Genomic DNA, 137,112 nt, shown 5'->3' with positions numbered 1-137,112 from the left:
TTTGAAAAAATTTTAAAATTACCATTTTACCTCTGCATTGAATTTCCCCACAAATGATATCAGAGCAAGGTTCTAAGATATGATATATATATTTGCATGCATAGAATAAGTTGTAATCTAAAAGTTTAAATTTGAAATTTAAAATTTAAATTTTGAAATTTAAATTTTGAAAGTTGTTTGAAATTTAAAATTCAAAATTTTAAAATTCAAAATTTGAAATTTAAATTTTAAAATTTGAAATTCAAAATTCAAAAATTTGAAATTTGAAATTTAAAATTTGGTTGAAATTTCAAATTTAAAATTCAAAATTTAAAATTCAAAATTTGAAATTCAAAATTTAAAATTCAAAAAATTTGAAATTTGAAATTTAAAATTTAAATTTTGAAATTGGTATATTTAGATATACTTGATCCAAGTAGCAAGTAATCGAATTGGGTTAGTTGCCATGGCCGTCCGGTCATAGAAGAAAAGTAGGGTTTAAAGGCCCTCTCCTCTCATTCGATGGGGTCTCCTATGGCGGTAGAGGTGCCGCTGTAATTATATCCCATGCAGATGAAGCAGTGAAAGGAATTAATTGTAAAGGTTCAATTGTGAAATTTATCATGAATGTGTTAGATTAGATCTAAAGAAATATTCATGATTTTTTGATCAAGTTATTTTCTGTTATGTAATTAGCAATAGGATTGCTATTTATGAAATGTGCTGATCTATTTGTGAAATGAGTCAACATATTTGGTGAACAGAAAATAAAACTTTTTAAATTTGAAAATTATTTTTGAAATGCCAAACTCTGATCTATCAGCCCAAATACTTAATTAAAAGAATTAAGTGTTGTCTAGTAGGTCTAGAATTGTGAATTAAGACCTAAGACAATTGCATAAACTTGTGGGTCAATGGGTTAGATGGATTAGGTCCATAATTGGGTTAGACCTAAGGTTAGCTTAAAGAAATGGACTAAATTAGAGTAATTGATCAAATCTAATCAAAAGTTGAATTAGATTAGGTCAAGGATACTCTAGACTCAACTCCAATAGTTGTAGTTGAATGGGTCCATATCTTTAACTAGACCAAGATGGACTTAATTCATGGCTACACGGTGGAACCCAATTTACTAAATTGATCAAATTAAAACTAATGAACCGGTTGGTTTCTAAGATAAGTTTGGCAGTTTGACCAGTGGTTTTTAAGCGGAAGCTACTCGCAGTGATTCGATCTCTGACGAGTTAATGGCTTATCTCCACCACTGATCTCACTTACCTAGCCAACCTAGTGAATTAGGTTTTGATTAGATCACTTGGTGATTAGGGCTCACCTATGTCATTAGGTAAATCAGTTTGACTGATTTAGGTGCTCCTAATGCTGGCTTAATTAAATCCTTTTTAATCTGACTTGGTGAAGTCAGTGGGAGGATTGAAATTGGCTGGTAATTTATCTTCTCATCTATTCTTTAATAAAATCCTCAAAAAATTATTAGATCCTAAAAATGATTAAGTTATATTGATAACTAAGTCATAGCCTCCCATTAAGTGAGTGATAATGAGTCCATTAGTTTAATAATCATTGGAGGCCCAAAGGCCTGGTGCTTATTGACTAATGGAATTATCATTCATAGTATGATAATTTGGTTTAAGTCTTTCTGATAGTGGTTAGGTTGGCCGACCAAAGTCGGGCTTGATCATTTATTGGTCCGATTCACCAAATCAAATCATGTTAATGGTTGGACCTAACCAGATTTTTTCAGTGGAGGCCAAAGCCTACTGATTAGGTTCTGGGGCAAAATTAATTACTAGAAGTTATTTAGAGAAACAACTGGTTATGAACCTACCCATAGATGCACATGGGTTGACCAACCAAAGTTGGGCTCGTGTGTAATCTGTGTGGATTCTAGTACCCACTAAGGAATTAATTCCTCGAATTGGAGGTTGAGGCTACTAATTCGTAAAAATTCTGGGAGAAACTTTAGACTAAAGTCCAAGTCTTTAGTATTAATAATTTATGTACTAATATAGGTCTGATTTTTCTTTATGCAGCTATGGCCACTACCCTGTCGCTCCGATCATTATTAGATAATGACAAGCTCATGGGACCTAATTTCGATAGCTGGTATCGAAAATTAAAAATCATCCTTGAGCATGAGCGGATCCTTTATGTAGTAACGGATCCGACACCTGAGGAGCCAGCTCCGAATGCTAGAGGGGTGGTCCGAGACACTTACCAGAAGTGGCTCAACGACCACACCACCGTTCGGTGCATTATGCTGGCGGCAATGAATGATGAGTTCAGTCGCAGGTTCGAGAACGCCCAACCACAAGAGATGCTTCAAATGTTGAACGACTCCTTTGGCATGCCTGACGACGTTGAAAGGCATAAAACTAGTTGTGCCATTTTCAATGCTCGGATGAGGGATGGAGCCTCAGTCACTGATCATGTACTGTACATGATCGAAATGATTGAGCGCCTAAGTAAACTGGGCTTTCCCCTGCACGAACAGCTTGGTAAGGATGCGATCCTTAATTCTCTGCCCAAGTCCTACCTTCCCTTCCTTACTCATTTTCGAATGACAAAGCCTGCGGTGAACTACCACGGCTTGTTGGGGTTGCTGCAGAACTTTGAGAAGGATCACCAGCTCCATAAGGAGTCGGTAAATATTGTGGGAAGGTCTTCTTCTGGTCGTCGACCCTTTAAGAAAGGGAAGAAGAACAAGAAGAAGAAGAATAAGAAGGTGCAGCCGCATGCTGGGATTTCTACACAAGGTCAGACCAAGAAGCGCAAGCCCGACCAGAGCCAGGTGGAGTGCTTCTTTTGCAAGAAGCAGGGGCACTGGAAGAGGAACTGTCCTCTATACATTGCCTCACTGGACCTGAACAGGCCGAAGAAGAAGCAAGGTACTTATATGATAACACCTTGCAACTTTTCCATTTGTGATACTACTGCTTGGGTATTGGATACCGGAAGCCCTTATCATAATTGCAATTCGATGCAGGGTCTGCAGGTCAGTAGGAGATTTGATGAAGGTGAGAGATTCCTGAACGTTGGAGATGGAAGCAAAGTTCCACTTCTAGCATTAAGAATCATGAACCTTGTAATCAATTTTCGAAATATAATTCTAAGTGAATGTCACTATTGTCCAAGCTTTTTATTAAATATTATTTCTGTAGGCCTTTTGGCCATGAACGGTTATCAATTTTTAATAAAAGAAAATGTTTGCAATATCATTTTGAATGGTGTTACAATGTTTGTTGGACAACTTAATAATAGAATTTACTTTCTATCACAACCTGTTAATGTAGTTCAAACCTCCGATAAATATCCTAGAATAGATAATGTGTCAGAAGTCTACCTTTGGCACTGTAGGCTAGGTCATATCAATAAGAACAGGATAAACAGGTTGGCTCAAAAAGGAATTCTTGAAGTAGGTGATTATGAATCACTTCCAATCTGTGAGTCCTGTCTTCTTGGTAAAATGACCAAGTCACCTTTTACTGGAAAAGGTGAGCGAGCCAGTGAACTCTTGGCTCTGGTACATTCTGATGTATGTAGACCCATGAGCTCAAGTGCAAGAGGTGGATATTTCTACTTCATAACCTTCACAGACGATCTATCGAGGTATGGGTATGTCTATTTAATGAAGCATAAGTCGGAGTCGTTTGAAATATTCAAACTATTTCAAAATGAGGTAGAAAAATAAACTGAAAAGTGTATTAAAACTCTTCGATCTGATCGAGGAGGTGAATACCTTTCCAATGATTTTCTGACATATCTTGAGGAGAATGAGATTCTCTCTCAGTGGACACCTTCTGAAACACCACAGCATAATGGTGTGTCTGAAAGGAGGAATCGAACCTTGTTGGACATGGTTCGATCCATGATGGGGTTTGCTGGTCTGCCGATCTTTCTTTAGAGATATGCGCTCGAATCGGCTTGTTACCTTCTAAATAGGGTTCCGAGTAAGTCTATAACCAAAATGCCATATGAGATATAGATAGGACGTAAGCCAGTACTCTCGCACCTTAGGGTTTGGAGGTGTCCGACTTATGTTAAACGTTTAATTACGGACAAGCTTGGACCTAGGTCTGACAGGTATAATTTTATAAGGTACCCAAAAGAGACCAAAGGGTATTATTTCTACCTGGCTGATGAGCAAAAAGTGTTTGTCAGTCTTAAGGCAATCTTTTTGGAAAGAGAGTTCCTTGGTGAAGGGATTATTGCCTCTAAGGTCGAATTTGATGAAATTCGACAGGTGAAAAATCTGACGCAAGTTGCTGAACCGGATTTGATTAAATCAGATCTAGAGCCCATTGATCAAGCACCCCTAAGGCGATCTGGTAGAGTACCACGTCAATCGGACAGATACTATGGTTTCTTGGTCTGGGATGATGATCCTATCGAACTTGATGAAAATGATGAGGATCCGATCATCTACATGGATGCAATACAGAGATCCGACTCTGAGAAATGGCTAGAGGCCATGAAATCCGAAATGGAGTCCATGAAGGTCAACGATGTGTGGACATTGGTTGATCCATCCGAAGGAGTAAAACCCATAGGGTGTAAGTGGGTCTTCAAGAGGAAGAGGGGCGCAGACGAAAAGGTGGAAATCTACAAAGTTCGTCTGGTTGCCAAGGGATATCGTCAACGTTATGGTATAGACTATAACGAGACATTTTCTTCGGTGGCAATGCTCAAATCCATTCGGATTATGCTTGTGATAACTGCCCATCTGGACTATGAAATCTGGCAAATGGATGTGAAGACAGCTTTCCTAAATGGAGAGGTGGATGAAAAGGTGTATATGATACAACCTGAAGGATTCACATCCACTGATGAGTCTAAGGTGTGCAGACTACAGAGGTCTATTTATGGACTTAAGCAAGCATCCCGGAGTTGGAACATACGTTTTGATAGGACGATCAAGATGTATGGCTTCGTTAAGAACGGAGAAGAGCCCTGCATTTATAAGTGGGCTAATGGTTCAGTAGTGGTATTTCTTGTATTATATGTAGATGATATTCTCTTAATCGAGAATGATGTCCCTGCATTACAGGGAATAAAGATTTGACTGTCATCACAGTTCTCCATGAAGAATTTGGGAGAAGCTTCCTACATCCTAGGGATGAGGATCTATAGGGATAGATCTAAAAGGTTGCTTGGTTTATTCCAGTCTACGTACATAGATACTTGCTGAAGAGGTTCAGCATGGAGAATTCCAAGAAAGGCTATCTACCGATAGGCCATGGAATTTCTCTCTCAAAAAGGGATTGTCCGACAACACCTCAAGAGAGAGAGCGTATGAGTAGGATTTCATATGCTTTGACAGTGGGATCTATCATATACGCCATGACACGTACACGATCAGATGTGGTATACTCACTAGGGGTAGTGAGTAGATACTAATCTGATCCAGGGGAGAATCACTGGAAGGTTGTTAAAACCATCCTGAAGTATTTAAGAAATACTAAGGACCAGTGGATTGTTTATGGTGAATCGGACTTGAGACTTATAGGGTTTACAGACTCTAGTTTCCAGTCTGATCACGATGACAGCAAAAGTATGTCAGGATTTATTTTTACCCTTAATGATGGGGCTATTTGCTGGAAGAGTTTCAAGCAACACACAGTGGCTGATTCAGTTTGCGAGGCGGAGTATGTCGCTGCATCAGATGCTGCCAAAGAAGCGGTGTGGCTGCGAAAATTCATCACCGAGCTCGGAGTAGCACCCTCTCTTGTTGATCCAGTTCTGCTCTACTGTGACAGCTCTAGAGCCATTGCTCAGGCAAAGGAACCCAAGGCACACCAGCGGACGAAGCATATTCTACGCCGCTACCATCTCATCCGAGAAATTGTGGATCGAGATGATGTCGACCTTCAGAAGATCGATGGAAAGGAGAACCTGACCGATCCATTCACAAAAGTCATTGCGGTGAAGGAGTTCAACGACTACAAGTTGAATATGGGTATTAGACACTGCACCGATTGGCTTTAGGCTAAGTAGGAGATTGTTGGAAATAGTGTCCCAAAGCCAATCGTCAGCCTGTTGACGGTTGTGCTCATTTTTGTATATGTACATAAATTATGAATTAATAAAAATTATTTTGATATTTTTCATCACAAAATATTTCATCTTCTAATGAACTCCTATGTTGTGGTGAAGTCCTTAGGACTATTTAGACTCGACAAAGGAGAATTTGTCGTTTAGTTGTTAAATCCATTCGTGACCAAATGATACGTTGTTACCAAGGACGACAACGTTTATCAAGCATAGGTCATTGTGTGCCATATAGGTTGGTTGTCCTCTTAACCAATGAGTGTGGAGATACTGGTATGGCATACAGGTGAGATGTAAGGGTACATCTGCACTGAACGTAAATGACTTCGGAGCTGTTTCTGCTATCAAGATTTGCTCTGATGGAATATGGGTATAAATATCCCTCCGACCTGAGACCACCATGGTGACTTACAAGCAACTCACTGCACTTAGGCACTGGACTACCTGAATTTTTAATTCAGTGACGGAAGGCTGCTGGGTGTAGTCAAGTACTTGACTTGTTAGTGCGTGTGTCAAGATGGGATTGACCACTCCAGTTTAGGAGCTGTGTACAGTCGTATTTCAATTTAGCAAAATCTTGGCCAGGGTAGTCTTTGTGAGGAGTCACAGGACTGTTTGAGTTGAGCATGATTCGGATGATCTAATCAGGGTTGACAGTTTAACCCTAAGTCGTCCTAAACACAGAGATCAAAAGGATGAATTATACAGTAACCATATTCACGTAGGTTCTGAATGTTGCGATTGCGACTATTCGATCTATCTGATCGTCGGGTACCATTGCTAGATGGTCACTTCGATTAGTACAGGAATTGGTTCCTGTGCTACCGACTTAGGTTCGAACCTACGGGGTCACACACATTAGAGGTTCCTATTTAATCTGATAGCTGATGAAGAGTCATAATGCTCATGGACTATGAGTCCTACGTGTCTGGGACTCTGTGATCGAGAATCAGGATTCTCTGATCACGAGTCCCACACATTTTGGGTACCGGGGTCAAGAGTCCCACTGGTTTGGGACTCTTCGATCAGAATTACATATCGATGAATTCTGATGCCCGATTATCTATCGAATTTGGACTCAATATTTATGAGAAGTTTAATTAGTGATTTAATTGCTAATTAACTCAATTTGATTGAGTAATTATTTTTTGATCAAGTCTAATTGAATTGGATTCAGTTGGGTTTGTCCCGATTAGGTTAAGAGTTGATCTAATCGTCGAGATGGTTTGATCCCTGATTTGATTAGGGGTTGGACTTAATCAATTCTTGATTTGATTAAAATTTTATTGAGCCTAATTAAGCCTAATTTAGTTGGATTTAAATTAGTCTAATTGGGCCTAACTTATTTGGTTCAATTAGGTTGGTTTAAATAATGAAACCACCTTGACCCATTCTCCCTGCGCCACCTCACTTCCACTGCGTCCATTTGAATTCACGAGAAGGAAGTTCTCATGAATTTTTTCTCATGCAAAGCCCTCCTCATGCCCTACTTTAATGCACCAAATGAGTGGATAAGAATGATTGGTTGGCCATTCAAATTCAAAACAAAGTTTGAATTTGAATGAGCAACCAATCTTAGCACTTTGACCTTATCCTCTTTTAACATCCCATTTATTACACGAGAAAATATTTCTAATGAAATCACTCATGCACAAATTAAGCCACACCCTCCTCTTCTCACGCCCTTAGTGGATAGGAATAAATTGATTTTCATTTGAATTCAAAATTTGATTTGAATTCAAATGTGCAATTACTCATCTTTATCCTCTCATGTGGATAAGACGTTTGACATTGTTTTAAAAGGAGGAGAAGAGTGGGGTGTGTGCAAAAAAAATTTTGGAGAGAAAATCTGGGTGTGAGAAATCCTTGTGTGCAAGGTGAAGGTCTATATCCTTCCGAGAAAAAAAGAAAAAAAAGTGTGCGTAGGGTTTCAGTGAGTTCTTCAGGGTTTCAGCCTAGAGTTCGGGAAGTGAGAAGGTGAGCTACGAGTGTCATGAGCCCACCAAATTTTAGGAAGATCTTCAACATCCTCTCAAGCATGTCTGCTGATGATCCGGAGTATTCAAAAAATCGATAAACATCGATCGAAGGAGTTCGATCAGCATCGGCCGTCGAAAGGGCTCTACAACGAGCTAGCACTCGTGAGAAGTCGATCAGATCAGAAGCTTCGTGTGGACGATCTGCAGAGGCCAGACATACTGTGTGGCTGTATCGCGATGATCAGACTCTCCCGACAGTGATCAGATTGCAGCGATCTACTACCCGCACAAAGGTATTGTGTTCTGAACATATTACAGTAAAGTATTTGCTGTTCAAATTCGAATTTCAAATTTAAATGCATGCATGCTATATATCATATTTAGATCTTAGTATAGGATAAATTCTTATTAATTAATTAGATTAATTAATAATTTTTGCTGTAAAATAGTGATTTTGCAAAAATTTTAAAATTACCATTTTATCCCTGCACTGAATTTTTCCACAGTCAGCACATAGCACTTTACCCTAATGTCATCCTCCATCCACTTATCCAGAGCAGCTCTTTGCTTTGTCGTGGGATGGGCTCGTAAGACTGGGACATCCTAGTTGAGTACATACCCAATCTTCTCTGATGTCAGAACTATCTTGAGATTTCTGGGCCAATCTTTAAAATTTGTGTCAATCAGATAATTAGTTTCAAGGATGTGGGCTAGCAGGTTAGAGGTCGATATTGTTTATCTGTGAAAGTAGAGATTCTTGTTAGATATTTGTACTTAAAATTATATTTGCTCTAAGGACTTTTAGGTGCAAATAGACTCCCACTATTTTTTGGATTTCGATACTCTCTGGATGAAAAATGAAAACCCAATGCGACCATGCTAGGTTTCTAATGGATGCTTAGGTCCCACCGATACCGTGCATCTCACCTAATAGTTATTGGTGATATACACACCAATGCGTAGATAACTCTTTGCCTAGATACTTCTCTAAGTATATTACAGTAACTCGATCTCTAAGTCATATGAGCTCAGATAACATATATTGCCCCCACTCCTTAGTTAAGCCAGACTCATCATGCACAAGCAGGTATGAAGCCATCATTGAATCCCTCAGATAATATATATTGAGCCTAACCCCATCTTTACCCTAGAGTAACTCTTTGCTAGTAGAGTGGTTACATATTTTTGATGCAACTGAACCACTGTAACCAGCTGAGAACAGTCAATGTTAGTAGCACGCCCGCACTTCTACATCGATGAAAGACTATAAGGCTTAATATTGATTGGAGAGGTTTAGATCAGGTCTCATCTAATTAGTAATCACATGACTGATCTAACTAGTATGGGCTAAACTAAAATACCTTAGCAACTAATGAATCCAATCATCCAATTGATCAAATAAGTGAGATCGGTGGGAGGGTATGCCATTAACTCATCGTAGACAAAAATTATCTAGGTGAGTAGCCTTCCAATTAAAAATCATCGATCGAGACTTGCTTTAAACACCAAATAATTTATTGATTTCGATTAGTCAGGTTAGGTGAATCAAATTCGAGCCATAAAGTCAAATTAGGTCCTTAGGTTGACTGAATTCTATATATGAAGTTTAATCAACTTAATCTACAATACTTATAGAATCATAAGCTCAATTGATCTAATCCAAATCAATTTTTGACTCGATTTGATCAATAGCTACATCGATTTTAGTCCAATATAATCTAACCATAACCTAAGATGCAATCTTAGTGCAAAACTGCCCATATCTAATGATCCATACACATACTAATTTAGATTATAAAAATAATTTTTAGATCTAAATACATTGTATGAAAAATAAGTTTTTAGTTTTCGAAATATTTTTAGAACATGTATACAATCATATATCATATATATAAAAATTTTTAAATTTTTTAAAAATCAATTTCAGATCTAAATATACCATCATATATCACAAATATAAAAAATTTAGACTATAAAAATTTAATTTCTAACCTACGCATGCTTTCATATATCACATATATGATTAAAAATCAGAACTAAAATATTTTTCAGATATCAACATAAACACATATACCACATGTATGAACCAAAATTAAAATTTTAAAATTAATTTTCAAAATTTTTATGCTATTTTCATACATATGAACATGTGGCTCTGATACTACTATTGGATTTCTATAGGTGCTAGTGTAGGTGCTAGTGCATGTGGATTTTAAAATTTTTTTAAATTTAAAATATAGCAGAAAATTATATTAAAATAATTTTAATCTAGGAATGCATTCATCATATGAAAGCACCTATGGATCTAGTTCATATGCTAAAATTAATAAAAACTGATTTTAGTAGAAAGAAATAAAGGCTTGTGATCAAGTTGCATATTTGAATCGCTTTCCTTTTACCTCAAATCTGTAACTGATGTTGAATCTAATTCAATCTCTGGATCTAGGATTGAGCAGGTTCTGAATCAATAGTACAAATATCCTACCTTTATGGGTATCCATAGGGCTGATCTGAATTGGTTCCTCTTAAAATAACTCACTTGAACTCAAAGTCTGAATAGGCTTGAGCCAAGCCTGGATAGGGATCAATCCTTTATCTCTTTTCTTAATTCTTCAATGAACCAATCTTTATTTGATCTTTCTATCTTGATTCTTGAAGAAATTAAGAATCCTTCTTGATCTCTCAACTAACCAAGAACTAATCGAGAAGTAGTTGTAACAACCTCCTAACAAACTTAAGAGGAAGAAGAAGAACTCTAACAACTTTGTGGTGCCAACCCTTGACACCAACAAGATGTTGCCGCCCATCTCTCTCCAAGATCTAAGAGAGAGGATGCCTAGAGAGAGAAAAGGCATGGACTAAAGTGAGAGGAGAGAGGGCGTTGGGCATAGTGAGGGTGGCGACAAGAAAGGGAATTATGAGATTGAGATGAGAGGTAGGCTAGGGTCTTTTAAATAGACCATATAAGGGAGTCCTAATCAAATTCAGATTCCTCCTTCTAATTTTATTAGAAGTCATAGCCAAAACTCCTTGGACCAAATCAATGGGGTGCCAACCAGCCTAGACCCATGCTTAACCCAATGCTAGGCATCCCATCACATAGGATCCAATTAAAAATGCTCTAATCAGCCCACATGGTTCCATTAGTTCAATTCAAGGGATCTTGATCAAATCAAGATGAATTTTCAATCAATAAAATCAAAAAAATCAAGAAACTCTTTTTTAATTTAATTCAAATCATAAATTAAGCATCCAACCATTAGAACTCATTGAATCAAATTCAATTAGGTTTAAAATAAGTGTAGAAATTGGCTAATGCTTATCATATAAGCAAATCAACTATAAGAAAAATTTGGATTCACCCGTATGCTAGCAAGATTAACATGAATCCAATAGGATTTTCTTAAATCCATATAAATTGATATTTTATAAACCCAATTTTAATCAATCCAGATCTTCTCTCTTTGATGTGTGATCGTGTATGTTCAATTCTGTCTGGTAGTGAGATATACTATGATCTCTATTATAGGTATCATCAAAATCTCTTTCAGTGGGTCGAAATAGTTTCACTCTAATTCGACAAGGATCATTAATCTAAAATGATCCTATTGAGCTCTCATAATTTACCAGTAACATCTAACAATATGTAGTGACAACCCAGCAGAATCGAAATATAACCTTTAAGTGTAATTAATATGTGATACAGTCCCTCTATCGTGAGTTTCGACTAGATGGCAGGTTATGGATAAATTATCAAATCTCATCTTCAGTCATATGATAGATCCGATCAGTTCAAGTCCAATAGTGATTCCAAATAGAAACTCTTTTCTATCAATTATACTGCTATGGCCATAGACTTATGGACTCAGCTTCTCAAATCTCATAGAACTACTCCTTTCTATCAAGATCGATAGATCCCATCTAGATGCACACTTTGCTCTCATAGCTCAACCAACTACAGCCAACATCTACTACAAAAATTCATAATCGAATCAATGCTTATGTGTAGTTAAACTACAGTAGCCTTACTGTGAATAACCGTGATACCGTAGGTCAAAGGATCAGTCACACAACTACAGCATTGAGATGATTACTAACGATTGAATAAAAATTCATGTGATCTCTCATGTGATTATGCTCAGTACTAGTTATTTTTTAACAACTATCCGTACTCACTGCTCAGTGTCTCTATACCGTAGATTAGAAACTCATCTATCTCGAAGAAAGCAAACTGTGCACCGATCTATCTAAATCAATCATCATTTTCATTACTATCTTATGATCGGAAGTAATTTAAGAATCGATCATACATACCTCTAATTCTCAACAATTAAGAATATGTACAGTAACATCAATTCTAAAGATGATTCAAGGACATATAACACTGGAATGAAAAAAGAAAACTGATCTTTTATTGATTAAATCAATAGTTTAAGTATAAATTTATGTCATAGAATAAAAAATGTATCGGCCAACAATTGACTTCTTGGACATACATCTAACAATGTGTAGGTACATGCATCAATCCCACTATTGCATTTGTATGCATTTAGGATAAAATGTTTGAGACTTGGTAAATCATTTCAGATGATCTGCAACTTTGCATTACAAGCAAATCAAGTTTTGATTCAGTAGAATATGAAAAAACTGCTTTGGAGAGCACCTGACGACGATAATTCAAGGCTTCAAGCTGTTTCAAGAGGTCAAGTGACCGGCAACCTGAAGTCCTCTTGCACGTTTCCATTTTTGATTCTAACTTCATACATGGTTGGCCTTTTGACTAAATGATTTATACTACCGGTCATTATAAACACAACTTGCAACACATTCTAAATTCAGCAGCACATGATAATTCCTAACCATAAGTCAAAATCAAACCATTGTGTCTTGCTCATAAAACTGTTTACCTTGCAATCTGATGATGTATTAGTAAGAGATCTCTGAAATCTTTGATATTGGTCATAATTTTTTTTTAAAAATATTATAGATCATAAATAATGGCATGCATTTTTCACTTAGATGACCTGTCATTCTTTTTTTTTTCAGAAAAATATGAAGTCCATTTTTTGTCAATGCATGAAAGGAAAGTTGTGCTATTATCCTCTAGTACAAATGCTGAAATCAAGTTGAGAGTGAACACAATCATATGTTTGTGGGCAAAGGTCATTTTACGCCAATACTAACTACCATATACAATAATCTATATGCTATACCATTAGATCAAGTAAACTGAAAAATAGTGGTTCCTGACATTATCAACTGTGCATGAATGCCATCCCACTTAATTCAGAAATTCTCTAGTTAAATTAATGTAGAGTTATATTGCATTACTACTGCCATAATGTACCATTATATCCTCAAATACCAATGGTGACCAATTAATTTAGATTTAGCATGTCAATTGTATCATTGTAAAATGCAAATTGCAAATATGAATGAAGTAAATCAACACAAAAATAGGTCTAGGATCATATGTTATCTAGTATGGATATAAAAAAGAGTGATCCCTGTGAAATATGTGGTACCTCTTGATGATCAGTTATGATCATTCAGACATTACCTGTTGCACCCAATGGGTGCCCAAGAGCAATTGCACCTCCATTTACATTTAACTTTGCTGGATCTAGCTCCAGCTTTCTTACAGCAATAAACAAACTGAGAGGCAAAAGCTAATAAGATTCAAATCAATTTCTTATTAGTGAAATGTAGAATAAGATCAAAACATTCTCCCTAAACTATTACCTCATTTAATCCAAAGAGGTCAATATCTTCAATTTGAAGACCAACAAATTTTACTGCAGTAGGTACTGCGACAGCAGGACCAATTCCCATGACAGTGGGATCCACACCAACAGCAGCAAAGCTCCTGCATGGATTATAACATAAATGTTGTACTCTTGTGTAGGAAAAAATCAGCAAGAATGTTGTTAAATGAAACCCATAACTTAATGGACATAACTTCTGAACAAGATGCCTGGAGCCAATGCAAAATAAATCAGAATCAAGACAAGATGGTAGGGACCATGTCTGAAATAGCAAATCCAAAACAAACGTCGGAGAGATGACATATAAATATGTTCATAACAACTTAACAACTTTTGGAGAAAACCAGAAGAAAATTCTAGTAAACTTATCCTATGTATAAAGGGTTAACTTTATCAATAAACATTTGCTCGGGTCCAAGAATGTGGTATCAAAGTGCACTAGAGGACACTACAACATGGACCCTTTTGGGGCTAACTATGGGCTCATCACAATATTTGTTATTAGATTTTGATTGGATTTAGATCCTTAGTTTGGCAAGATATGCCAGGGTTTAAATGAAAGAATGTGTGAGGACCCATGTAGGGGTAGATTTGATCCTCTATTGGTTATACGCTGGGTAGATGTTGGATACTTATATAGGACAAGGAACCTAAAAATCATCTCGCTAATCTATTTGGATAAAGTCTTGGGTCATTACACTTCCCATGATGCCAACACTCTCAATTGGTGCTGAACCTTGTGAGCTCTTAGCAAGAAAAGGTTTATCCATAAGACCTAAAGGACAACTCATGGATAGGAAATCCACCTATTGATTATGGAATTTTAGCTCATTCAATCAGGGAGCAGTCCTACACTGCCTTTGACTCAGAAAAGAGTTTAGCTGAAAAAGTAAAAGGAAAAGATGTGCTATATGAAAGGAAATAGTCTTTTTTTAAAAAATCAAGTAGCCATGACTATTTGATGCTAGCTAGTAGCATTTAGGATAACCAAAAAGCCAAGGTGATGAATTAATTGGGGCAAAATCAAAATTCTTAATACTTGAAATTATGCTAACATAAGGGAACCTAGTTAGATAGCAACACATAAGTTCAGCTACATGAGATTGGTATGCTACAATGACTGAACCTAGTTAGATGAACTAGCATAGTCAAGAGCAATACATAAGCTTAGCTGCATGAGATCAATAAGCTACAAGACTTGGTTAACTTAGCTAGTTGAATCACTTTGTCCATATCGAAGTTGCTGACATATTCACAAGGGAGCATTATACCTGAATATGCCAGGTATGGGGAACCCCTCTGCATAGCCACCTCTCTCCTCATGAGGAGGATTGCTTCGGCACCATCACTCACTTGACTAGAATTGCCTACAATAACAACATCATAATGAACATCCATAGCCAGAGAACAACCTGATACCTAAGCAAATCCACAAAAAAAACAAAGAAATCCTTGGGGTACCGGCAGTTGTGCAACCGGAAGAGCGACATAAAGTAAAGAGGAATTAAGGTAAGGATGGAGTTTACCAAGGTGAGCCATCCCCCAAAAGAGAGAACCTTCATCTTCCACGAGGCCAAATGGAGTTCTATCTTTTGAATGAGAGAGAGCCAATCGGATCTGCACGACCTGGTTCCACCGAGAGATAATCCCAAGTACTTAAAAGGGGTTGGAACTGTAAGACAGCTGAGCCACTTCTCACAGTGCTGGTCATCAGATCTCCAATATGAGAAATAGAACTCTTCTGAAAGTTAATTGAGAGTCCTGATACCAACTCAAAATAGAGTAAGATTAATTTTAGAACTGCACAAGACCTCTTTTTTGCCTTAATAAATGCAAGGGTATCATCTACATATTGTAGGATTTTGATCCCACCCATGATCCAGGGATTATCCAATCCTTCAAAAATTCTAGCAGAACCAGCAACATTTAACATTCTACATAAGGGATCAACAGCAAGAATGAATAATAGAGGGGAAAGGGGGTCCCCCTGTCTTAGCCCATGTCTACAGAAGATCCAATCACTTATCTCTCCATTCACCTTAACCACCAAACTATGTTGAATGTGAAATTATGGAAACTACTATTTTTCAACATCTCATTTGCGTTGTCGACATTAAAATGTGGAACAATACAACCATCAAAGCAATATGAAACTTTTCAACATGGCAAACATCAAGATTGGACCAATCGCAAAATCTCACCTTCATAGTAATAGGAATGATTTCATCTTTAAATTCACCAGATGCAGTTGCTGCAACTGCCCGCCTATGAGATTCAACCTGACCATAAATTTTGAGATAAGAATATGATTTTGCATAAGAGAAGCATCATTGTATTACACCAAGTTAAAGGTATCCCAAACTCACAGCAGCCTGATCTTGTTCCTTTTGAGTTACACCATAATGGTGAGCAACATTTTCAGAGGTAATTCCCATGGGAAGGAGACAATCTTGAGCTCTTTGAAGTGTATTTACCTAAAATATTCAAAAAACAAGAGCACATAATGGCCACCTTCAAATAATCTTATCCAAAATCAAGTAAGTGTGAAGTTTGCTGACATCCGAAGTAACAAATAAATCAAGATATACTTTTGCATTTATTGACCCTTCCCATGCAACTGAATTTGTGATCATAGATTCTAGCCCAGCACCAATGCCTGCATGGGTAAATGAAATTTTAGCACCAAGAGCTTGAAAACTCTAGTAAGAATGCTGACAAAAAGTGTAGGACATAATCTTACCAATGTCATAAAACCCAGCTTTTATGGAAGCAGCAACATTGGCAACTGCTTGAAGGCCAGATGAGCATTGTCGGTTGATAGTTCTGACAGGAACAGTTTCTATAGGATTCAGAGAAATAGTTTATCTTGCTGAGTGCAACAAGAGATGTTAAATTGATATCAACCAAGTGTTGGGTTTCAGTGGTGCAGTGGAAGGGCTGGATATTTAAAATTTTTATTCAAAACATCCTAGTGCACCGAAATCTTAGAACTCATAATCTTTTAACTATAACAATCAAAGCATAATTAAATTAAACTTAAATAAGAAGAATACCTATAATGCTTATCTTAATTTCTACAAGGCATCCAAGTATCCACTTTCTAATGGTGGTCCACATGAAAATCGGACCAAGGACAGCGCTCTTTCTTCATCTTGCTTTAAGAGTTCTAGCCCTTAGAACTCAACTAGCCACTAGTCGATTAGACTCTCCTCCAGACTTGAGCCTGGACCTCTCAAAACTTCTCACTGGACCTGACCACCTTCTTCTATACCTCTTAAACCCTTATAGCTATTAGGAATAGGCTTGTCTTAAAAGAACAAGCCTTTGTCCTAAACCCTAGAGTTGTAAGAGAGGGAGAGAGGGAGTGGATAAGGGATGTAAGAATTGAATGATCAATTCATCTGCCGCCCCCTATTTATAGCAATAGAGGGGGTGCCAACAGAAAAGCCACATCCCTACTAGAAAGGCATATCTGATTCACATATCACTTATCTGAGGGTCTTCAAGTAGAAAGACTCATCAGGATGTGATATGATGAATCACTCCTTCTCATGCGCACATGCCCAGAAAGAGATGCAATTGGCATCTCTTCTGCTTCTAGATTTGTGTGAAACTTTGACATGTATTATTTGGATTCAAAAATGAAGCAAATCTACAAGGGATGCCTCCTTTTGAGATGGAATTCAAATCACAGAAGGACTCTTAATGCGAAGAGACGCATGAGTCCTTCCTCTGTCGTGCGTGCGCCCAATAAAGGGCATCAAAAGCAACATTGCATTATCTGATAAATTTCCATATTTATCTCATGGAATCAAAATTTAAATCTAATCCTTATCAAAAAAAATATCAAATAATAGTGTCACCTAAGACTCCTTAAAATAGAAGGAGTCTCGCATCTCTTCGCGTGACCAAGAAACACCTCGTGTGCGCGCCTCACCTCCAAAAGACTTTCCACATCAATCCAAAAGTATTTTTCATACTTTAAATGGCATGCCAGGTGGTTAAGCTTCTGATCTTATTATCATATAAGTCAAAGACCCAAAGTAGAAGGACTCTTGGTCCTTCTGCATGCCAAAAAAGAGAGTGCATGCGCTCCTCTCAAATTTATGCCAAGAGTCCTCTTGATTTTGGCGTTAACTTGAAATGAGGCACCCCCTTTTGGGCTGCCCCTAGATGGCATGATCTAACCCAATTATCCATCAAATTGGGTTAGCAAAATCACAAGGATTGAGACCAAATTTGATCTACCAAGGAGCTAAGATTTCCACACGTGCTAGTATGCTTACCAAAAACCCTAATTGGATCCAAAATTTCAATCAACCTTATCAAAAAGGTCCTTGATCAATTTTTTTATGTGTGTAACCCATTGTGTTCTACATCTAGCTAACAGTAGGTCTAGATGCAAGTTAAAATAATTTGATTAGATTTCTTCTAATCAATTAAGGTCTAAAATGAGCTAATCTGAGTTCAGTAATTAGAATCCTTTCTAATTGGCAATCAAAATAAACTCTTTAATTCGATCAAATCTACAAGTCAAGATTGATATCTAGCAATGTATCATGACTATTCAGAAGATATAAAATTTAAAAAAAATATCAAATATATCCTTTAGTGATAAGTTGCCGTGCAATTCAATCCTTCGATCATCCCTACATCCTGAATATGTTCACAAGTATGAAATTACGTCAAACTAAAATACATATTCATATCGATTCTCTATCAACCAATGATGACTCTAATTTTTAATCTTCATATTGCTCTTGGCTAAGAGTCTTTTTTTGAGTCATCTAGAGATGAGAATTCACAGGATGTGATCTCTTCTTACTAGGAGTGATCGATTCTATATTGACCGACTTACAACCTTCATACACACTCCATCATATCAAAACATCCTGTACATGTCTTAATGCCATGTTTGAATATGAATCAAAATATAGATTCATATGCATAAGATTCTATGATGATCTCAGGTCTAAGGATCACTTATACAACTCTCACTTAGAGAGCTATCTTTTGACATGCAAGTAAGACTTTCATAAGATGTTCTCTGTCGGCAAGTCAATTCAGTGAACTCATTCTCTAATAAGTATCTACATCCTTGTATTAGTATCCTCACATAAGTGACTAGTGAGATCAGCCACCCTCTTCGTCGAGCATATATAAAATGTGTCAGTCTTTTTAGAACATTGATCCCCCACTTAATGCTCCATGATCAGGGATGTTTAAGATTAGAATTTTAGGGTTTTAGATCTCACAGATATGATCCATTCATATCTCTTAAAATTATTATCTTAATCTTTGAGATTCATTATAATCTTAAATATAATAAGATGTAGCTAAAATGATGAATCAATATCTTATTTTATTATCATAAAAAAATATCATTACATGAGTTAGAAGTTTACAAAGAAAGGTCCCATCGCATCACTCATGCGATTGGCTTGTAGGATACTCTTCTTTCAATCTCTCACTTGCACTAAAGCCAATCACCTTTGTATTTTAATCTCATACAATCAACATGGTGATCAAATAGCTATTATAGTATGGCTTTAGTGAATGGGTCTGCTATATTGTTCTTGTTCTAGGACAACATCTTATCCTTCTACAATTTTTCGAACAAGATGGAAGCATCTGAGGATGTGCTTGGGTGTCTACTGAGACCTAAGTTCCTAGACTTTAGCAACAACCCCAATAATATCATAATAAACTAGCCTTGGTCGTTCTATCTCAAGAACCACATCCAATTCTATGATGAATTTCTTCATTTAGACAACTTTCTTAGAGGCTTCACTAATAGTAATGTATTCTGACTCGATGGCTGAGTCAACTACAGTCTATTGTTTGGAACTCTTCTAATTTACTACTCCACCATTTAGGATAAATACATACCTTGAAATTGACTTGCTATCATCAGGGTCAGATTGAAAATTAGAATCTGTATATCCCTTTAGTTTCAACTCCGATCCTCCTCCATACATTAGAAAAATATCTTTAGTCTTTCTTAGGTACTTAAGAATATTTTTCATAGCTTTTCAATAATCCTCCCCTGGATTAGCTTGAAATCTGCTTGTTATGCCTAAAGCATAAGCTACATCAGGCCCGGTATATAGCATAGCATTCAACATTATTGATCCCATAATCGAAGCATAAAGGATTTTACTCATTCTTTTTTTTCCTCTGGTGTCTTAGGATACATTTTCTTGGAGAGACGTATGCCATGACTTACAGACAGATAATCTTTTTTACTTGCCTCCATGTTGAACTTCTTCAACATGAGATCTATATACCAAAACTAGGACAAGCCTAGCATCCTCTTAGATTTATCTCTATAGATTTTTATATCCAGTATGTAGGATGCTTCATCCAAGTCTTTCATGAAAAACTTATAACCAAATCTTGACTGATTGTAATATTGGGATATTATTCCCAATGAGCAGTATGTCATGGACATACAGAATCAAGAAGACAATAGCACTTCTACTTATTTTTTTATACACACATGGTTCATTCTCATTTTTGATGAAGCTAAACTCTTTTACTGCCATATCAAATTAGATGTTGCAGCTCCTCGAAGCCTATTTCAATCCATAGATGGATTTCTTTAGCTTGCATACTTGATTTGCCCTTCTACTTGAGATAAATCCTTCTGACTGAGTCATATAGCCTCTTCCTCAAAATTACCGTTGAGGAAAGCGGTCTTGATATCCATCTGTTAGATATCATAGTCATAGTATACAGCTATAGCAAGCAAAATTTGAATAGACTTGAGCATAGACATCGGTGACAAGGTTTCATCATAGTCAATTCCATACCTTTGTCTAAAATTCTTCACCACCAACCTAGCTTTGTAGGTTTCACTTGGCTATCTACTTCGATCTTCTTCTTGAAGACCTACTTGTATCCTATTGGGGTCACACCCTCAAGCGCATCAATCAAGGTCCATACTTGGTTGGTGTACATGAAGTCCATTTTAGATTTTATGGCTTCCAGCCATCTATTTGAGTCTCTACTCATGACAGCTTCCGAATAGATTAGTGGATCATCATCCTGAGTGATGTTGATCGAATTATTATTCTCAATGATAAAATCATATCTAAAAGGTGCTCGATGTGCTTTATCTGACCTTCAGAGAGGAGGTGTGTATAGTGGATGTACCTCATCTTTGGGTACTTCTGGTTGAGGATCTTCTTGTGGTCCAACCACAGGCATTTTTGGATTGGTTTGTTGTTGCCCAGCTATGCAACCCAAGAGGGGAAGGTGAATTGAATTTTTAAAAATTTAAAAATTAACTTACAACTATGAGGATTATTTAACAATGAGCAAGATAAATGTGGAGAGTAAAATTTATGTAAGGTGTAGAAGTTGGTTGCAAGAATGCAAGAAGATAAAGAAATTTAAAAGGAGAGCAAGTAAGCACAACACAAACAAGAAGATTTATAGTGGTTTGGTGCCAACCTTGCACCTACGTCCACTCCCCAAGCTCCTACTTGAAAATTCAAATCCATTAAATCGTATTCAATCCGAATACAACATCGGAACCTCCGACTCTAGCTATTCCAAGCTAGAACACTTATTTTTCGGGTACAAGCCAACCCAATACAATCTGATTCAAGGTTCGGATCAATCTTTCCATATTTTGGAACCCTTCCAAAATAAAATATCAACTCAAAATAGAGTATAGCAGTTAATCATACAGAAATACAGATGTAGCTCCTTTAATGAGCAAATAAAGCTTTAAATACACTTTACACAATAAGAACGAAGCTCTTCTGATTTTTCTCAAGGTGGTTGAAGACTTGAATGAGCTCTTGAGGGGTTGGTGAACTTGAAATAAAAGCTTCTTGAACTTTTAAGAGGACTCTTGCTTAGGGTTGAAATGAATGCTTGAAGAATCTTTTCAAAACTTTGTTGATTCTCTCCTTTAAGTGCCTTTTATTACTTCAAATAATGATGAAGAATAATCTGGACTGAAATAGAGCCATTGGAGCACATTAAATGGGCATTAAATGTAGCCAAAATGAGCTGAAAACTAGCCATTGCAGAATTTTTTCGTCACAGGGGTCGACTCATAGGGTCGACTCATGCTCATGAGTCAACTCATGGGGTCGACTTCTGTGGCACAGAACAGAAAATGACTGTTCTATCATTTTAGCCTACATAGCGCAGAGATCGATTCATAGGGTCGACTCATGCTCAGGGGTCGACTCATGGGGTCGACTCACAGAGTGTGCCAGCCAAAGAATTCAGCGTGCCATTCAGCCTCTTTTGTTATGAGTCGACTCATGGGGTCGACTCAAATATATAAACATAATTTTTTTTCAAAATACATATTCAAAAATATTAAAATTACCTCCAATAGATTATAAATCTTGTGTTCTTGCTCTTGAGGCTTCCGAATCAGAACTTGATAAAATTATGATTTTGCCCCTAAAATATAATAAATCTTTTTCCAAACCAAAATCATTAGTAACCCCCTTAAATACTTTATAATCATCAAAATCTGTTTAAGGAGAAATAATATCTCCCTTGATGATGACAAAACACTTAGCAAAAGCATATATAAAGCATTGAACATGAATTTTAAATTTATGAAGATGCATCATTTCAATATCATAGCCAAGTATTTGAACGAAATGCATCATAAGCAGTTTGAAGATCAATTTGAAATTTGCTTATAAGTTTGTTTGCTTTGAAAATTAGATAAAAAAGAAGCTGACGATTTTGGTTCTTTGACACATTTGCTTAACAATTTTGTTTATTACTAATTTTTTTATTGCTCATTGCTCATTTCTTTATTATTTATTGCTCAAATTCAATTTTAATTCTCTACTCTCCCTTTTTGACAGTATCAATTAAGATTCTCTACTCCTTTTAAGGGATCTTGAAAGGATAAATTTTTTTTACTCCCCATTTTTGATAGCATCAATTAAGATCTTAAGGGATTTTAAGGATAGAAAAAAGAAAAGAAAGATGATAAAAAGAACATATTTTCTTTACTTCCCCTTTTTGATACCATATTTTACTTCTGTAGCCTGCTTCTTTGATTGCTTATTTCTCTACTCCCCCTCAACATAGCAACCATAAAGGATATATCAATTTGCTCATCTAGAAGATATTGCAATTCATAGTATTTCTCTGCACTAATATGAGTTATTTTTCATATCTCATAATTAAAATAATTCAATTTGATCACATTCATAGATATTCATTGAAAGTCAAAGCACACATATATATATATTCAAAAGTGACTGAAGGTGTCCCAATACACATGAGTCAACTCAAAATACAAAAGTCATGGATAGAAACTATCCAAGAGTTAATTAGCCAACAAATACAAGGCCCATAATATAGATCCTAGACATAAAAGACTAATTAATCTAGATCTAATAGAGGTCATGGCTAGAGGGATCAGAGTCTGAAGAATCAGAGATAGGATGAGGAGATGTAGGATCAAGTCCATGAGCACGACCTCGACCACGTCTGCCTCAGCCACGGATAGAGGTACCAGCACGAGTAGAGGGGTGAGAGGATCCTAGAGCCTGAGGAGCTACGGACTGTGCTATAAGAGAAAGTCTGATGGTGTCCAAAAGATCCAAGGCTCTCGATACAGACTGCATCAAGGCACTAAACTGAGTAAAAGTATTCTTACTGGAGCCCCTGATCTCTCTCCTCAAGAAGTCAAAGCCACTCTCTAAAACTCCTCGAAGTCTAGCCGCCTCTGCAGATAGGTCTGAGACCTCTGTGATATCCTCGTACGGCTGGGGATGGGCTAAAGCTAATACTTACCCCTGCAAGTCTAATACTCTGCATGTCAATCTCAAAATACATCCCTCAAGCTGCTCAATGCGTACCGACTGATCAGTAAGCATCTGAAAAATAGAAGAAATGTGAGGGATCAGAGTCTGGTCTGAGTCACCCTGGGATGTCGATCTCTGAGCAAAGACTGAAGTGGCAAACTGCTGAGATAGAATGGAGGCAACACACTGGGACATCATCTCAATCTGATCATCTGCTGGTCTGAACTCTGAAGGATGTGCCCTGCTCTCTGACTGTGGAACTGAAGCATGCCTCCTCACAGACTCTGAAGGACCAGCCTCGTGATCAGATATGAACTGAATATCTGGGAATGCTCTGTGATCACGAAGAGGTGAAGATGGTCCCTCCTCCTCTACTTTATCCTCCACTCTCTCCACAACACCCTTTGTCCAACCGCTATCAGTCTTAGAGAAACCTATGCGATGCAGTGTGTGATGGTTGATGGTGTCAGAATGAGATAGTCTAGCAACTGCCTCCCCCTCAAAACTGATTTTGAACCTTCTAAAAACTAAGGTGAGTGCCATACCAAAAGGCAAGTGAGCCTTGGACCTGTTCAGGATTTCCCTCATGGCCTCAAACATCAATGCTGGAAGGTTCAGGAGGGTTTGGGTGATCACATGGTATATAATGCAAATGTCCCTACCAGATAGAAGGTCGTGTCTACCACTCCTAGGGACAAACAGTTTGGTTACTAAGTGATGTAACATCCTCATCTCAACAGAAAGAATTTTTGCTTCCAATTTATTTAGACTTCCAGTATAGGTTCTCCCTAAGATAACATTAATTCCTTCTTCTTTAATAGGGAGCTCCATATTGGTATAGTCTTCACAAGGAAAATGCAGTATCTGTCCCAAATGTACTGGATCAAGAATAACATCAATACCTTTTACTGTAGATTTCACTATTCCATTGCTATAGCTCAAATTTAAGTAAAATTCCCTGACTAGATCGACATAAGTATTTTTCTTTAAAGAGCAGTAAAATTTTCATCCTTGATACTTAATCTTTGATACAATAGTGAACTCTTCTTTTTCAAAAAATTTGAAATCAATATTTTTCTCGAATTTCACTTTTCGGTCAGAGAGAGGTACCTTGCTTGGACTGATTGGAGACTGAATGGAAGCTGAAATAGGACCTAGAGCAGGGATTGGAGCAGGAGAGGGTTTGGTTGCTAATCTCTTTCTGCGCACACTCTCTTCCAACCCACGAACAGATTTTCTCCTCTGCAGTAGCTTCATTTTGGGAGCCATTAGGTCAAGAGAGACTTGAAAGGAGCTTAGGAGACTAAATGTGAGGCAAAGAGAAAAAGATTTTGGAAGGAAAAAGATAAGGATTTGAGGAGTTAAATCACTGGTTTGGAGAAGAGGGGATGATTCTATGGCAGGCTTGAACCACCCCAAATGAGGAAGGGAGAGGAGAGGAAGTTGGTTCCTTAACGGGTGATTTGAGGAGTGAAAATCGATGGGAGGAGATATTTGAGAGAAATCTTTGGTTTGAGAGAGAAGAGATGGAGAGCTTTTGATTTGGTGGGAGGATGAAGACGAAGGGCTGAGTCGGCTCAAAGAAAAATTTCCCATAAGAAGAGAGCGCCCGAAGGGTTTTGACAAAATTGCAAGTTTACCCTAGGGTCGACCCTGGGGGTCGACTTATGGCACAGAAAAATTTAAAAGAATGATGGGATAATTTTGAAAAAATTTAAAATTCTGAGAGAAGGATGTTTACCCAAATATTGATCATGTGAATGATAGTTTTAAGCTTTTGAGCTCTTAAGAAAAATGAGAATTGAGCTTAATAGATTTAGTTCAATGAATTTTTGGTATTAAGAATTTGGAATCAGAGAGATACTTAAGCTGATGGATCAAAGATTCCTAATTCTCTCCTAATTTCACAAAATCTATCTTCACTTAAGGTTTTGGTAAAGATGTCAGCCAATTATTTTTCAGTACAAACATAATCAAGAATTATATCTTTATTTTGGATATGTTCTCTTATGAAATGATGCCTAATTTCAATATGTTTGGATCTAGAATGCTGAATTGAATTTTTAGTTAGATTTATAGCACTGGTGTTATCACATCTTATGGGAGTTTAATTAAGTTTGATACCAAAATCTTCAAGTTGTTGCTTAATCCGCAAGATTTGAGCATAACAACTTCTGGCTGCAATGTATTCGGCCTCGGCTGTAGACAGTGCTACCGAGTTTTGCTTTTTGCTAAATAAAGAGATTAAGTTAACTCCAAGAAATTGGCAAGTTTCATTAGTACTTTTTCTATCTAATCTACATCCAACAAAATCGACATCTGAATATCCTATCAAGTCAATTGATGAGTCCTTAGAATACCATAGTCCTAAAATTTGTGTACCATTTAAATATCTAAGGATTCTTTTAACTGCATTCAAGTGAGATTCTTTCGGATTTGATTGAAAGCGAGCACAAGGACAAACACACTAAATATAATATCTGGTCTACTAGCAGTTAAATGTAATAGAGAACCAATCATGCCTCTATAAAATTTTAAGTCTACATTTTTACCTCCTTCATCCTTGTCAAGCTTACATGATGGGCTCATGGGTGTACTAATTGCTTTGGAGTTCTTCATTCCAAATCTTTTGAGTAATTCTCTTGTGTACTTGCTTTGGGTGATGGAGATTCCTTTTTTTGTTTGTTTGATTTGGAGTCCGAGGAAGAATGTAAGTTCTCCCATCATGCTCATCTCGAACTCCTCCTGCATGAGCTTAGCAAAATCTTGACAAAGAGTTTCATTAGTAGACCCAAAAATAATATCATCAACATATATTTGTATAACTAATATATCATTTTGATTTCTTTTAATAAAAAGGGTTGTGTCTACATTTTCTCTTGAAAAATTATTATTAAGCAGAAATTTGCTTAGCCTTTCATACCAAGCCCTAGATGCTTGTTTCAAACCATATAATATTTTATTTTATTTAAAAACATGATTAGGAAAAGCATGATTTTCAAAATCTGGAGGTTGTTCTACATAAACTTCTTCAGCAATATATCCATTTAGAAAAGCACTTTTGACATCCATTTAGAATAACTTAAAATTCATAAAGCAAGCATATGCAAGTAGAAGTCTAATTGCTTCTAATCTAGCAACAAGTACAAAGGTCTCATCAAAATTAATTCCTTCTTCTTGATTATAACCTTTTACAACTAATCTCGCTTGATTTCTTATCACATTTCTATGTTCATCCAATTTATTCTTATATACTCATTTTGTGCTAATTATTGAATAATTTTTAGGTCTTGAAACTAAAGTCCATACATTATTTCTTTCAAATTGATTAAGTTCTTCTTGTATTGTATTTATCTAATTATAATCTTTTTTAGTTTCATCTATAGTTTTAGGTTCAAGATGAGAGACAAAAGCAAAATGATTGAATGTATCTCTAAGTAAAGAGCGAATTCTTACACTATGTGTAGGATCACCAATGATTAGTTCTTTGGGATGATTGTGATCATACCTCCATTCTTTGGGTAGATCATTTGTACCTAGAGGTTGTTTTGTTGTTCTTTACCTTCCTCATCCTGTTTGTCTTCAAGTTCTTCATCATCTTGAATGGTTGAGTCTTTTAGAGTGATCTCCTTCATCCCTTCTATAAGAGGATCTACATCATCAATACCTTCATTCTTTCTTGAAAAAGATCGTTAGTTTCATCAAAAACAACATGTATTGACTCCTCTACTATTAAAGTTCTTTTGTTGAAAACTCTAAAAGCTTTGCTAGAAAAGGAGTAACCAAGAAAAATCATTTCATCGGATTTTGCATCAAAATTTTCTAATCTTTTTTTACCATTGTTCAAAACAAAACATCGACAACCAAAAATATGAAAATATACAATGTTTGATTTTCTTTCTTTCCAAAGCTCATAAGGAGTTTTCTTTAAAATTGGTCTAATTAAAGCACGATTTAATATGTAACATGCTGTGTTAATTGCTTCCGTTCAAAAATATCTTGGAAGGTTACTTTCACATAGCATGGTACGGGCCATTGCTTCAAGAGTTCTATTTTTTCTTTCTACTACCTCATTTTGTTGGGGTGTCCTAGGTGCTGAAAAGTTATGGTCAATACCTTTTTCATCACAAAAATTTTCAAAATCTTGATTTTCAAATTCAGTTCCATGATCACTTCGAATATTTTAAATTAATTTTTTTTTTCATTTGTGACCTTTCGATAAAATTTTGAGAAAACATGAAAAATTTCATCCTTATGTGCTAAGTAGAAGACTCATGTAAAATAAGAGAAATCATCAATAATCACAAAACCATATTATTTTCCACCTAGACTAGTAGTTCTAGTGGGTCCAAATAAATCTATGTGCAATAGTTTTAATGGCCTAGAAGTTGAAACAATATTTTTAGATTTGAATGAGACTCGTATTTGTTTACCCATTTGGCATGCATCATAAATTCTATCCTTTTCAAAATTCAATTTGGGGAAGCCGATAACCAATTCCTTTTTAATAAGTTTTGAGAGTGAATGCATGCTAATATGTGCAAGCTTACGATGCCAAAGCCAACTAGTCTCATTAATCTTGGCATTCAAGGCTACTAGGCATTGCATGTTTATTTTGAAAAGATAATTCAAATCTACCATATAAATATTACCATGTCTATGCCCAACAAATTTAATGCCTTCATTAATAGGATTAGTTACAATGCAAACTGAAGATTCAAAAATAACTTTATATCCTTTATCACAAAATTGACTGATGCTTAATAAATTATGTTTTAAACCATCTACTAATAAAATATTTTCAATATACTTCAAGGGAGTGATACCAATGCTACCTATACCGATGATCTTTCCTTTGCCATTGTCTCCAAAGGTGACCATCCCTTCATTTTTAGCATCAAATGTGATGAATTGGGATTCATCACCAGTCATGTGTCTGGAGCACCCGCTATCAAGATACCATCTTCGGTTTGCTCTTTGGGATGCAAGACACACCTATACACAAGAATCAAGTTTTGACTTTAGGTACCTAAGTTTTCTTGGATTCTTTTTGGTTAGTCATAATGGTTCTTTTTGGAACCCATATTTTTTTTACATTAAAATTTTCAGATTTATTAGAAAAATATGAATAGGATTTGTGTCCTATTCTACCATATTTAAAGCAAGTTATATTTCAAAACTTATTGTATGATGAGTTTACAAAGATATTTTTCAGAAATTTTTATTTCTTTAAAGGGTTATATCCAAGATCGGCTTTATCATAAATGGCCTTTTGATTTGTCAAGTATCACATGAAGTTTATTTGAACTTAAAGTGAACTTTTCAACCATTAATTTTAACTTGGCAATCTCATTTTTTAAGTTCAAATTTTCTTGAGATAGGATTGATTTTTCATTTGAAATACTCTCATTTTCTTTTAGTAAAGATTGATTCTTTGATTTTAATTCTTTATTCTTTATCCCTAGCTTCTTTAGTTCATCAATTAGGTCATAAAACACTTCATGAAGTTTTTCAAAGGTAAAGTCAATAGGAGTTTCAGTATTTATCTCATTTTCATGTGCCATAAGGTATAAGTTGGCTTGTTCATTTGAGTCTTTTTCTTCAGAACTTGACTCATCACTTCCGCTCCATGTAGCCATCATGGCCTTTTTCTTATACTTTTGGGGATCCTTCTTCAGTTGTGGACATTCAGATTTAAAGTGTCTCGATTTCTTACATTCATAACAAATAAAGGGTTGCTCCTTATCCTTCTCTTTGCTATGTTTTCCTTTTGTAGGTGGCCTCTTTCTCATTCCTTATCTTCTTTTCTTCAAAAACTTCTTAAACCTTCTAGTAATGAGGGTCATTTCTTCATCCTACTTTTTATTTTCTGTATCATCAGATTCTTCATCAGGTTGAGTAGTGGATTTGAGGGTGATTATCCTCTTCTTGTTGACATCTTCTTCTTGGTGTTGTTTCATGCTTAGCTCATGTGTCATCAGCGATCCTAGAAGCTCCTCCAAGGGTAGGATATTCAGATCTTTGGCTTCTTGGATTGCGGTCACTTTGGCCTCCCAAGTCCTTGGTAAAGATCTAAGAATCCTTCTCACGAGATCATTGTTAGAATAAGACTTACCAAGACTTTTTAGACTATTAATAATATCAGTAAAATGAGTAAACATTTCAGTTATTGATTCATTATACTCTATTTTAAAAAGTTCATATTTATGCACAAGTATGTTGATTTTTGATTCCTTCACTTGATTAGTTCCTTCATGAGTTACTTCTAATCTATCCCATATTTTCTTAGCGGACATGCATGTTGAAATATGATTAAATTCATTAGCATCTAGAGTATAATACAAAATATTCATGGCTTTAGCATTTAGTTAAGCCATCTTCTTATCAACCTCATCCCATTCTTTTTTGGGTTTGGTTGATTTCACACCATCAATTATTTTAGTGGGAGTGTGTGATCCATTTACTATGATACTCCACATATCATAATCAAGTGCTTGAATAAAGATTTTCATCTGAGCTTTCCAATAGGTATAATTTGACCCTTTGAAAAGTGGAGGTCGGTTTGTGGACTGTCCCTCGGCTAGTGAAGTACCAACTTGAGTTGCCATAGATCTTTAGCTCTTTGATGGTTAAATCAAAGTAGGACTAGAGCACCGAGCTCTGATACCACTTGTTGCCCAGCTATGCAACCCAAGAGGAGGGGGTGAATTGAATTTTTAAAAATTTAAAAATTAACTTACAACTATGAGGATTATTTAACAATGAACAGGATAAATGTGGAGAGTAAAATTTATGCAAGGTATAGAAGTTGGTTACAAAAATACAAGAAGATAAAAAAATTTAAAAGGAGAGCAAGTAAGCACAATACAAACAAGAAGATTTATAGTGGTTCGGTGCCAACCTTGCACCTACGTCCACTCCCCAAGCTCCTACTTGGGAATTCAAATCCACTAAACCGTATTCAATCAGAATACAACATCAAAACCTCTGACTCTAGCTATTTCAAGCTAGAACACTTATTTTTTGGGTACAAGCCAATCCAATAAAATCCGATTCAAGGTTCGGATCAATCTTTCCATGTTTTGAAACCTTTCCAAAATAAAATATCAACTCAAAATAGAGTATAGCAATTAATCACACAGAAATACAGATGTAGCTCCTTTAATGAGCAAATAAAGCTTTAAATATACTTTACACAATAAGAACGAAGCTCTTCTGATTTTTTTCAAGGTGGTTGAAGACTTGAATGAGCTCTTGAGGGGTTAGTGAACTTGAAATAAAAATTTCTCGTACTTTTAAAAGGGCTCTTGCTTAGGGTTGAAATGAATGCTTGAAGAATCTTTTCAAAATCTTGTTGATTCTCTCCTTTAAATATCTTTTATAACTTCAAATAATGGTGGAGAGTAATCTGGGCTAAAATAGAGCCATTGGAGCATATTAAATGGGCATTAAATGCAGTCAAAATAAGCTGAAAACTAGTCGTTGCAGAATTTTTCCATCACAGGGGTCGACTCATAGGGTCGACTCATGCTCATGAGTCGACTCATAGGGTCGACTTCTGTGGTACAGAACAGACAATGACTGTTCTGTAATTTTGGCCTACACAATAGCAGAGATCGACTCATAGGGTCGACTCATGCTCAGGGGTTGACTCATGGGGTCGACTCACAGAGTGTGCCAGCCAAAGAATCAGCATGCCGTTCAGTCTCTTTTGCCATGAGTCGACTCATGGGGTCGACTCAAATATATAAACATAATTTTTTTTCAAAATATATATTCAAAAATATTAAAATTATCTTCAATAGATTACAAATCTTGTATTCTTGCTCTTGAGGCTTCTGAATCAGAACTTGATAAAATTATGATTTTGCCCCTGAAATACAATAAATCTTTTTTCAAGCCAAAATCATTAGTAACCCCCTTAAATGCTTTGTAATCATCAAAATCAATTCAAGGAGCAACATTTGTAAGTCTTGAACTTCATCAAGTTCAATATTCCTCCCACTACCTCCTTCTTGGATAAATTCATTTTTTAAGAAAGTAGCGTGCCTACTAATAAATACCTTTTATTCAGTAGAATAATAGAAGTAGTATCTATTAATTTTCTTAGAATATCCTATAAACCTGCACTTGTCTGATCTGATACTAAGCTTATGTTCGAGGATATTCCTGACATAAGCAGGATAGCCCCTAATCTTAAGATGTTTAAAATTTGACTTTTTTCTCTTTCATATCTCATATGAAGTGCTAGCAACAGACTTTGAAGGCACCCTGTTCAATACGTATGCGGCAGTCTCTAGGGCATATCTCCAAAATAATATTAGAAGATCTATGAAGCACATCATGGATTGCACTATATCCATCAAAGTATAATTCTTCCTTTCTGCTATACCATTTAGCTATGGTGTATAAAGAGTTCATTTAGAGAAAATACCTTTAACCTTAAGATGATCAAAAAATTTACTGGACAAGTATTCTCTTTCTTGATCAAATCAAAGAATCTTGATATTTTTTTTAGTTTATTTTTTGATCATACTTTGATACTCTTTGAACTTATCAAAATCTTCGAATTTATGTTTCATAAGATACACGTATCTAACCTTGATAGATCATCTATGAAAGTGATAAAATAAGAGTATCCTCTTCTGGTTTGAGTTATCATCGGCCCACATACATCAAATGTACTAGGGCTAACAAGTCTTTTATTTTCTCTCCATATCCAGAGAATGGAGTCTTGATCATCTTATCCATGAGACAAGATTCACAAGTTTTTAATGATTCATAATCATATGGGTCAAAAAAATTTTCTTTATATAACTTGCTTATCCTTGACTCACTAATCTGACCAAGATGGTAATGCCAGAGATATGTGATATTCACATCTTCTCTCTTTCTTATCATATTTCTATCAATATAAAAAATATTTTTATTGAGTGTAAGAATTAAAAGATTATTATCAATATAACTACTACCATAAAATTTATTAGAAAAGAAAATAGAGCATCTATTACCCATTAACGTTATTTCATAATCTTGTTTTACAAACAAAGGTACAGAAATAATATTTTTAATGACTTTAGATATGTAATAACAATCTTTTAATTCTAAAATCTTGTTCGAAGGTAAATTAAGCATACAGACCATAGTCTCTGCACTAATGGACTCTCCACTTATGCTATAAAGGTCAAGGTCACCTCTTTTCAGACCTCTGATATTCTGTAGTTGCTGTAATGAATTGCATATATATGATCCCCAAGCAGTAACCAATAACCAAGTATCAGAGTCTGATACACTCAATAAAAAAAAATAGGTTTGTATCATCATATACACACCTTTTGATGCAATACTTGCACTCTGCTTCAAGCTTGCAAGGTAATTCTTTCAATTATTCTTTCAATATCCTAACTTGCCATAATAAGTAATATCCATGAGGATATTCATTGCCTTCTTATTACTAACCGAACTAGGATCAGGAATATCCAGAACATCAGAGATCTTTTCCTGTGTGAATCTAAGTCGTATGTTCCTCAACCAGTCCGCATTGTTCGAACCGGTCAACATATTTTCATTTATAGTTTTATGTAGTGAAAATGAAGAAGCTATAATACAGAATTAAATTTATATAAATTAAGAATAATAGTATAAGTAGATCACTGATGATGACTTGTATAACTAGATGAGGTCATTGCCTTCTTATTACTAACCGAACTAGGATCAGGAATATCCAGAACATCAGAGATCTTTTCCTGTGTGAATCTAAGTCGTATGTTCCTCAACCAGTCCGCATTGTTCGAACCGGTCAACATATTTTCATTTATAGTTTTATGTAGTGAAAATGAAGAAGCTATAATACAGAATTAAATTTATATAAATTAAGAATAATAGTATAAGTAGATCACTGATGATGACTTGTATAACTAGATGAGGTCTTTTATTCTAGTTATTACTTCTACTATTTTATCATATATCATAGCCCTCTCTGTGGTGGATGAGAAAATTTTAAACTGGTTTCTTAGTGGGGTTGAGATCTTTAATCCTCAAAGAAGCCTTGTGGATAACATAATAAACTTCTGTGAGTTTAAAGGTAGAAAAATCTATCCAATTGCATTTCATGCAACTCTCAACTTTATCTTACCTCTAATATACTCATAGCCTTATGGATAACACAATAAACTATAGTATTTAGTTAAGTCAGATTTTTTATTTTTATACAGTCATATCTGAATAATACTATCCTTGTAGATAGCACAACAATGCAATATATCTAAAATATACCGTAAGCATCTAATATGCACCAAGAGATCTTCACATCAATCCCTATAGTAAGTTTTATGGATGGCACAACAAACCTACTACAGTTCTTGACATAGTAATTATCTTAGCATGAAGGAAGGCATATGTAGTATTGAAAATACTAAACAATCTTCATTCAAGATTCGAACTAATCTAATTGACCAAAAAAGTGTAAAGATTAATGGGGGTCCCCTCGTTGCTTTTTTTAGACACCAATAAATTGGCCAGGTCAGCGAACGGAACCAATTAAAGAATCACAGTGCTTGAAACACTCTTTAGACATCAATTAATTAATTGATTCAAAAAATTGGTCAACTACTGATTCATAATATTATGATTTAATATGATTTTTAGGAGGACTTTAATGGTCTCATGCATATCCTAACTCAACCAATCATAACGATGCACTATTATAGTTGTATCATAGTAAATTCATGACAACTAATTAATAAATCAATACATCTAATCATATCTCATGATCATAAACATGATATCATACAACTAAATATATCTCTAAGATATATTAATATGATCAATATCATAACATCAAGCATCTAAACATATCTCTAAGATATATCAAGATTTGGATGTTCAATTGAGTTCAACCATTGATCCGACTTGAACCAAGCCAAAAATCTTAGCTTGATCACAATCAAGACTACATTCTCATCTTTGATTATATAAATCAAGATAAGCTTTGATACTACTATTGAGTTTTGATGGTGCAGTGGAAGGATCGGGTGTTTAAAATTTTCATTCAAAATATCCTAACGCACCAAAATCTTAGAACCCATAATCCCTTGACTATAACAATCAAAGCATAATTAAATTAAACTTAGATAAAAAGAATATCTATAATACTTATCCTAATTTTTATAAGATATCTAAGTTTCTGTCTTTCAATGGTGATCCACATGAAAATCAAACCAAAGACAGCGCTCTTCCTTCACCTTGCTTCAAGAGTTCTAATCCCTAGAACCAGTCGATCAGACCCTCCTCCAGATCCAAGTCTGGACCTCTCAAAACTTCTCACTAGATCTGACCACCTTCTTTTGGATCTCTTAAATCCTTAGAGCTATTAGGAATAGGCTTATTTTTAAAAGAACAAGCCTTTGTCCTAAACCCTAGAGTTGTAAGAGAGGGAGAGAGGGAGTGGATAGGGGATGTAAGAATTGAATGATCAATTCATCTGCCGCCCCCTATTTATAGCAATAGAGGGGGTGCCAATAGAAAAGCCACATCCCTACTAGAAAGGTATATCTGATTCACATATCACTTATCTGAGAGTCTTCAAGCAGAAAGACGCATCAGGGTGTGATACGTTGAATCACTCCTCACACGTGTGTGCCCAAAAAAAGATGCAATTGGCATCTCTTTTGCTTTCAGATTTGTGTGAAACTTTACCATGTATTATCTAGATTCAAAAAGGAAGCAAATCTACAAGGGATGCCTCCTTTTGAGATGGAATTCAAATCACAGAAGGACTCTCAATGCGAAGAGATGCGTGAGTCCTTCCTCTGTCACGCATGCGCATGCCCAGTAAAGGGCATCCAAAGCAATGCTCCATTATCTAATAAATTTCCATATTTATCTCATAGAATTAGAATTTAAATCTGATCCTTATCAGTTAAAATATCAGATAATAGTGTCACCTAAGACTCCTTAAAATAGAATAAGTCTTGCATCTCTTCATGTGACCAAGGAACACCTCGTGCACGCACCTCACCTCCAAAAGACTTTCCACGCCAATCCAAAAGGATTTTTCATACTTTAAATAGTGTACCAGGTGGTTAAGATTCTTTTATTATTGCCATATGAGTTAGAGACCCAAAGCAGAAGGACTCTTGGTCCTTCTGCATGCCAAAAAGAGAGCGCGTGCGCTCCTCTCAAATTTACGCCAAGAGTCCTCAACCGAAAGGACTCTTGGTTTTGGCGTTAACTTGAAATGAGGTGCCACCTTTTGGGCTAACTCTAGGTGGCATGACCTAACCCAATTATCCACCTAATTGGCTGAGCAAAATTACAAGGATTGAGACCAAATTTGATATCCCAAGGAGCTAGGATTTCCATAAATGCTAGCATGCTTGTCGGGAACCCTGATTGGATTCAAAATTTCAATCAACCTTATCAAAAGAATCTTTGGCCAATTTTCTTATGTGTGTAAATCATTGGATTCTATATCTAGTCAGTAGTAGATCCAGATGTAAGTTAACCTAATTTGATTAGACTTCTTCTAATCGATTAATGTTCAAAACGAGCTAATCCGAGTTCAGCAATTAGAATTCTTTCTAATTAGCGATTGAATTAAACTCTTTAATTTGATCAAATTTATAAGTCAAGATTGATGTCTAACAATGTATTATGATTATCCAAATGATATAAAATTTGATAAAAATATCAAATATATCCTTCAGTAGTAAATTATTATGCAATTTACTCCTTCGATCATCTCTGCACCCTGAATATATTCATAAGTATGAAATTATGTCAAACTAAAATATATATTCATATTGATTCTCCATCAACCAATAATGATTTTAATTTCTAATCTTCATATTGCTCTTGGTCAAGAGTCTTTTTCTGAGTCATCTAGAGATGAGAATTCATAGGATGTGATCTCCTCTTACTAGGAGAGATCGATTCCATATTAACCGATTCTCAACCTTCATACACACTCCATTATATCAGAACATTCTGTATATATCTTAATACCATACTTGGGTATGAACGTGCATAAGATTCCATGGTGATCTCAGGTCTAAGGATCACTTACACAACTCTTACTTAGAGAATCATCTTTTGACATGCAAGTAAGGCTTCTATAAAATATTCTCTGTCGGTGAGTCAATTTAGTGAACTCATTCTCCAATGAGCACCCATATCCTTATATTAGTGTCTCCACACAAATGGCTAGTGGGATCAACCACCCTCTCTATCGAGTATACATATGATGTGTCAGTCTTTTTGGAACATTGATTTCCTACTCAATGCTCCCATGATCATGAATGTTTAAGATTAAAATTTTAAGATTTTAGATCTCACAGACATGATCCATTCATGTCTCCTAAAATTATTATACTAATCTTTGGGGTTCATCATAATCTTAAATATAATAAGATGCAGCTAAAATGATGAATCAATGTCTCATTTTATTATCATAAAAAAAATATCATTACATGAGTTGGAAGTTTATAAAGAAAAATCCTATCACATCACTCATACGATTAGCTTGTAGAGCACTCTTCTTTCACTAAGGAAAAAAAAATACTAGGGAAACTAGCATAGAATACTGCCATCCTACATTCATTTGCCCTTTGAGAGCCAGGTGCCAGGATAGTGCCAACCCCAATATCACCAACTTCACTTGGATTCAGTTTAGTCTTGTCCAATAATGCCTATTACATAATTTACAGATGACAAGCATAAATAAAATTTACATTAGATGCTAGTAGTTTCCAAATGACATGAATGTAAAATGCTGAAAAATAATAAACCTTAAGAACAGCAGCTAGCGGGTCCTTAGGGTATGTGTCCTTAAATTTTCTTTTTGACTTGCAAATTGGAGTTTGATAAGCACTATATTGTATGGAGAAGAGAATGAAAATTAGCTAGACAATTTGCAATTGTACTTTCAAGATATTAATGCAGAATATGTCTCTTTGTTGTATCATTTGAGCTTGAACGCAAGTCTTCAGGATGCATGAACCTACTCATAAATGATCTCATCAAAGTAAGCTTAGCTTCTAGTTTTTCTTGCTTTTATTTCACGACATTCATCTCCTCAGGATGAAGTTGTGGCATCACTTTCATGTCTTCTTGCAACTTATGTATCTGAACTCTTTTTTCTGATGACATGCTACTTAAAGAAACTATTGGAACAATATATAAAACTGTTAGATCAAACTATTAAATTTTCAGAAGATTGTTGGTGTTAGATGTATACTCTAGAAGCTAGATTAACAGACACACATACACATTTTAGAGACATAACTTTGCAATTTAATTTTAAAATAAATAAAATTTGGATTATTTTTTCATTCATATTGTGTTTTAATTGTATCTATGAATCATCCGAGGAATTGATGGATGATGACACGTATTCTCAAGAGTTGAGAATTTGAGATACATGTCATTAGTGATTAATTTCTAAATACTTCTGATCGATAGATCATCACGGAGACGGTGACTAATCCAGATAGATTGGTATACAGATCGCTTTCCTTCATGAGTAGATAAATCTTAAGTCGATGGTATAGGGATATTAGAGTGAGAGTGTAGGTGCTTGATAGAGATCAAGAGTATTGAGCATGACCAACATGAGAAGTCACTAGGATAGCAACTCACTCATCAGTGACTTACTCAAAGTTGCAATAGTGTAGATAGTTCTTTAACTTGCAGTACTTTGGTTGTTCACAATGGGGTTGCTGTAGTTTGACTGCATAATTACTTGGTTACCTAGCCATTTGAAATCTTACGGTGTATGTTGGCTACAGTATGTCCATTGTAGGAATAGGATGTACACCTGGAAGGGATCTATCGATCCTGATAGATATGGAGAGGTCTTATGCAATGCATGAGATTGAGTCCTAAAATCTATGGCCATGATAAGTAAACAATGGAAAGGAGTTTCTATAAGATTTCACATAGACTTGAGTCAATTGAATCTGATATATGACGAATGAACGAGTTTGATGAGTTATCCTTGACCTGCATCTTGTCAGGACCCACGACAGAAGAACTAAACTATATGGTAACTACACCTAGTGATTCATTACTTTCATTCTGTTGGATTGTCACTACATACTGTTAGGTGTCATTGATGGATTGTGAAACCTATCGAGTATTATCTTAATGATTGATGACCCTCGAAGGACAGAGTTAGAATTGTTCCAATCTATCAAAAGGAGTTTTGATGATATTATGATGGAGATCATAATATATCTCACTATCAATCAGAATAAAATCTATGGGATCACATATAAAAGAGGTTCTTATCCGATCAGATGGTTGATTAACGATTATGAATCATTGAAAGATAAAATCATCAATGTGATTGATGATTAACTTTAAGCAAAAATTATAATTAAGTAATTCACTAAGTGTTAGTAAATTATAAGAGAATTAATTAGTAATTAGATTGCTAATTGACTCAATTTGATTGAGCAATGAGATTTATATCAAGTCTAATTGAATTAAATTCAGTTTGACTTGAATTGAGTTTAATTGGATCAAGCCTAATTGTAAGAAAGACTAATTTTTGATTTGATCAGAACTTCGATTTAGTTAATTTCTAATTAGATTAAAAATTTATTGAAAAAATTGAGTTTCTAATTTGATTAGGATCCTTCCTCTATTTGGATCAAATCAGATCAAATTTAGTTTAAACCAAAATAGAAAATCCAAAGTCCCAAAACCTTGGGGCTTCTCCCTTGCACATGCCCCATGATCTCCACAAGAATTATTTCATGCTAAAGCATTTCTGTGTGAGGAATTTTTGCATGAAAGGGAGAGGGCACAGAGAGGATGGGGCAGCATCTGTTGATGACTCACATCCTCATCTCTTTCGTAATTTGAATTTGATTCAAATCAAGAGATAATGATAAGAAGGATAGGTGGTTTCTTCATGAGTCATCATCCTTATCCTTTCCAAATTTAAATTTGATTCAAATCAAGAGATGAGACGGTAAGAAGGAAAGGAATCCTGGGATTATGGCAAGAAAGGAGGTGCCTCCTCCTAACCCTAGTTCCTTCCTCCCTTATAAATAGGGTCCAAAAGTTGGATACCTGAGATAAGAAAAAATAAAGAAAAAATTTGAGAGAAAATTGTTTTCTCAAGCCAAGCCCCTCTTCCCTCTTCTTTCTCCTCCTGTTCTTCTCCATCTCTAGAGGGTCGGTGAGATTTGAGAAGAAGATACTTCAGCTATCAAAGAAGAGATCTTTGCAAGGGAGCTGCACCCCAGGGAGATCATCTTGCCTTTGATCAAAACGAGTCCTCATGTGAATATCTATGGAGGTTAGGCACGTGTACGGCTAGAAGAACAGTTCAGATTCACGATCATCGATCATGGTGTAGTATGATCTACATAAAGATATTGAGATTCGATCTTAATATTATTTTAATTTTATTTACAGATTATATGTATGTTTTAGATCTGGGGCACTGGTTTTTGAAATCTATGCATGCAAGCTTACCCACTTCCTTATAGTGGTATGAGAGCCACTAATTTTTCTTTGACATGCATGATCTGATTTTGTTTTCGATCTAAAAGTTTGAGGTGTTTAAAATCGATCTTGTGTTGCTATAAAGTTGTCTTGATATAAGATTTATTTCCTATATTGAAAAGATTGTCCTAGCACAAGATTGATCGATTTTGAAAACTATTTTTGAAACTTTTACATCAATCTTTTAGATCTAAAAATAGATGTATATGATATATCTTTATTCATATTTAGATCTAAAATTAGAATGACTAAAAGTTCGTAACGGACTGGTATAAGGTTGTCCTGATATAGAGTTTACCTCCTATATGAAAAAGATTGTCCTAGTTTGATACGAACTAATTTTTGAAAAATATTTTAATCATTATTTTAAATCTAATTTAGTATGTATAAGATATGTGAAATTTTAGTTTTAGATCTAAAAATTATATATGTGATATATGTTTTGTTGTTTAGATCTAAAACTGCATATATGATATATATGACTTTAGGTTTAAATCTGAAAAAGTTTCACGATCATAAGCCATTAATGTATGTAATGAAATATAATCTAAAAGATATTTTAGAATCTGAAAATTATATTGCTGCATGTGGGTATGGATTGAATAAATTAGGTCTAATGATCAAAGTATAATTATGATCAATTAATTAGATCAGATTAGAATCCTTTGCTGATTTTGAGCAGTTGATCAAATCTAATCAATAGTTTGTTAGGATTAGATTAAATGGCCCAAAATTGAATTTAATTATAGTTAATCATATTGATTCACATTTTGATGTGAATTGATTGACTTAATATCGAATTTGGCTCCATAGTTCGGGCCTGGGTCAATAGGCCAACCTGATTGATTCTAATCGACCAATTTAGTGTCTAAAGTAAGTACTTAGATGATGGTTCTTTAATTGGTTCCATTGTCTGACCTGGTCAATTCGTTGATGTCTAAAAAAAGTAACGGGACACCCCCACTCATCTTAACTTATCTGGTCATTTTGAAAGATTATATTTTGTATTAGGTTATTTATTGACTCAAGTTCACCCATGCCAATTAAATTGATCAGACATGAGATTATGCTGACCTCAACTAGGTTAATGAGATATGAGATGTGCTGACCTAAACTAGATTAATTAGAGATAAGATATACTAATCTAAATCAGATTAATCAGATATGAGATGTGCTGACCTAAAGCAGATCAATCAGACATGAGATGTACTGATTTGAATCAAATTAGTCAGACATGAGATGTGCTAATCTGAATCAGACCTATCATTTATATGAGATGTATGTGACTGCTTAGAAGAGATTTGAACTTAAAACCTCCTTAATAATATTAAGTCGAGGAATCTTCCACCATTGTAAAGTGTCGTGCTCTCTCTGATGTTGATTGTACTTGGCTGCATACAGTGGGTCAGTTGCATTAGGGGAGAAGCAACCACTCAAAATGTGGGGTGGAGATGGGGTTGGGTCCAAAATCTATTAGATGAGGGTCCAATGATGGCTTCACTCATACTTAATGGTGGGTCTGACTTAACTAAGGAATGAGGTCAACATTTGTCAGGTGAGGTTTTAGGACTTTGAGATCAAGTCTGCTGTAATTTGCTTGAGAAGTATTGGACAAAAGTTATCCACCTATTGTTTGACGTATTCATCAAGATCTATCAAATGAGGTGGTGTGCCAATTGGTGGGACCACAGTACCCACTAGAAACCTTAACTCACGAAGGAATTTTCGCTTTCTAACCCGAGGAGCATTATGATCTAAAAAATTAGTAGGAGCTCTGTAGAAATAGTGAGAGCTAAGTTTATTTTTAAAATAAATTTTCTAAAATAAACTAAAATTAATTACAAAAGTCTAACTAAAAACTTCTTCTCTCTGTAGCAAATTGTTTGCCTTAATAGTCTATCCCACATCTTAGAAATCAACCAAATGTCAGATTCCAACTGTAAGGATTGGTTAAGAGACTTGAAAGGTGTTTCAAGTTCTCAGAATATTGATTGTGTCTTAGACCAGAAAATACCAATAAGAACCTTGAAGAGTTCAAGGGACACATCTTTAGAAGGTATATTGGACCTACTCCTGATTGAGACCAACCTTATGATTTCTTTTACTATCAGTTGGATAATAGACTCTGTTTCTAGTGTACATTTGTGTACTTCAATGCAGGATCTCATGGGTTGTAGAAGGTTGAGGCTAGGAGAGATGACCCTACATATAGGTAATGGAGCAAAAGTTACTGCTGTGGCCATATGGACCTATCCTCTTAGACTGACATCTTATTTCTATCTAGAACTAAGAAACTGTTACTATGTACGTAATATGAGTAAAAATTTGATTTTTGTTTCATGCTTAGCATAGGATGATTATGAAATTAATTTCAATAAGGACTATTGTACCATTTATTTTGAAAATAAAATGGTAGTACGTGGTCACTTAATTAACAGTCTCTATCATTTGCATGCTGATGCAGATGAGTCAGTTAATCTATCCGAGCAATCTATGAGTGCTGTTGGATCAAAGAGGTCTAGAGATGAGGTTAACCTAAAGTACATGTGGCACCTTAGGGTAGGTCATATCGGAGAAGAAAGGATCAATAGACTGGTGAAAGATGATCTTTTAGACTCGTTCTCGAATGAGTTATTTTCAATCGTGAGTTCTGCCTTCAGAGAAAAATGATCAAATTTTTTTTTGCAGGATATGAAAAAAGAACCATTGAAGTACTAGCTCTGGTACATACTGATGTATATGGCCCATTTGATATGCCGACAGAGGAGGTTATCTCTTCTTCATCATTTTTACTAATGATTTTTTATGGTACGGATATATGTTTCTTATGAGATACAAATCTGAAGTCTTTGAAAGGTTCAAAAAATTCAGATCTGAGATAGAGAAGCAAACTGAAAAATCACTCAAGATACTTTGATCAGATCGAGGAGAATATCTGAGTAGAAATTTTTTTGGTTACCTCAAGAAAATGGCATAATCTCTCAATGAACTCCATCTGGAATAACTCAGCTCAATAGAATTTCAGAATGGAGAAATAGGACCCTATTAGATATGGTTCAATTTATGATGAGTTTCACCGATTTCCCTTTATTTTTTTGGGGACACGCCTTAATGATAGCCAATTACTTAATTAATAAGATTTTCTCTAAACCTGTTTCTACCACACTATATGAGATATGGCATGGTAAGAAGTCAAATTTTGGTTATCTCAAAACTTGAGGATGTCTGACCTATGTCGAAAGGCAACAGACGGACAAGTTAGAGGCTTGGTCTATGAGAGCTTATTTTATAAGGTACCCAAAAGAGCCTTTGAGATATTATTTTTATCTCTCAAAGGATCATAATATGATTATGAGCCAGCATGCCAAATTCTTAGAAAGAGATTTTATCCAGGATCGAGGTAGTAGAAGAAAGATTCAGCTTGAAGAGAGTGTCTCTGAAGAGCAACGAGTCTTAGAGCCTGTGGAACTTATTCTATCTCGTACATCCACTAGGATCTCACCTCCTCTTGAAAGATACAAGGGTATACTAACAGAGAATATAGAGAAAATATTTCTCATGGGTGGTATGGACCATTTTCATGATCCTAAAATCTATGATGAGGCAATGTCAGACATCGACTCCAAAAAATAGTTGGAAGTGATAAGATCAGAGATTGACTCAATACATACCAATCAGATCTAGACCTTAGTAGATCCGCCAGAAGGAATAGTTTCTATTGGATGTAAATGGATCTTTAAGAGAAAGATCAGTTCAGATAGAAAAGTAGAGACCTTTAAAGTGAGACTTATGGCCAAAGGTTATACTCAGCATGAAGGTATTGACTATTAGGAGATCTTCTCACCAGTTGTCATGCTGAAGTCTATTTGAATACTGTTTGCTGTTGCAACAGCTCATGACTATGAGATATAGCAGATAGATATGAAGACTGTCATCCTGAATGGATATCTTGAGGAAGATATCTATATAGATCAGCCTCTAGGTTTCACATCCAGTGATGGAGATCATAAGGTTTGCAAGCTGTAAAGATCCATTTATGGACTAAAGCAAGTATCTTGGAGTTAGAATACTCGATTCAATGATGCGATCAATGTTGAAAAATATAGGAGATTTCATGCATGTATTTTAAAAATTTTTGAATAAATTATAGTGAAAGATAATTAGATTAATCAAATTAATCTAATATGCATATGATCTAATCATCAAATCAATCTACTCTAGGATCTATGATATGATATATTGCATATAATATCTAAAATAATCACATGATAAAATCTGCATGCATGGATGTAAGCAGTAGATCAAATTTATACTTATCTGAGTTCAGAACTCGATACCTGAGTATGGATCGATGATCGCTGCTATTGAGAGACATGATAGAGATGATCCTTGCTAGTTGCTCACAGCCGCACATATGTCCGATCTCTATGAAAAGTCTACTCAAAGTCCCGATCTGATCGATTTTCTCGAAAATACTAATTCGCGCGAAGACCTTCTTCTTGGCTAATCTGGATCCTCTCTTCAAATCTCTGAAACTTTTTTAGAGATTGAAGATGCACTTTTAGAGAAGATGAAGAGGTAAAAGAAAGATAGAGAACAAATTATTTTCTCTCTTGTTTTTCTTTCTTCCCAAACCCATAGGAATAAAATCCTAGAAATGAGGTTTTGCACACACCCAAAGAAGGACTCTCCTCTTCTTTTTTTTACACCAAGAACCTCACCCCAAAGCCCAAAATGTGAAGAGCACTCTTTCTTCTCTCTTACATGCATAAAAAAAAAATAAAACCATTTTATTTTAGGCATGTAAGATGTTAGGGTCAAGAGTCCTAGAAATCTTGGACTCTTCCAAGAGATATCACCTCCTCATAATTCCCACGCCTAAAAGAAATATGTGATGCCCCTTCTTTTATTTTTCCATGATGAAACCAGATCCTATTTGATTTCCCATGGTGAAGAACTCTTATTTTGTTGCACAAAATAATGGAATAAAAGGAAGTGGCATGGAGAGGTTGTAGATAATGTCAAACATTATATATAAAGTATCCTATTTCAAATCAGATTTGAACATACCATTTAAAACTTTTAGCCAAATTTGGACATAAGATAGAGAAGAGAAAGGACTCTTTGGCATGAAAAAATCTCATGCAAAAAGCTTTATGGCATGGAGAAAGGTGGGCATTGAAAATTGGTGGCACAAGGGAGAAGAGTCTATTCCAATATGGACTCTTAATTTTTTTATTTGAATCTTAACCAAATCTCATCTGGTTTAGTCCAAATAAAATAGATAAAATCTAATTTAATTAGGTTCATAATTTTTTAATTAAATTTTAATCAAATTAGAAATTGATTGAACTAAAATCTTGATCAAATCAAGGACAATTCTCCCTTAGCAATTATGTCATCTCATAACCTAATTGGGTCAAACCTAATTGAACCAAATTCAATTAGATTTTATTTAATCTTCTTTACTCAATCAAATTGAGCTAATCAATAATCTAATTAATAATTAATCTTTCATTAATTCACTAACACTTGGTGAATAAATTTATTATAATTTTTGTATAAGGTTAATCATCAATCGAATTGATGATTAAGTCCTTAAATAATTCTTAATTATTAATCAACCATATGATCTGTCAGAATTTTTTTTTGAGTGTGACTCTATAGATTCGAACCTAAGTCGGTAGCACAAAAAAAGATTTCTGAATCAATCGATGTAACCATCTAACAATGGTGACCCAACGTTCAGATAGATCGAATGATGGTGAAGCAACATTTAAAAATCTACTGACGTATGGTTACCGTATAATTCATCTCTTTGATCCTAATGCTCAAGGAGATCCAGAATTTAACTGTCAATCCTAAATAAGTCATCAACATTATATTTCAATCTTTCAAATCCATCACATGGATTATCCGGACTTAGATTTTGCTAAATTAAAATATATTGATACATTAACTCCTACTAATTTAAAGGGATCAATCCCATCTTGACTCACACACCGACTTAACAAGTACTTGACTGTACGCAAAAATCTTTCAGAAGATTCACTCATTCAAGTAACAAATTAAAAGAAGGAATTTCTGCTTGGTCTTGGAATCGGTATTAGCCCTGTTTCCGCTGTTCTAGAGTCGGTAGCTTTAATTGCTCTTCATTTTGACTGCTTTGATCGATCAGAACTACTACTCTTGGACTCAGATCGGGATTCATGCCTTACATGCTTTTTTAGGAGGAGTTCAGTGTTGTCGGATGGAATGGAAGTGCATATCGAAAATGAATCGGGCATCTATGGTGTTGGTGCAAAAATCCACCGGCATCAGAGAAGCTGGAGTCGAGGGAGTCGCGGTCGCCGCCAAGACCTACAAAGAAAGTCTAAACCAGAGTTGGGGGTGCTTCGGCAAGATCCTCCGACGCTCAAGTCAGTTCTCTGCTTCAACAAGAATGGAGTGCTCGAACGAAAATTTTAGCAGAGTTTCGAGATAGAAATTAGAGCTTAGAGAATAACGTATATGGGGTCCCCTTTTTATAGGCGAAGGGTGCAACAGACTGATAGTGACGTTTGTAACTGCCTGGTAGTGGGCCGTTCAGGGCCAGGAGGAGTTTGTTATGAAGAGTAGTGGAGGGGAGTCGTGGCCATCACCGTGGCCTACCACATGGGGCCTGTTGCGGGGAGTGGAGCAGCGTCCGTTGTCGTGACTTGCCAGAGAGTGGTGGAGCCATGCGGAATCCGTCGCAGGAAGTGGAGCAGAGTCGTGGCCATTACTGTGGCCTGCCAGGGAGTCCAGGCCTGTCGGCCGAAGCTCGGTTGAGGTGTCTGGTGGAGAGAGGTAGCTATCCATCGAAGAGGAGCTCGAATGTTGCTGGCGAGCCTTCTATCGTTGGGTGCCTTGGGCATTAATACTGCAGGTGAGGGCCATTTGCTGTAGGAGCTCGGTCAGAGGCTTTCCGTAGATAAAGTTCGATTTCATGCAGAATTCGACAGCGGGTCGACCGGCAGTGGATGTCGGATGGCACTGGAGAGGTTCATCCGCTGGGGGGGTCCGGCTGCTGGAGTCCGTGTGTCATAGGAGTTTGTCCGGAATCTGTCCACTACAGAAGTTCGATCGGAGTCCGATCTCCGTAGAAGCCCGGATGGGGATCATTTGTTGAGGAAGCTCGACTAAAGCCTGCCTGCAATAGAAATCCGGAAGGAATTCATCCACAATGGAAGCTCGGGTGAAGGCTTACAGTGAAAATCCGACGTAGATCGCTCGTAGTAGAAATTTAAAGTAGACCGCTTGTAGCAGAAGCTCGGAGTAGATCGCTTGCAGTAGAAGCTCGAAGTAGATCGCTTGCAGTAGAAGCTCGGAGTCCGGCCCTTGTAGGAGTTCGGATGAAGTCTACATGCAGTCGGAGTTCAGGGAAGAAGTTCGGCTCCCGTAGGAGCCTGGATGAAGTCTACCTACAGTCGGAGTTCGGGGAAGAAGTCCGACTCCCGTAGGAGCCCGGATGAAGGCTACCTGCAGCCGGAGTTCGGGGAAGAAGTCCGGCTCCCGTAGGAGCCCGGACGGAGTCTAGAAGGTGGTCGACCACCATAGAAACTTGGATGGAGTCCGTCCATCATGGAGAATCCGGTCGACACTAGTGGGGGTTTATCCGTCGGCAGAACTCGGGAACGTTGCGGAGGCTCGACCGTCGGAGAGGTTCGAAAAGATGTCACCGAAGGTCGGACGTCGGTAGAATCCCTGGAGGGTCACTCCTGACACGAACTTCGACTGGGGGGTATTTTATACCCAACACCAGTCTCCCTACTTCCGAGTTTGAGTTTCGAATGAAGGAAGTACAGAAAAATTTTTACAGCCGAAGTTGCCCCCTTGAATCCTGCGCATGACCGCCCTCGAAAATCCTGGCATTTAGTGTGCGTGTGTTGGAGTCTTTTTCCAATTAGGACAATCTGAAGAGTCTTTTCGAAATTTTTGCTGGAGCGTAGTCCCAAGTGCCACACCATAATGGTCCCACCAGCAGTCAGCCCTACGCCACGGTGAGTGGGACACGTGGCGGGCATTGGTTGACCTAGGGATATCCGCCACCATAACTGTGCCAGGCCCCATCACTTATTTAAATCTCCTCCTTCCCTCCAGGGACTTCATTTCGCCTGAGAGTCCAGATGACGCCTTTCTTCTGCCTGAGAGTTTAGCCACCCATCGGTGCCCTTTTCGACCCTAGGCATTCTTCGTGCCAATCTTCGCCATCTCCGTCGGCTCCCCACCGCCTTCAGTCTTCCGAGCCCTTTCGAGGAGTTCTCCCATCGGAGCTTCTGCCCCAGAGGTCAATCTCGAGAGGATGCTACGGATCGAGAGGAGTAGGAGGGGAGAAACAGTGGCCTGCAAGTTCAGCGGCTGCCGAACTGCCACTGAGGGTTCCCACAGCTTCGAAGGGGGCTCGAGGGAGAATTCTTTCAACAATAGGGATTTAATAACAGAATCAGTTGGTGAGCACGTCCTGCCCGAGAATTTCGAAGTAGTTGAACGGGGCGACACCGGTCAAGGAGGTAGAGTTGCCGTCATAAGCTGTGGCGGGTTTCTTGACGTCGTCGGGGTCGAGGGACTAGAGGCGGTCGGCACTGACGGTGGGACAGTAGAACTTGTTATGGGGGCGGTGGAAGTAGTGCATGCCGACCTCGCCGAAGTACCTAGGATGGTAATTGTCGGAGAGAATATGGTGGTGGTGTATGCCTCCGGCGTTACCGCGGCCACTGGGGTACTTCCAGTTCTTCTTGAAGTAGGTCGTCGTTGCCACCGTTGTCGCCGCCGCCGCCCCTTGGGTTCTATCCCGCTCTGTTCCCCTTAGGGTTAGGGTTTCGGCAATGGGTTGGAATGAGGCGGAGGGTGAGAGCCGATGGGTTCACCATACGTACTGAGAAATACTGCTGAGAAAGATGAAACTGGAAGGAGAAGTCGAAAGCTTGAAGCGGTCTCCAATGTATTCTTTTCAGGTCTTGTCGTATTGTTCTTCTTTCTTTGGCCTTCAGGGCTTTATAACGTATACCTTGTTAATCAAAATGAAAAGGAGATTTTTTGTTACCTTGTCCGCACTTTGTGTTAAATTATCATCCGTCGAACTTTTTTTTTTATCTCGTTCGATGTCGATGTTGTCTGAAGGTTCCTGATCGTCACCACGTTGGTTTGCTTTTCTTGTCGTCTTTCTTTTTCAGCCTCAAGGGCTCTGTAATGCATGCTTAGTTAATGACATGAGAAGAAAATTTTTTGTTACCTCTTTTACTCACGTATTGAATTATCATTTGCCGAGCTTCTTTCGGCTTTTGCCTTGCTTGATATCGATGTCATTCGAAGGTACCCAATCATCGTCGCGTTGGTCTGTCCCTTTTGTTTATGGCCACAGATTTGTCCGGGGCCACTTGAGTTTGACTGTTCCTTTCGAAGCTCGAACTCGGGGATTTGAACTTCTCATCGCCTTGAGGAAGCCGTCTTATCCTTGGCCTGTGTTGAGAGCCCTCTTGGAGACTGAAGATTTTTGATAAGAATCTCCATCCTCACTGAGACGAGGTCCCCTGGATCTTTGACGTAATTTATTTTTCATTTGTTGCTGGTGTAGTTCGTCGCTTTCCTTTTTAACTTCCCCCCTTTCTTCTTTTTCTTTTCTCGAGTGAGGGTTTTTCCTCTGCTCTTAGCGGGGTCGCGGGAGCACGGAGGGGCCATCGAGAAGGTTTTTTTTTCTTATCTAGTCTTGAATGATCGAATCTTAGTTGGCGTCAGGACGAGGTTCTCCTCCTATTCCTAATGTAGTCGATTTCAGCTCAGGTTAGGATGAGGTTCTCCTCCTATTCCTAACAGGACTGTGGGGGCATATATGGGCATTGCAGGGCCTCTCCCCCCATCCGGTCTAAAAGTAACCGGGCTTTCAACTTTGCTCATGTTAGGGTGAGGTTCTCCTCCTGTCCCTAACATGACTGTGGGGGCACATAAGGGCGTTGCAGGGTCTCTCCCCCCATCTGGTCTAAAAGTAACCGGGCCTTCAACTTTGCTCATGTTAGGGTGAGGTTCTCCTCCTGTCCCTAACATGGCTGTGGGGGCACATAAGGGTGTTGTAGGGCCTCTCCCCCCACTCGGTCTAAGAGTAATCGGGCCTTCGACTTTGCTCATGTTAGGGCGAGGTTCTCCTCCTGTCCCTAACATGGCTGTGGGGGCACATAAAGGCCGTTATATGGGCTTCTCCCCCCATCCGGTCTAAGAATAATCGGGCCTTCGACTTTGCTCATGTTAGGGCGAGGTTCTCCTCCTGTCCCTAACATGGCTGTGGGGGCACATAAAGGCCGTTATATGGGCCTCTCTCCCTGTCCGGTCTTAAAATAATCAGACTTTCAACTTTGCTCATGTTAGGATGAGGTTCTCCTTCTGTTCCTAACATGGCTTTGTTTTTGTTGTCTGAAGGGGTTATCTCCTGTCGTTACGAGTCCATGCCGAAAGGGAAAGATATGCAAATCTGAAAGAAATCTTGATTTAAAGCAAAGTCGTTAGTAATACATTTACAAATTTTTCAAATCTCATGGTCGTAGAAGGTCTGCTCCCCGTCGAGGTCCTCCAGAGATGGAGTTGATGATCCCGATTGGAGGCCGATCTCCGGGCTGCTCTTCCCTCCTCGGTGGCTCAGGTTGCGGCATTGCCATTGGCCGATCCTCTCTATCCTCAGGCTGGCGTCGAATGAACCTGTCGAGCCGACCTCGTCTGATGAGATCCTCGATCTCATCTCGGGGTTGAATGCATTCCTCTGTGTCGTGACCGTGGTCACGATGGTAAAGGCAGAACTTGTTAGGATTGCGCTTTCTGAGGTGTGTGTGCATCCTTTCCGACCTTGGGAGCTGCTCCCTGACCTCCATCAGCACCTGAGTTTTTGATGCGTTGAGGGGGGCATAGCTGCAGAATCTTCCTGGGGGGAGAGCCCCGCTGAACTCTGCGGTCTGGGCTTCTCTACCTGCATGCTCGAGGAGGAGTCTGGGTGCGCTTGTGCCCGGGAGGAGTCCGAGAACATAGCCGAGCTTCACTCGGCCCTCTTTCAACTGCAGGCTTGCTAGAGTCGCCCGCCTGCCGCTTCTTCGCGGCCTCCTCATCCTTCAGCTTGAAGGCTTCCTCCGCTCGGGCATATCCTTCGGCCCGAGCCAGCAGATCGACAAAGTTTCTAGGATACTTCTTTTCCAGGGAGAAGAGGAGGTCATTCTTTTGAAGGCCACTCTTTAAGGCGGCCATTGCAACTGATTGGTCCAGGTTTCGGACCTCCAGGGCGGTGGCGTTGAAGCGGTTGATGTAAGCTCGGATGGATTCTCCCTCCTTTTGCTTGATGTTAACGACGGACTCCGAACCTCACCGGGGACACCAGCTGCTGACGAAATGAGCTACGAATTGGTGACTCATCTGGTCAAAAGAAAAGATTGTACCCGACTTCAGTGTCGAGTATCAGTTTCTTGCTGCTCCCTTCAAGATAGACAGGAAAGCTCGACACAAGATGGCGTCTGGCGCGCCATAGAGCAGCATCATGGTCCGGAAGGCCTCCAGGTGGTCGACCGGGTCCGAGGTCCCGTCGTAGCTCTCAAATTAGGGGAGCTTGAAGTTCGATGGGATTGGTTCCTGCATGATTATTTGAGAGAAAGGAGGGTCAGTACAGATGTCCTCATCGTAAGCAGTGGGAGCACGGTGGAGCTCTTCGATCCATCGGTTCATCTCCTGAAATCTCTGATCCAGGAGGTCCTCTCGATTGCGGGTCTCGAGGATCTTCTGGTGGAGCGGAGGCAGGGACTCTCCGGGGGTTGAATCATGATCGGACGGAGGACTCTCCACCTTCTGTTTCTCTTTTCTGGGAAAGACAGGGCGGCTGGCCCATGTGGCCCGCCCGGTCGTCAGATTCTGGAACTCCGGTGATGCTCTTTCCAGCCGCACCGATGCCTGCAGCTGCTGCGGCTGCTGCTGCATGGCCTGCACTGCTTCGGTGAGGCCTCTGACCTGTTGAACCAGCAGGTCAAACTGCTCCATGCCGACTGCCGTCGTCGGAGGAAGAGGGGCCTGGAAAATCGGAGATGAGGTTGGGGCTTGTGGAGCTCGCTGAGATCTGACCGCGGAGGTCGTTGACCGCCTGGTGGATGCCCTTCAGGGAGGCATCAGGTGGAGATCAGATAGGAAACTGGAGGAGAAGATGTCGAAGAAGATGACCGGAGGTGGTTCCATTGAGTGCTCCTTTAAGAACAAGGGTACCGCGAAGACACAGTGCCTTTTCTCTAGCGCCAATCCTGTTGGTGCAAAAATCCACCAGTGTCGGAGAAGCTGGAGTCGAGGGAGTCACGGTCGCCACCGGGACCTGCAAAGAAAGTCTAAACCAGAGTTGGGGGTGCTCCGACAAGACCCTCCGACGCTCAAGTCAGTTCTCTGCTTCAACAAGAATGGAGTGCTCGAACGAAAATTTTAGCAGAGTTTCGAGATAGAAATTAGAGCTTAGAGAATAACGTATCTGGGGTCCCCTTTTTATAGGCGGAGGGTGCAACAGACTGATAGCGACATTTGTAACCGCCTGGTAGTGGGCCGTTCGGGGCCAGGAGGAGTTTGTTATGAAGAGTAGTGGAGGGGATGAAGCGAAAATTTAGTGCAGGGGCAAAATGGTAATTTTAAAACTTTTTCAAAATTATTATTTTACCATGGAATTATTAATTAATCTCATTAATTAATACTAATTAACCCTACACTAGGATCTAAATATGATACAACAGCATGCATTTAAATTTGAAATTCAAATTTGAATCAGTAAACGTTTTACAGTACTGTGTTCAGAACACATCACCTTTTGCGGGTAGTCGATCACCACAATCTGATCACCGTTGGAGGGCTCTGATCGTCATATCGTAGCCACCCAACTGTCTGGCCTCTGCGGATCGTCCACACGAAGCTCCCGTCTGATCAGCTCCTCAGGAATGCTAGTTCGTGATTTCACCCTTTTGATGGCAGATGTTGATCGAACTCCTTTGATCGATGTGTGCCGACTTTTTGGATGCTCCAGATCATCTGCACAGTTACTTGAGAGGCTGATGGATCTCTCTATGAAATTTGGTGGACTCACGACACTCGTGGCACATCAATCTCACTTCCCGAACCCTAGGTAGAAACCCTAGGGTACACACCAAAAACCCTGCGCCCAATTTTCTCTCTTTTCTTTCTTTTTCTCTCGGAAGGTTTTGGACCTTCACCTTATGCAGAAGCCTTCCTCACGCCCCAAAGTTTCTCTCCTAATTTTTCTACGCACGTCCCACCTTTCTCCTCTTTTTAAAACAACGTCGAACGTGTCTTATCCGCGTGAGAGGATAAAGACAAGAGGTTACACATTTGAATTCAAATCAAATTTGAATTCAAACGAAAATCAACTTATCCCTATCCTTTTGGGTGTGAGAAGAGAAGGGGCGTGGCACTTTGTGCATGGAAAAGTTTCACGAGAAACCTTTTCTCGTGTAAGTAATGTGGCGCACAAAATGGATAAGGATGAAAGGGCAAGTGATAAGTTATCCATTCAAATTCAAACATGCTTTGAATTTGAATGGCTAACTAATTAATTTATCCATCCATATGGCGCACAAATGAGGATGTGGGGAAGGGTTTTACGTGAGAAAAATTTCATGAGAAGTTTCTTCTCGTGAATTCAAATGGGTGCAAGGAAGTTGGGTGATGCAGGGAATTTAAAACAAGGTGGTTTGATTCAAATTGAGCCAACCTAGTTTAAAATAGGTTGAGCACAATTAGACCAAATTAAACCCAACATAATTAGGCTTAATTAGGCTTAATAAAATTCTAATCAAATCAGGAATTAACTAAACCTAACCCCTGATCAAATCAGCGACTAAACCACCTTAGCGATTAGGTCAACATTTAACCTAATCGGGTCAATCCAAACTGAATCCAATTCAATTGGACTTGATCCAAAAATAATTACTCAATCAAATTGAGTTAATTAGTGATTAAATCACTAATTAAACCTCTCATAAATGTTGAGTCCAAATCCGATGGGCAATCAGGCATCAGAGACCATCGATATGAAACCCTGATCAAAGAGTTCAAATTTCAAATTCAAAATTCGAAATTCAAAATTTTGACCCCGGTACCCAAAATTTGTGGAACTCATGATTAGAGAATCCTAATTCTCAATCATAGAGTCTCAGATAGATAAGACTCATAATCAGCCATCAGATCAGAAAGGAACCTCTAATGTGTGTGACCCCGCAGGTTCGAACCTAAGCCGGTAGCACAGGAACCAATTTCTGTACTAATCGAAGTGACCATCTAGCAATGGTACCCGACGACCGGATAGGTTGAATAATCGCAATCGCAACATTCAGAACCTACGTGAATATGGTTACCATATAATTCATCCCTTTTGACCCCTGTGTTTAGGATGACTTAGGGTTAAACTGTCAACCCTGATGATATCATCCGAATCGTGCTCAACTCAATTAGTCCTGTGACTCCTCACTAGGACTACCCTGGCCAAGGTTTTGCTAAATTGAAACACGACTGTACACAGCTCCTAAACTGGAGTGGTCAATCCCATCTTGACACACGCACCGACAAGTCAAGTACTTGACTACACCCAGCAACCTTCCGTCACTGAATTAGAAATTCAGGTAGTCCAGTGCCTAAGTGCAGTGAGTTGCTTGCAAGTCACCGTGGCGGTCTCAGGTCGGAGGGATATTTATACCCATATCCCATCGGAGCAAATCTTGACAGCAAAAATAGCTCCGGAGTTGGTCACGTTCAGTGCAGATGTACCATTACATCTCACCTGTATGCCATACCAGTGTCTCCACACTCTTTGGTTATGAGGACAACCAACCCATATGGCACACAACGACCTATGCTCGATAAATGTTGTCGTCCTTGGTAACAACGTATCATTTGGTCGCGAACATGTTTAAGGACTAAACGACAAATCCTCCTTTGTCGAGTCTAAATAGTCCTAAGGACTTCACCACAACACAGGAGTTCATTAGAAGATGAAACATTTGTGATGAAAAAATACCAAAATAACTTTTATTTATTTATAATTCATGTACTAATACAAAAGGAGCACAACCGTCAACAGGCTGACGATTGGCTTTGGGACACTATTCCCAACAATCTCCCACTTGGCCTAAAGCCTATCGGTGCAGTATCTAATACCCATCTTCGACTTGTAGTCGTTGAACTCCTTCACCGCAATGGCTTTAGTGAATGGGTCGGCCAGGTTCTCCTTTCCGTCGATCTTCTGAAGGTCGACGTCACCTCGATCCACGATCTTCCGGATGAAATGGTAGCGGCGCAGAATATGCTTCGTCCGCTGGTGTGCCTTTGGTTCCTTCGCCTGAGCAATGGCTCCAGAGCTGTCGCAGTAGAGCAGAACTGGACCAACAAGGGAGGGTGCTACTCCGAGCTCGGTGATGAATTTTCTCAGCCACACCGCTTCTTTGGCAGCATCTGATGCAGCAATATACTCCGCCTCGCATACTGAATCAGCCACAGTGTGCTGCTTGGAACTCTTTCAGCAGACAGCCCCACCATTAAGGGTAAAAATAAATCCTGACACACTCTTGCTATCATCTCGATCAGACTGGAAACTAGAGTCTGTAAACCCTATAAGTCTCAAGTCCGATTCACCATATATAAGCCACTGGTCCTTAGTATTTCTCAAATACTTCAGGATGGTTTTAACAACCTTCCAGTGATTCTTTTCTGGATCAGATTGGTATCTACTCACTACCCCTAGTGAGTATGCCACATCTGGTCGTGTACATGTCATGGCGTACATGATAGATCCCACTGCCGAAGCATATGGAATCCTACCCATATGCTCTCTCTCTTGAGGTGTTGTCGGACAATCCCTCTTCGAGAGAGAAATTCCATGGCCTATCGGTAGATAGCCTTTCTTGAAATTTTCCATGCTGAACCTTTTCAGCATAGTATCAATGTACGTGGACTGGGATAAGCCAAGCAACTTTTTGGATCTATCCCTATAGATCCTCATCCCTAGGATGTAGGAAGCTTCTCCCAGATCCTTCATGGAGAACTGTGACGATAGCCAAATCTTTATTTCCTGTAATGCAGGGACATCATTCTCGATTAAGAGAATGTCATCCACATACAATACAAGAAATACTACTGCTGGACCATTAACCCACTTATAAATGCAGGGTTCTTCTCCGTTCTTAACGAAGCCATACGTTTTGATCGTCCTATCAAAACGTATGTTCCAACTCCGAGATGCCTGCTTAAGTCCATAAATGGACCTTTGTAGCTTGCACACCTTAGACTCATCTGTGGATGTGAACCCTTCAGGTTGTATCATATACACCTCTTCGTCCAGCTCTCCGTTTAGGAAAGCTGTCTTCACATCCATCTGCCAGATTTCATAGTCCAGATGGGCAGCTATCGCAAGCATAATCCGAATGGATTTGAGCATTACCACAGGAGAAAATGTCTCGTCATAGTCTATACCATAACGTTGACGATATTCCTTGGCAACCAGACGGGCTTTATAGGTCTCCACCTTTCCGTCTGCGCCCCTCTTCCTTTTGAAGACCCACTTACACCCTATGGGTTTTACTCCTTCGGGTGGGTCAACCAATGTCCACACATCGTTGACCTTCATGGACTCCATTTCGGATTTCATGGCCTCTAGCCATTTCTCAGAGTCAGGTCTCTGCATTGCATCCATGTAGGTGATCGGATCCTCATCATTTTCATCAAGTTCGATAGGATCACCATCCCGGACCAAGAAACCATAATATCTGTCCGGTTGATGTGGTACTCTACCAGACCGCCTTAAGGGTGCATAATCAATGGGCTCCGGATCTGATCTAATCAAATACGATTCAGGTTCAGTAACATGTGTCGGTTTTTCCACCTGTCGAACTTCGTCAAGTTCGACTTTAGAGGCAACAGTTCCTTCACTAAGAAACTCCTTTTCTAAAAAGATTGCCTTAAGGCTGACAAACACCTTTTGCTCATCAGCAAGGTAGAAATAATACCCTTTGGTCTCTTTTGGGTACCCTATAAAATTACACTTGTCAGACCTAGGTCCAAGCTTATCTGTAATTAAATGTTTAACATAAGTCGGACACCCCCAAACCCTAAGGTGCGAGAGTACTGGCTTACGTCCTATCCATATCTCATATGGCGTTTTGGCTACAGACTTACTCGGAACTCTATTTAGAAGGTAACAAGCCGATTCGAGCGCATATCCCTAGAGGAAGATCGGCAGACCAGCAAACCCCATCATGGATCGAACCATGTCTAACAGGGTCCGATTCCTCCTTTCAGACACACCATTATGCTGTGGTGTTCCAGGAGGAGTCCACTGAGAGAGAATCCCATTCTCCCCTAGATACGTCAGAAACTCATTGGAAAGGTATTCACCTCCTCGATCAGATCGAAGAGTTTTAATACACTTCCCAGTTTGTTTTTCTACCTCATTTCAGAATAGTTTGAACATTTCAAATGATTCCGACTTATGCTTCATTAAATAGACATACCCATACCTAGATAGGTCGTCTGTGAAGGTTATGAAGTAGAAAAATCCACCTATTGCACTTGAGCTCATGGGTCCACATACATCAGAATGTACCAGACCTAAGAGTTCACTGGCTCGCTCACCTTTTCCAGTAAAAAGTGACTTGGTCATCTTTCCAAGAAGACATGACTCACAGGTTGGAAGTGATTCACAATCACTAACTTCAAGAATTCCTTCTTGAGCCAACCTGTTTATCCTGTTCTTATTGATATGACCTAGCCTACAGTGCCAAAGGTAGACTTCTGACACATTATCTATTCTAGAGCGTTTACCAAATTTTTGAACCACATTAACAGGCTGTGATAGTAAGTAAATTCCATTATTTAATTATCCAACAAATATTGTAACACCATTCAAAATGATATTGCAAATATTTCCTTTTATTAAAAAATCATAACCGTACATGGCCAAAAGGCCTACAGAAATAATATTTAATAAAAAACTTGGACAATAGTGACATTCACTCAGAATTACATTACGAGAATTGATTACAAGACTCATGATTCCTAAAGCTAGAACTGAAACTTTGCTTCCATCTCCAACATTCAGGAACCTCTCGCCTTCATCAAATCTCCTACTGACCTGCAGACCGTGCATCGAATTACAAATATGATAAGGGCTTCCGGTATCCAATACCCAGGCAGTAGTATCACAAATCAAAAAGTTGCAAGGAGTTATCATATAATTACCTTGCTTCTTCTTTGGCCTGTTCGGGTCCAGTGAGGCAATGTATTGAGGACAGTTCCTCTTCCAATGCCCGTGCTTCTTGCAAAAGAAGCACTCCGCCTGGCTCTGGTCATGCTTGCGCTTCTTGGTCTGACCCCGTGCTACTGTCCCAGCATGAGATTGCACCTTCTTATTTTTCTTCTTCTTGTTCTTCTTCCCCTTCCCAAAGGGTTGACGATGGGAAGAAGACCCTCCCACTACATTCACCGACTCCTTATGGAGTTGGTGATCCTTCTCAAAGTTCTGCAGCAACCCCAACAATCCGTGGTAGTTTACTGCAGGCTTTGTCATTCGAAAATGAGTAAGAAATGGGAGGAAGGACTTGGGCAAGGAATTAAGGATCGCATCCTTACCGAGCTGCTCGTGCAGAGGAAAGCCCAATTTGCTTAGGCGCTCAATCATCTCGATCATATACAGTACATGATCAGTGACTGAGGCCCCATCCCTCATCCGAGCATTGAAAATAGCACAACTAGTTTTGTGCCTTTCAACGTCGTCAGGCGTGCCAAAGGAGTCGTTCAACATTTGAAGCATCTCCTGTGGCTGGGCGTTCTCAAACCTTCGGCTGAACTCGTCATTCATTGCTGCCAGCATAATACATCGAACGGTGGTGCGGTCATTGAGCCACTTCAAGTAAGTGTCTCGGATCGCTTTACTAGCGTTCGGAGCTGGCTCCTCAGGTGCTGGATCCGTTACTACATAAAGGATCCGTTCATGCTCAAGGATGATTTTCAATTTTCGATACCAGCTATCGAAATTGGGCCCCATGAGCTTGTCATTATCTAATAATGACCGGAGCGACAGGGTAGTGGCCATAGCTGCTTAAAGGAAAACGAGACCTCTATTAGTACATAAATTAATACTAAAGACTTGGACTTTAGTCTAAAGTTTTTCCCAATATTTTAACGAACTGGTAGCCTCATCCTCCAATTCGAAAAATTACTTTAATTCCTTAATGGGTACTAGAATCCACACAGACTACACACGAGCCCAACTTTGGTTGGTCAACCCATGTGCATCTATGGGTAGGTTCTTAACCAGTTGTTTCTCTAAACAACTTCTAGTAATTTATTTTGCCCCAGAACCTAATCAGTAGGCTTTGGCCTCCACTGAAAAGATCTGGTTAGGTCCAACCATTAACATGACTTAATTTAGTGAATCGGACCAATAAATGATCAGGCCCGACTTTGGCCGGCCAACCTAACCACCATCAGAAAGACTCAATCAAATTATCATATTATGAATAATAATTCCATTAGCCAATGAGCACCAGGCCTTTGGGCCTCCAATGATCATTGAACTAATGGACTCATTATCATTCACTTAATGGGAGGCTATGACTTAGTTATCATTATAACTTAATCATTTTAGGGACCTAATAATTTTGAAGATTTTATTAAAGAATAGTAGAGAAGAAATCATCCAGCCAATTTCAATCCTCCCACTGACTTCACCAAGTCAGATTAAAAAGAATTTAATTAAAGCTGGCATTAGGAGCACCTAAATCAGTCATACTGATTTACCTAATGACATGGGTGAGCTCTAATCACCAAGTGATCTAATCAAAATCTAACTTACCAGATTGGCCAGGTAAGTGAGATCAGTGGTGGGGATTTGCCATTAACTCGTCAATGATCGAATCAATGCGAGTAGCTCCCGCTTAAGAACCACTGGTCAAAACTGCCGAACTTACTTTAGACACCAACCGGTTCATTAGTTTTAATTTTGATCAACTTAGTAAATAGAGCTCCACCGCGTAGCCATGAATTAAGTCCATCTTGGTCTAGTTAAAGACATGGACCCATTCAACTACAACTATTGAAGTTGAGTCTAGAGTATCCTTGACCTAATCTAATTCAACTTTTGATTAGATTTGACCAATTACTCCAATTAGTCCATTTTTTTAAACTAACCTTAGGTCTAACCCAATTATGGACCTAATTCATCTAACCCATTGACCCAAAAGTTTATGTAATTATCTTAGGTCTTAATTCACAATTCTAGACCTACTAGACAACACTTAATTCTTTTAATTAAGTACTTGGGCTGATGGGTCAGGGTTTGGCATTTCGAAAATAATTTTCAAATTTGAAAGATTTTATTTTTCTGTTTACCAAATGTGTTAACTCATTTTACAAACGGGTCAGCACATTTTATAAACAGCAATTCTATTGCTCATTTCATAACAGAAAATAACTCAAAATAAATCATAAATTTTCTTTTAGATCTAATCTAACATATTCATGATAAATTTCTTAATTAAGTCCTTTCGCTGCTTCATCGGCATGGGATATAATTGCATCGGCACCCCTACCGCCATAGGAGACCCCATCGAATGGGAAGAGAGGGCCTTTAAACCCTACTTTTCTCCTATGACCGGACGGCCATGGCAACCAACCCAATTAGATTACTTGCTACTTGGATCAAGTATATCTAAATATACAAATTTCAAAATTTAAATTTTGAATTTCAAATTTCAAATTTCAAATTTCAAATTTCAAATTTTAAATTTCAAATTTGAGATTTCAACTAAATTTCAAATTTCGAATTTTCAATCTTTGAATTTTAAATTTTGAATTTTGAATTTCAAATTTCAAATTTCGAATTTCAAATTTCAAATTTCAAATTTGAGATTTCAACCAAATTTTAAATTTTAAATTTTGAATTTTGAATTTCAAATTTCAAATTTCGAATTTCAAATTTCAAATTTCAAATTTGAGATTTCAACCAAATTTCAAATTTCAAATTTTGAATTTCAAATTTCAAATTTCTAACAAATTTCAAATTTCAAATTTCAAATCTTTTTGAATTTCGAATTTCGAATTTTAAATTTCAAATTTAAACTTATAGATTACACCTTAATCTATGTATGCATATGTATATCATATTCTAGAACCTGCTCTGATACCAATTGAAGCAAAAATTTAGTGCAGGGGCAAAATGATAATTTTAAAACTTTTTCAAAATTACTATTTTACAGTGAAATTATTAATTAATCTCATTAATTAATACTAATTAACCCTACACTAGGATCTAAATATGATACAACAGCATGCATTTAAATTTGAAATTCAAATTTGAATCAGTAAACGTTTTACAGTACTGTGTTCAGAACACATCACCTTTTATGGATAGTCGATCACCGCAATCTGATCACCGTCGGAGGGCTCTGATCATCATATCGTAGCCACCCAACTGTCTGGCCTCTGCGGATCATCCACACGAAGCTCCCGTCTGATCAGCTCCTCACGAATGCTAGTTCGTGATTTCATCCTTTTGATGGCAGATGTTGATCGAACTCCTTCGATCGATGTGTGCCGACTTCTTGGATGCTCCAGATCATCTGCATAGTTACTTGAGAGGCTGATGGATCTCTCTCTAAAATTTGGTGGACTCACGACACTCGTGGCACACCAATCTCACTTCCCGAATCCTAGGTAGAAACCCTAGGGTACACACCAAAAACCCTGCGCCCAATTTTCTCTCTTTTCTTTCTTTTTCTCTCGGAAGGTTTTGGACCTTCACCTTATGCAGAACCTTCCTCACGCCCCAAAGTTTCTCTCCTAATTTTTCTACGCACGTCCCACCTTTCTCCTCTTTTTAAAACAACATCGAACGTGTCTTATCCGCGTGAGAGGATAAAGATAAGAGGTTACACATTTGAATTCAAATCAAATTTGAATTCAAACGAAAACCAACCTATCCCTATCCTTTTGGGCGTGAGAAGAGAAGGGGCGTGGTACTTTGTGCGTGGAAAAGTTTCACGAGAAACCTTTTCTCGTGTAAGTAATGTGGCGCACAAAATGGATAAGGATGAAAGGGCAAGTGATAAGTTATCCATTCAAATTCAAACATGCTTTGAATTTGAATGGCTAACTAATTAATTTATCCATCCATATGGCGCACAAATGAGGATGTGGGGAAGGGTTTTGCATGAGAAAAATTTCACGAGAATTTTCTTCTCGTGAATTCAAATGGGTGCAAGGAAGTTGGGTGACGCAGGGAATTTAAAACAAGGTGGTTTGATTCAAATTGAGCCAATCTAGTTTAAAATAGGTTGAGCACAATTAGACCAAATTAAACCCAACATAATTAGGCTTAATTAAGTTTAATAAAATTCTAATCAAATCAGGAATTAACTAAACCTAACCCCTGATCAAATCACGGACTAAACCACCTTAGCGATTAGGTCAACATTTAACCTAATCGGGTCAATCCAAACTGAATCCAATTCAATTGGACTTGATCCAAAAATAATTACTCAATCAAATTGAGTTAATTAGTGATTAAATCACTAATTAAACCTTTCATAAATGTTGAGTCCAAATCCGATGGGCAATCAGGCATCAGAGACCATCGATATAAAACCCTGATCAAAGAGTTCAAATTTCAAATTCAAAATTCGAAATTCAAAATTTTGACCCCGATACCCAAAATTTGTGGAACTCAAAATTAGAGAATCCTAATTCTCAATCATAGAGTCTCAGATAGATAAGACTCATAATCAGCCATCAGATCAGAAAGGAACCTCTAATGTGTGTGACCCCGCAGGTTCGAACCTAAGCCGGTAGCACAGGAACCAATTTCTGTACTAATCGAAGTGACCATCTAGCAATGGTACCCGACGACCGGATAGGTCGAATAATCGCAATCGCAACATTCAGAACCTACGTGAATATGGTTACCGTATAATTCATCCCTTTTGACCCCTGTGTTTAGGATGACTCAGGGTTAAACTGTCAACCCTGATGATATCATCCGAATCGTGCTCAACTCAATTAGTCCTGTGACTCCTCACTAGGACTACCCTGGCCAAGGTTTTGCTAAATTGAAACATGACTGTACACAGCTCCTAAACTGGAGTGGTCAATCCCATCTTGACACACGCACCGACAAGTCAAGTACTTGACTACACCCAGCAACCTTCCATCACTGAATTAGAAATTCAGGTAGTCCAGTGCCTAAGTGCAGTGAGTTGCTTGCAAGTCACCGTGGCGGTCTCAGGTCGGAGGGACATTTATACCCATATCCCATCGGAGCAAATCTTGACAGCAGAAATAGCTCCGGAGTTGGTCACGTTCAGTGCAGATGTACCATTACATCTCACCTGTATGCCATACCAGTGTCTCCACACTCTTTGGTTATGAGGACAACCAACCCATATGGCACACAACGACCTATGCTCGATAAATGTTGTCATCCTTGGTAACAACGTATCATTTGGTCGCGAACATGTTTAAGGACTAAACGATAAATCCTCCTTTGTCGAGTCTAAATAGTCCTAAGGACTTCACCACAACACAGGAGTTCATTAGAAGATGAAATATTTGTGATGAAAAAATACCAAAATAACTTTTATTTATTTATAATTCATGTACTAATACAAAAGGAGCACAACCGTCAACAGGCTGACGATTGGCTTTGGGATACTATTCCCAACAGGGGAGTCATGGCCATCACCGTGGCCTACCACGTGGGGCCTGTTTGCGGAGAGTGGAGCAGCGTCCGTTGTCGCGACTTGCCAGAGAGTGGTGGAGCCACGCGGAATCCATCGCAGGAAGTGGAGCAGAGTCGTGGCCATTACTGTGGCCTGCTAGGGAGTCCAAGCCTGTCGATCGAAGCTCGGTTGAGGTGTCTGGTGGAGAGAGGTAGCTATCCATCTGAGAGGAGCTCGGATGTTGCTGGCGAGCCTTCTACCGTTGGGTTCCTTGGGCGTTAATACTGCAGGCGAGGGCCATTTGCTATAGGAGCTCGGTCAGAGGCTTTCCGTAGATGAAGTTCGATTTTACGCAGAATTCGGCAGCGGGTCGACCGGCAGTGGATGTCAGATGGTGCTGGAGAGGTTCATCCATTGGGGGGGTCCGGCTGCTGGAGTCTGTGTGTCGTAGGAGTTCGTCCAGAATCTGTCCGCTACAGAAGTTCGGTCAGAGTCCGATCTCTGTAGAAGCCCGGATGGGGACATTCATTGAGGAAGCTTGGCCGAAGCCTGCCTGCAATAGAAATCCGGAAGGAATTCATCCACAATGGAAGCTCGGGTGAAGGCTTACAGTGAAAATCCGACGCAGATCGCTCGTAGTAGAAATTTAAAGTAGACCACTTGTAGCAGAAGCTCAGAGTAGATCGCTTGTAGCAGAAGCTCGGAGTAGATCGCTTGCAGTAGATGCTCGGAGTAGATCGCTTGCAGTAGAAGCTCGGAGTCCGGCCCTTGTAAGAGTTCGGATGAAGTCTACCTGCAGCCGGATTTTGGGGAAGAAGTTCGGCTCCCGTAGGAGCCCGGATGAAGTCTACCTGCAGTCAGAGTTTGGGAAAGAAGTCTGACTCTCGTAGGAGCCCGAACGAAGGCTACCTGCAACCGGAGTTCGGGGAAGAAGTCTGGCTCCCGTAGGAGCCCAGATGGAGTCTAGAAGGTGGTCGACCACCATAGAAACTTGGATGGAGTCCATCCGTCGTGGAGAATCTGGTTGACACTAGTGGGGGTTTATCCGTCGGTAGAACTCGAGAACATTGTGGAGGCTCGGCCGTCGGAGAGGTTCAAAAAGATGTCATCGAAGGTCGGACGTCGGTAGAATCCCTGGAGGGTCACTCCTGACACGAACTTCGGCTGGGGGGTATTTTATACCCAACATATGGAAATCAATATTTTGAGGAGTTAGTTGGCGGGTCAAATTCTTTCTCTGAATTTAAAACTCAATTAGTCTAGCATCAAAATATAATGAGTTGCTTGCAAGTCACTGTGGTGATCTCAGGTCGGAGGGACACTTATATATGTACCCTTTGTGAGCCACTCTTGACAGCAGAGTGCTCTGCAGTTGGTCACATTCAATGACAATGTACTCCTATATCTCACCTGCATGTCATACCAGTATCTCCACACCATTTGATTACGAAGACAACCAACGATCTATACTTGATATCGCTATCATCCTAGTAATAGCATATCGTTTGGTCGCAAATCAGTTTAAGGACTATGCGATAAATCCTCCTTTATCGATCAAAGTAATCTTAAGAACTTTATCACAACACAGGAGTTCATTAGAAGTTGTAATCTTGTGATGAAAAAGGTTAAATAACTTTTATTATTTATCAATTCATATACATTTATAATTAGCACAATCGTCAAACGATTGATTTTAGGACACAATTCCCAACAACTCTCACTTAGACTAAAGCCAATCAGTATAGTATCATATATCCATCTTCGATTTATCATCTCAGAACTCTTAGATATTGAGGCTTTAGTAAATGGATTGGTCAAATTCCTCTTTTCATCAATCTTCTAAAGATTGACGTCACCTTAACAAATTTTTTGAATAAGATGGTAGCGATGCAAAATGCTTAGTAAGCTAATAGGACTTCGGCTCCTCAACATGAGCTATGGCTCTAGTACTGTATAATACAGCAAAACCACCATCGAAGGATGTCAATCCTAGCTTGCCAATGAACCTCTACAATCACATAGCTTCTTTGCAAGTATCGGATGTTGCAATATATTCTGCCTCGCAAATTGAATTTGGCTATAATTTTTTGCTTGAAACTTTTCCAACATATTGCTCCATTATTTAGGGTAAGAATGTATTTCATCACATTCTTGCTAGTATTATATCCAATTAAAAATTGAAGTCAAATTTTATAAGTTTTAAATCAGATTCTCCATTACCGAGTCACTGGTCCTTAGTATTTCTCAAATACTTAAGGATGACTTTCCAGTGATTCTCACCCAGATCTTGCAAGTATTCACTCACTACCCCTAGTGAGTTTATCATATCCGATCTCGTACATGATGTACATGACAGAATAAATTTTATTCATAAACACTCTATGTATGTTGGACTGGGATAACCCAAGTAGTCTCTTAGATCTATCTCTATAGATCTTCATCCCTAGGCTGAGAGATGCTTTTTTCAAATCCTTTATGGAGAACAATGATAACATCGAAATCTTTGTTCTCTGTAATGTAAGGAATGTCATTTTCAATTAAGAAAATTTTATTCACATACAAAATAAGAAATATACTCACAGAACTATCAATCCATTTGTATTTGCATGATTCTTCTTCGTTCTCAATGAAGCCATACGTTTTGATAATTTTATCAAAATGTATGTTTCAACTCTAAAATATTTAACATTATCAAAGGAGAAAATATCTCGTTATGGTTAATATCATAATGTTGACAATATCCTTAGGCAACCAGATGAACTTTGTAGGTCTCCACCTTCTCGTCTGCATCCTTTGATCCTATTGAAGATCCACTTACACCCTATGGGCATTATCCTTTCGAGTGGATCAACATGTGTCTATACACCGTTGATCTTCATAGACTCAATTTTGGACTTTATGGCTTCAAGCCATTAATCAGAGTCGAACCTTTACATGGCATCCATATAAGTGATCAGATCCTTATTGTTCTCATCAAGTTCAACCAAATCACGTCCCGGATCTAGATACCAAAGTGTTTATCCGACGGATGTGGTACTTTATCGGATCTCTTTATTAGTATCTCTACAATGGATTTAGAATTTGATCTAATCAAATCTGATTCTATGGGTTCACTAGATTGTGTCGGTTCTTTTACCTATCAAATTTCAAAAGTTTCACATCAAAAGTATCAGTTCCTTCACTAAGGTACTCTTTTTCTAAAAGAAATACCGAACAACTTTTGTTCTTTAGCAAGATAGAAGTTATATCCCCTAGATTCTTTGAGATTATCCTACAAAATAATATATATAGGATCAGAATCCAAGCTAATCGATCTGTAAATGCTTGATATTAAATAAACACTCTCAAATCTTAAGGTAAGAAAATATCGGCTTATGCCAAGTCCATATCTCATATGAAGTCCTTGCGACTAATTAATTCGGAATCCAGTTCAAAATATGACAAATGATCTTAAGAGCATAACCTTAAATAGAGACTGACAGTCATGTAAACCCCATCATGGATCAAACTATGTCTAGTAAAGTCGATTCCAATGAAAGAGAATCCTATTCTCTTCTAGATATATCAAAACTTACCTGAAAGGCATTCTCCTTTTTGGTCTGATCGAAGAGTTTCAATGTCTTTTCAGTTTATTTCTCTACCTTATTAAGAAATTATTTAAATATTTTAAATAATCTAAATTTATGGCAAACATATTCGTAGATCCAATACATCAAAATATATCAGACTCAGAATATTATTGGCTCGCTCATCTTTTCTAACAAAAAGTGATTCAGTCATCTTACTAAAGAGATAGGATTGACAGATTGATAATGATTCACAATCATTGACTTTGAGAATTATCTCCTATTGATCCAATTCTTATTTATATGATCAAGTCTAAATTGCCAAAAGTAGGAATTCATGACATAGTCTATTTTAGGATATGTAATTTGGTATGTACATTACACTTACAGGCTGTGACTATTTGTAAATGTCATTTCTTTAGTTGTCCACCACAATTTTGACATCATTCATAATGATATCACAAAAAATTTTTAGACAATTGTGACAATCACTAAAATAACATTATTAGAATTAAAAATAGGCTTGATAATTTCTAAAATCAGGATTGAAACATAACTTCCACTCCAACATTCTGGAACCTCTTATTGTTTTTAAACTTTCTACTAACTTGAAGTCATTGCAATAATTTGTATAAACTTCTGATATCCAATACTCTGATAGTAGTGTTACAGATAGAGAAATAACAAGGTATTATCATATAAGTATTTTATCCAATAATTTTTTGCTGATTTCTCTTTCATAGCCTATTTGGGTTAAGGAATTCTGCCAGACTAGATTAATCTTAGACTCTTTTGTCAGTTCGGGTTCCTCAGTCCAAACATGACTCTTTTGCATCCTTTTTTTTTCTCAAAGGATTGTTACCCTACTGAAGACATATTTTCAGAGGTGCAAAAAAGCTCCTTCAACTTTTGAAGAATTTTCTCCTATGAGTATCATTGAATTCACAACTAAATTCATATTCTTTTTTGCTCTAAAAAATATTATATGATAATACAATCATTTAGCTACTTCTAATAAGTGCCTTTAATCACATCATGTGTGTTGGATGTAAAAATATTAGGTGCTGGATCTGTAATCATATATAGGACCTATTCGTACTCTAGAACTATTTACAATTTTCGATACCAATTATCAAAGTTGGATCCAATAAGTCAGTCACTGTCAAATAGTGAACGGAACAATAGATATCTAGCCATAACTGAAAGAAAAATATAAGACCTCTATGTTTATGAACTGATTAAGCCTAAAGACTTGAACTTTAGTCTAAAAGTTTTTTTACTATTTTAGTCGAATTGGTGGCCTCTACCTCCAATCCGAAAAATTATCCTAATTCCTTAGTGGGTACTAGAATCTACATAGACTGCACACGAGCCTGACTTTGACTGGCTCACCTATATCCATCTATAGGTAGGCTCTTAACCAATTATTTCAGTAAATAATTTTTAGTAATTGATTTAGCTCTAGATAACTTTTCAATTGACTTTGGTCTTCTCTGCAAGTCTTGGTTAGATCCAACCATTAACATGATCATACTCAAGAATCTAATTACTAAATGATCAGGCCCAACTTTAGTCGGCTAATCTGACTACTCACTTGAGAGACTCAATTGAGACATTATATTATGAATGATAATTCTAATAGCAGATGAGTATTAGGCCTTTGGGCCTCCAATGATCATCATACTATTGGACCCATTATCACCCAACTTAATAGGAGGCTATAACTTAGCTATCACCAAAACTAACTTATTTTAGAAATCTAATAATTTAGAAGATTTAATTTGAGAATTAAAAAAATAAGAAAAAAGATCAATTAGTAGACCATAATCCTCTCATTGACTTCATCAAGTCATTGAATCGGATTAAGGTCATACTGGTTGAATTGGCACCTAGATCAGTCATACTGATCAACCTTAATGGCATGGGTTAACTTGAATCACTTAACGATCTAATCAAAATCTAATTCACCAAATTAGCCAGGTAAGTGAGATCGATGGGAGGGTTTGCTAAGCTTGCCTTAGAGACCATCGAAATAGTCAGGTAAGTCGCTCTCAATTAAAAACCATCGATCGAAATGCTAAACTTACCTTAGACACTAATTGGTTAATTAGTTTTGATTTGACCAACATAATGATTTAGATTCAACCACTGAGCTACAATCAAGATCCGTTTGGTCTAATCAAAGATATGGACTTGACCATCTACAACTATTATATTAGAGAAATCCTGATTAATCTAATTCAATATTTGGTTAGACTTAATCAATTTCTCTATATAGTCAATTAATTCTTTGATTCTAGCATTAGGTCAACCCAATTAAAAAGATCTAATTTGAGCTAACCCATGTCTCCATGTTTTATACAATAGCATTAGATCTTAAATCATAATTCTAGATCTAATCGATTATATACTTAATTTTTAATTAAGTTTCAGCATCAACATGGGTTTAAGATTAGGTTTGAAATAATTTTAACCTTTTTATTTTGTAAATAATTTATAATAAATTTTATGTAAAGATTTTCTATTCAGAAACTAAGTCGACTCAATCAACATTGAGCTGGCTGCACAAGGAGACTAGGTCAACTCAGTTCAAAACTGGGTCTACTCAGTAATTGTACGAGTATGATTCAAAGAGTTTTAGATCTAAAAAATCTTGCATAATTCTAAAATAAAATCAATCATAAACTTTTTTTTAGATCATATTTAAAATTTTTTATGATTCAAGATTTTATTTTCTCATGATTAAAATAATTTTAATCATATATATTAGATATTTTATTTTTCATACAATTTTGTATCACATACAACAAACTTAGGATTTCAAGATCTAGGATTTTGTAGAAAAATAAGTTCTTTCTTTTGTGTTCTTCTTTATGGGATCTAATCACATGACACCCCTACATGTCATAAAAGCACCCCATCGAATGGAAAGAGAGGGTTTTTAAACCCTTCTTGCTCCTATGACTGGACGGCCTGGTGATCAACCCAATCCAAGTACTTGCTAATCGGACTATCTAATCTAATCATATATTATATATGCTTAAATTTAGACATAATCTAAAATATATCAGATCTGATTACAATCTTAGATCATATCTAAATCAAATCATAAATATCACATGTAACATGTAAAATCAGATTTTATCAAAGATCAGCATAAACTATGACAACCTGTTCACTGTAAGAGGTAAATCCTACAGCAGGACAATCTTATATCAGTTTGTGCGATCTATCATTAATTAAATTTAGATCTAAGATATCACATATCAAATCTAAATAAAATTAAATTTTAAATTTAATATTTACATATAACATGTCATAATGAATCTGACTCTGATACCACTGTTGAAAAATATAGACGATTTCATGCATGTATTTCAAAATTTTTTGAATAAATTATAGTAGAAGATAATTAAATTAATTAAATTAATCTCATATACATATGATCTAATCATAAAATCAATCTACTCTAGGATTTATGATATGATATGTTGCATATAAAATCTAAAATAATCATATGATAAAATCTGTATGCATGGATGTAAGCAGTAGATCAAATCTACACCTATCTGAGTTCAGAACTTGATACCTGAGTGCAGATCGACGATCATCACTGTTGAAAAATCTAGTAGATATGATCCTTACTGATTATTCACAGCCGCACATGTATCCGATTTCTACAAAAGGTCCACTCGAAGCCCCAATCTGTTCGATCTTCTCGAGAATGCTAGTTCGCACGAAGATCTTCTTCTTGACTGATCTGGATCTTTTTTTAAAATTTTTAAAACCTTTCTAGAGGTTGAAGATGTACTTCTAGAAGAGATGAAGAGGTGAAAGAAAGATAGAGAAGAAATTATTTTTTCTCTTATTTTTCTCTCTTCCCAAACCCATAGGAATAAAACCTTAGAAAGTAGGTTTCGCACACACCCAAAGAAGAAGGACTCTCCTCTTCTTTTTTTTATGCCAAGAACCATGCCTCAAAGCCCAAAACATGAAGAGCACTCTTTCTTCTCTATTACATGCATAAAAGAAGAATAAAACCTTTTTATTTTAGGCATGTAAGAGGTTAGGGTGAAGAGTCCTAGAAATCTTGGACTCTTCCGAGAGATATCACCTCCTCACAATTCCCATGCCCAAAAGAAATATGTGATGCCCCTTCTTTTATTTTTCCATGATGAAACCAGATCCTATCTGATTTCCCATAGTGAAGAACTCTTATTTTGTCACACAAAATAATGGAATAAAAGTAAGTGGCATTGAGAGGTTGTAGATAATGCCAAACATTATCTATAAGATATCTTATTTCAAATCAGATTTGAACATACCATTTAAAACTAGATTTTAGCCAAATTTGGAGATACAGAAGGAAAAGAACTCTTTGGCATGAAAATATCTCACACAAAAAACTTTATGACATGAAGAAAGGTGGGCATTGAAAATTGGTGGCGCAAGGGAGAAGAGTCCATTCCAATATGGACTCTTAATTTTTTTATTTGAATCTTAACCAAATCTCATCTGGTTTAGTCTAAATAAAATAGATGAAATCCAATCTAATTAAGTTTATAATTTTTTAATCAAATCTCAATCAAATTAGAAATTGATTGAACCAAAGTTTCGATCAAATCAGGAATAATTCTCCCTTAGTAATTAGATCATCTCATAACCTAATCGGATCAAATCTAATTGAATCTAATTCAATTAGATGTTATTTAATCTCTTTTTTTTAATTAAATTGAGCTAATCAGCAATCTAATTACTAACTAATTCTTTATTAATTTACTAACACTTAGTGAATAAATTTATTGCAACTTTTGCACAAGGTTATGAAGAAAAAATCGACTTTTTCCTTGTAGGATCTTCCAGATCTAATGAGATCTGGGGCAGAATATTTCAAAAAAAATTATCCTATGATATTTCAGATCTAAGATCTATTAGATCTAATTCCTATTATTTAATATTAAATTTAAAATTAAATCTAAAAATATGAGGAATAGAGAAATACCTCTAAGGTAACTAGATTATCCTGTAGATGATCGCAGCAATGTCTGAGGTTCTAAAATAGCCACGCAGTCGTCTGGCCTCTATCAATATCCACTCGAGCAGGATCTGGATCATCTTCTTCTCATGAATCTTTGCTTCAAAAATCAAATCTGGATCAGATCTGGAAGATCTTCAAAAGATTTTTTGAAGGACCATCCTTCTTGTTCTTCAGGGTGGCCAGGTACTGAGGATAATTCCACTTCCAATGACCGTCTGAATTATAGTGAAAATATTTTTCTTTTTCAGCAGCCTTCTTCTTCGGTTCCATCTTCTTCTTCTTTCCATCCACCTTCTACTTCTTCGCAGACTTCTTCTTCTTTCCAAAAGACTTTCTCTTGGAAGAAGTCTGCTCCACAGTAAGGACTGAGCCTTTTTGAACTCTTCAAAGAAAGCTCAGCCATAACCAATATGTTCATTAACTCAGTCAAGGTACACTGCATCTTATGCATATGGAAGTTCCTGATGAACTGACTATATGCATCAGACAAGGATTGAAGGATCACATCAATCTGAAAATCTCTATCTAAGATGACACCGAGCTTCTCAAGCTCCTCAAGATCTTTGATCATTGACAAACAATGATCTTGGACTGACTGCCCATCACACATTTTAGCCTTAAAAGTCTTTGGCAGACTTGATACTTGGCTGTGCGACTTTGTTCACCAAACAACTCTTGTAGGTGAGCCAACATTTGGTGGGTAGTCATAATATTCTCATGCTGGCACTGTAAGTCATCAGACATGGCATCCAACATGTAGTACCTGGCTTTGTTATCGTCATCCATCCACTTTTTCAGAGACGCTCTCTGTTCAGCAGTCGGATGTGCTGGTATGGCAGGTGGGTCCTGGTCCAAGATATGACTTTAAGATATAATTTCCAACAATCAAATCATTTGATTTCATCAAGAATGAGGAGGAACCATGCATATTCAAGAAGGTCAGTGGGAGGGCTATCTCATTCCTCGTATTGTACGTAGATGATATCCTCCTAATTGGGAATGACATTCTCATGATGACTTCTGTGAAACTTTAGTTATCCAAAGAGTTCTCTATGAAAGATCTTGGAGAAACATCCTATATTCTAAGAATAAAAGTCTATGGAGATAGATCTAAGAGGATGCTAGATTTGTCATAGTGACTGTACATAGAGAAAGTGCTGAATTATTTCAGCATGAAAAACTTCAAGAGGAGTTTGTTGCCTTTTATGCATGGAGTTCATCTCTTCAAGAAGATGTGCTCTAGCATATTTGAGGAGATTCAATGTTTGAACAAGATCTCTTATGTTTCAGCTATAAAGAGCCTCATGTATACAATACTATATACTCTACCTGATATTACTCTTGCTGTGAGTGTCACAAGTAGATATCAGTCGAATCCTGATGAGGAACACTGGATTGCTATGCAGAATATCCTTAAGTACTTGAGAAGGACCAAGGATCTCTTCTTGATCTTTAGAATAGGAGACTTGTAGGTATAGAGATACACAGACTCTAGACTTTATATCTGACGCTGATGATAGAAAGTCTATATCAGATTTTATTTTCCTGTGTAATGATTGTGTGGTTAGCTGAAAGAGTTCTAATCAACTGATTATTGCAGATTCCATCTTAGAGGTAGAATACATTGCCGCATCGGAGACTGCTAAGAAAGGATTCTAGTTTAAGAAGTTCATTGTAGAGTTGGATATGATGCCATCAGATGATGTTTTAATCTTCTACGATAATAATGGTGCCATAGCGCTTGCTAAGGAATCGAGGTCTCACCAGAAGTTCAAGCACATCTAGTGGTGGTTTCATTTGATTCACAAATACCTCGAGAAGAAGTTCGTTAAGGTGCAGAGAGTTGACTCCACAGAGAATGTGACTGATCCATTAACCAAGCTGCTGAGCCAACAGAAGACTGAAGCTCACCATAAGAAGATGGAGTTTAGATTTATGGCCAAATAACTTTAGATCAAGTGTGAGTTTGTTAGATGTATGTCCTAAAAGTCAGATTGGCTGATACATGTATACATTCTAGAGGCATAACTTTATAATTGAATTTTAAAATAAATAAAATTTAGATTATTTTTTCATTCATGTTGTATTTTAATTGTATCCATGAATCATCCGAGAAATTGATGGATGAAGACACGTATTATGAAGAGTTGAGAATTTAAGGTACGTATCATTAGTAGTCAATTCCTAAATACTCCCAATCGATAGATTGTCATGGGGATGGTAATTGATCCGGATAGATAAGTGTACAGATTACTTTCCTTCATGGATAGACGAGTCTTGAGTCGACAGTGTAGGGATATTGGAGTGAGAGTGCATGTGCTTAATAAAGATCCAGGATACTGAGCATGACTAATATAAGAAGTTACTAGAATGGCTACCCACTCATTAGTGACTTACTCAAAGTTGTAGTGGTGTAGATAGTTCTTTGACCTGCGGTGCCTCGGCTATTTACAGTGGGGTTGCTATAGTTTGACTGCATAATTACTTGATTACCTAGCCATTTGGAATCTTGCGGTGTATGTTGGCTATAATATATCCATTGTAGGAATAGGATGTGCACGTAGAAGGGATCTGTCGATCCTGATAGATAGGGAGAGGTCTTGTGTAATTTATGAGACTGAGTCCTAAAATTCATAGCTATGATAGATGAATGATGGAAAGAAGTTTTCATAAGGTTTCACATGGACTTGAGTCAATTGAATCTAACATATGACGGATGAATAGATTTGATCAGTTATCCTTGATCTATGTCTTATCGGGATCCATAACAGAAGAATTGAACTATACGGTAATTGCACCTAGAGGTTCATTACTTTTATTTTACTGGATCGTCACTACATACTGCTAAATATCACTGGTAGATTATGGGACCCGTCAAGCATCATCTTGATGATCGATGACCCTCGAAGGACAGAGTTGGAATTATTTCAATCCATCGAAAAGAGTTTTGATGATGTTGTGATAGAGATCATAATATATCTCACTATCAGTCAGAATAGAACCTATTGGGTCACACACAAAAGAGATTTTTATCTGATCAGATGGTTGATTAACGATTATGAATCGTTGAAGGATAAAATCATCAATATGATTGATGATTAAATTTAAGCAAAAGTTACAATTAAGTAATTCACTAAGTGTTAGTAAATTATAAAAAAATTAATTAGTAATTAGATTACTAATTGGCTCAATTTGATTGAGCAATGAGGTTCAGATCAAGTCTAATTAAATTGGATTCAGTTTGATTTGGATTAGATTTAATTGGATCAAGTCTAATTACGAGGGAGACTAATATCTGATTTGATCAAAATTTGAATTTAATTAATTTCTAATTGGATTAGAAATTTATTGAGAAGATTAGATTTTTAATTTAATTAGGTTCCTTTCTCTATTTGGATCCAACCAAATTAGATTTGGTTTAAACCAAAATAAAAAATCCAAAGTCCCAAAACTCTAGGGCTTCTCCCTTGCGCACGCCCCATGATCTCCATGAGAATTATTTCATGCTAAAGCATTTCTACATGAGGAATTTTTGCATGAATGAAAGAGGGCGCAGAGAGGGTGGGGTGGCATCTGTTGATGACTCACATCTTTATCTCTTTCCTAATTTTAATTCGATTCAAATCAAGAGATAATGATAAGAAGGGTAGGTTGTTTCTTTATGAGTCATCATCCTTATTCTTTTCAAATTTGAATTTGATTCAAATCAAGAGATGAGAGGATAAGAAGGAAAGAAATCCTAGAATTATGGTAAGAAAGGAGGCACCTCCTCCTAACCCTAATTCCTTCCTCCCTTATAAATAGGGTCCAAAAGTTGGGTGCCTGAGATAAGAAAAAATAAAGAAAAAATTTGAGAAAAAATTGTTTTCTCAAGCTGAGCCCCTCTTCCCTCTTCGTCCTCCTCCTATTCTTCTCCATCTCTAGAGGATATATGAGATTTGAGAAAAAAATACTTCAGCCATCAAAGAGGAGATCTCTGCAAGGGAGCTAGCACCTCAGAGAGATCATCTCGTCTCTAATTAGAATGAGTCCTCATGTGGATATCTGTGGAGTTGGATACGTGCGCGGCTAGAGAAATCGTTCAGATTTATGATCATTGACCACGGTATAGTACGATCCATGCAAAGGTATTGAGATTTAATCTCAATATTGTTTTAATTTTATTTTCAGATTACATGTATGTTTTAGATCTGGGGCACGGATAGATGATAGATATGATCTATTACATATGGGGTTAAAGGATTTAACCTAAATTTATTTTCGCTGCCATTTCAAAATTTTTGAAATCTATACATGCAAGCCTATCTGCTTTCTTACAGTTGGAATAGTATATAAAATTTCAGATGTGATTTAAGAAAACTATTGAGTTTTTCACCAACAGAAACTCCCCTACCTTTAATTGACCAGCTCTTTCTACCCCCATCACTTATGAGTATTTATCACCATCCCAAGCAACACTATCTCTAGATTCTTCATCATTATGTTGATTGTTGCTTGGTTTTTCTTATATCATCTCCTATTTATAGAAAAGACGCAATTCAGTTTGAATGGAACAAAATTAAAAAAAATGTATAAAAATGCTTTATATTGAAGGGTCATATATACTCACAATCGATGATTTCATTTTCTAAGTTTGTAGTCGAAAGTTGAGGCCCACTTTTCATGCTTAAGTCAAAGGCATCTCTAGGTATTATCTACCTTGGAATGAACCATTCATGATCTTTAGGGTCTTTGAACAAATATTACCTGTTTAGCTTGTAATAGAAACACAAATGGCTCATCATTTTTCAAAATCTTTTTAACTATAAGGCCGGCAATGCATAGGATGCTTGACTATGTTATAGAAACATAAGGTTTTTGTTTCCAACTCTTATCAAAAAAATCCTCTCTCTAAAGCATAAAAGCAAAAACTAGATCATCCAAGTGGGTCTAAAAAGCTTATCCCAAACATCCAAGATAACAGATGGTACAGAACAGTAATAAATGAAAAAAACTTTTTTATCACAATAATGGATCAAAAAAATCATTTGATAGCTTCTACCAAGTTAAATAATTACAATTGAACATAATACAAAATGATGTGATTGCACCAAATTAAAAAGAAGTGATCTTCATTCAAGCACATTTCAAACTATAGATGGATCTTGACAAGCGAAGAAGAAAATAAGGATAGTTTTTTTTAATCTTTTTTCTCACTTTCAAGACAATCAAAATTCTTATATCACTGGGCCTGGATCTAATAAGTGAAAAGCTTGTATATATCAAAAGCAATCAAAATGAAAACAAAGTGAAAACAGTTAGAAAAAATGACCTACATGATAGACGTGATCAAATTTGCAGACTGCAAGCACTTCTTATGTACTTAGCCATTCAAAATTAAGTTCGATTGAACTTGAGATATCTAATACCTAAATATTTTTCTATTAGTAATTCCTAAGTTAAAAAAAAAGAAGCTCATTCAGATAGGTATGATCCATGGCATATGATTTCAGAAAGTAAATTGAAAAGATTAAATAAGTAAAGCTCCAATTATTGGGATTGTGGAGCCTGATCCATCCCCTTGACCCGAGTCTTATTTGTGCGCTACAGTTGATAGTCGTAGGTCTTGCTGTGCGGTCAGCAGGCAGGAGGTCAAGGGGGGCAATACTCCCTTACTGGGGGGGTCGGGGTGAAACCCCACCAAGCAAACGATAGATGGTACATGATACTGATTGCAATATTGGATCATTATTTTTCTTTTCAAGCTACTTAAAAAAAAAAGAATCAAGACAATTACCAAGGTAGGTTGAATGTCGGAGAAGGAGATGGAGAGTAGGGGGTTCGGCATTGGTTTCCTGCAAAATTCTAGTAGTAGACAGTCGGAGGAGGGAAGGGAGAGCAGGGAGTCCAATGCGGTTCTAACGAATGACCCACTGTTGATCGGAGACTAGAGGTGGGAAGTGGCCAACCAGGTTCTAAAGATTGAACCTCATTGAGGAAGATCGGCAACATCCTGTGAGAAGAGAGAAAGGGAGAGGATTAAACCCAATCGGAGAAGGAAGGGTTGCTTACCATAGGCAGAAAGGGGCCCACCTATTTTCGAAGATTGAACTTCGTCGAGGAAGAACGATGACTCCTCACCATATGCCAGAGGGGTTCTTGAGTATAGCCGGCTCCCAGCCAAAGATGGGGGAGCAGCAGAAAGAGGAGAAAGAAGGCCTCAAAGTCAGCCAAACGACTCCCCACAGAACTCGTGTAGCAAGGGAGCAAAATAGGAGCACAACAAGGAGGGGGTTTTGAGTACAGTCGGGTCCCGATCAAAGATGGGGGAGCAGCAGGAAGAGACGGATAACCTCGCCATCAACTGGAGAAGAGAAAGAAGGCCTTGGAGTCAGCCGTCCATTGGAGGGAGGGGAGACGATGGGGAAGAGTGGGGAGGAGAGGAAGGGAGGGAGAGAGAGAGAGGAGAAAGAAAGAGAGGGAGAGCGAGAGGGAAGGAGAAGAAAAGAGAGGGGTCCAACGGCCGTCGGCCATCGGAAGAGGCCTCGATGCTCAAAGAAAAAGAAAAGGATATCTCACCATCTCACAAAAAGAGCTGGAGAAGATAAAGATGGGGGGGACACAACTACAAAATAGGGCTACGACTGTGGTTGAAAATTACTGTCGTAACTCAAAAAATCACTGTCATAGCTTATGACAGTGGTTAGACAATCACTGCCGCTATGACCGTCACCGTAGGCTTATGGCAATGATTTTTTAGGATATGGCAACGGTTGTATCAACTACTGTCATAGAAAGGTATGGCAGTAGTTTTGCAATCATTGCTATAGTAACTGCTGCCATCGGTTGTACAACCACTGCTATAGCATCTATGGCTGCGGTTGTCCAACTGCTGTCGTAGCTTGTCCAACCACTGTCATAGCTTGTGACAATGATTATGCCAACTGCTATCATAGATGCTACGGCTGCGGTTGCCAAACCGCTGTCATAGCCTTTCACTAGTCAAAATGACCTGTAGATAACGGACGATGGCCGATCGGTGGGAGGGGGTGGCTGGTGGGGGGCTACAGGCCCATCAAGGTGGTGGTGAACAATGACGGCGGCGGTGGCTGGGGGCGGGCAGCTGCCGATGGCTGACGGGCAGTGGCAGTGGCCGGCGAGCGGCAACAGTGATGGTAGGGTTTGGGTAGAGGTTGGACCTACGTGGTTGACTACTTAAGTCTTATATACAAATCATTTATTTCTTCTACAACTAATGTGAGACTATCACAATCAACCATAGGTTGGACCTACGGCAGTGGTTACCGATAACTACTGTCATAGGCTGACCTATGGCAATGATTATTGATAGCCACTGCCGTAGGTCCAATCTATGGCAGCAGTTGGTGACAACCGCTGTCATAGGTAGAGATATGGTAGTGGTTATCCTAACCACTGTCATAAGTATGATATGACAGTGTGTCACGCCCCCGACCCGAGATTTGTGAATCGAGGGTCGCGGCAACCGCCGCATATTCATGAAGAACTCTCTCCATAAGCATGCAAGGCATCTCATCACGATATCAATGCATCACAGCGGAATAAATTCAAATAATTATTATTCAACTGTAATTCAAGTAATTAAATCAAATGTCTTACATCCAAAAAAAATTTTGCTAAAAAATAAATCTAAGTTCAATGAAGTTGACAATGCTAATCTCGCTTCTAAAAGCTCTGTCCCAATGTTTCATCCCACGCTCAAAATTAATTATCTGAATCTGAAAAATAGAAGGAAAGGTAATGAGCTAGACAGCCCAGTAAGTAACAAATATGTCAACTAGATAATTCAGATATTATATAATTTTCAAGAATAATGCTGCAAATAAACATAAGAGTATATTTCATGCTGATTTAATACAAACCAAATATTTTCAAATATTCACATGTAATATAATCATAAATTCGATTCGATTCAAAAACACTCGTAACTCAACAGCCTTGACTATGACCAACGTTTAACCCCCATTGGCGGTGTCCAAAGAATACCAGCGCACAACCCCCACTGGCAGGGTCCACAAATACCAGCGCACAATCTCCACTAGCAGGGTCCACAAACACCAACGCACAACCCCCACGGCAGGGTCCATAAATACCAACGTATAATCCCCATTGGCAGGGTCCACTGAAACATAGTTAGGCCGAGAGCATAAATCCGATCTATATCAAAACACTTTGTACCACAATATATATCATAATCTTTCACTAAATATGTGCATAAATCGATATACCATAACATTTCAAAAGCACTTTTCTTTAAAAACAAAATTTCATAAATCATGCATAATTTCAGAGAATAATTATTTATTTTCAGAATAAATATGGAATATCTCGAGAAGATGATTCATTACTTACCTTTCACGGAGCACTGAATGAATAGATCGACTAACTTCTAGTAGATTCTTCCACGCCTATTATCCAAAATTATATTTTTACATTAATTTAATTCAAAATTAAATCTAACAAATCCCAAAATTAAAATCTCGCTTAAAATCAGACTCGTCTCTAAACTCGATCAGAATCATCAGATGAAGCCTTCCCCTATGCTAATCCTAGAAGGATAACTTTAGAGAGAGAAATCCATCAAGAGAGAGAGAAACAAGCTAGAGAGAGAAAATTCTAGAGAGAGAAAGTAGAGAGAGAAAGTCCAATTTCAGAGAGAGAAAGTCAGGGTTTAGACTGAAAGAAGAGAGAGAAGAGAGAGAAACTCTCTCTCTCATCAATTTCAATTTTTTTTAATTTATTTATTTATTTATTTACTTACTTATATATATATATAAATATATATATATATATATTTATTTTTATTATTATTATTATATTTTCTTTTCTTTTCTTTTTCTTTTTCTTCTTTTCTTTTTCTTCTTTTTCTTTTGTTTTTTTTTTCCTTTTCTTTTTCTCTTTTTCCTTCTTTCTCTTTTCTTTTTCTTCTTTTTCTTTTTCTTCTTTTTCTTCTTTTCTTCTTTTTCTTGGTTCTTCCCGTGCCGGAACAGGGGACCCTTGGTCCTCCGGCCTTGATCGGCCGTTCGGGCCATGGCCACCACGGCGGAGGCCGGCGGTCGACGGGGGCCACCCCCCGGTCACGGAGGAGCGTGGCCGGCGATCAATTCCGATTGCCGGCGCCGGAAAATCCAAAGAAAAAAAGCTCAAAAACAGGATCTCTTTCCCGTTCGGAAATCGACGACTCTCGTCGCCGGCAGCCGCGCACAGGAGCACGGAAGGAAGAGGAAGGAAGAGGGAAAAAAAAAGGAAACTTACCTTGACCTCCGGTGGCCTCGTCGGAGAGCAGTCACGGCGAGAACAAGGCAAGGGATCACGGCTCTTCTTCGGAAAAATCAGAGAGGAAAAGAGGGGAAAAGAGTCGATGGATCGATTCTAAAGAGAGGGGGTCTTCTTATAGAGAGTCCTAGGACTTCGAGGGGTCCTAGGATTCCTGATTCGCTTGGGTTTCGTCGGAGAAGAAGACTCCTACCGGGAGTCTTCTTCCCAATTTTTGATCCCCTATTTTTTTTTCGTTTCGGGCTTGGTCTGCTGGGCTGGGCTTTGTTTGGGTTGGGTTTTTTGGGCTATCACATTCTTCACCCCTAAAAAGAAATTTCGTCCTCGAAATTTTTCATACCTGTCACCATTATATTGGAAGCCTATGGATTCTGTTGAGTAAGCGCATAAACTCTTCCCTGGGTTTTAGAAATCTGTCCGCCACCCTTATGTTGTCCTTCATGAGTTTTTTTGCCAGCTTGATTTTCGATATTTAGCGGGCAGCTAGCGATTTTATGATCCATCTGACCATATTTGAAACAAGCACCTGTATTCCAATAGCAATCCTTGTCTGCATGATTTTTGCCACATCTGGAGCACGGCTCACCATCAATCTGTTGAGTCTTATTGTCTACTGTTCCCTTAGCTGATCTTTTGATGTTTTTATTATTCTGCCCTTGTGTATCATTTGATTTTGCTCTCTTTCTTTGCCTTCTTTCCCTTTCTATGCGTTCTTCATTGACTTCTCTTTCAATTATCAGTGCTTTGTTTACCACATCTGTATAAGTTATCAATTCATATGGAACCACTTGTTTTCGAATTTCAGTTCTCAGTCCCATCTCAAACTTGTGAACACGTTCTTGCTCACCATCCACTAATCTCGGAGCAAATTTGGCTAACTCTGTAAATTTTGCTTCATATTCAGTCACACTCATACCCTTTTGCTTCAAATAAATAAACTCTTGCTCTTTCTGGATCCTTATACTCCAAGGAAAATACTGATCATAGAATGCAATCCGAAACCTTTCCCAGGTAAGTATTTCGCCGTCTTGTTCATGCTTGCGCTGTAGTCGCTGACACTAGTTGTATGCTTCTCCTTGTAGTAAATAAGCTGCATATCGAATCTTTTCTTCATCAAGACACTCTTGGACAGTGAAAGCCTTCTCCATCTCCATTATCCAGTTATCAGCCTCCAAAGGTTCGGTAGTCCCCATTGAAAGCTGGAGGAGCAAGCTTTTTAAATTCTGAAATATTGTTCCGTTGTACTGGTTGCTCTCCATGTTGTGGTGGTGGATGCTGATGTTGTTGTGTATCTCGTTGTATCTGCTGTTGTTCAAACATTTGCTGCTGTATTTATTGTTGCGCTTGTACCATCATGATTAGGATCTGCATTAACTGAGCCATATCTGGTTCTTGACGTGCTCTCGAAGCACTTCCATTAGGATCTACGACTCCCTCCTCCTGAGGGGTGCCACTGGTCAGATGAGGAGTGCTACCATCCCGTGGTTGTGATGTCTCTCTTGCAATTTCTTGAGTAGTTCTTGTCATTCTACGGGGAGGCATGGTAACCTTATAGTAGTAAAACCTTATTAGATTCATTTATCTATTTGTTAGGATGGGTTTATTATGATGCTCATATTCTAACGTCCCAATATTCCTAATGTTTACCCACCTACACTCATACTATGTCAAATTCTATGTATCATAATTTATCCACTTATGCTCTGATACCATATTAATTGTCATGCCTCCGACCCGAGATTTGTGAATCGAGGGTCACGGCAACTGCCGCATACTCATGAAGAACTCTCTCCATAAGCATGCAAGGCATCTCATCACGATATCAATACATCACAGCGGAATAAATTCAAATAATTATTATTCAACTGTAATTCAAGTAATTAAATCAAATGTCTTACATCCAATAAAATTTTTGCTAAAAAATAAATCTAAGTTCAATGAAGTTGACAATGCTAATCTCGCTTCTAAAAACTCTGTCCCAATATTTCGTCCCATGCTCGAAATTAATTATCTGAATCTGAAAAATAGAAGGAAAGGTAATGAGCTAGACAGCCCAGTAAGTAACAAATATGTCAACTAGATAATTCAGATATTATATAATTTTTAAGAATAATGCTGCAAATAAACATAAGAGTATATTTCATGCTGATTTAATACAAACCAAATATTTTCAAATATTCACATGTAATATAATCATAAATCCGATTCGATTCAAAAACACTCGTAACTCAACAGCCTTGACTATGATCAACGTTTAACCCCCATTGGCGGGGTTCACAGAATACCAACGCACAACCCCCACTGGCAGGGTCCACAAATACCAGCGTACAACCCCCACTGGCAGGGTCCACAAACACCAATGCACAACCCCCACTGGCAGGGTCCACAAATACCAACGTATAATCCTCATTAGCGAGGCCCACTGAAACATAGTTAGGCCGAGAGCATAAATCCGATCTATATCAAAACACTTTGTACCACAATATATATCATAATCTTTCACTAAATATGTGCATAAATCGATATACCATGACATTTCAAAAGTACTTTTCTTTAAAAACATAATTTTATAAATCATGCATAATTTTAGAGAATAATTATTTATTTTCAGAATAAATATGGAATATCTCGAGAAGATGATTCATTACTTACCTTTCACGGAGCACTGAACGAATAGATCGACTAACTTCTAGTAGATTCTTCCACGCCTATTATCCAAAATTATATTTTTATATTAATTTAATTCAAAATTAAATCTAACAAATCCCAAAATTAAAATCTCGCTTAAAATCAGACTCGTCTCTAAACTCGATCAGAATCATCAGATGAAGCCTTCCCCTATGCTAATCCTAGAAGGATAACTTTAGAGAGAGAAATCCATCAAGAGAGAGAAACAAGCTAGAGAGAGAAAATTCTAGAGAGAGAAAGTAGAGAGAGAAAGTCCAATTCCAGAGAGAGAAAGTCAGGGTTTAGACTGAAAGAAGAGAGAGAAGAGAGAGAAACTCTCTCTCTCATCAATTTCAATTTTTTTTTAATTTATTTATTTATTTATTTACTTACTTATATATATATATATAAATATATATATTTATTTATTTTTATTATTATTGTTATATTTTTTTTCTTTTCTTTTCTTTTTCATCTTTTCTTTTTCTTCTTTTTCTTTTTTTTTTTCCTTTTCTTTTTCTCTTTTTCTCTTTTTCCTTCTTTCTCTTTTCTTTTTCTTCTTTTTCTTTTTCTTCTTTTTCTTCTTTTCTTCTTTTTCTTGGTTCTTCCCGTGCCGGAACAGGGGACCCTTGGTCCTCCGGCCTTGATCGGCCGTTCGGGCCATGGCCACCGCGGCGGAGGCCGACGGTCGACGGAGGCCACCCCCCGGTCACGGAGGAGCGTGGCCGGCAATCAATTCCGATTGCCGGCGTCGAAAAATCCAAAGAAAAAAAGCTCAAAAATAGGGTCTCTTTCCCGTTCGAAAATCGACGACTCTCGTCGCCGGCAGCCGCGCACAGGAGCACGGAAGGAAGAGGAAGGAAGAGGAAAAAAAAAAGGAAACTTACCTTGACCTTCGATGGCCTCGTCGGAGAGCAGTCACGGCGAGAACAAGGCAAGGGATCGCGGCTCTTCTTCGGAAAAATCAGAGAGGAAAAGAGGAGAAAAGAGTCGATGGATCGATTCTAAAGAGAGGGGATCTTCTTATAGAGAGTCCTAGGACTTCGAGGGGTCCTAGGATTCCTGATTCGCTTGGGTTTCGTCGGAGAAGAAGACTCCTACCGGGAGTCTTCTTCCCGATTTTTGATCCCCTATTTTTTTTTTTTTCGTTTCGGGCTTAGTCTGCTGGGCTGGGCTTTGTTTGGGTTGGGTTTTTTGGGCTATCACACAGTGGTTGGTAAATCGCTGCCATAGATCTATAGTAGCGATTATTACGTAACCGCTGCTATAGAGACAAAATATAATTTTTTTTTCTCTGAATATAGTATAATTTTAAAATTTAAAATCTATCTTTATTGTTCATTATCTAAAAATTATCGTTAGTGTATTGTCACAAAAGATCGTCTCGATCTAATAGCCCTAGATATGTCCATCATTAAAATTTAATTTCGACTGTCACAAACAGTCGCATGATGATCTGATAGATAGAGACCACCGATGGATCCAAAAACTTACAACAATGATCTCAGTGATATTTATATTATACTATCAAAATTTTACTTCAATCGGACATCATTGTCATGGTCAATTTAGCATGGATGATTTGGATCATTAAATGAAAAATGAGTGATGAAAAGGTTAAATGGTATTCAATTATAAGATAATTTTTTAGATAAATGATCTTTGCTACTACTTTGATTATTTGTATGGTGATGATCATAAAATTTAAACCGTATGTATATAAATGATCTAAAACTATATGTCACTTGCTAATCATTCTTAAATTTCTTAAGTAATTATATTTGTACTTTTATAAGATGTGCTCAAGTAAATTCCAACATATATGTACGGTTTGAATTTTATGATCACCATCGTACAAATGATTAAAGTACTAACAAAGATCATTTATCCAAAAAATCACCTCAATCAGACATCGATTGGCCTTGTGATCACTCATTTTTATTTAACGATTAAAATCATCCCATGCTAAATTGATCATACTAATGATGTCCGATTAAATTAAAATTTTGATAGTGTACTATAAATATTATCAAGATCATCATCATAAATTTTTGAATCCATCGATAGTCTCTATCTATCATATCATCGCATGATTGTTTGCGACCATCGAAATCGAATTTTAATGATCGATATATCAGATTGGACCTATGGCTGCAGTTATCTGTAACTACTACCATAGGTTATATCTATTACAATGGTTATAATAACTGCTGCCGTAGGTCCGACCTATGACAGCAATTATTATAATCGCTACGGCAGCGGTTATTGTAACCACTGCCGTAGATCCGATCTAAGGCAGCAGTTATCTGTAACCGCTACCGTAGATTATGCTTACCACAATGATTACAGATAACCACTATCGTAGGTCTTACCTATGATAGCAGTTATGAATAAGACCTACGACAACAGTTATGAATAACTGCTGCTGCTGTAGGTTCTATGGCAATGATTTTAGAAACTGCTGCCATAGCCCCATTTTATAGTAGTGGGAGGCGAAAGAGAGGGGAGAGAGGAATAGGAGAAGAGAGAGAAAAAAAGGGGAGAGAGGAATAGCATCGGAGAAGATAAAGATGGAGGGAAGGCAAAACAGAGGGGAGAGGAATAGAGGAAGGGAGAGAGAGAGAGAGAGAGAAAGAGGAGAGTGAGGAATAGCATTGGCCCGATGGTCGGAGAGAGGGAGAAAGAGAAAAAGGCCAAGAAGATGAAAAAGAAAGGGGCCCGACAGTTGGTCGATGCTGGCCGACCGCCTGAGGGAGGTGACGTTGGTAGAAGTTTTTGCACTCAAAGAAAAATCTATGCATGAATTAAAGGGAGGAGAAGGTGGAAGCTAACCTTTGGACGAGGCAAGGTGAGCCAAGACAATCGACGGTGATGGCAATGATGACCAGAGCAGCAACTAGGGCATGAGAATTTCACTGTTGGGGATGAATTGAAGGGAAAGAAAGGGAGTAAGAGTGCACAGGCTCAAAGCGAGGGAAATTTTCTACGCACGAAATGAAAGGAGTGCAAGAAATTGGCAAAAAAAATAAAGAAATACATGGGCAAAAAAATAATAAAAAGACTAGTGAATAAATTATGAAAGTTATTAATAAATATAGATAAAAATATATCTTATAATGATAATTATTAATAAATATCAATGAAAATATATTTTATAATGGCAATTATTAATCAATGCCGGTATACATATGATTTATAATGGCAATGAGTAACAAAAGTTAGTATAAATATATTTTATAATGGCAATTTATACATTTGCCAGTAAAAAATTGATATTAACGGTAATTTTTTTTTGCACTAAATTTTGATATCTTAAGTTATATTCGTGGCAGTTAGGCTTTTGCCGCTAATTAATTGTCACTAAAAATGAATTTTGTTGTAGTGTATATTCTAATTTTTTATTTCTAAATTTCATTTGTGCACCAACTTTTGCCTCACATATACTTGCTCCAGAGGTCCAACTACTACAATATAACCAATAACATCTGCAAAACATATTAATATACATAAAAGAGTAGTATCTTTTTCATTACAAATGATGGTGTGTAAAATTAATGTATACCTATTAGATGAAGGTCATTATAATTTCTAAGTAGTAGTTCACCAAAATTAATGAAATTAAATTTTTGTAAAGGTATAAAATTGGTGTCATCATTGATTTACTGCACATTTGTCTATCTATTAAAGTAGACAATATATTGTTGTGCAGCAGATTTGAAACTTATTTTGTTTGGAGTAACATTAGATTTTTTTAAAAAATAATATATTTTTTTTTCAATAAGCAGACTCTTAAATTATAAGGCATTAGCTTTTTGCATCTATGCTTAAATTAGAGATCCCTATATAAAAATCATAAGTATAAAGCTAGTACTTGTATGTACAAAAAAAAAAAGATAAAAATTTATTAAAGAGTTGTAATAACCTTTTATTAAGGAGAATACAATTAACACTCATCAACTAACAGTTGGTATTAAGATTTAATTTGAAATGATACTTAAAATAATTGATTCTAAACAAATCTAAAGAATAAATATTGGATCAACAAAGTTAATTTGGTAAATTTGTATAATTAATCTAAATAATAGTTAAAATATCATATTAACAATGTTTACACGTGATAAAAAAATATGACAATTTTTCTTACCTCTTTGTTCGAAACAAAATATTTTTTTTGGAAACTATAAATGCCAAAGAAAAGAAATAATATATATGAATAGCATTTTAGTTAATTACATAGCTATTAATGTCATAATTAAAAACAAAAATAAAGAACATAAATTTTCAAAAAATGATAAAAATATTTTTATTTGATAAAATATGTTCCTTTTTCATCCACCCAAAGAATTTTTCTTCTTTTTATATATGGGATCCACAAGTGATGTTCTACGTGACTGCCTAAATAAAATAAGAAAAAATTGAGATGATTGTTGGTTGTCACATATCTTGATTAGAGCTATTCATCCAGCATCCATCTCATGTAATCCTAGAAAGGGCATTGGTTATGTCTCCTTTTTGAGAAAAAATTCTGACCCCACCACACCCTCCTCTACTCTACCCCCGATTTAGCATAGTATCGTGGCCTTCAGGACTTTGGTCCTTCCACCACCTTCGATGCTTCCTTCTCTGATGACTAATTACAATTAGGATTGGGTCCCTTCACCATTATCCCCCTCTAGAAAAAACTATTCCCACTGCTTTTATCTATATCACTAGTTTGTCCTATTTTTTCTCTTTGAATTTGAAATCTAACAACCCTCTTCGCTACTTCTAACACCACCATCACCTTTTTCTTTAGTGAGCCGTCACCATTCTGAGTCATGCTTTATTCATCTCTGGAATAATGATGAGGAATCATCTTTCTACTCTACTAGCACTTCCATAGTCCTCTTTAGGTTCATAGCCACTCCTCTAGATAAGCTCCTATCTGGGTCTTCTCTCTTCCCTCAATGGCCTCTTCTTTTCTCTCTTCCACATCCATGTATTTTCTCTCTTCTCTTAGCTCCGATCCTCACCAAACCCTACCTCTCCCAATCTAATGTGATGTCATATTCTTTCAGTGCTTAAGTCGTTCTACTGTCTTGTCCCTCCTTCTCCAGTGACCGATTGTGCTCCAGATCCAATCCCTTTATTGTTAATCCAAAAAAAATGAAATCCTAACTTGTTCACCCAAAAAGGTCCAACTCTAACACTAACCCTATTCCCTCATATCTTCTATTTTTGGACCCCCTTTTTTACTGCAAACTATCTCCTAACCATCACTAGGGCTCGTTCCCCTCTACCTCTTTCTTGTCCTTTTACCTTGCCCCAACTTCTCACTACTAAGGTGAGGAAAGCTGCAGTCCCTTGTAGCAACTATGCTATGGTCATGGTCACTGGTGAATCAAAGAATGCTGCTACCATCTTACTGTAATAGCCCTTCACTTTGTATTTCCTGACTCCATCCATCTCTTCTCTCTTCTTATTTTACATAATATAGGTTGGGTCATGGAGGGTTGCCTCACTCCAGCAATAACACTCCAATTGACTAATTAGATACTAAAAAATGAAGTGAGGAATGCTACTATCCTCTTATAGCACCAACTCCTCACTCTCTTTATTTCTTGACCTTATTCATTCCACCTCTCTCTTTCTCAAATGATATGGCATTGGATGTGGAAGGCTACCGCATCCTCAACAACCTCTCAATTGATTGATGAGATTTTAAAAATGGGATGTGGGAAGAAATGAAAATCCTAACCATTTAGGAACTTCTCTTGTGCTTTTTCCACTCATTTACAATCGAGAAGGGCAATACAAATATAGCTGAGGGGAACTATTGAAGTCTTTCTATCCCATCCCTTAGTATGATGAGCTAAGGCGACCGTAGATATGACTGGTCATTAGAATAAAAATATACAATTGTATAATAGATCGGTCAATCTTCTTGCTTATTCTCCTCTTTCTATTGCTGCCAATTGGAGATTGTAACACATGGCATGATGGTTTTTTTTAAAACAATAAGGATCTTCTCTAATAGCATAAGATGTTTCTCCCTTCTTTTAAAGCTACCTTAATAAGATAAGGGTATACTATCTCCTTTAATTCTACCTTAATAATGAAGAATTGAACACCTCTACCTGTCCCATTGCTACCCACATGGAACTCTTTTTCATTTGGAAAAAAAAAAGGAAATGGCAGATGGATGAATGATAGGTGAGTTATTTATAGTTGATACATGACAGCTGATGTGGACATGAGGTGGATGTTGACGTTGGAGGTCATGATGATGTGGCATTGATGTAGAAGCAATGGTGGATGATGTGGGATGATGACATCGAAGCGACAATGTGAACAATGGTGATGACAAGGATGCGACGATGTGGACTGAAGTTTTAACATGGCACATGTAGAAATGGTACTCAACAGCCTAGAAAGCTCTAGACATACGAAGTTGGAGGCAATATGTTTTCTACCAATTGGGATTCTCCCTTCACCACCCCTATAGGGTGGTCCACAGGATTTACAACTACTCTTATTACATGATGCTTATCTAGCTAACACTAAGATCTGGCTTTATCCAAGTTTTTTTAGTTCACCTCAATATTATCCACTTGTTCGACTATTGCTAAGTAATTTTTGGATATCAACGGACCTTCTTAGATGGTAATCTTAATGTGGCTGATTTATTTTCTTTTGCGATCAGTTTCGCTACAGCACCTATTGCTCTAGCTAATTGTCCATCGATATGGCACATCTGACTTATAACACATGGCAGCCTAAAAGACCTTAACACTCTTTTCTCATGTATAGGATAGCTTACATGCATATATATATATATATATATATATATATATATATATATATATATATATATATATGTATATATATATATATATATATGTATATATATATATGTATATATATATATATATATATATATATATATATATATACAAACATAAATGTGTGCGTGTACACAATATTTTAAATTCTGTGGGACTGGGGCTCTTGATTTCTTTATGGAATAGGATGCTCCATCTTAGTAGCCATCTCAATCGAGCATCTTGATAGATATCCTCTATCTCTTTGTATTTTTCTTTTCTTTCTTTCTTCTTCTTTTTTCTTTTATTTTTTCCATCTTTCCTTCCCTTTCTTTATTTTTTCCTTTACTTTTCCTTAGTCTTTCTTTCCTTTTTTTTCTGTATTTTCTTTCTTTTTTTCCATTTTTCCCCTTCCTTTGTTTTCATTTTTCTTCTTATACTTCTTTTCTTTCTTCCTTCTTTCCTTTATTTTTTTCTCCCTTCCTTTTCTTATTTCTTTTTTCTTCTTTCTTCTTTTTTTTTTTGCCTTTCTACGCTCTATTCTTCCTTTCTGTCTTTTTATTCTCCTTTTTTTTCTTTTTATTCTTTTTTTTTGCTTTCTATCTTTTTATCCTCCCTTCCTTCATTTATTTCCTTTTTTTGCTTATTTTATTCTTTTTTTCTTTTCTCTTCTTTTCTTCCTTTTCTTTCTTTTTTTTTTTTTTCTTTTGTTTCCTTCCTTTTTTTTTATCTTTTCTTCTTCTTTCCTTTCTCTTTTTATTTCCTTTTTTATTTTATTTCATTCCTTCCTTTTTTAACTTTTCTTTTTTCTTTTTCTTGGCTTCCTTTCTTTCTTCTTTCTTTATCATTCATTCCTTCTTTTCTTTCCTCTTTCTTCTTTTTGTCTCACATAGATGGGTTTTAGGGTCCTATCCTTATCCTAGCTTTCATTTTCTTATAAAAATAGAATAGGATGGCAGGGACAACCATGTCCCACCAGAATTTAATAACATGTGGATATGGATTTGTCTACTAAAAGCCTTTATTTATTTTTTATATATTATTTTCTATTAGTATAATGGTTAGTAACTATCTTTCTATTGTTATTGTCTCAATAGCTAAAATGTTTATTTCTAATCTTTGTTGCATCTAAATTTTAATTTTATTATTGAATATTGATTTTCTCTTATATTTTAGTATCTCTCCATGTGGAGTTCCACAGCTTGGGGCTTATATATTAGCAAAAAGAGTTTCGGTTTAGGGGTTTTCAAAAGTGGGTGAATTGAGTGTTCTTAGTTAATTATATTTTACCAAATATGAAAAAGGGTTGAGAGTAATGATGTAATACACACACACATGTACTCATTAATAATTTTGATTAGCGTAACAAAATTGAGAGTGACTAATTAAACCATCTATCCATAATGATATATAATGTCTATTCACCATATCAATAAATAACTGCAATCTTTCTAAAACCTTCTTATGTTGGAAAATACATGTTTGTTCGCTGATGATACCCTGAAAAGAATCTCTTGTATCAAAATGAGATATATAACCATAATAAATACAAGAATCCATCTAGCACAGAAGAACAAGAAATAATAATTCAGAAAAAAATCTACAAAAATTCTGAACTTCTAGATCACTTTCCTTCCTATGGAGCATGAAGCATGGCTTCCCTCTTTGTTGAAACCCCACATGCCCATATTATCATCCTCCTGTTTCACTTGGTAAGGTACCTCGTGTACTCCCCTCCTTTGGTTCAGGGGCGGCTGAAGGGTAAGGCCACCGAAGCCCTTGCCTTAGGCCCCCCGCTCCCAGGAGGCCTCCCCGCTCGCGCGCATCCGGCATCGCGGTCCAGCCTCCGCCTCCCGCCTCCGGCGTCCCGATCCAGGCGTCCAGCCTCCGCCTCCGGCGTCCCGGTCCACCCCTCCGGCATCCATCGGTAAGTTTCTTCATTTTTTTTTGTTTTTCGACACTCCCCCTCCAACCTCCGCCTCCGGCGTCCCGATCCACCCCCCGGCCTCCACCAGTAAGTTTTTTCATTTTTTTTTTATTTTTCGACACTCCCCCTCCGCTCCGGTTGTTCGTCGGGCCGGCGGCCCGCCGGTCCGCCTTCGTTTCTCGAAAATCGGAGCCCGGAAGAAGGCCTCTCTCTGGCTCCATCTTCGTTTTTAGTTTTAAGCCTCCAAAGATATTGAGCCGCCCCTGCTTTGGTTGTGGTGGCATTGGAGTAGTTGGGTTAAATATACAAATGCCCTCTACTTGTAGACCCCATGTAAACCGGCACTAGTAGCCCTCCATACTCTCCTTGTCTACTTTGTCCTGTTGTTCTTGGCCTCCCGTTTAAATTCTTTAACTTTGCACCTAGTCTCAATCAGCTTCATCTTCTTGGGTGCTCCTCTTTTGAGAGTTTTAGCTCCACTACTCAGCTTCTTTTACTTCCTCTCATTGTGTAAAATGTTGGTAGTAGCTTTCTCTTTATCAAAGGGGAAAGGGATGAGAGATTTTCACCAACGGAGTGGATGAGAAGGTGTTATATATGCCAAGCTCTAATCAATATTGATATGATATAATATAAAAGGAGGCCATTCCACTAGAATTGCATCTAAGATTGCAAGGTGTACATTCTAAGGCTGCAATCTGTTCAACAAAAAAATCTTAAGGAAAGACGATCTGTTAATCTTCTCCTAAGTGCCACGTATCATTGTATTAAAAAATTAATAAGAAGTCCAATCTCTTCATCTTCTATAATTTTTTATTTTCATCTTCTGTGCACCTCTTCTTCTTCTTTAGCTTCTCCTTTTCATCTTTTGTGCCACATTAAATAGGATTTATTGTGAGCAGTAAACGGACTCTTCTCCCACCTTAAATGAAGTTGATTAGGAATTTCATCTTAAAGCTATCAGCTTTGCAAGAGTTTGTTTATATGTTAAACTGCACAATAAATGCTATTATGAATGTAGAGTTTTCCATAGGATTATCTTCAGGTTTATATTTATAATATAATATTGAAGACAATATATCTAATAGCATACGATTAGAAACAAACACAATCAAATAAGAGTATGATCTAATATTTACAGCAGCCATCTAATCAAGTGATAAAGCATTTGCCCATATAAATGTACGCAAATTAAAAGAAATGTGGGTCTGGAAGTACAATTGGTTTTCCAATGCATCATTCAAAATACCAAACAAGCTGATATAGCTGTAACATTGATAGTTGACAGGTACAAAACATGTTTATGATCACCCAGCACACATGTTAAAACATTCAGTGGATGCAATACATTTTGAGAGATGAAGTGCCAGATCATTTATGTGAGACAAACAGCATAAAAGAAGAAAAAGAAAAGAGAGGCAAAAAAATAGACAAATTGTCAGTAGACTAAACAAATCAAGTATGAATGATCAGCTAACTTCAAGATGTAAAATGTAACATCAAGAACAACTTTTGAATCCCTTGTACAGCTGGTTTTCTTGGCTGAGAATTTACTATTTGAAATTTTGATGGAAGAAAAAAAATTCCTTCACATCTGTAACCAATGGAAGGAAGCAGGATGGTATTGAATTCTTGAAGGCCGACCACAACCTCCTTGAAAGTAACTTTGTAACCGTGACTCAGTGGATTGTAAAAGAGACCAGCTCAAGAATAGAACATCCATATGCTATTTGAAAGCTTTCTAATATATGTGTCAAATTCATGCTCACCATGTGTTTAGAGAAGCCAATGGAGCAGTGGATTAGGTTGCATCCTTCGTCGAAGCATTGGGATGGTATCCCATGGTCCAATTGTTGTTTTATTCCTGTAGAATTCAGACATTGTATTTTCTAATTCCTTTAGATGTACCCATACTGCTTGGGTAAGCACATTCTGAGTTATCCAAAAAAAAGCATCAGCTAATGATACATGCAACATTTAACAAATCACGAAAATATTGACGCGTTACTTATAATTTACAATAAAAAAGCTATTATTTTATAACCTCATATAATGCAACTCAAGCAAAACCAACCAAAATTTATAAACTCATTATATACATACCTGTTGGTATAGAATTCCGCCGATGCCGGAGAAGCTGGAGTCATGGGGATCGCGGCCGCCGCCGGGACCTGCAAGGGAAGTCTAAACCGAAGTTGGGGGTGCTCCGGCAAAACCCTCCGACGCTCAAGTCAATACTCTGCTTCAACAGAAATGGAGCACTCGAATGGGATTTTAGCAGAGTTTCGAGATAGGGTTTAGAGCCTAGAAGAGAACGTATCTGGGGGGTCTCTTTTATAGACGGAAGAGCGCAACTGATTGACAACGACGTCCGTAACTGCCTGATAGTGGGCCGTTCAGGGCCACGTGGAGTTTGTTACGGAGAGTGGAGTGGTGTCCGTTGTCATGACTTGCCAGAGAGTGGTGGGGCCACGTGGAGTCTGTTACAGAGAGTGGGGTAGTATCCGTTGTCGCAACTTGCCAAGGAGTTCGGGCCGGACGGCTGAAGCTCGGTTGGGACGTCTGGTGGAGCGGAATAGCTCTATGTCTCAGCAATCTAAGAGAATCTCAGATGTTTCTAAGGTTGCTGACGGGTTAACCGCTGTTGGATGCCTTAGGCGTCGATGCTACAGACAGAAGTCATCCGCTGGAGGAGTCTGGAGGACACTATGGAAGGTCGGCTGGCACCGTTGAAGGTTGATGGCTGGGGAGGTATGGAAGGCATCGGAGACAGTCGGTCACTGTAGAAGTCCAGCTGTTGGAGTCCGTCCGTTGTAGAAGTTCGTCCGAAATCCAACCGCTGTAGAAGTTCGGATGGAGTCCGGTTCTTGTAGGAGTCCGGAAGAAGGCCGCTTACTGTAGAAGCTCAGATGGAGACCGGTTGTCGTAGAAGTCCGGATGGAGACCGCTTAGCGTAGAAGCTCGGATAGAGTCTGCTTGCAATAGGAGTTCAAAGTAGAAATCCGGCTGCTGGAGCCCATCCATTGTAGAAGTTCGGACGGAGTCCGGTTCTCGCAGGAGCTCGGAGTATAGTCGATCATGACGGGAGGAAGTCTGGAAGAGATTCGGAGAGTAGTCGATCACTGTAGAAAATCGACCGATAGTGAAGCCTAGAGAGCATTTGAAGCAGTCCGATAGATGAATGAAGGAGCTCATTATTGGAGAAGTCCGGATGGCACGCTAGGAGTTCGTCCGTTGGAGGAATCTGGAGGACACTGTGGAAGGTCGACCACTGGAGGAGTCCGGATGGTATTGTGGAAGCTCGGACGGTCGGGGGAGTTCAGAAAGATGTCGCACAAGGTCGGAAGCCGGAAGAGCCTTGGGAGGGTTGGCCTCTTACGAACTTCGGCTGGGGTTATTTTATACCCAACACCAGTCCCCCTACTTTCGAGTTCGGATTTCGAATGAAAGAAGTACAGAAAAATTTTTACAGCCGAAGTTGCCTTCCTCGATTTTCGTACTCGGTTGTTTCCAGATATTTTGGCGTTTGGCTTACTGGTGCTGGAGTCTTTTCAAATCGAGGCGACTTAAAAAGATTTTTTCGAAATTTTTTCTGGAGCATTGCTCTAGGCACGATGCAATAATGATTTTATCAGTCATCAGCCGCCTGCCATGATGAGTGGGACACACGGTGGTTGTAGATCGGCCAAAGAAGTCTGCAATCATTATTGCACCGAACCCCATTGCCTATTTAAACCCGCCCCCCTCCTTCAGGGGTTTTACTTTGCCTGAGAATTCTGTTGGTGTCCTTCTTCTTCCCCAAGAGCTTCATCTTCCTCCAGCATGTCCCTCTCGATTTTAAGCGCTCTTCGGATCGACCCCCATCACCCTTTGCTGCCTTCCTGCATCTTTCGGACCAGCCTAGGTTAGTTCTGGAACCCCTCTCTTTCTTGTTCTTCTTTCATTTTTTTTCCTTCACATTACGCCCGTTCGGTTTCTCTGCGAGCGCCTTGTTTCTTATTTTTTTTCAAATTTTTTGAGATTTTTTAGAGTTTTCGCTTGATTCATAATGTCCTCCAACACTTTCTCTTCTAGCAGTTCTAGGAGTTCGTCCATTCCAGTCCCACAAAATCATAGTTCTGTAGATGAACCTCATCCGATCTTTATACCAGACACCATTCCCAACTCTCTGACTTCGGACGAACTCCTGCTGATTAGGATTCAGTACGGGGTTCCTCCGGAGTACGAGCTTGAGCTTCCCGGGCCGACTGACCGGGCTAGTGCCCCTCCCTCCGGCTGCTTCTGCTTATACCAAGAAGCTTTCTGTGCCGGGCTTCGACTTTCGCTTCCACCTTTTGTTGTTGCTTTTTTTTATTTTTTAAACATTTCTCTAGTTTTGGTAGCACCAAACTCCTTTAGGTTTCTGATAGGATTTCTTTCCTTCTATCATTTAGCTGAAGTCCGACCAACCCTTTCTTTGTTTAGAAATTTCTATACCTTCAAGCGTCACCCTTCGGCCAAAGACTGATGGTACTTCTCATCCCAGTTCGGTAGAAAGGGATTGCTGAAAGGTGCCCCATCTTCTATCCATAACTGGAAGAAGAGATACTTCTATGTCCGATGCCCGACCTTGGAGCTGGGGTTGCCCCCTTGGGGCTCCCTGAGGGACTCCGTCCGTCGGGCTTTTAGCCTGGGAAGGAACGACCTTGAAGCCTCCAATAAACTCGAGGCTTATCCAGCTCTTCTCCTCTCCGACCTTCTGAAGGAGCAACTTTTATTTAACGTCGGCCTAAGCCCTCTCAACTCTGCCGGTATATATATATATATATATATATATATATATATATATATATATATATATATATATATATATAGATTGGTCATTCGCTGCTTCCTCTTTCATCTTGTACTTTTTCTAAGCGGTGCCGATCTTCTTTCATTGCAGATATGGACGCAGACGCAGCTCGAATGCTAGCCAAGGGTCTTAAGACCCACAAGAGGAAAGGTGCCACAACTTCTGGGTCGGCAAAAAAGGCAAAGGTAGGGGAGACGAGCTCGATCGTGCCTGCCCAGATGGTCATTACCGTCGATGCCCCCTCCGATGTCGAGCTCGCAGTCCCCCAAGCCTCTTCAAGAAGCCCCTTGGTCGAGGTTTTCACTCCAGAGGCTCATCCCGAGGAGGCACCGGGGGTCGAAAGGAGGAGAAGAAAGAAGACGTTGGCCCGCAAGACACACAGCAGCAGGGCTGCCATCAAGGGGGCCGACGGCTCCGAAGAGGATCCGGGGGAGAATCCCTTCAACAATAGGGATTTAATAAAAAGATTGGTTGACGGGTGCGTCCTGCCTGAGGTCGTCCATAGGATCGTCCACGTCGATCCTGAACAGAGGGTTTGGGACTCTCTGGGGTCCTTTCTCGAGGTAGGCCGATCTATCCCTTTTTTTTTCGCTTCTTTACTTAGCTTATTCCTTAGCTTTTATATTGACTCATTGGCCGCTCTTGCAGATTGAATACCAGCTCATTGCCAACATCGAGGCGAAGAATAATGCTAAGAAGGAAGCAGCCCAGGCGAAGGAAGGTCACTTGGCCGAGGCCGCCCACCTCAAGGAGAAGATCGCCGAGGTCGCGAGTCTCCAAGAGATGCTGTAGAAGGAGGGACAAACCACAGCAGACCTGAGGGCCGCCTTGGAGGAGGAAAGAAAGAAGGCTGAGGCCGAGGTCTCCGAGCTGAGGGAGCAGATCCCGACCCTAGTCTCGGAAGTAAGGGTCCGAGCAGTGGAGGAGTTCAAGGCCTCCTCCGAGATGAGGGATCTGAAGGTCCAGTTCGGTCAGGCAGCCTTCATCAAAGGCTTCGAGTTCTGCCAGGAGAAGGTGGTCGGGAGGTTTTCCAAACTCGACCTTGGCTTCCTGGATGAAGCGTCCGATGATGAAGCCGGACCTTCCGAAGTCGCTGCCGGTCTCCTTCCAGTCGGGACCTCTTCGACTGCCACGGCTGCCGCGACCAACCTTCTGAGGGCACTGAGCTCCTCCACTTCTGCCTCAGAGGTCCAAAACCTCTAATTTTGTATTTTTTTTCTTTGTTGTGACTTTTTCTCATTCTCTTATACTTAAGAACTATTTAATCAATCAAATCGGATTCTTTTTTACAGAGAGCTCCTTTTTCTTACTCTACATCCTTTTTCTTCTCTTTTATTTTCTTACACTGATTTGTGTTGTGATGCTCTTGTTTCCCAACAACAGTGCCCTGCCGAAGCTCTTCTCCTACCGCAGGGGATCCCTTTGAAGTCCATGATCCGGGATCTGAGAAGAAAAGTTCGTCACCTAACAAAGAAATCAAAGAAGTTGGATGACAAACTTCACCGACTGAGGAAGAGCCATTCGAAAGCCACCACGGAGGTTACTCGCCTTCGGGACCTCCACAAAAAGGGCTTCATGGACTACACCTAGAAGAAGGCCGACTTCGTGAAGGAGCTTGAGAAACTCCAGAAGCGCACCAGCGACCAATCTTGGACTCAGGCTTCCAAGATCAGCTCCCTCGAGGTCGAGTTGGCGACCGCACGGGAGAAGATCGACCAATTGGAGGGGAGCTCGTCCTGGCTCACAACTCAGATCGACCACAATCGGGACTGATCGAAGAAATTCTTCGACCTCCAGAAGCAGTTGCAGGACGTCGAGGTGAACTACAACACCTACCGAGTCGGTTGGTGCGGGCAAGTAGACGACTACCGAAGGAGGCTCAAGACGGCGACCGACGAGATTGCCCGCCTTCAGAGACAGTTGTCCGAGAGAGCCCAGGCCATTTCGGTTCAAGGCTCCGACGAGCTCTGCTCCTTGAGGGGGACCACGGAAGAACTATCCATGGCCCTTGGGCAGGAGAAGGCTGAACTGCAGTGGCTGAAAATCCAGCTGGCCTACGAGCAGCAGGCGGTCAAGGATGTCAAGGCAGAGTCCGAAGTTCTGAGGAAGAGGCTTCGGGAGTCAGAGGGCGAAAGCCGACGGTTCCACCAAATGTATCGGGAGATACTTTTAAGAAAGAAGAAACTGGAAGAAGAAGTTGAGAACTTAAAGCAATCCCTGACAATGGCTGAAACTGAGAGTCCGAAGTCTGAAGAAGTCAAGCTTCCTTAGAGCTTTTTTACCTTTTATTCCATGTATTCTTTTCTTTTCTGGTTGTTTCTTTTTTTTGGCCTTCAAAGGCTTTTGTAATGCATTCTTTACTAATAAAATAAAATAAAATTTTCTTATCATCTTGTAAAATATTGCTCTGAGTTGTCATTTACCGAACCTCTCTTATCTTTTGTCTTGTTCGATGTCGACATTATTTGAAGGTTCTTGATCATCACTGTGTTGACTTGCCTTTTTTGTTCATGACCAAAGATCTTTTCGAAGCCATTCGAGTTTAACACTTTCTCTCGATGTTCGAGCTTGGGGCTCAAATTTTTTGTTACTTTGAGAAAGTCTATTTTCTCCTGCTAATGTTGGGTTCCCCCTTAGAGACTGAAGATTTTTGACAAGAGTTTTCTTCCTCGTTGAGATGAGGTCCCTTGAGTCTTAGATGTAGTTCATTTTTTTCTTATCTCTGGTGTAGCTCATCGCTTTTTCTTTTTCTCTCCCCCTTTCTTTATGTTTGGGCGAAAATTTTTTCTCTGCTCCTAACAGGATTGTAGGGGTGTAGAGGAGCCATTGAGAGACTTTTTCCTTCATCCGGTCTCAAACAATCAGATCTTCATTTGTGTCAGGACGAGGTTCTCCTCCTGTTCTCGACACAATCAATTTCAGCTCATGTTAGGATGAGATTTTTTTTCTTTTTCTAACAGGACAGTGGGGGCACATAAGGATCGTTGCAAAGGCCTCTCCCTCCATCTGATCTCTGAATAATCAGGCCTTCAATATTGCTCATGTTAGGATGAGGTTCTCCTCCTGTTCCTAACATGACTGTGGGGGTGCATAAGGGCCGTTGCAAGGGCCTCTCCCCCCATCTGGTCTCTAAATAATCAGGCCTTCGATTTTGCTCATGTTAGGACGAGGTTCTCCTCCTGTTCTTAACATGACTGTGGGGGCACATAAGGGCCGTTGCAAGGGCCTCTCCCCCCATCCGATCTCTAAATAATCGGGCCTTCGACTTTGCTCATGTTAGGACGAGGTTCTCCTCCTATTCCTAACATGGTTGTGGGAGCGCATAAGGACCGTTGTAAGGGCCTCTCCCCCCATCCGATCTTTAAATAACCAGACCTTCGACTTTGCTCATGGTAGGATGAGGTTCTCCTCCTGTTCCTAACATGACTGTGGGGGCGCATAAGGACCGTTGCAAGGGCCTCTCCCCCCATCCGGTCTCTGAATAACCAGACCTTCGACATTGCTCATGGTAGGACGAGGATCTCCTCCTGTTCCTAACATAGCTGCGGGGGTACATAAGGGCCGTTGCAAGGGCCTCTCCTCCCATTCGGTCTCTAAATAACTGGGCCTTCGACTTTGCTCATGGTAGGATGAGGTTCTCCTCCTGTTCCTAACATGACTGTGGGGACGCATAAGGGCCGTTGCAAGGGCCTCTCCCCTCATCCGATCTCTAAATAATCGGGCCTTCGACTTTGCTCATGTTAGAACGAGGTTTTCCTCCTGTTCCTAACATGGTTGTGGGGGCGCATAAGGGCCGTTGCAAGGACCTCTCCCCCCATCCGATCTCTAAATAACCGGACCTTCGACTTTGCTCATAGTAGGACAAGGTTCTCCTCCTGTTCCTAACATGGCTGTGGGGGCGCATAAGGGCCGTTGCAAGGGCCTCTCCTCCCATCCAATCTCTAAATAATCGGGCCTTCGACTTTGCTCATGGTAGAATGAGGTTCTCCTCCTGTTCCTAACATGATTGTGGGGATACATAAGGGCCGTTGCAAGGGCCTCTCCCCCCATCCTATCTCTAAATAACTGGGCCTTCGACTTTGGTCATGGTAGGATGAGGTTCTCCTCCTATTTCTAACATGACTGTGGGGGTGCATAAGGACTGTTGCAAGGGCCTCTCCCCCCATCCGATCTCTAAATAACTAGGCCTTCGACTTTGCTTATGTTAGGACGAGGTTCTCCTTCTATTTTTAACATGGCTGTGGGGACGCATAAGGGCCGTTGCAAGGGCCTCTCCCTCCATCCAGTCTCTAAATAATCGGACCTTCAATTTTGCTCATGGTAGGACGAGGTTCTCCTCCTGTTCCTAATATGGCTGTGGGGGCCCATAAAGACCGTTGCAAGGGCCTCTCCCCCCATCCGATCTCTAAATAACTGAGCCTTCGACTCTGCTCATGATAGGATGAGGTTCTCTTTCTGTTCCTAACATGACTGTGGGGGTGCATAAGGATCGTTGCAAGGACCTCTCCCCCCATCCGATCTCTAAATAACCGGGCCTTCGACTTTGCTCATGTTAGGATGAGGTTCTCCTCCTGTTCCTAACATGGCTGTGGGGGCGCATAAGGGCCGTTGCAAGGGCCTCTCCCCCCATCCGGTCTCTAAATAATCGGGCCTTCGTTTGTGTCAGGACAAGGTTCTCCTCTTGTTCCTGACACGCTTAATTTCGATTGTCTGAAGGAGCTACTCCCTGTCGTTATAAGCTCATGCCAAAAGAAAAGATATGCGAATATGAAACTTTTATTTAAGGCAAAGTTATTGGTAATACATTCGTAAATTTTTTGAATTCCATGGTCGCGGGAGGTCTACTCCTCTGAGTTCTTTTAGATAGTATGTTCCAGACTGGACTACCTCCCTAACTTCATATGGGCCTTCCCAGTTAGGGGCAAGTTTTCCTTGGTTCTGAGGTTGCGAAACAGCGGCTCGCCGAAGCACTAAGTCCCTCGCTCTGAAAGCTTTACTCTTGACCTGAGAGTTGTAGTAGCGGGCTACTTTCTGCTTGTAGGCTGCCATCCGAACTTGAGCTGTCTCTCGTTTTTCCTCTAATAAGTCGAGATTGGCCTTGAGATCCTATGAGTTGCGCTGCTCGTCGAATGCCATGACTCGCACCGATGGAAGCTTGAGTTCGATCGGGATCACGGCTTCTGTTCCGAAGGCTAAGGCAAAGGGGGTCCTCTCTGTGGATAGTCTTTAGGTAATTCGGTATGCCCATAACACATGATAAAGCTCATCTGCCCAAGTTCTCTTTGCTTTTTCGAGTCTCGCCTTGATTTCTTGCAACAGAGTCCTGTTAGTCACCTCGACTTCACCGTTTGCCTATGGATGGGCTACTGACGTGAAGTTATGGGAGATGTTTAAGTCCTCACAAAATTCAGCAAACTTTACTCCAGCAAATTGTCGCCCATTATTAGTAATGAGAGTTATGGATAAGCCAAACCTACAAACAATTGACTTCCAGACGAAGTCCTGCACTTTAGCTTCTGTGATTTTCACCAAAGGTTCGGCTTCGACCTACTTGGTGAAGTAGTCAATTGCCACCAGAAGAAACTTCTGCTGCCCGGATGCCATGGGAAAAGGTCCGAGGATATCCATCCCCCATTATACAAACAGCCATGGGGCACTCAAGGGTGTAAGTTCAAAGGCGGGCTATCTTTGGATATTTGCATATCTCTGATACCGATCATACTTTCTAACATATTCGATGGAGTCGTGATACATTGTAGGCCAGTAATAACCTTGTCGGAGCAGTTTATGGGATAAAGATCTGGCCCCCAGGTGACTTTCGCAGACTCCTTCATGTACCTCCCATAAGGCAAAGTCGGCTTCAGAAGGCCAGAGACATTTCAGGAGGGGCAAAGAGTACGATCTCTTGTACAGCTTGCCTTCATAAAAGATATATCGGGAGGTCTGGTTCCTAAGCTTCCGAGCTTTTTTTGCATCATGAGGAAGAACCCCGTCTTTGAGGTATGCAACCAGCGGGTCAATCCAGCTAGGTTCATTGCTGATCTCCATTACAAGCTGCAGTTCTTCCGTACTTGGGCACTTCAGAACTTCGAAGAAGACTTTCTTGGGTAGTTCAGCCGGAGCCAGTGTAGCCAACTTAGAGAGAAGGTCGGTCCTGGTATTTTCTGCTCTTGGAATCTGCTTGATGTCAAAGCTGCCAAAGGCAAGGATGATCTCTTTTATCTTTTCGAGATACTTGGCCATACTGTCCTCCCGAGCTTCATAGTTTTCACTGACTTGTCCCACCACCAATTGGGAGTCACTATAGACTTGGAGCCGATCTACTTCTAACTCTTTGACGATCCTCAGTCCTGCAATCAGAGCTTTATATTCTGCTCCATTATTTGTTGCAGGGAATTTGAAGTGTAGCGCGTACTCCGCGATAATTTCTTTCGGATTGATCAAGATCAGGCCCGCACCTGCGCCTGACATGTTGGAGGAACCGTCCACGTAGAGGGCCCAAAACCATCAGGGAGATATGTTCTTTCTTCAGCGGAGTTTGGCTGGAGCCCTGGGTTGTCAGTTTCACCTCGCTCAAGTTCGGCTTTTTCTGAGACAGTGCATTCCACTATGAAGTCTGCTAATATCTGGGTTTTTATCACCGATCGAGGTCAAAGTTGATGTCGAATTTTGTGAGCTCGACTGCCCATTTCGCTATCCTTCCGGAAGCATCCGCTCGATGCAAAACTGCCTTAATCAGCTGGTCGGTGAGCAGTGTTATGGTGTGCCCTTGAAAGTAAGGTCGGAGCCTTCGAGCTGCAATCAACAAGGCATAAGTTAGTTTTTCTAACTTAGTATACCTGATTTCGGCATCTCTCAATACTCGACTTATGTAGTAGATTGGTCGTTGAATTTTTGCTTCTTCCTTAACTAGAACTGCTGCGAGAGCCACAGGAGAGACCGCCAGGTACCGGAATAACTCCTCTCCGGGTTCAGGCTTTGCCAATAATGGAGGTGAACCGAGGTAGTTCTTCAATTCTTTGAATGCTTGTTGACATTCAGTGGTCCAATAGAAGTTCTTCGACTGCTTGAGAGTCTGAAAGAAAGATAGGCACCATTTGGCCGACCTTGAGATGAAGCGATTCAGAGCTGCTACTCTCCCAGTAAGGCGTTGAACTTTCTTTATTGACTTTAGGGTGATCATTTTCTGGATGGCACGAATTTTTTTTGGATTTGCTTCGATCCCACGCTCCGATACCATAAAGCCCAAGAATTTCTCTGAGGTTACTCCAAAAGCGCACTTGGCTGGGTTCAGCTTTATCTTATATTTTCGGAGGGCACTGAAGGTCTCCTCAAGATCGGTGACATGGTTCATTGAGGATTTACTTTTTACAAGCATGTCGTCCACGTAGACCTCCATGTTGCGATCGATCTGCTCTTTGAAGATCTTGTTTACCAGTCGTTGATAGGTCATCCCTGCATTTTTAAGGCCAAAAGGCATGACCCTGTAACAATAAAGACCATGGTTAGTAATAAAAGTAGTTTTTTCTTCGTCCTTTAGTGCCATCCTGATTTTATTGTAGCCAAAAAATGCATCCATGAAAGTAAGAAGCTCATGGCCCGAGGTTGCATCCATTAATTGATCAATTCTGGGCAGAGGGCAACTATCCTTCGGACAGGCTTTGTTCAGCTTTTTGAAGTCTATACACATCCTCCACTTATCGTTCGCCTTCTTGACGAAAACCATATTGGAGATCCAGTTTGGATAGTTGACTTCTCTGATGAACTCGACTTTCAGGAGTTTATCAACTTCCTCTGCTACTGCTTTCTGCCTTTCTGGTGCATGACCTCGGATTTTTTTCTTCATCGATCGATGTTTGGAATCAACAGCTAGACAGTGTTCCATGACTTTCGCATCAATCCCCGGCATGTCCGTCAGAACCCAAGCGAAAACATCCGCATTCTTTTGTAGGAAATTGATGAGCTGTGTCCGTACCTCTTCTCCCAGGTTGGAGCCGATCTTCACCACATGCTCCTCATTCCCATCGTTCAAAGGAATTGAGACAAGATTTTCAATCGACTCACCCTGTTCTTCAGCAAGGTCATCGCGGGTGTCTAATCCATCAACCGGACAGGGGTCAGACTGACCATTTCTTTGTAGGGCTATGTTATAGCAGTGTCTTGCTAGGACTTGATCTCCTTTGACCTCCCTGACCCCTTGGCTAGTAGAAAATTTTAATTTCAAATGGTAGGTCGATACCACAGCTTGGAGGGCGTTGAGGTCAGGTCGGCCAAGTATTGCGTTGTAGGCAGACGGCGCCCTCACTACCAGAAAATTCACTTGCGCCCTAGATTGTTTCGGGTACCGACCTGCAACTATGGTCAAAGTTATTACTCCTTCCACTGACACAGCATCGCCAGTGAACCCTACCAATAGAGAGCTTATCGGCCCTAATCGACCATCCAGAATGGATATTTTTGAGAATGCATCGTAAAATAAAATATCGGCAGAGCTTCCACTATCGACAAGAATGCGGCGTACATCATAGTCAGCAATATTTAAAGAAACTACAACCGCATCATTATGGGAGAATTGAATCTCCTTGGCATCTTCTTCAGTAAAGATTATAGATTCTTCAGTCCTCTGCCGCTTGGGCGGTCCGATCGATCCACTGGCTGCTCTCCGTCGGGGTCCTCTAGAGATGGTGTTGATGATTCCGATTGGAGGCCGATCTTCAGGCTGTTCTTTCCTCCTTGACGGCTCTGGCTGTGGTAGGACCCTCGATCGATCTTTCCTACCCTCAGGCTGGCATCGGATAGATCTGTCGAGCCGACCTCATCTGATGAGCTCCTCGATCTCGTCTCGGAGCTGAATACACTCCTCCGTGTCATGGTCGTGGTCACGATGATAGAGGCAGAACTTGTTAGGGTTGCACTTCCCGGGGTGTGTGCACATCCTTTCCGACCTTGGCAGCTGCCCCCTGACCTCCATCAGCACTTGGGCTTTTGGAGTATTGAGAGGGGCGTAGCTATGAAATCTTCCTAAGGGAGAGGTCCACCAAACTCTACAGTCTGGGCTCCTCTGCCTACGAGCTCGGGGAGGAGTTCGGACACGCTTGTGTCCGGAGAGAGTTCAAGAATGTGGCCGAGCTTCACCCGACTTTTTTTTAGCTACGGGCTTGCTGGAGTCACCCGCTTGCCGTTCCTTCGCGGCCTCCTCGTCCTTCAGTTTGAAGGCTTCCTCTACTCGGGCATATCCTTCGATCCGAGCCAGCAAATCAGCGAAGTCCCTGGGATGCTTCTTTTTTAGGAAAAATAGAAGATCGTTCTTTTAAAGATCGCTCTTCAGGACGGCCATTGCAACTGATTGGTCCAAGTTTCGGACCTCCAATGCGGCGGTATTAAAATGGTTGACATAAGTTCGGATGGATTCTTCCTACTTTTGCTTGATGTTGATGAGGGACTCCAAACCTCTCCGAGGACGTCGGCTGCTGACGAAATGAGCTGCAAACTGATGGCTCATTTGATCAAAGGAGAAGATAGTACCCGACTTCAGTGTTGAGTATCAATTTTTTGCTGCTCCCTTCAAGGTAGATGGGAAAGCTCGGTACAGGATGGCATTTGGCATGCCATGGAGCAGCATCATTATCCAGAAGGCCTCCAGATGGTCAACCAGATCCGAAGTCCCATCGTAGCTCTCAAATTGGGAGAGCTTGAAGTTCGACGGGATCGGTTCCTACATAATCATTTGAGAGAAAGGAGGGTCAGTACAGATATCCTCACTGTAAGCAGAGGGAGCATGGCGGAGCTCTTCAATCCGTCGGTTCATCTCCTGAAACCTATGATCCAGGAGATCCTCTCGACTGTGAGTCTCGAGGGTCTTCTGGCAGAACGGAGGTAGGGACCCTCTGGGGGTGGAATCGTGATCAGACAGAGGGCTCTCCGCCCTTTGCTTCCCCTTTTCGAGGAAGACAGGGCGACTGGCCCAAGTGGGCCATCCGATCGTCGGATTCTGAAACTCTGACGATGCTCTTTCTAGCCGCACAGATGCCTGCGGCTGCTGCTGTTGCATGGCCTGTACTGCTTCGGTGAGGCCCCTGACCTGCTGAACCAACAGGTTGAACTGCTCCATATCGACTGCTGTTGCCGAAGGAGGAGCCTGAAAAACTGGAGACGAGGCCAGAGCTTGCGGATCTCGCTAAAATTTGGCCACGGAGGCCGTAGATCGCCTGGTGAATGCTTTTCGGGGAGGCATCAGGTGGGGATCTAGTAGGAGAAGAGGAAGAAAATGCTGAAGAAGATGATCGGAGATAGTCTCATTGAGTACTCCTTTAAGAACAAGGGTCCTGCGAAGACACAAAGATCCTTCCTCTAGCGTCAATTCTGTTGGTACAGAATTCTGTCAATATCGAAAAAGCTGGAGTCATGGGGATCGTGGCCACCGTCGGGATCTGCAAAGGAAGTCTAAATCGAAGTTGGGGGTGCTCCGACAAGACCCTCCGATGCTCAAGTCAGTATTCTGCTTCAACAGAAATGGAGCACTCGAATGAAATTTTAGCAGAGTTTCGAGATAGGGTTTAGAGCCTAGAAGAGAACGTATCTGGGGGGTCTCTTTTATAGATGGGAGAGTGCAACCGATTGACAGCGACGTCCGCAATTGCCTGGTAGTGGGTCGTTCAGGGCCACGTGGAGTTTGTTACGGAGAGTGGAGTGGTGTCCGTTGTCGCGACTTTCCAGAGAGTGGTGGGGCCATGTGGAGTCTGTTATAGAGAGTGGGGTAGTGTTCGTTGTTGTGACTTACCAAGGAGTTTGGATCAGACGGCTGAAGCTCAATTGAGATGTCTGGTGGAGCGGAATAGCTCTCTGTCTCAGCAATCTAAGAGAAGCTCAGATGTTTTCGAGGTTGCTGACAGGTTAACTGCTGTTGGGTGCCTTAGGCGTCGATGCTACAGACGGAAGTCATCCACTGGAGGAGTCTGGAAGATAGTGTGGAAGGTCGGTTGGCACCGTTGAAGGTTGATGGCTGGAGAGGTACGGAAGGCACCGGAGACAGTCGGTCACTATAGAAGTCCGACTGTTGGAGTCCGTCCGTTGTAGAAGTTCATCTGGAATCCAATCGCTGTAGAAGTTCAGACGGAGTCCGATTCTTGTAGGAGTCTGGAGGAAGGCCGCTTACTGTAGAAGCTCAGATGGAGACTGGTTGTCGTAGAAGTTCGGATGGAGACCGCTTAGCGTAGAAGCTCGGATAGAGTCTGCTTGCAATAGAAGTTTGGAGTAGAAATCTGACTGCTAGAGTCCATCCGTTGTAGAAGTTCGGACGGAGTCCGATTCTCGCAGGAGCTCGGAGTATAGTCGATCGTGATGGGAGGAAGTCTGGAAGAGATTCGGAGAGTAGTCGATCACAGTAGAAAATCGATCGATAGTGAAGTCCAGAGAGCATTTGGAGTAGTCCGATAGATGATTGGAGGAGCTCATTATTGGAGAAGTCCGGATGGCATGATAGGAGTTCGTCCGTTGGAGGAATCTGGAGGACACTGTGGAAGGTCGATCGCTGGAGGAGTCCGGATAGTATTGTAGAAGCTCGGACGGTCGGAGGAGTTCAGAAAGACGCCGCACAAGGTCGGAAGCCGGAAGAGCCCTGGGAGGGTCGGCCTCTTACGAACTTCGGCTGGGGTTATTTTATACCCAACAATACCCAATTCCAATCCCATGGAATGCATGGGTCTGCAGCTAGTTCTATTTTATAATTAGAATCATGATGGAGTTAGGAAGTAGATTAATGAACAAATCTTGATATTACTTTATACTACAACTAAAATAAAACATAATGGATAAATTATGTTTTTGACTTCTGAATTAAATCGAATTTTTTTAAAAGATTCATAAATCACAAAAAGTTAAAATTTAATCTCTAAACTATCTGAATCATTTTAATGTTATCTTCAGACGCATTTCTAACGACTTTCTCTCATCAGAAGTCTAATGTGATAACTATCGATGCTTACATGGTGTAAGATTTGCTTAGATGCCAAAACTGGTGCTAATGTGACATATGACATTAGCATCCATGGTGATGTGACATAGATGAAATGGCATATAGATGATGACATAGCATAATGGATGATAATTTTTATTTTATTGATGTGGTATGGGTGATGATGTGGTATTTACTGTAAATTTTTTTTGAAAGCTTCCAATCACTGAGTGATATGTCAGCATCATAAATGACATAGCATATATAACGTGGCAAATAGATGATGATGTGGCATAATGGATGAAAATTTTTATTTGCTACTGTAGCATTTGACGATGACCTGGCATTTGCTATGGAATTTTTCAAAAGTGTCCAATCGCTAAGTGACATGTCAACACCATAGATGACATCATATAGATAATGTGGCATATGGGTGATGATATGGTATAACGGATAAAAAATTTTTGTTTTACTAGCGTGGCATCTGGGCGATGACGGACTATCTGCTATAAACTTTTTTCTAAAAGTATCCAATCACTGAGTTACACACTAACACATATATGCCACGTCATCATCGATACACCATAAATTATATTTTCATCTTCCAAGTTTCAAAAATATTTTTATATAGTCCTTATCTTTTAAATTTTTTAATTAGGTTATTTGACTTTTGAGTGTGATTTAATTAAATCTTTCTAGCATGATAGCAGAGAAGGTGATAATTCAGATGTGAGATGAGTCATTGGATATATTTAAAAAGTTAAAAATGGCAGCAGTTTTTAAAACAAGGAGGTTGGGTCTAGACCCAAAGATGGTCCCAAAATAAGTTCGAGGATATGAAGACCATCATTGTGAATATAGTGGTGCGGAAAAGTATACATACTTAGCATTCTCATTTTCATTGTTGCTGAGCTCACCATTGTTGCCGAGTTTCTCCTTAAAAAAATAGATCGGTAATTGTGGACTATACAACTAAAGATCTCAGGCATTTACTTTGACTGTAATAGAGTAGGTAAGCAAAGAGAATAAATGAATCAAAAGTAGAAATTATTTTCTTTCTCTTTTGTTTGTCCTTTTTTACTTTTCATTCTTCTTAGTTTTATATCAAAATCTTTATGTTTGCCTTGTATATATTATATCTATTATATGTAGGAACCAGATCTAGGGTTTCAGGGTTAGATCTTGAAACTTTTTCAAGATCATACAGTGGAAGACTAAAATAAATCAAAATTTATTTTCTAAGATCAGAAAATCCCTAGATCTAAGATCCTATTACATGATTATTACATAGCATTAAATCAAAAATTAAAATATATATGAATATAGTATGAACTACATGTTGATCATATCAACATGTTTCTATACTAGCTACATCTAATGTATGTATTAAATAATAGATCAGATCTATTACCTTGCAAGTTAGACGCTCTAACCTCGCTGATCTGGGCTTAAGGATGATGTTGCAAGCCGCACACGCGTCCGGCCTCTAGGAGTCGTCCACACGAGCCCACGAATCTCGATCAGAAGTCCTGCTTCAGGAAATCAGCACAGTATGCTAGTACTGCGCTGATCCTTCTTTGATGGTTGATCAGGTGCCTCCTTCTTCTTGATTTGGACTCTTCCAAAGATAGAAAGTAGAAGGAGGAGTTTCAGATCTGAGATGCTCTCAGAAAACTCAAGATGGAAGGAGGAAAGATATGAAAATAAAAACCCTAGAAGAAGACCCTCTTCTTCTTCACGTTTTTCTCTCTAAATGCCCTAACTTGCATCTTTTATATCTCCACGACCCAAAGGTATTTCTCTCTTATTTTTGGATGGCAGAAAGGTCTCTCATATCTCTATCTCTCCTTAAAATTTCACAAAGAAACTCATCTTATATAGAGAGATATGATAGAGTCCTTGTCTAGGTCAAACACCTAGTCAAGGCTTATCCAAACATGGCAAGTTAAGGGACGCCCAACTCTTGAGCACCTCCTCCATATTTTCATGAATGGATCACCAGCAAAGGGTTTACAATGTAAACCCTAAAGGCCACAAAAATTTCAAAAAAAATTTGGATAAATTCGGTGCAAAATTGAAAGAGTTTTGGATTTCTAAAACTCTATCTCATAGAATTCGAAATCCAAACTTATTCCTTTTAGATTTGATCCAAACCACCTTCCATGTAAGAAAGAAGAGAGGAGACCTTTTGTGAACGTGGGAGAGATCTGGAAGAGGGCTTTTGTCGCACAAAATAAGTGGAGATTGGCGTTGAATAAGAGAGAGGGCGTGGAGAAGGATTATGTGGCGCAAGGTGGAATCCTAGTCTTACTAGGATTCTGTCTTATGACTTGTTTTAATTTGGTTTCCCAAACCAAATTAAATCAAAATTAGATCAACCCAATTAAAATAGGTCTTAACCCAATTAAGAACCTAATTTAATCAGATTAAATTAGATTTAAATCTGATTTAATTTTCTAATCAAATTAGAAATTAGATTGACCCAAGTCCTAGTTGAACTAGGACTAGTTTTTTCCTTGCACTTGGCTTATCCAATAAATCAATTGGACTTGATCCAATCAAGCCCAAATCAAATCTAATTAAATCATATTTAATTAGACTTAATCTCAGCCCATTGGCTTAATCAAATTAAGTCAATTAGCAATCGAATTGCTAATCGAACCTCCTGCAATACTTGCACTGGGTTAAATATCAATCGTATTGATCATCTAACCCTAGAACGATTCTTAATCGTTGATCAACCATCCGATCGGATCATGAACTCTAATGTGTGTGACCTCATAGGTCCGAACCTAAGCCGGTAGCATAGGAACAAATTCCTATACCAATCGAAGTGACCATCTAGCAATGATACCCGACGATCGGATAGGTCGAATGTGTAGAACAACATCCTTAGAACCCATGCGGATATAGTTTTCATATAATTCATCCCCTTGACCAAAATGATCATAGGACACCCCAGAGCTCAACTGTCAACTCTGATCAGGTTGTCCACATTGTATTTCAAAATATCAAATCCATCTGATGGATTATCCTGGCCAAGATTTTGCTAAATTGAAATACAGCGACTCATTCTTCTCCAACTCTTGGAGTGGTCAAACCCATCTCGATCACACTCTGACTTCGCAAGTACTTGACTGTGCCCAGAAGCCTTCTGTCCCTGAATTAGAAATTCAGTTAGTCCAGTACCAAAGCACAGTGAGTTGCTTGCAAGTCACTGAGGCGATCTCAGGTCTAAGGGATACTTATACCTATATCCCATCAGAGATATTCTCGACAGTAGAATACTCTGGAGTTGGTCACGTTCAATGATGATGTACCCTTACATCTTACCTGTATGCCATACCAGTGTCTCCACACTCCTTGGTTAAGAGGACAACCAACCCATATGGCCTACAGCGACCTATGCTCGATAGAAGCTGTCGTCCTTATTAACAGCCTATCATTTGGTCGTAAACAATTTTAAGGACTAATCGATAAATCCTCTCTTTATCGAACCTAAATAGTCCTAAGGACTTCATCATAACAACGGAGTTCATTAGAAGATGAAAGCTTATGATGAAGATGCCAAATATATTTTATTTATTAACAAATCAATTACAATACTTGGTTGCTCAATCGTCAACAGCTTGACGATTGGCTTTTTGGGACATATTTTCCAACAACTCCCACTTATCCTAAAGCCACCCGGCACAGTATCTAATACCCATCTTCGACTTGTGGTTGTCAAACTCCTTTATTGCCAGGGCTCTAGTGAAGGGGTCGGCTAGGTTCTCCTTTCCGTCGATCTTCTGAAGGTCGACGTCACCTCGATCCACGATCTCTCGGATCAGGTGGAAGTGGCGCAAGATGTGCTTCGTCCGCTAATGTGCTTTGGGTTCCTTCACCTGAGCTATGGCACCAGTGCTGTCGCAGTAGAGCAGGACTGGACCATCGAGGGAGGATGCTACTCCGAGCTCATTGATGAATTTCCTCAGCCACACAGCTTCCTTCGCGGCATCCGATGCTGCGATGTACTCCGCTTCACAAACAGAGTCCGCCACAGTATGCTGCTTGGAACTCTTCCAGCAGATGGCTCCACCATTCAGAGTAAAGATATAACCCGACACACTCCTGCTGTCATCATGGTCAGATTGAAAGCTGGAGTCTGTGAACCCCACAAGTTTTAGATCTGACTCGCCATAAACTAACCATTGGTCCTTAGTATTTCTCAAATACTTAAGGATGGCTTTAACCACTTTTCAGTGATTTTCTCCAGGATCAGATTGGTATCTACTCACTACTCCTAGTGAGTATGCCACATCTGATCTTGTACATGTCATGGCGTATATGATAGATCCCACGACTGAAGCATATGAGACTCTACTCATACGCTCTCTCTCTTCAGGAGTTGTCGGATAATCCTTCTTAGAGAGAGAAATTCCATGGCCTATCGGTAGATAGCCCTTCTTGGAATTCTCCATGCTGAACCTCTTCAGCACAGTGTCTATGTACATGGACTGGGATAACCCAAGCATCCTTTTAGATCTATCCCTATAGATCTTCATCCCTAGGATGTAGGATGCTTTACCCAAGTCCTTCATGGAGAACTGTGATGACAACTAAACTTTTATTCCCTGTAGTGCGGGGATGTCATTCCCGATTAAGAGAATGTCATCCACGTACAAGACAAGGAATACCACAACTGGACCATTTGTCCATTTATAGATGCAGGGCTCTTCTCCATTCTCAATGAAGCCATACGTTTTGATCACCTTATCAAAACGCATATTCCAACTCCGAGAAGCTTGCTTCAATCCATAAATGGATCTCTGAAGCTTGCACACCTTGGACTCATCTGTGGATGTAAACCCCTCAGGTTGTATCATATACACCTCTTCAGTCAGCTCTCCATTCAGGAAAGCTGTCTTTACATCCATCTGCCAGATCTCATAATTCAGATGGGCAGCTATTGCAAGCATTATCCGAATGGATTTGAGCATTGCCACAGAGGAAAATGTCTCGTCATAGTCAATACCATAACGTTGACGATATCCCTTGGCGACCAGACGGGCTTTATAGGTCTCCACCTTTCTGTCTGCGCCCCTCTTCCTTTTGAAGACCCATTTACATCCAATGGGTTTAACCCCTTCAGGTGGGTCAACTAATGTCCATACATCATTGACCTTCATGGACTCCATTTCGGATTTCATGGCTTCAAGCCATTTCTCGGAATCAAGTCTCTGCATTGCATCCATATAGATGATCGGATCCTCATTATTCTCATCAAGTTCGATGGGATCACCGTCCCGGACCAAGAAATCATAGTATCTATCCGGCTGACGCGGTACTCTACCGGATCGCCTTAATGGTGCAGGTATATTGGGCTCCGGATGTGATCTAATCATATCCGACTCAGGTTTAGCTATTGGTGTCGGTCCTTCTACCTGTTGAACTTCATCAAGTTCAACCTTAGAGGCAACGGTTCCTTCACCAAGGAACTCCTTTTCTAAAAAGATTGCCTTAAGGCTGACGAACACCTTTTGTTCATCAGCATGGTAGAAAAAATATCCTTTTGTCTCTTTGGGGTACCCTATGAATGAGCATTTGTCAGACCTAGGTCCAAGTTTATCTGTGACTAATCGTTTGACATAGGCCGGGCACCCCCAGACCCTAAGGTGTGAAAGTGTTGGCTTACATCCCGTCCATATCTCATATGGAGTCTTAATTACAGACTTACTTGGAATCCTATTTAACAGATAACAGGTCGATTCGAGTGCATATCCCCAGAAGGATATCGGCAAACTAGCAAAACCCATCATGGATCGGACGATGTCTAACAGAGTCCGATTCCTCCTTTCAGACACACCATTATGCTGTGGTGTTCTTGGAGGACTCCATTGGGAGAGAATCCCATTCTCTCCTAGATATGTGAGAAATTCACTAGAAAGGTATTCTCCTCCTCGATCAGATCGAAGAGTTTTAATACTCTTCCCAGTTTATTTTTCTACTTCACTTCGGAATCGTTTGAACATTTCAAATGAATCCGACTTATGTTTCATCAGATAGACATATCCATATCTGGATAGGTCATCCGTGAAAGTTATGAAGTAGAAATATCCACCTCTAGCACTTGTGCTCATGGGCCCGCATACATCAGTATGTATTAGGCCCAAGAGCTCAGTAGCTCTCTCACCTTTTTCAGTAAAAGGTGACTTGATCATTTTACCAAGAAGACAGGACTCACAGGTTAGAAGTGATTCACAATCACTGACTTCGAGGATTCCCTCTTGAGTCAACCTGTTTATTCTGTTCTTGTTTATATGACCTAGCTTACAGTGCCATAAGTAGATATCTGACACACTATCTAATCTAGGGTGCTTGCCAGTTGAATAGACTCTTATCAGGCTTGATCTTTTTGGTCTGGCTCTGCACTGATGTCCCAACCTGAACTTGCACCTTCTTCACTTTCTTCTTCTTATTCTTCTTCCTTTTCTTAAAAGGTCAAGAACTAGAAGACGAACCTCCCACTAAGTTCACCGACTCCTTGTAAAGTTGGTGATCCTTCTCAAAGTTCTGAAGCAACCCCAGTAACCCGTGGTAGTTCTCTTCAGGCTTTGTCATTCTATAATGAGTGAGGAATGGGAGATAAGACTTGGGCAGCGAGTTCAGTATTGCATCTTTCCCAAGCTGCTCATGCAAGGAAAAGCCGAGCTTGCTCAATCGTTCCATCAGCTCGATCATGTACAATACATGATCAGTGATAGAGGCACCATCCCGTATTTTGGCGTTGAAGATGGCACAACTAGTCTTGTGCCTCTCCACGTCATCGAGTGTGCCAAAGGCATCCTCCAACACTTGAAGCATGTCCTTTGGCTGAGCCATCTCGAATCTGTGACTGAACTTGTCGCTCATGATAGCGAGCATGATACAGCGCACCGTGGTTCGATCACTGAGCCACTTCTGGTAAGTGTCTCTGATTGTTCCACGTGCATTGACAGCTGGCTCCTCAGGTGCAGGATCTATTATCACATATAGGATCCGTTCATGCTCCAGGACTATCTTCAACTTTCGATACCAGCTACCGAAGTTGGGTCCCACCAACTTATCATTGTCCAACAATGATCGGAGCGATAGGGAAGTGGCCATATTTGCACAAAGGAGAACCATAACCTAATTAGTAATTGATTCATTAAACCTAAAGATTTGGACTTTAATCAAAAGGTTCTCCCACTATTTTATTCGAATTAGTAGCCTCTACCTCCAACTCGAAGAATTACCCTAATTTCTTAGTGGGTACTAGAATCCACTTAGACTGCACACAAGCCCAACTTTGGTTGGTCAACCCATGTACATCTAAGGGTAGGTTCATAACCAATTATTTCTCTAAACAATTTCTAGTAATTTTAATTTTGCCCCAGAAACCTAATCAGTAGGCTTTGGCCTCCACTGTAAGGATCCGGTTAGGTCCAACCATTAACATGATCATACTTGGTGTATCTAACCAACGAATGATTAAGCCCAACTTTGGTTGGCTCACCTAACCACCATTAGAGAGACACTTCCAAGTCGTCATATGATGAGTGATAATTCCATTAGTCAACAAGCACCAGGCCTTTAGGTCTGCAATGATTATTGAGTTAATGGACTCATTATCAAACACCTTAATGGGAGGCTATGACTCAGTTATCTCCATAACTTTATCATTTTAAGGACCTAATAATTTTAGAGGATTTAAATAATATAGAGGATGAGGTCAGATGAACCAGCTTATCATGATCCTCCCACTGGCTTCACCAAGTCAGCTTAAGGAAGACCAGGGCTGGTCTAGGAGCACCTAAATCAGTCACACTGATTTACCTAGCTGACATGGGTCAGCTCGAATAGTCAAGTGATCCGATCAAAACATAATTTCACCAAGAGGTCAGGTAAGTTCGATCAGTGGGAGGGTCTGCCAAAGCTTGCCTTAGACACCATCAGAAATGGCCAGGTAAGCGGGCTCCCAATTAAAAACCACCGATCTGGTTTACCTTAGACACCAACTGGTTTAATTAGTTTCGATTAGATCAACCTAACAGTTCGTGCTAGACCGCTTAGCCAAGAATCAAGTCCATTTGGTTCTCGTTAAAGACATGGACTTGAGCAACTACAACTATTGTAATTGATCTAGAGAATCCTTGACCTAATCTAAGACAATAATTGATTAGATTTAGTCAATTCTCTAATTAAGTCCATCTTCAATCTAACCATAGGTCTAACCCAATTAATGGACCTAATTCCCACTAACCCATTAACCCAATGTGTTATGGTTTGTGTCTTAGGTTCTTCAATTCACAATCCTAGAACCTAATCAAACAACTTCTTAATTCTTAATTAAATTTTGGGCTGAGGGTTGGGTTTGGCTTTTCAAAAAAATAATTTTCATATTTGTAAAATAATTTTACAATATGATTCTACCAATCATATTGCATATTTGATTCATAATCAAGATGCAAGTGAAATAAACATGAAACTACTTTAGATTTAATCTAAACAGGTTCATGTAATTGAAACAATTTCAACTTTAAACAATTTCTTTGCACAAAAATTTTTAACAAAGAGATTTTATTTCAGATTTAAATATCTTTTAAATCTAATAAATCATAAATTTAATCTAGATTATATCTAATAAATTTATGATTAAAGATAGATCTATACAAACTAGGACAACCTTTGCACTGTAAGGGGTAAACCTTACAGCAGGACAACCTTGCAGTTTGTGATTGAACTAAAATTTTAATTTCAGATTTAATAATCAGATTATAAATTAGATCTAATCTAAAAAATAATCTAAGCATATATAAATAATCAAGTAATAAAGAATCTGGGCTCTGATACCAATTGTAGGAACCAGATCTAGGGTTTCAGGGTTAGATCTTGAAACTTTTTCAAGATCATACAGCGGAAGACTAAAATAAATCAAAATTTATTTTCTAAGATCAGAAAATCTCTAGATCTAAGATCCTATTATATGATTATTACATAGCATTAAATCAAAAATTAAAATATATATGAATATAGTATGAACTACATGTTGATCATATCAACATGTTTCTATACTAGCTACATCTAATGTATGTATTAAATAATAGATCAGATCTATTACCTTGCAAGTTAGATGCTCTAATCTCGCTGATCCGGGCTTAAGGATGATGTTGCAAGCCGCACATGCGTCCGGCCTCTAGGAGTCGTCCACACGAGCCCACGAATCTCGATCAGAAGTCCTGCTTCAGGAAATCAGCACAGTATGCTAGTACTGCGCTGATCCTTCTTTGATGGTTGATCAGGTGCATCCTTCTTCTTGATTTGGACTCTTCCAAAGATGGAAAGTAGAAGGAGGAGTTTCAAATCTGAGATGCTCTCAGAAAACTCAAGATGGAAGGAGGAAAGATATGAAAATAAAAACCCTAGAAGAAGACCCTCTTCTTCTTCACGTTTTTCTCTCTAAATGCCCTAACTTGCATCTTTTATATCTCCACGACCCAAAGGTATTTCTCTCTGATTTTTGGATGGTAGAAAGGTCTCTCATATCTCTATCTCTCCCTAAAATTTTACGAAGAAACTCATCTTATATAGAGAGATATGATAGAGTCCTTGTCTAGGTCAAACACCTAGTCAAGGCTTATCCAAACATGGCAAGTTAAGGGACGTCCAACTCTTGAGCACCTCCTCCATATTTTCGTGCATGGATCACCAGCAAAGGGTTTACAATGTAAACCCTAAAGGCCATGAAAATTCCAAAAAAAATTTGGATAAATTCGGTGCAAAATTGAAAGAGTTTTGGATTTCTAAAACTCTATCTCATAGAATTCGAAATCCAAACTTATTCCTTTTAGATTTGATCCAAACCACCTTCCATGTAAGAAAGAAGAGAGGAGACCTTTTGTGAACGTGGGAGAGATCTGGGAGAGGGCTTTTGTCGCACAAAATAAGTGGAGATTGGCGTTGAATAAGAGAGAGGGCGTGGAGAAGGATTATGTGGCGCAAGGTGGAATCCTAGTCTTACTAGGATTCTGTCTTATGACTTGTTTTAATTTGGTTTCCCAAACCAAATCAAATCAAAATTAGATCAACCCAATTAAAATAGGTCTTAACCCAATTAAGAACCTAATTTAATCAGATTAAATTAGATTTAAATCTGATTTAATTTTTTAATCAAATTAGAAATTAGATTGACCCAAGTCCTAGTTGAACTAGGACTAGTTTTTTTCTTGCACTTGGCTTATCCAATAAACCAATTGGACTTGATCCAATCAAGCCCAAACTAAATCTAATTAAATCATATTTAATTAGACTTAATCTCAGCCCATTGGCTTAATCAAATTAAGCCAATTAGCAATCGAATTGCTAATCGATCCTCCTACAACACTTGCACTGGGTTAAATATCAATCGTATTGATCATCTAACCCTAGAACGATTTTTAATCGTTGATCAACCATCCGATCGGATCATGAACTCTAATGTGTGTGACCTCATAGGTCCGAACCTAAACCGGTAGCATAGGAATAAATTCTTATACCAATCAAAATGACCATCTAGCAATGATACCCGACGACCGGATAGGTCGAATGTGTAGAACAACATCCTTAGAACCCATACGGATATAGTTTTCATATAATTCATCCCCTTGATCAAAATGATCATAGGACACCCCAGAGCTCAACTGTCAACTCTGATCAGGTTGTCCACATTGTATTTCAAAATATCAAATCCATCTGATGGATTATCCTGGCCAAGGTTTTGCTAAATTGAAATACAGCGACTCATTCTTCTCCAACTCTTGGAGTGGTCAATCCCATCTCGATCACACTCTGACTTCGCAAGTACTTGATTGTGCCCAGAAGTCTTCCGTCCCTGAATTAGAAATTCAGTTAGTCCAGTACCAAAGCACAGTGAGTTGCTTGCAAGTCACTGAGGCGATCTCAGGTCTAAGGGACACTTATACCTATATCCCATCAGAGATATTCTCGACAATAGAATACTCTGGAGTTGGTCACGTTCAATGATGATGTACCCTTACATCTCACCTGTATGCCATACCAGTGTCTCCACACTCCTTGGTTAAGAGGACAACCAACCCATATGGCCTACAGCGACCTATGCTCGATAGAAGCTGTCGTCCTTATTAACAGCCTATCATTTGGTCGTGAACAGTTTTAAGGACTAATCGATAAATCCTCTCTTTATCGAACCTAAATAGTCCTAAGGACTTCATCATAACAACGGAGTTCATTAGAAGATGAAAGCTTATGATGAAGATGCCAAATATATTTTATTTATTAACAAATCAATTACAATACTTGGTTGCTCAACCGTCAACAGCTTGATTATTGGCTTTTTGGGACACATTTTCCAACATTATATACATATGATAGAGTGTTATATACAAGTCATGATGATATAGATTTTTTCCTTGTATATATTTATATTTGTTCTGATGAAAGGTAGGAGGAAAAAGAAGATGGGTTAAGAGTATGTTGAAGATGGAGTAGGATCAACAATATAATAATATATTATCAATATACCTTTTTCTTATTTTTAGTATATGTATTACCTCTTTGTATTAGAATTAACTATCGAAATCATATTAGTTTAAATTAAATTACACTTAAAAATCAAGGGACCTAATTAAAGATTTTTTTTGAACTATAAAATAATGCATGAGAACCTAATTAGGGAATCTATTCTACTATAGTCAGAGCAAATGCCTAAGATCCTTAGTTGTATAGTCCATAATTATCGACTGATTCTTTTTCAAAGAGAAACTTGGTGGTAGTAGTGAGCTTGGCAATGGCGAAACTAAAAATGCTGAGCTTGCATACTTTTCCACTATCGCCGCTATGTTCACAATAGCAGTCTTCATATCCTTGAGTCTGGACCTAGCCTCCTTATTTTGAATATTGCTACTATTTTTGGCTTTTTAAATACAACTAATAACTCATTCTACATCAGAATCATCATCTTCTCTATCACAATGTCGGAAAGGTTAAATTAAAATACACTTGAAAATCAAAGAATATGAATAGAGATTTTCAAAGTATAAGGACCATATAAAAAAATTTATAAAACTTAGAGGATGAAAAAATATAATATATACTATATAGGTGATGATGTGGCATATGAACGATAATGTGTCTTATGGGTGCTAGATGTATTGCTAGATGATTGGACACTTTCAGAAAAAATTTTATAGCAAATACTATGTTAGTAAATAATTTTTCATCCATTATGCCACATCATTATCTATATGCTCTGTCATCTATAGTACTGACGTGTTATTCGGTGATTGGACATTTTTTAAAAAAAATTCGCAACAAATGTCATGTCATTGCCCAAATGCTACATCATTACACATGCCACATCAGCAAAATAAAAATTTTCTTCTATTATGCCATATCATTATCTACATGCTATATCATCTATTTTACTAACATGTTAATCGATGATTGGATATTTTTGAAAAAAAATTTATAGTAGATATTACATCACCACCTATGCCATGTCACTAAAATAAAAATTTTCATCTGTTATAACACATCATCACCTATATGATAAGTCATATATACTACATTACCTGACGTCATGTATTATGCTATATCAGTGCCAATTTCAGTCATCCGAGCAAATATTACATCACGTAAGCATTGATGTTTGCCACATCAAACTTTCAATGAAAAGAAGCCACCAAAAATGCCTTTGAGGGTAACATTAAAATTGTTCAATTAGTTTAGAGAGTGAATTTTATATTTTTAAAGTTTTAAAATTTTTTAAAAAAATCTAATTTAATTCGTAGATCAGAAATATAATTTACCCAAACAGAATTTAAGAAACACAAAAATGATGCTGAATGAAAATGTTTTTTATGAACGCTATATTCGAATAATAATTTTTTAATGGGCCTTGGATGCGTGGAGAAAAAAAGACACGGAGTAAAATGCTAAAAGGTCCCACGCTCCCTACTGGAGATGTAGCCGGCGCGGTAAAAGGGGAAACGAAAAACTCCGCAGTATTCTCAGCCGAAACGACGACAGAGAAGAACCGTAGCAATAGACGCTGCCCATTGGGGTCGGCCCACTAGATTCTTTTGTCCCCTCAGAGCTTCTCGTCTCCACGACTTGAATCGGATTCGCATATCCAATGCTCGGATTTCCGTCGCATTGTCTGCTCTTCCTTGTGGAAGCGTTAATGGCCGCCAAAATCCATTCCAATTTCTTGAGCTCTACCTGCTCCAGAGACCATAGGTTCGAGCTTTTGCTCGTTTGGTCTCGTTCCGAGGCCAGTGCCGAGTAAAGAGATTGTTCCGGATGAGACAATTCGATTTTTGGGGGTTCCGGTTCGAATGGGGAATCTTCTTGGCGTTGCCGCGATGTTCAGTGGCCGTTTGTGATTATGTGCCAGAGAGTTACTGCGGCGGAGGGAGTCGCGGAAGCTTGTTTTTTTTGGGACCGATAGAGTGGTGTCTAGGAGGTTATGGCCCAACCTTTTGCAGGTTCTCAGTGTTCTCAATAACCAAGGCCTGGTTTTGTCTGTACTTGGGTCTTTCTGCTTTCTTCTTCATGGTATGCTTTCGATTTTTTTTCGTTTTTTTCGTTCAGGACGCAAAGAATTTAATTGGTCAAACTTTCTTGATTAGTTTTGCTGCTAAACATTATTAGTTAGTGTGCAAGTGTGTGGAGGCTGCACTGTTGCGTCTTTCTGTGTTCTCTAAGGAAGTGAAAATCTATTACGACTCTGTGGCCGTGAAGCTTATGCTTTGGATTTTTTTTTTCCTTGAGGAAGAAAAGGATTAAATTGATCAAACTTGCGTTCTTCTTCTTGATTACTTTTGCTGCTAAATGTTAGCCGTGCATCTGCATATATATATATATATATATATATAAGTATAATATAATTATATTATCTAAAATTTGTTTGTTCTAGTGAATTAGAGATAGAAAGTAAAAATGATAATGTCGCCTGTTCGTCGGGAACGAGTACCTACAAAATGAAATCCGCACTGATCGAAGTTATCTTCAATGGGACCCTCCGATACCTAAGTTAGAGAGGAAGACTGGGCAACAGTAGTATGAGAATGGAGATAGAGCTCAGCGTATAAAAATTAGCTTACCGAAACTTGTTGCCTTATCCCATTTTTATAAAGTAGATCGTCGTAATTGTCGGATATGGTCCCACATTTAGCGACGTAGAATCATAGGACGGTAATCTTGTAGTGGGTTATTAATCCCCATGAATTATGCCGCGGTATCAGTGGAGTAACCATCCGTGATAGTTATGATATATTTGAATGAGTCGGCCGACTATGCGTCGAGAGTCGGTTGTCGGTTAGTAACTCTGAAATACTGATAGTTAAAGTAGTTTATTATCTGTAGAGTCCGAACATCGGCCGTCTACCGATCTTGATTCGGTGAGGGGTGTTCGGTTGGTCGGTCAAGAGTAGCGTCGGCCTGCTCAGCCGACATATAGTCGGTAATTGCTTCCAGAATTATCTGTTCATTTGGTGGGTCAGAGTTGGACGTCGGTCGGTGTGCGCTGGAGATCGATCGGTTTATGGAGGTCGGTCGGTTTACTCCAACAGTTAACTCCCACTCCCGAATCCAATGGTGAATCATCACGTGCGTCGTCACGTGATTAATCGTCTTGGACGAAAGGAGTTGTTGCCTGTCATGTCGAATCCCGGCTCTAACACCACTTTCTCTAAAATACGATCGATCATCCACTTTGTCATCCTCGAACTGTCGCATTAGCAAAGAGATCTGGTGTCAGGCGTCGTTTGCAGAAGTTGAGCCGGTGCTAGCTGTTATATTGGGAAGGCGAACCGGAGTCGCGGGATTTAATTCTGGCATGTAGATTTTCGCCACGTGTCGGGGTGCCGTTGGGTCGGAGACGTTCATGTGGATAGGGATGACATGGTTCAATTTGGGGCAGATGCGTCAAACCATCGACCGGTGATGGGTCCAAATGCTGCCACGTGTCGTCATCCAGCGTGTTCTCGATCTGACCGCTTTCATCTGGGCCGTCGGGCATTCCTATATAAAGGGGCCACTGTCAGTCAGGTACTCATCCCTCATTTCGTCCTTTCTAATGGGAGAGCTTTGTCAGAGAGCCGCTCTCGAGTAAAAAATGTTCCTTGTCATTTTTAAGAGCCCCCCAAATGGTTTTGATGGGTGAGGTTTTTGCAGGGGGTGGTTGGTTGGAGATTCCGACAGACGGCTCCCTATCAGACCTGGAGGTTTTTCTGTTATGTGGTCAGATTGTAAGTTAGTTTTGGAAGTGGAATTGTGCTTCGAGCCGATGTCAGTTTTTCACCCTTGGTGCCGATGGTGGGGTCAACGACCCGTTATCGTGTATTCCGCATCCCCGTCTCAGCTGCATGATCAAAGTCATTTTCATCGGCAAACGAAAATTTGAAGCTCGCCTCTAGCTCTAGTTGCCGGTCGGGCTTCAGTAAGGAAGGTACGGTCGTTGATCATATTTTTCATGTAGAAGTGGATCAGACTGTTGGCGTGGTTGATCGAGCAGAATGATCGGCCAACCATCTTCGCAGTCTGATCCGATTCGTACCATTTTCGAGCTGGAAGATAAAGTTTGTTGGAGAAGCTGATTCAAAGTGGGTCCATCGATTCTTCAGTGGAACGAAAGGCAGCGATGAAGATTAGTCGGTGTTTCTATATTATCTCTTTTTTTTTGTAGCCTAATACTTGTAGTCGGACTTTGGCCCGATTTTGTACTTTCTTTTCTGATAATGAATGAAAATATTTTCTTTCAAGATAGAATTTTTGTTTGCTAAAATATCTGTGATGTCCGTCCGTGGAGTAATCTCCTAATGTAGATCGTAGATCCAACCATTCCGCAGATTGTAAGGTCTGCTAGTCATGTAGTTTCTAATGTATTTAGTTAGGATAACGATAGTAAGTCGTATATCCATTATCCAGACTTTGATCGGATTTATACGTCGTATTATCTGATAAACGGTGGCAAGCCAAATATCTCTCGACTGACCGTGGTCATGTCGGTGTAATTTCAATCCGACTTTGGTCGTATTGGTATTTTGCCTTTTTTAGTTGATACCAAGTTGGAAAATTAGCCAGCCATTTGAACGGAAAGCTGACTATGGGGGCGGCGCGGCTTTTGTGGAGGAAATCTGCGTGGCTGGCGTTAGCCTCCCGTTGAAGTAGATAGGTCGATTCTACAGGAGAGTCGGGATGCAGTCGGTGGTCAGGCTGAAGGTTTCTAATTTTTTTGGAAAGTCAGACCCCAAACCGTGACATCGATGATCCGACCTCCACAACGAGGACCGATATTTCATTAGAAGTCGGGTTTATGATTCTGAAATAGAACTGTATTTTCAAGTACGTACAAGGATTACTGATAGTACAACTTTAGATTATTGGCATTCCATGTTCAAGAAATAGCCGAACCTTCCAAGGTTTCAAGCCGATAGGCACTCAGTCTGTTTGTCTCTGATATCCTATGGGTCCTTTCCAGTTCGAAAATAGCTTTCCTTGATCTAAAGGTTTTGAAATTTTTGCTTTTCTTAGAACTAAGTCTTCTGGTCGGAAAACTTTCAGCTTGACTTTGGTGATATAGTACCGAGCTATCTTCTGCCGGTACATGGCCATACGAAGTTGAGCTTTGTGTCGGAGTTCTGGTAGGAGATCTAAGTCGGCTCTCCGACACTCGGAGTTGTTCGGTTCATTGTATTGCTCAACTCTTGTTGATGGTAACTCAATCTCAAGTGAGATTATCGCCTCCGTCTCGTAAGCTAAGTTGAAAGGAGACTCTCCAGTCGGTATATGGGGAGTTGTCCGATACGCCCATAGGACTGGATATAACTCTTCGATCCAAAGACCTTTAGCCTCATTCAGTCGGATCTTTAACCCGTGCAAGATTGTTAGATTGGTCACCTTAACCTCTCCGTTTGATTGCGGGTGCCCGATTAATGTAAGCTTATGTATAATATGGAACTTTGTACAGAATTCTCTGAAGTCCTGGTTATCGAATTATCATCCATTGTCGGTGATGATGGTATGCGGTAGTCCGAATTTGTAGATGATGGATTTCTGGATGAAGTCTTCCATTTTACGTTTGGTGATTTGGGCTAGGGGTTCGACTTCTACGCACTTGGTGAAATAGTCAATTGCGACCACTATGAATTTTCTTTGGCCAGATGTCGGGGGAAAAGGACTGAGTATGTCGATTCCCCATTGAGCGAAAGGTCAAGGTGCAACAATGGACGTTAGTTGACTGGCGGGTTGATGCTGTATGTTGGCATGCTTCTAGCATAGTTTGCACCTTTGGACCAAGTCAGCCGTATCTTTTTTCATGGTGGGCCAATAGTAATCTTGTCGCAAAATCTTATAGGCTAGGGACTTGCCCCCTAGTGGCTTCCATAATTTTCTTCATGTACTTCCCTAAGTGCATAGTCGGTATCGATCAGTCCTAGGCACTTCAGTAAGGGAAGGGAGAATGACCTTTTGTAGAGACGACCATCCATCATCACATACTGGGAAGCTACCCATCAGGTTCATTTTGCTTCCGCAGGATCTTCAGGGAGGACTCCGTCGGACAGATACTGGATGATCGGATCCATCCAACTAGGTTCGATCGTTAGCTGCAATACTTTTTCATTTTTGTCGATGCTCGGTTGCTCAAGACACTCCATGAATGTTCGGCCCAGCGAACTGTAAGCAGTTGTTGCCAGTCTGAAAAGTATGTCAGCTCGAGCATTCTCGATCCTGGGTATGTGGAAGATCTTGAAGTACCTTAAATTCATCACGAGGTCTTTCACCTTTTGAAGGTATATTGCCATGATCGGATCCCGAGCTTCGAATTCGCCTTTGACTTATCCCATGATTAGTTGAGAGTCAGTGAAGATTTTCAGACTATCAATCTCAAGCTCTTTAGTCATTTTCAAATCGGCTAAGAAAGTTTCGTATTTGGCTTGGTTATTTGAAGCTTTGAAGTCAAACCGAAAGACATACTCGATGACTACCCCTTCTGAGTTGGTGAAAATGAGGCCAGCTCCACTGCCTTGAGCATTCGATGCCCCGTCGATATGCAGCATCCAGGTCGACCTTAGGTTGGGCTCGGGGGTTGTAGCCTCCTTCATAGTTGCATCTTCCGACTTGTCGGCTATTGTGCATTCGACGATGAAGTCAGCTAGAACTTGTGCCTTTATGGACGACCGTGGTCGGTATTGTATGTCGAATTCGCCTTGCTTCACCGTTCACTTCTCCATTCATCCCAATGTATCAAGATGGTGTAGGATCGCTTTTAATGATTGATCGGTAAGGACCACAATGGAGTGTGCTTGGAAGTAAGGGCGAAGTCGTTGCACTGATATGATTAGGACGTAGATCATTTTCTCTGCTCTTGAATATCGGACTTCGACATTGTGAAGTACTTTGCTGGTGTAGTAGACAGATCGGTGAATTCAATTTTCATCTTTTCGAACGAGTACCGAGCTAACTGCCTCTGTTAATGTCGCCAAGTAGAGATATAGTATTTCTCTAACCTTTGGTTTTATGAGTAAAGGTGGAGAAGCCAGGTACTTCTTCAAGTCTTCGAAGGCCTGTCGGCATTCATCTGACCAGGAGAAGTCCTTCATTTGTCTCAAAGTCTTGAAGAATGGTAGACACCTCTCAGCCGACCTATAGATAAATCGGCTGAGTGTGACGATTCTGCCATTCAGTTGTTGTACCTCCTTCTTCGTGTTTGGATGCTTCATGTTGATGATAGCTTTTATTTTCTTGGGGTTGGCTTCGATTCCTCGTTGCGAAACAAAGAATCTAAGAAATTTCTTCGAGGTCACTCCAAACACACATTTGGTCGGATTTAACCTCATTTGGTGTTGTCGGAGCGTGTTAAAAGCTTCTTCCAAGTCTCGAATATGGTTCAAAGTCTAAGTGCTTTTCACCAGCATGTCGTCCACATACACTTTCATATTTCATCCGATCTATGCTTTGAAGATTTTGTTGACGAGTCGTTGATAGGTGGCTCTGGTATTTTTTAGACCGAAAGGTATTACTTTGTAGCAGTATAAGCCCTTGTCGGTCACGAAAGCCGTATGTTTCTCATCTTCTGGTGCCATGCGGATTTGATTATATCCAGCAAAGGCATCCATGAAGCTCAGTAGTCGATGACCCGATGCCGCATCTACCAGCTGGTCGATCTTTGACAGTAAAAAGCTATTTTTTGGACAGGCTCGATTCAAGTCAGTGTAGTTGATGCAGATCCTCCATTTTTCGTTGGCCTTTTTCACCATGACTACGTTGGTGAGCCAGTCTGAATATGTGGCTTCTCTGATGAAGCCCGCTGTGAGTAGTTTGTCAACTTCCTCATCGATGGCTTTCTATCTTTTTGGGGCAAAGGACCACTTTTTCTGTCTCACTGGCTTGACGTTTGGACTGATATTGAGTCGATGAGTCATTATTTTCAGAGAAATGCCAAGCATGTCCATGGCCGACCAAGCAAAGATGTGGCGTTGGCTTTGAGCAATTTGATTAGTTGTTGTCGCTCTGAGTCGGACAATTGTGACTCGATTCGGATCGTTTGCTCGAGATTTTCTGTTATCAGGATGGAAGTCAATTGTTCGGCTGGCTCAGCCCTTTTCTGGTTCTTCCTTTGGTCTAATTTGTCAGCCGACAAGGAGTCCTTAGGTTTATTATTCTGGGTAGAGATCGTGAAACGGCGTTGGATGAGTTGTTGATCTCCGCGCATTTCTCCGACGTCATTTTTAGTCGGGAATCGGACCAATAGGTGGTATGTTGAGACTATCGCTCTCAGGACATTTAGTCTAGATCTTTCGAGTATAATATTGTAGGCCAAGGATACTCAGACGACCGTAAAGGTTATGAAGATGGTGTTCTATTGTGGTTCAATCCCAACAGTTTAGGAGAGTGTAATTTCTCCTTCCACTGTGACTGCATCTCTGATGAAGCCGACTAACGGTGTCGAGATTTTTCTGAGTCGGTCAATCGGCAATTTCATTCGGGAGAAGATCGAGTAAAACAGAACGTCAGTTGAGCTTCCATTATCAATAAGTATCTTTTTTACATCATAATTCGCTATTGTTGCTGAAACAACAACAGTGTCATCGTGGAGAGTTTGAATTCTCCGAGCATCTTTTTCGGAGAAAGTTATTACATCATGGAGTCTTGGTCGCTTCGTTGACTCCTCGTCGGAAGTTGCCCCTCGATCCAACTGTCTGGTGATCATGTTGATGACTACCATGGTCAGTTGGTTATTCATAGCTTCCTCAGTCGTTTGGGGTTGTCGATTGGGAGGGGGTTGAGTCGACAGCTTCCTCCTATATTTCTCGAGGTAGCCACGTCGTATCAGGGCTTCTATTTCATCCTTGAGCTGGATGCATTGTTCAGTGTCGTGACAATGATCTTGATGAAACCGACAATACTTCCTTCAGTCACGGTTCCTCGCTTTCATCGACGGAGGGTGTCGTAGATATTTCGTCCCTTCAATCTCCATGAGGATCTGTGCACGAGGAGCAGAGAGAGGGGTATAAAATTTATACCTATTATGTGTCGGCCTCGGACTCCATCGTCGAGGTGAGGCTTGCTTATTGGATGGGGGCCTACTTGTTTCGATCGGAACCCCACTCTTCTTCTGCTTTTTCTTCTGACCTTTATTTTTTGTCTGGCATCGATCAGAAGCTCCTTCGTCCACATGTATGTATTTGTACGCGCGTTCTAAGAGTTCAGCATACGTCCGAGGGAGGATTTTATCCAGTGAGTATGTGAATCGAGACTCCTTCAGACCTCTTTTTATGGCCGATATGGCCATGTCTTCGTTAAGGTCCCTGACTTCAAGCATGGCCACGTTGAATCGGGCCATGAAATCTCGGAGTGTTTCGGTCTCTCCTTGTTTGATCGAAAAAAAACTATTCGAGATTCGTGGTGGCCTCTGACTGGTACTGAAATGGGCCACGAAGAAATGTTCCAACTGCTCGAAGGAGTAGATACTTTCTGACCGAAGCCCAGAATACTAGGCCCGAACAGTTTTCCGAAGTGTAGCCGAGAAGCCGATGCACAGGAGGACGTTGGTTGCTCCATGAATTGTCATGAGAGCCTTTTAGCCCTTGAGATGATTGATTGGGTCGGTGGAACTATCATAGGGCTCCACATGTGGCATCTTAAATCGAGTCAGGATTGGTTCATTCAAAATAAGTCTAGAGAGAGGTTGGACGGTATGGAAATCGAAGTCGTTTGACGATTTCTGACTGTGTGTCTGGAGCTGGACGAGTCAGCGGTCGATTTTCTCGAACTTACGTTCGTAATCTTCAAGCCATCGGTGGTGAGAGATTCCGAGGGTTGATCCTCTCGATGAATAGAGGCAGACGATGTTCGCGGTCGCTTCCCCTTCCTTGCTCAATCTAACTGGGAAGGAGAGGGGCGCCATAAATGGTGGATGGCACGTCGAGAGTACCGTGAGTGCCGCTGCTCATCTCGTTGAGAGAGCCGAGATTGTCAATTTGATGGAGGAGGTGGAGATCATCGCAGATGACAGCGGCTATGCTTGAAAGGAACTGAATGCGCCACCGATTGCTCCACCGGTGGTTGTGGTGGCTGGGTTTACTGTTGTTGGAGGCTTTTGACTGCCCTCGCGAGGACGTTCATTTGTTGCACGATCGTAGCAATTTGAGCGTCTGTGGTAACCATGGGACGTGAAGAACTGGACTCTGCTACCAGAGGCAGAGAAGGGGCCTCTTCCCGATGGAAAGAGTATCTTGCCGAGTCGATTGCCGTTGATCATTGAGCTCTGATTCTCATCATTGCGAGTTTTCTTCTTGCCGCTGTCCCCCTCCCTGGCGCACCAATCTGTTGCTACCAATCTCCTCATTGCCTGTTCGCCGGGAACGAGTACCTGCAAAATGAAATCCACACTGACCGAAGTTATCTCCAATGGGGACCTTTCGATGCCTAAGTTAAAAGAGGAGACTGGACAATAGTAGTATGAGAATGAAGACAGAGCTCAGCGTATAAAAATTAGCTTACCAAAACTTATTGCCTTATCTTTTTTTATAAAGTAGATCGTCATAACTGTCGGATATAGTCCCGCATTTAGCGGCATAGAATCACAGGACAGTAATCTCGTAGTGGGTTATTAATCTCCATGAATTACGCCGTGGTATTAGTGGAGTAACCGTCCGTGATGGTTATGATATATTTGAATGAGTCGGCCGACTGTGCATCGGGAGTCGGTTGTCAGTTAGTAACTCTGGAATACTGACGATCGAAGTAGTTTATTGTCTGTAGAGTTCGAACATCGGCCGCCTACCAATCTTGATTCGATGAGGAGTGTTCGGTTGGTCGGTCGAAAGTAGCGTCGATCGGCTCAGTCGATATATAGTTGATAATTGCTTTCAGGATTGTCTGTTCGTTTGATGGGTCAGAGTCGGACGTCGATCGGTATGCATCGGAGATCGATTGATTTATAAAAGTTGATCAGCTTATTCTAAGAATAAATAATATGCAGTAAAAGGACTCAGACAGAGTTCTGTAACAAGAATGATCAACCAAAGGAAATGGACCCCCTGAATACAGAAAAACGCTCCTGTTCCGTGATAGAGAGTAGTGCTGGACTTGGATAGTACAACGTTGGCCACACTTGTTTTTTACTTTGTTGATGATTTGCTTTTGTGTAGATCATAGGTATAACGATTTTTCCTCTTTTGAACATTTTGTTTTTAACCTTTATTCTTTAGAATGTGCCATAATGTTAAGGGGAATTTGGATTCCTGACTCCTGTATATTGAAAATGTGATTTATGTGCATGGCAGAAGCAGCTAGAATGGCATTTTAGAAGGCCAATAACAACTGTAATATTTGGACTTCTGCTATGCGGTTAGTGTAACCTGGGCATGGGGATAAGTGTCAGGTTTCCAGGTGTCTAACTCAGAAGAAGGGGATACAGCTGTATATATATTTGATAAATTTTATATCATCCCTCAAATACATTTGAAAAGGATGTAGATACTTTTTTGGTGAATCTAGAGAGAAAGCAATGCAACCCACTCTTAGTCGCATAAAGAAATACCTTTGTCATGAATGATTTGGACCTCATCAAAAATGCTGGGTGAAAATTTTATTTTTTTGCATGCTTTTTATTTTTATTTTTTTAAATGGTCTTTTCGGGTCTTCATTGGATGGGCCTGTTATTAAACATTGATTTGTGATAGCTTAGGTGGAGAAGAGAAGATGGGTGAGGAAGGTGCTTATGAGAGGGCAGATGCGAAGAGGGTGGGGATGTGCAAGGGAAAAAAAAAAAGAGAGAGAGAAGGGGGCTTGGGATCAGGTTGGTTGCATCCAGTCCCAAGCTGGGCTGGACCCAGATATTTGGCTGGGAATAATTATTGTAGACATCAAACCTTCCAGATATATTTTCGATGACCTCATCAATGGATATATTTTCAATGACCTCATCAAACCCAAACCGTGATAGACAAAATTAGGTATCTCATTCCATCTTGATACATGGAGCTATGGTCTAGTGAAGAATATTGGGTCAGTATAAAGAGTATAATACAGATTGCAAACTAAAAGAGAACCTATAGGTTGTCTATACATGAAATATTAGACATATAATAAAGAATATATGGACATTATATATATACATATACATACATACATATACATATATACATACATAAACATATGTACATATGCGCACGCGCACATGTGCATGCACGCACAAACACACATATATATGGAAAATTTGTCACATTTACTCTAATACTGTGTTGCCTTGTGGTTATCGTCTTTTATTTGGCCCTAGCATAGATATTGATTCATTTATTTGTCTAGCAGTTACAAACGTGAACTTGCTGATTGCGTTTCATGTCCTTAATCATGAATAAGCATGGAATTCTAGTTTTTTTCTCTCCCTCTATGACATGCTTTTAATATGTTATTCTATGATATATATATGTGTGTGTGCGGGCCTTCCTCTGGGGCGAATAATAGAGGATGAATATGACCTGGTGTGAATTGGCTACTCACATCATGGCCCACTTAATTTCCTCTACAGTCTTAGGGTTTGGCAGTATTATCTTCATAGAACGAGATGCCCTGCTATCCCATCCCATCCCGTCTTGATAGCCATCCTGATGATGTATCCCTTTAGATATCCTACATCTCTCTCTCTTCTTTTTTTCTTTCTTTCTTTCTTTTTTCTTTCCTTCTTTTCTCTCTTTTTCTTCTACCTGCCTTTCTTTTCTTTCTTTTTGTCATCCCTTCTTTTTTTTTTCCTTCTTTTTTTCCTTTCTTCCTTCTTTCCTTTGTTTTTCTTGTCCCTCCCCTTTTTGTTTTCATTTATCTTCTTCTTCTTTCTTTCCATTTTTTTTTTTCATCTTTCTTTCTTTCTTCCTCTTTCTTCTTCTTTCCCTACATGGATGAGTTTACCGACCCTGTTTTGATCCTATTTTCTCATAGAAATAGGATGAGACGGTCGGGATGCCCCCGTCCCAGCGGGACATAAAATCTTGAATATACATACATACATACATATCGAAAATTTGTCACATTTACTCTAATATTGTGTTGCCTTGTGGTTATCATCTTTTATTTGGCCCTAGCATAGATATTGATTCATTTATTTGTCTAGCAGTTACAAACATGAATTGGCTGATCGCATTTCATGTCCTTAATCATGAACAAGCATGTAGTTCTAGTTTTTTTCTCTCCCTCTATGACATGCTTTTAATATGTTACTATATGACTTTTCCAATTATTCCATGGTAGCTGTCCTTTTTCTCATATTTCTTAAAGCCACTCTTGTTGTATCAAAGTTGTAGTTTGCATTTATTTGTAAATTAGATGGTCTAATGTTAGATATCACTCCCCCTAATATTTTGTTTATGTGCTTATATGAAACCTCTATCTCTTGAATATGGGTTAGATGAAGAAGATAGAAAGAAGGCTAAGACAATTCATTAATAATGCAAAATTACTTTTGATCTCCCATTATAAAATGGATAGAGTAGAAAAAATTTGGACAAAGAATGGCTTATATAGATGTAGAGTCATGATATGCTATGCTTTCAAAGTTTCAGTCATTGAATGGCTTTTGAGTCAAGCAGGGAATGCTATACCATCTTGAATTGCCTGGTCTGGGGTGTACCAAGCTGTATCAAGGGTTGACTAGAATGATTCCATCCCTCAATTTGAGAAACCAACAAGGAAAAAGGAGAGAGAGAAGGAAAGAGAGGAAGAGTGAGAAACAGAGGAACAGGGGGAGGGAGAGGAAGGGAGGAAGAGAGAGGCCAAGGGAAGGAGAGAGATGAGGCATTGGGCCTCCATCTCCTTCGACGCACAAGAACAGGGGTGGAGTCCTTATGCCGACTTCACGTAAAATCAAAACAAAAATTTGGAGCCCCTGTTCTCATGTGCTAGGAGAGATAGGGGCTTGAAAGCCCCCTCTCTCTCCTTCTCTCGGCCTTTCTCTCTCCCTCTCCCTCTTCCTCTCTCTCTCTCCCTCCCTCTCCCTCTCCCTCTCCCTCTCCCTCTCCCTCTTTCCTCTCTTTCTCTTCCTCCCCCTCCCTTCACCTCCCTCCATCCATTCCTTCCTTTCCCTCTCCCTCCTTTCCATTCTCTCTCTCCTTCTTTCTTTCCGAATCCCTCTCCCTCATTGGCTATGTTGTGTCAATATGGGCAAGGAATCAAATGACATGGTTGCATACCAGATCATACTATATGGTAATCAGTTTGGATTTTGATAATGATACAATAAATTTGGGAGTCAAGGATTCAATTCCTATGGGATGGGGCCATTGTGGTTGTTTCCATGGAATGAGATGCTTTGCATCTTGAAACTCGAGATTGTAGATGTTCCATCCATTCTGGTTCCTACACAATTTCGGTCCCATCTCAACACTTGAGATTAAGATTCACAATTTTAGTACTGGATCCCATATTGGTACCATCTTATTATAGTGTCGATGCTCTAGATGCAGAGGTCAGTTTGGCATAGTGAGTGTCGGTATCACCTCTGTACCGTATATCAGTTTGGTACCCTCCATATAGCATATCGGTTCGGTATTGGTATGGTTGGTATGCATCGAACCTGACTGGTATAGCAAATCTTGTTCAAGATATTGGGATGGCCTTCATCCCATCAGAACTTAAGTCCTTATTGTGAGTTTGGTCTAGCATCTCTCATTGAAGCATTTCATTTCATTATATATGTATTTTGTTTAAACTCTATTGATAAGCTAGAAAGTGATTGATTTGCTATTTTGTGCTTTCCTACTATTGGAATATAAGAACTATATATTTGAAAGTTAATATTCAGTGCACGTATATATATCCATTTGGAGCTCTAGACTTCTCTTGTAGCTTATTAAAGCTTCATGTATATATTTTCTATATCAAGTTCATGAACTAGCTGGCGAAAAGCCCAAGAATGATTTCTTCATAATTATTCATAGTGATTATAATTACCACTCTTATTGGTACAAAGTAATGATTTATTAACAATTTCATTATATTCATCTTCAAGTTCTAATCATTGGATCATTGATTATTTAAGTTCATAATTGTCCACTATTTCTTCTCATATAATTTTGTGATTTGTATTTAGTGTAGTCAATATTGGTGCTACAACACTTCTTATAGAGGAGGCACTACAATTTTTGCTAAAACTAGAGTTGGTGCTGCTATAAGGGTTATGATTGTATGTCCCAACCTACCCTAGATTATATTTCATTATTTCTCTTCCATGTTTTGGGATCAATACTATTGTTAGGCTTTTTCAAATTGCTGATCACTATCTTCACTAAGGTTGGCTATGCTGGTATTAGGCCTTGGGTTAGCTGGTGGCAAATTTGGTATGCCCCCATATCATTTCATGCCGAGTCCGAATGTACACAGTAGTGAGAACCGATCTTTTTGGATCTGATTCAATGTGAAGTCGGCAAGCCTTGCCGACTTCATCGGAACTTCTCAAAAAAAAGGAGAGGAGATTGATCGAAATAGGAGAACCTTGTACCCTACTCGATCTCATGCCGTGATGGAAGTTGAGTCTGCGAGACCGACCAAAGAAGAGTCGTGCATCAGTGGAGAACAGTTGAGGACTGTTGGGATAGATTATGCCGACGAACAACTGACCTTATCGTAGACTGATCGAGCTTATTTCTTTTCCACATCTTCTTAAACCCCCCTTCTGT

At 39.2% G+C, this 137,112-nt stretch overlaps 1 protein-coding gene across 1 annotated transcript; it reads right to left on the bottom strand.

Annotated features, from left to right (window-relative positions):
* Positions 1 to 15,696: 15,696 nt before the first annotated feature.
* Positions 15,697 to 79,373, bottom strand: LOC105061495 (3-ketoacyl-CoA thiolase 2, peroxisomal-like). The gene is made up of 8 exons (XM_073249064.1): positions 79,206 to 79,373; positions 37,374 to 37,487; positions 37,148 to 37,274; positions 16,530 to 16,628; positions 16,378 to 16,445; positions 16,156 to 16,263; positions 15,991 to 16,068; positions 15,697 to 15,723 (listed from the first exon to the last, which is right to left on the bottom strand). Exons 1-8 carry the CDS (start codon positions 79,371 to 79,373, stop codon positions 15,697 to 15,699), a joined length of 789 nt encoding a protein of 262 aa, XP_073105165.1.
* Between the last annotated feature and the right edge of the window lie 57,739 nt (positions 79,374 to 137,112).

The sequence above is a fragment of the Elaeis guineensis genome, chromosome 15, assembly GCF_000442705.2.
Source record: "Elaeis guineensis isolate ETL-2024a chromosome 15, EG11, whole genome shotgun sequence".
Lineage (NCBI taxonomy): Eukaryota > Viridiplantae > Streptophyta > Magnoliopsida > Arecales > Arecaceae > Elaeis > Elaeis guineensis.
This window is presented reverse-complemented; position numbering and strand designations above follow the sequence as displayed.

Coding starts and splice junctions, on each gene's coding strand:
- LOC105061495 (XM_073249064.1), bottom strand. CDS start 79,373: ATGATAGCAGTTGGCATAATCATTGTCACAAGCTATGACAGTGGTTGG. Junction 37,275..37,373: donor CGCTAGCTGCTGTTCTTAAG/GTTTATTATTTT, acceptor ATTATGTAATAG/GCATTATTGGACAAGACTAA. Junction 16,629..37,147: donor ATTCTATGCTAGTTTCCCTA/GTATTTTTTTTT, acceptor TGAATCCTATAG/AAACTGTTCCTGTCAGAACT.